This window comes from Camelus dromedarius, chromosome X, assembly GCF_036321535.1.
Source record: "Camelus dromedarius isolate mCamDro1 chromosome X, mCamDro1.pat, whole genome shotgun sequence".
In the NCBI taxonomy this organism is placed as follows: Eukaryota; Metazoa; Chordata; class Mammalia; order Artiodactyla; family Camelidae; genus Camelus; species Camelus dromedarius.
In genome coordinates, this window is record NC_087472.1 from 107619540 (window position 1) to 107747489 (window position 127950).

Below are 127950 nucleotides of genomic sequence, written 5' to 3' on the forward strand. Positions count from 1 at the left end.
CCCCAATTATCTCTGTGTTTCTTATCAATTGCGACCCAATCTGTTCTATTAAACTGCTCATCTGAATTGCAAACAAGAGATTAGGCAGATGATGACAGATGAGGAGAGAACTATTCTCTTAATAGATCTTCCAGCATCTTCGTTAATAAATTGCACATCAATAAATTAGGAAAACATGATATATAACAGCTCTGTTATCTGGACTATATATTACCTGCCTTTCAGCTGGAGAACCAAGGCCCAAATGACATTAAAACAGTTATAATAAGTGTTAAAGAAGATATATATTTTTGCATCAAATACACGGGACATTAATACATATATATACGGTTGTAATTGTCATATATGTTCATACACCTTACATTTTAATATGCTGCTCTCACTTAAAACCACATGTGGTACTGAATAACGACCCCCAAAATGTTCACATCCTAATCCCCTGAACCTCTGACTATCTTACCTAACACAGCAAAAGGGACTTCACTGATTTGATGAAGTTAAGGATTTGACATGGCGAGATTACCCTGAATTATTCAAGTGGCTCAGTATAATCACAAGGGTCCTTAGGAGAGAGAGGAAGATATCAGGATGGAAGCAGAGCTCAGAGAGGAGAGAAGATGCTTCACTGCTGGCTTTGAAGATGGACGAAGGAACCACGAGCCAAGGAATGGGAGCAGCTTCCAAAAGCTGGGAAAGATAGAGAAACAGATACTCCCGTGGAGCCTCCAGGAGGAATGCAGCCCCATGGGCCTGTTTTAGACTTCCAGAACTGTACAATACTAAATCTGTATTGCATTAAGCCACTAAATTTGTGGTATTTTGTTACAGCAGCCAGAGGAAACTAATACACTGCAGAAATCTGATGTGACTCACGCCTCTCAAGGAGCACCCTGGAAACCGTAAATTGCCATGCCTTGGACTTCTCTGTTTGGACAAGGGCAGGAAGTTTGTCATCCATTCGGACTTCAGTAGTTTGGGAGCTGTGATGATGTACTGGCCAGTTGTCTAGCAAGCACCATTGCAGCACTACTCTGTCGTTGTATTTACCACACTGTATGCAAATAAAGGTATCTTGAAACAAAGATTCCATGTAAATATGACCTGGACTTTTTGATGTCTATCACCATCTGCAAAATTTTGTTTGCAATTCAGATGAGCAGTTTAACAGAACAGATTGGGTCACAACTGATAAGAAACACAGAGATAATTGGGGGCAGCTGTAACCTCCTGCTCCTGGTCCCCAGGGCAAAAGGAAAATGTCAGAAATTAACAAATGCTGCTATCTCCTTTCTCTTGATAATATTTAATATTTCAGGTCCCTGTAACTCATGATCACTCAGTTTTCCTCTGCTTGGGCTATTTTTCCAGAACATCCACGCACTTCCCTTTGCCCACAGTGTCTCTCTCCCTCTCCCATTTTCTTTTCATACTGGGTGTTATTTGACTGAAGAATCATCTTCTGGCAAATTTGGGGTCCAGAAGAAATTGTGCCTGGCGCAATAGAAAACACTTTGCTGATTTCTTTGGGGGCAAATGGGATCCTAAAAGAAAATTTCCCAGGCTTTTTTTGCAGGCTTTTCTGAAACATTTTCTGGCACTGAAAGTAAACTTATGGATTCCAGGCCCTTCTGTGAGATCTTTGATCTAGGACAGTTCCAGAAAGTGCATTCTCTATGCATTATGCATTTCCTAATTTGCTGTCCCCTGGTCCATTTCCTCAAATCCTCAATCAGTGCAGACTTTCCCTGGCCCTGCTGATTTAACCTCCTGTCAGCTCCCTCCCTCCCCACTTCCCTCCTTCCTGTCTTGCCTTTCCTCCTCTCTTTCGTGTTCTCTTTTTCTGTTATCTTTTTCACTTGATCTCTCTCTTTCCCCCTCTCTGTCCTCCTCTCTGCTTTGACCCAGGCCATATAAACCAGGTTTTCTTAACCTTCAAAGGCAGAGGGCTTATGGTGATACTTTGTGAGACCAAGTCGATTTTCCAAGGGCACACAGTGGGTCATGAGTGTTGGTAGCTTCGAGAGGATCCTGGAGAATTTTTAACAGAATCTCTAGTTGGAATCTGTTTTTCGCAAGTTGGTAGCACACTCAGCAGGGAGGCCCACAGATGGTGATTCTGAGGGATTTACACCCCTATTAACTTCACAGACTAGATTCCAGGTAAAGAAATGCTCAAGTACACCAGAGAAAATCAACTACTGAATAAGGTGGCATCAAATGTCTAGGCTGGTTGTTTTGTAATCTTACGTGTATCACGTCATGTCCTACAAACTTAAGGGAAAATCAGCCACTGTGTCCGGCTCGTCGTGGGAATGGAGAGATTTCTGACTCGGGTCTGCCTCCTCAGGGCCGGAGTTGAATTACTCTTTTGCCACTGATGAGCCTTGCGACTTTGAACAAGTTAGTTCAGTTCTGTGAGCCTTAATATCCTCATCTAAAAAAATCCAGGTAGTGGTTTACCGGCCTCAGTGTGCTGTCCTGAGAAATACATAAGAAAGTGCATGGAAAACGCCGAAGCCGCTGTCTGCCCAATAATAAGACAGAGTATTCATTAGCCACTACTGGTTTATCCCTTAGGGCATGGCTTGGTCCATGGCTTCAGGCTGCTGTGACGAAATATCCCAGGCTTATAAACACCAAAGACTCATTTCTCACTGTTCTGGAGGCTGGAAGTCCAAGATCAGAGGACCACAATGATCAGGGGGTGAAGACTTCTGAGATGCATACTGCTGACTTCAGCCAAGTCCTCACTTGGTGGAAGGGGCCAGGGGCCTCTTTTACAGGAACATTAGTCCCATTCATGAGGGTGCCACCCTCACGACCTGATCACCTCCCAAAGGCCCACCTCTTCACGCCACCACACTGGGGATTAAGATTTCAACGTAAGAATTTGGGGAGACACAAACATTCAGATCGTAGCAGAGAAGTGAAAAGAAACCATTGTTTAGCTCTTCCATGCTTATGTGGTCTAATTTAATACCCATCATAACTCCACCCGGCACATCATGTTAAGTCAGAAACTCTGAAAAGTCTGAGACCTTATCCTACCTGATCTGATGGGAGGCACGCGGCTTCCTGGCCTGGAGAACAATTTACTACTCAAGGCAAAAAGAGAGCAGCATCCTAGCACCACTTCCCTCAAGCCCTCCTCCCCATGGGGCAATGGAATACAAGCCCGATGTTACCTGCACATGCAGTGGGGTCACAGCCTCTAAGAGGAACTCCCAAATTAGGAGACCTGAAGCTTATAGAGCCTGCCATCCTCCCCTCCAGAAAAGAGAAAGATGACTCAGGAAGCCAATCTCATCCTTCTGGGCGTTGGGGGAGGTCTATGGCTTCACTACTCTGATTGCAAGGCAAATGGCTCAGAGGTCGGGCTATAAGTCTCTCCAACATTAGGGAGATGCTATTTCTAGCTTTCAAGGCCTGTGGAAACATGAAAACAGTCATGGAGAACTGCCTCCCAGCTGGTACCATCCACATTATACAGACATAACACTGGTGTCCCCCGGGGGTCAGGAGTAGGAGACACTGAGGCTGAGTAGTGATGCCAACCCTGCTTCCTTAATTTGTCCTCACAGCCAATAAATAGCATTATTTATTGTATGCGTAAGAGCCAAGTCTTGAAGTGCTTAATTCAGCTGAACCATCTGGGGGTGCTGGGGAAAGTAAACGAGGCTATACAGTCAGGAAGTCAGTCCGTGGAGAATTTCCTGCTACAGACCCCTAACTTTTGGACTTAACTACTTCCTTATTCAACCCGAAATTGACTTTTTATCTGTTATGTTTCTTCAGAGGCATTTTAAAATAATACTAAAAATAAACTTTTTTCACTTTGTTTTCTGTTAAGTGCCAGAGTTGAGGTGAGTCTGAAATCACTGCATTTTAGAATTGGCAGACACTTTAGGGAAGTGTCTCATACTTTTTATTTTTTAAATTGTAGTTGATGTACAATATTATATAAGTTACAGGTGTACAGGAGAGTGACTCACAGTTTTTAAAGGTTGTACTCCATTGGTAGTTATTATAAAATATTAGCTACTTTATATGTGTTGTACAATATATTCTCATAGCTTATTTTATACATAAGTTTGTACCTCTTAATCCCCTACCCTTATATTGCCCCTCCCCTTTCCATCCTCCCACTGGTAACCATTAGTGTGCTCTCTATATCTGTGAATCTGCTTCGTTTTTGTTATACTCAATAGTATGTTGTATTTCTTAGATTTCATATATAAGTGATATCATACAGTATTTGTCTTTCTCTAATTTCACTTAGCATAATACCCTCCAGGTCCATCCATATCGTAGCAAAAGGCAAAATTTCATTCTTTTTTATGGTTGAGTAGTATTCCATTATATATATATATATATCTGACACCTCTTCTTCATCCATTCATCTGTTGATGGACACTTAGGTTGCTTCCATATCTTGGCTACTGTAAATAATGCTGCTGTGAACATTGGGGTGCATTTATCTTTTCAAATTAGTGTTTCTGTTTTTTTCAGATATATACCCAAGAGTGGAATATCTGGGTGATATGGGAGTTCTATTTTTAGTTTTCTGAGAAACCTCCATACTGTTTTCCACAGTGGCTGCACCAATTGACATTCCTATCAACAGTGTACAAGGGTTCCCTTTTCGCCACATCTTCACCAACATTTGTTATTTGTGTTATTTTGATGATAGCCATTCTGACAGGTGTGAAGTGATATCTCATTGTGATTTTGATTTGCATTTCCCCGATGATCAGCGATGTTGAGCATCTTTTCCTGTGCCTGTTGGCCATCTGCATTCCCCCTTTGAAAAATGTCTATTCAGGTCTTCTGCCCATTTTTTAACCAGGCTATATGTTTTTTTGATGTTGAGTCATATGAGCTATTTATATATGTTGGATAATAACCTCTTAGCAGTCATATCATTTGCAAACATTTTCTTCCATTCAGTAGGTTGCCTTTTCGTTTTGTCAGTGGATTCCTTTGCCTTTCCTACAAAAGCTTTTAAGTTTAATTAGGTCTCATTTTTTATTTTTGCTTATTTCCTTTGCTTTAAGAGACAAATCCAAAAAAGAATTGCTGTAATTTATGTCAAAGAGGGTTCTGCCTATGTTTTCCTCTAAGAGTTTTATGGTTTTCAGTCTTACATTTAAGTCTTTAACCCATTTTGAGTTCACTTTTGTATATGGTGTTAGAGAATGCTCTAATTTCATTTTCTTATATGTAGCTGTCCAGTTTTCCCAGCACCAATTATTGAAGAGACTGTCTTTTGTCCGTTGTATATTCTTGCCGCCTTTGTCATAGATTAGTTGACCATAAGTGTGTGGGTTTATTTCTGGGCTGTCTATTCTGTTCCATTGATCTATGTGTCTGTTTCTGTGCCAATATCATGCTATTTTGACAACTGTAGCTTTGTAGTACAGTTTGAAGTCAAGGAGCATGATTCCCTCAGCACTATTCTTCCTTCTCAAGGTTATTATGGCTATTTGGGGTCTTTTGTGTTTCTATATACATTTTAGAATTATTGCTTCTAGTACTGTGAAAAAATGCCATTGATACTCTGTTAAGGATTGAACTGAATCTGTAGATTGCCTTGGGTAGTATGTTCATTTTAACAATATTAATTCTTCCAATCCAAGAACATGGTAAATCTTTGCATCTGTGTGTGTCATCTTCAATTTCTTTCATCAATGTCTTATAGTTTTCTGAGTGCAGGTCTTTTACCTCCTTAGGTAGGCATATTCCTAGGTTTTTGATGTGATGGTAAATGGGATTGTTTCCTTGATTTCTCTTTCTGATACCTCAATGTTAGTGTATAGAAATGCAACAGTTTTCTGCATACTAATTTTGTACCCTGTGACTTTACCAAATTCATTCACAAGTTCTAGTAGTTTTCTGGTGGCATCTTTAGGTTTTTCTATGTACAGTATCATGTCATCTGCAAACAGTGACAGCCTTACTTCTTCCTTTCCAATGTGGATTCCTTTTACTTCTTTTTCCTGTCTGCTCTGGCTAGGACTTCCAATACCATGTTGAATAAAGTGGTAAGAGTGGGCATCCCTGTCCTCAATTTTAGAGGAAATGTTTTCAGCTTTTCACCATTGAGTATGATGTTAGCTGCGGGTTCGTCATATTTGGCCTTTGTTATGTTGAGGTATGTTCCCTCTATGCCCACTTTCTGGAGAGTTTTTATCATAAATAAATGTTAAATTTTATCAAAAGCTTTTTCTGCATCTATTGAAATGATCATATGATTTTTATTCTTCAATTTGTTAATGTGGTGTATCACACTGATTGATTTACAGATATTAAAAAATCCTTACATCCCTGAGATAAATCCCACTTGATCATGATGTATGATCCTTTTAATGTATTGTTGGTTTTGGTTTGCTTATATTTTGTTGACGATTTTTGCATTTATGTTCAACAGTGATAACAACCTGTAATTTTCTTTTTTGTGATAACTTTGTCTGGTTTTACTATCAGGGTGATGCTGGCCTCATAGAATGAGTTTGGAAGTGTTCCTTCCTCTGCAATTCTTTGGAATAGTTTGAAAAGGATAGGGAGAACCCCTATAATGCGCGTATCAGTGTGTTTGATGTTGTCCTAGAGGTCTCTTAAACTGTCCTCATTTCTTTTGATTCTTTTCTCTGTTCAGCACCAGTGATTTCCACTACTCTGTTTTCCAACTTGTTGATCCATTCCTCTCTATCATTTAGCCTACTGGTGATTCCTTCTAGTGTATTTCACATTTCAATTATTGTAATCTTCATCTCTGTTTGGTTGCTCTTTATATTTTCTAATTCTTTGTTTAAAATGTCTAGTTTCACACTCTGTGCATCAATTCTCCTCCCGAGTTCTTTGATCATCTTTACGATCATTATCCTGAACTCTTTCTTGGGTACATTGCCTGTCCCCACTTCACTTTGTTTCTCTTCTGCGATTTTATCTTGTTCCTTCATCTAAAACATGTTAATGCTGGACAACTGTCAGGCAGAGCCAGGTCCTGGAGTCTGGCTTCAGGGCCCAGGGATCCCAAGCTAGTGTCAGATCCTAGTGGGGGAGAGGTGGGTACAGTTCCTGACACAGTTGGGTACAGGGTCCAAGGTGTCCCAAAACTTGCATTGGCCTGCTAGTGGGAGGGCCATGGCCCAGCTGGTCCCAGGGCTAGGTCTGGCCTGCTGTGGGAAGGCTGGGTCTGCAGGCTGTGTAACTGTGGTTTTCTTCTGTCTGGTGTCTGCCCCACGGTGGGTGAGGCTGGTCCAGAGGCTGGAGGAGGCTTCCTGGAGGACAGGACTGGGTCCTGCCCACTCGTGGTTAGAGCAGGGTCCTGGCCCTCTCGTGGGCAAGATAGTGTCTATGGGTGTGTCTAGAGGCAGCTGTGGGCTCAGGTAGTCTTTAGGCAACCTGACTACTGATGTAGGGGGGGCCTGTGTCCCCACCCAGTTGGTTGCCTGGCCTAAGGCATCCCAGCACTGGCGCCTCTAGGCTGCTGGGTGGGGCCAGGACTTGGTACTAATGAGCTAGAGGGAGGGTCCTACAACAGTGGCTGCCAGCACCAGTGTCCATGTGGTAGAAGTTCCTGAGAATGGCTGTCACCAGTGTCTATGTCCCCAGGGCGAGAACCTCTCTGGGAGACTCTCCAAGACCAGGAGGTAGGTCTGGCCTAGGCTCCTATCAAATTACTGCTTTTCTCCTGCACAGAGCAAGTGAAATTTCATGTGCACCTTTTAAGAGTGAAGTCTCTATTTCCTTCAGTTCTTTGGGACTCCCAGAATTAAGCCTTGCTGGCCTGCACAGCCAAATGCTCTGAGGCTCTTCTCAATGCAGGACCCCTGGGCTGGGGAGCCCAATGTTGAGCTCTAAACTCTCACTCCTGTGGGAGAACTCCTGCAATGTAATTATTCTTCGGTTTGTGAGTCCCCCACCTGGGAGTACAGGGCTTGATTATATTTTGAGTCCACCTCTCCTACCCTCCTCACTGTGGTTCCTTCTTTATGTCTTTAGTTGTTGAAGATCTTTTCTGGTATGTTCTGCAAATCGTTGTGATTTTGGTGTGCTCACATGAGGTGGTGAGCTCATGGTCCTTCTACTCCACCATGTTGGCCGATCTATATTAAAATAAAATCTACTTTGCATATTATTGAAAACTTCTAAAGAATTTGTATTTCACATGGAATAAAGAATTTAACCCAAACTTGCAAATCCTAAATAGAAGGTTTCAGATGGGTAGATCTTTTGCTGGAAGGGGATGTCTCAAACAAAACACATTTCCAATCGACAGCTACAAGCATAGTCATGTACATTGTTTTACTTAATCCAGTGAAGACCCAGGACAGAGGCACTTCAAAGGAGGAAACAAAGTTCAAGGTTAAATGTCTCTTAGCAGTTCAATATAGGTAAGTTTCAACATAGAGCCAAGTCTTCACAGTTGAAGGATGCTGGACTTTTGTCAGCTCCTGCACGTTCCAAACCAGTGATCCTCAACTATAGTGGAGGGGGTGAGAGTAGGCTGTTCTTTAGGAGGGTGGCCACATGAGATTCACCTGGATGGGGGTTCAAACTATAACTCCCTTCAGAGATTTTGCTATCCTCCCTGAGTGAAAGTCACACTGAGTTTGGAAGCCTTGCCACTGATAGGATAGTGCCCTAGCCCTGAGGATACAGAGAGAAAAATCCCTGAGAACTACTAATCCAAATTTCTAGTTAATCAACATAATTTCAAGTGGCTAATGGGAACCATTTCAGGCAGTTAATAGAGATTGGGTCATAAAATTAATAGAGCAATTGTTAGCGCCTTCTATTGCAGAACCAGCTCAGTGCCTTACGCAGCATGCCCAGAGATATTCATGCTACTCTCTTTGCATAAATATTTCTCATCCTTGGTCTCCTTTCATTTAACCAGATGTATAAAGTTTCACTTCTGTTTCTCTTTTCACAATGACAGCTAAAGGTTACAGCTCAGAATATAGAAATCTGACTATAGTGTGGTACTTAAATTCTAATAATAATGAAAAATAACTCATCAGTGAGAACCCTTTTGGAAAAGATCACTGAAGGAGAAAATTGTTCTTGACAGTGTGAAGAGCACCGCTCAGCTCCACCGCCGGGCAGTCATGAAGCACAGGAGAAAAATTAGCATTAGCATCAGATAACATTCTTCCAGATGCCATCAAAATTCTCTCTCATCTTCCCCAAGTACAGTACTCTGTTCCTCACCACCTGTTTCATTTGAATTAGCTGCCAGAGAGAGGAAAGGAATGGTGTTCATCTCACGGCTCTGTAATTGCCCAGAAGTCAGGCTTTATAATGCAAAGTATTTGAATTGTGTCTGTTTCTTGAAGTGGGAACATCAAAGGGAATGCAAGACAAACAACAGCCCTAGGTTTTATTCCACTTCTGCCTAATCTGATGCGCAGGCAGTGGTCCTTTGCGTGGCAGAAGAGGACTGTGAATGACCGTGCAAGCTGGGACTGTGCCAAGTAAGCCTACTCAATCAGGACAATGGTGACTGTACTGCAAATTACAAAATGAATGTTGGAGTGTTAAAAACCTTATTGTCAGTTATAAATGTATAGGGAAATAAAACATAGCAAAACTCATGTTTATTTGGTACACTGTAATTCTAATAAAACATTAAGAATCAAAGTGTTTTTATATATAAAAATTGATTTTAAAAAGTTTCTTCTATATAGCACAGAGAAGTGTGTTCAATATCTCGTAATAACATTTAATGAAAAAGAATATGAAAACGAATATATGTATGCATATGTATGACTGGAACATTGTACTGTACCCCAAAAATTGACACATTGTAACTGACTGTACTTCGATTAACAAAAAAGAATCTACAGATTTAATGCAATCCCTATCAAATTACCCAGGACATATTTCACAGGACTATAACAAATCATAATAAAATTTATATGGAACCACAAAAGACCTAGAATTGCCAAAGCATTACTGAAGAAAAAGAGGCTGGAGGAATAAATCTCCCAGACTTCAGACAATACTATAGAGCCACTGTAATCAAGACAGCATGGTGTTGGTACAAAAACAGACATATGGACCAATGGAACAGAATAGAGGGCCCAGAAATGAACCCACAAACTTTTGGTCAAATAATCTTCAACAAAGGAGGCAAGAATATACAATGGAATAGAGACAGTCTCTTCAGCAAATAATGTTAGGAAAACTGGACAGCAGCATGTAAATCAATGAAGCTGGAATACTCCCTTATACTATACACAAAAATAAACTCAAAATGGATCAAAGATAATGGATCAATCATAAGACAAGATACAATAAACCTCCTAGAAGAAAATATAGGCAAAACATCTTCTCACATACATCTCAAAAATGTTCTCCTAGGGCAGTCTACCCAAGCAATAGAAATAAAAGCAAAAATAAACACATGGGACCTAATAAAACTTACAAGCTTCTTCACAGCAAAGTTCACAGAAGCAAACTTACAAGCTTCTTTTACCATAAGTAAAACAAAACGACAACCTACGGAATGGGAGAAAATTTTTGCAAATGATGAAACCAACAAAGGCTTGATCTCCAGAATATATAAGCAGCTCATATGACATAATAAGAAAAAAACAAACAACCCAATCCAAAAATGGGCAGAAGACCTAAACAAGCAATTCTCCAAGGAAGAAATACAAACGATCAATAGGCACATAAAAAATGCTCAATATCACTAATTATCAGAGAAATGCAAATCAAAACTATGATGAGGTATCACCTCACACCAGTCAGAATGGCCATCATTCAAAAGTCCACAAATGACAAATGCTGGAGAGGCTGTGGAGAAAAGGGAACCCTCCTACACTGCTGGTGGGAATGCAGTTTAGTGCAGCCACTGTGGAAAAGTATGGAGATTCCTCAAAAGACTAGAAATAGACTTACCATATGACCCAGGAATCCTGCTCCTGGGCATATATCCAGAAGGAACCCTACTTCAAAAAGAAAAAAAGACACCTGCACCCCAATGTTCATAGCAGCACTATTTACAATAGCCAAGACATGGAAACAGCCTCAACGTCCATCAACAGATGACTGGATAAAGAAGAAGTGGTATATTTATACAATGGAATACTATTCAGCCATAAAAAATGACAACATAACACCACTTGCAGCAACACAGATGTCCCTGGAGAATGTCATTCTAAGTGAAGTAAGCCAGAAAGAGAAAGAAAAATACCATATCAGATCGCTCATATGTGGAATTAAAAAAAAAAAGAACATAAAAACAAAACAGAAACAGACTCATAGACATAGAATACAAACTTGTGGTTGCCAAGGGGGTGGAGGTGGGAAGGGACAGACTGGGATTTCAAAATTTGTAGATACTGACAGGCATATGCAGAATAGATGAACAAGATTATACTGTATAGCACAGGGAAATATAAACAAGATCTTGTGGTAGCTCACAGCAGAAAAAAAAATGTGACAATGAATATATGTACGTTCATGTGTAACTGAAAAATTGTGCTCTACACTGGAATTTGACACAACATTGTCAAATGACTATAACTCAATAAAAAATGTAATAAAAAAGGAATCAAGGTGTTTTATTTGTAAAACATTTTTCATGTAACTCACAATGGAGTATCTTTCCTACACCTTGGAAAATTGTCATACTCCTAAGTTTGGATCTGCTTCTAACATTGTACCCTTTGGACCTCCAATATGATAAACTACCTCTGAGTTCCTTCCGTTTGAACCTTCTTGCCAGCATTACCTCCTCTAAGGCATCTTCTTCCTTCTCATCACAACCACTTTCCTCATTTATGGTGCTAAGTTCCTCTTCACTAAGTTTCTCTAGCTGGGTATCTAGAGTCTCTTCAATGGTGGCAGCATCATTATTTCCACAGTCATCTTTTTCTTCTGAAACTCCATTTATGTGTGATTTGAATTTCACTTCCAGAGTTATCACTTTTTACTTCTTTGCTGCACTTCAATTTTTGCTGGCCAATTCCCCCTTTCAGTTGTCCATTTCGTATAGTATGTGGCTTTGTCACTGGGGGACAAGGAGACAACACAACTACATTGCTTGCTGTCTGTGTGTGAACTGAATGACAGCTGTGCAGAGGCACTCATCAGCAGAGTCTGAAAGAAGTGATGGCCAACTAACCAGACACCCAATATGCCAAATGACCAATTTGTTTAAGTCCAATTAACTAAAAGAGCAGTTTGCAAAAATGATTAATTTGCCAAATGACCAGTTGATTGAATGTGCCAAAATTACTCATTGTCTAAAATCTTCCTTTAAGGGATAGTCTTCTTGAATATATCTAATGAAATATTTCATTTTTAGGATCATATTCTTCTTAACTATAGTACATAAAAATATCTAACAACTGTATTTTACAATATATTCAAGAATATATTTATTAGTAACTCTAAATTATTCATAAAATATTCAATAAATAACTTCACTAACACAGTTTTCCACAAATATGAACATTAATGGAAAATACATTCATGAAGTCAAAACCACTCTAAAACCAAGAACTTTTGACAAGTTACTGTGTCTAGAGAAAATACATTATTTGACTAAACTCAAGAAGAATATTCTTAAAATAAGTATTTGGTAAACTTACAAACTTCGATGAATTGGCAATTAGACGTTAGGTGACTTGGCCATTGGGAAATTAGCTCTCAGCCAGTTGGTTCCTGGCCAACTGGTTTTTAGCAAATTGTCTCCAAGGCCACCTCTCTATCCCCTCCACCCTCTCTCAAGGCTGGTTTTGGTGTCCCAGCTGCATGCCCCCCGGTGCACTGTGCTCCTCTAGTGGAGTACTAATTGTGCTGTTTTTAACTTGCTGAAATGTCTGCCTTCCCCTTTCCAGTACAAGCTCCATCAGGTCAGAGACCAAGTCTGTTGTGTTTATTTTTGTGTCCTAGCACCAACCAAATTCCATTTCCATGGGTACCATTAGTGATTTCTTCCTCCCAGCCAGGCACCTGATCGGTGCTCCACGTGCATTATTTCATTTAGCCTTCATGCAATCCCCTGAGATGGGTGAAATTATTGTTCCCACTTTACAAATAAGGAAACAGCAAATACCTGATAAAACAGATCCCAGAATCTGCTTAGCAATCTCTCAGCATTAGGAATACCGTAAACATATGTTGACTTAATTAAGCACTTACTAATGTTCATTCATAGAGCAGCTGCTTGGAAAACTCTTATGTGCCAGGCATTTCTGTCTACAGAAATTCTCCACTGTCCCCATGGAACACAAGCAAAGTTCTTGTACTGCAAGCAGGGATCTTTGGGCCGGGCCCACAGCCATCATTTCTGGAACCCACTGCAGAACTAGATCAGCATGAGTGTTGCTGCTACCTCTTTCTTCACCAGGAAGGTGAAGTTCAAGAAGCAGCCTCTGAAACCTTTGCCTCTGTTCTCATCCCTGTTTTACAGTGATGGAAGCCAAGGCATGGACAAGTAACACACCTAAGGTCAAAGAGGCAGAGGGCATTGGAACCAGGTGACTTCCCTCTGATTCTGATCTTCAGCTTTAATCACTACCCTCTATTCATCACTCTGTCTTTTTTCAACAAACATACATGGAGCATCTTCTCAGGTGAAGCCCTATGCTAGGAGCTGAGGGGACAAAGCTAAGACCCAGATGCTAGTTTTACAGTGTGTGCCCTCCAGTCGAGGGATGGCAACGTAGAAATAAGCCACCTGGCCCTGGGTCTCCACTCTTGACTGTTATGAACCCTGCCACAAGAGATAACTCATTTGTTTTCATTTCTTTGGTTACTTCAAAGCTGTACTTCTCCATAGCAATGAGTAATACTTTGAGTTTATTTCTCAAACTTGTTAGTTTTTCTTCCCCTGTTGGGAAATGGTTTCCCAGGAAGACTCCAAGTGTTTCAAAGGCATAATTTATACACAGAGCTTAAGAGCGCACATCAGCTGGAGGTTCGTGGTTCCCTTTGCTTTGCTTTTCAAACAGTGGAAGGGGGCCAAGTAGGCATTTCAAAACAGCAAAAGTCCAGGGAAATGGAAATGAATTCAAATTAAGACAAATATTTACTAGGGTGATTTTCAAATTTTACAAATGTTGAAATATCAGAGAAGGCAAATGAATTATGGTGACAGTGTGTTTGCTAATAGTCCTTGGTTGCATGTGGCAAAAACTCAACTTGAGGTGGTTTAGGCAGAAGAAGGATTTATTATAAGGACACAGGGTGTCTCATAGAAGCAAGGGAAGGAATGAAGTTGGCCTCAGGGAGGAAATGTAAACAAGAACCAAAAAGGAGGCTAAAAAAAAAAAAGGCTGAAGGAGGTGTGTGTGTGTGTGTGTGTGTGTGTGTGTGTGTGTGTGTGTGTGTGTGTGTGTGTGTGTGTGTGTCTGCATCCACATGCATGCATATCCATGTTGACTGGCTTTTCCCGCTGCTCCATCCATGTGGTAGAATATGGCTAACCTGGCAGACCCTCAATTTAAATATTACCATTCCAAGGACATTCAGAGTTCACCTGTCCGTTAGTACCAATTTAAGTTTCCAGGAGAAAATCTTATTGGCCCCTCGGGTCATGTGTACCATCCTGATCCAATGAACTTCAGCCAGAGTGGGCTTGGTCACATGTCATAATCAGAGCTCCTAGAGGGTCATCCATCTATCCAATACTCCAACAAATATGTATCAAGTGGCTTCTAGACCAGATGCTGGAAAAAAGCAGTGATCACAAGGACATTTGCATTCTTGTGGACCGTTCTCAAAGGGAGAGGATAACTTATGATCTACATAAATTCCCCCCAAAATTTCTACCACACAGCCTCTAAGTTCTTAAAATTTGATATAAGTTGTGAAAACAGAGAGCCCAGAAATAGACTCACACCAATATAGTCAACTGATTTCGACAGAGGAGGCCAGACAATGGAGCAATGTCTTTTCAACAAATGGTGCTAGAACAACAGGACACTCACATGCAGAAACAAAACAAAACAATGAATCTAGACACAAACCTTACACCAGTCACAAAAATTAACTCAAAATGGGTCACAGACCTAAGCGTAAAATGCAAAACTACAAAGCTCCTAGAAGACAACACAGGAGAAAACCTAGATGACCTTGGGTATGGTGATGACTTTCTAGGTTTCACACCAAAGGCATGCTCCATGAAAGAAATAATTGATACACTGGACTTCACTAACATTAAAAATTTCCACTCTACACAAGACAACATCAAGAGAATGATACGACAAGACACAGACTGGGAGAAAATATTTGCAAAGATTCACCTGATAAAAAAAACTGTTGTCCAAAATATACAGAACTAAACTATATAAATATACATAAATACACATTAAAAAAAATTAAACTGAACAATGATAAACAACCTGATTAACTTGATTTTAAAATAAGCCAAAGACTTTTACAGAAACCTCACCAAAGAAGATATAAAGATAGCACATAAGCATATGAAAAGATGCTGTACATCATATGTTATCAGGGAAATGCAAATTAAAACAATAATGAGACACCACTACATACCTATTAGAATTGCCAAAGTTCAGAATAGTGACAACACCAAGTGCTGACAAGGATGTGGAGCAACAGGAACTCTCATTCCATTGCCAGTGGAAAAGCAAAATGGTACAGCCATTTTGGAAGACAGTTTGGTGGTTTCTATATGAAACTAAACATACTCTTCACATACCATCCAGCAATACCATCCAGCATTTATCCAAAGAAGTCAAAAACTTATATCCTCACAAAAACCTCCTGCACATGGATGTTTACAGCTGCTTTTTCACCATTGCCAAAACTTGAAAACAACCAAGATGTCCTTCAGTAGGTAAATGGATAGATACACGGGTCCAACTAGACAATGACACATTATTCAATGCTAAAAGGAAATGATCCTTCAAGCCAGGAAAGGACGTGGAGGAAATTTAAATGCATATCACCAAGTGAAAGAAGCCAATCAGAAAAGGCTACAAACTGTATAATTCAATTATATGACATTCTGGAAAAGGCAAAACTGTGAAGACAGGGAAAAGATTAGTGGTTGCCATGTGCTGGCAGGAGGAAGAGGATGAATAGGTGGAACACAGAGGATTTTTAGGGCACTCACAATACTCTATATGATATGATAATCATGGATACTTATCATCATACATTTGTCCAAACCCTTAGAATGTACAACACCTTAATGTAAACTACAGACTTGGATGACAATGATGTTTCATCCAGGTGTAACAAATGTACCACTCTGGTAGGAATGTGGATAACAGGAGAGGTTGGACATATACAGGGGGAGAGGTGTATGGGAAATCTCTATACATTCCTCTCAGTTTGGCTGTGAACCTAAAACTGCTTCAAAAAACAAAATCTTTAAAAAATTAAATACAGCATATCTATATGCATACATCTGTATTATGATAGGAGACAGGAGCAGTAATAAACAGCTTCAAAATGATGTACTTCATTTCAAAACTGGTGCTTTGAACTTACTGTCTTTAACAGCTTTAGGATTGGCAGCATACTTTTTAAATCATTTTAAATTGTGATAAGAGACACAACATAAAATGTATCATCCTAATCATTCTAAGCATACAGTTCAGTGATGTTAAGTATGTTCACATTACATACTTGCAACCATCACCGCTATCCGTTTCCAGAACTCTTGATCTTGCAACTCTGTGCCTATGAAACAACCCATTCCCCCTCCCTTTGCCCCTGGAAGCCACCATTCTGCTTTCTGTCTCTATGTATTTGCTAAAATTTCCTGAAGTGCCTAAGTGGATAAATGCAAACCAATTGAGACTTTAACATAGTATAAAGGTCTGTACCTATAAACCACTGGCAGGGGAAGAGAAGAGATGAAAAGACTGGGATTTATCAAAGCCAGTAACGAGGGCTGGCGCCAGTTTCCTAACAAGCCGTGTTGTTTCTAAGTAATCCTCCCTGACACCCTGTCGCCTTCTTCCCACACAACACATCTCATTTCTCACCAGATCCTACGTGGACTTTGTGCCACTCATCCCCGTAGACTTAAGAATTCTCATGATTGGGTAAAAGCAGTGGAATACCAAATTTTCTTTTTTTTTTTCTCCTTATTGTTGAAACCCGGATGTTACTGAAGCGTGAGAGCAGAATCATGTCTTCAGCATCGGGTGTAGGAAAAACCCAGCCCCAGGCCCAAGCTGGGTGATGACATGGGCCAGGTTTGCAAGGTCCTGACATGGGAATGAGCCAGCACTCCTCTGGGTGCTGAGTTCCAAGGAAACATCTAGCAAATTCGAACTGTAGTAAATCCCCAGGCCAAAGGTAGACTTTTCAATCAATTAATAATTCCTGAGTGACATCCGATGAGTTCTTTCCAAGACATTTCCCTTCGCCCTGCCCCAACCCCTGACCTACATTTCATTCCTTGCAGAATGAATGGAACTCCTCACAGTGATTTCTCCGTTCAGACTTGGCCTCCCCTCTCGCTAAGCAGAAACCTTGAGAATACCAGACAATCAATGTACACTTAGGCCCTTCTGCAGAAGCTGGGCGTTTGAGTGCCTTCCATTTTTGTACTATTGATTCTAGAGAAGTTAGCTTTAACAAAACAAAGTTTCAGGCAAGAAGCAAAAGAATATTTCATGAACACACTGTGTGTTTACCCAAAAAAAGCAGCTCCCACATCATGTTTTTAATGCTGGACTTTTCTTTCCCTAATAATATAGAAGATTAATTTTGTGAAAGTCCAAAGTGAAAAATAACAGGTAGTCTCTAAATGCACACCTGAAAGCTTAGTTCAGGGGTTAAGTTGTATGTTGCACTGTAATAAAAGAGGACATGCTAAGCTGGCATTATGGGAAAGAGAACTGACATTTACTGAGTCCCTACCATGTGTTAGAGACTCTGCCAGGTCTTATGCTGGACCCCATTTATGATCACCGTGACAGTTACTACCTCCACTTTTACAGCTGAAGAACTTACTCCAAGTCACCTAATCGGTAAGTGGCCAAATCAGAATTCAAATCATGTTCTTTTTATTCATTTCTTCAAAATTAGTTATTGGACACCTAGGAAGGGCCAGGTGTGGAGGGTTCCATCATTATTCTTCATGGAAGTCCTACTATACCCAAAGCACTCCTTTATATGGACAATCAAGGGTCCTCATACCAACCCTAACGGTCAGACGATATTACTATCTTTGTATCAAGTATGGACGCTAAAGAGAAAGAATAACTTGCCCAAAGTCACACGGCTAATAAGTAATGAAGCTAAGTTTTTTTAAACTTTTTTTTATTGAGTTATAGTTATTTTACAATGTTGTGTCAAATTCCAGTGTAGAGCACGCTTTTTCAGTTATACATGAATATACATGTATTGTCACATTTTTTTTCACTGTGAGCTACCATCAGATCTTGTACATATTTCCCTGTGCTATACAGTATAACCTTGTTCATCTATTCTGCACGTGCCTGTCAATATCTACAAATTCTGAACTCCCAATCTATCCCTTCCCACCCGCCTCCCCTTTGGCAACCACAAGTTTGTATTCTATGTCTATGAGTCTGTAATGAAGCTAAGTTTTGAATCTAGGTCTGTCTGGTTCAAAAAGCAATACTTTTAATTATTCTGTTTTAATTAATCCCTCTGAGCCTCAGTTTCTTTGCCTGTAAAATGGGGCTCACAACAGCTCTATTCATAATGGTCAAAACGTGGAAATGACCCCAATGTCCATCAGTGATGAATGCATAAACAAAATGTGACCTATCCATACGGTGCCCTATCATTCAGCCATAAAAAGGAATGAAGTACTGACCTAGGCTATGGCATGGATGGACCTTGAAAACATTATGCTAAGTGAAAGAAGCCAGACACAAAAGACCACATACTGTGTGATTTCATTTTTAGAAATGTCTAGAATCAAAGAGACAGAAAGATTAGTGATTGCCAGGTGCTGGGGGTAGGGTGCAATGGGGACTGAATGCTAATAGTGACCAAGTTTCTTTTGGAGGTAATGAGAATATTCTGGAATTAGTGGTGATGTTTGAACAACCATTGTGAATATCCTAAAAACTACTGAATTGTACATTTTAAAATGGTGAATTTTATAGACTGTGAATTATCATCTCATAAACAAATAAATAAATAGGGCTAATATGAGTACTAACTCTTCAGGTAGTTGTGAAGATTAAATGAAGCAAGTCCATGGAAGTGCTTGGCACAGGGTCTATATCTAGGGCTTTTAGGCACATAGAAGCCCTGGCCAAATGTTGGCCTTTGAAACATCATAGGGAAAGGGCTGGCTGGTGTGGGTGCCCATAGCCCCGCTGTGAGTAGCCTATTCTCTGCCCTCATCCCCTCCTCCAGGACAGCCCTTTGTCTGTCTATCTGTCTGTCCATAGGACCTCAGAACCTCCACCCTACCGCCACTTCTCCACCCTGTCCACCCTCCCTACTGCTTCCCCTCCGGCCAGTGAGAGGAAGGAGGAGTGGTCCCTTGTTTGGGGATGTGGGTCCCTCATTCTGGTCTCAGATGGACACAAGAACCCACAGCCTTGAGTAAGAACTCACAGGAAGGGGAGCGTTAAGAAATGCCCGGACTTGCGCAGTTCTTAACAAACAGGGAGAGGAAGAGAAAGGAAAGAGCTTTTTTCTGAGAGGAAATTTACAAGTGAAGTCAAACACTGCTAGCTCTGGAGATCCCTGGGGAGGGAGGAAAGAAAAGACAAGCACGGGTGGGAGGATGAGGGGTCCTGTCAGCCCTGCTATAATGTTTGGACTTCATCCAAAATCTCATGGGGCTCTGCTGACAGATTTGATGGAGGGAATGCCATAATCAGATTTCTGTTTTAGAAAAAATATTCTTGCAGTGTGAAACAAGTAACAAGGCCATCAGTAAAGAAAGGAATGCAAGGGGAAGGGCACGTGGGGAGAGAGGGTGGGCAATGCTGAATCCAGCTTGGGTCCTTTTGAACATGCCTGTGGGAACTGGAGATGGAACTTTCTAGAAGGGATCAAGTGGCTGAGTTTGGAGCATCAGAGCGAGCCCTAGGAGAGAGAATGTGATAATACAGGAAGCATGAGAATAGGTGAGGCCCCCAAAGGGAAAGGGACCGAGCAAGACACAAAAGAGGCCATGGATGGAGTGACCACAAGTGCTGACATTTACAGAAGGTGCAAGGTGAGCAGGGCTCTCAGTCCAGAGCGCATGTTAAAAGAAGCCATTGTTGCCAGAACGTGGTGTGCAAATCCCAGCACTTTCACTTCCCCAATATTTTTTGGGAAAGGTCTGTCTTTTCTTTTCCTATCTATAGTTCACCCTCAGAGGACTGAGAACATCACCAATTTTTAAGAGACCACTACACACATTTCCTGTGAACAAATGTTGAGAAGGACAGGTGGGCCTGGTGTTCCAGGCAAAAGTAGCCTGGCAACAGTGTAGTCTTCCGTTTAGCCCACCAAAGTAGTCACAGATTTCGTTTCTTTTTTTCATTTTGAGAGGTTCCTCATTTTCTATTTTTGCACTGTTGCAGAACAAGTAAGACAGCAACATAGCCTGAGCAATTTGCATGGCCAACTGCGCGCACTGGGGTCGTCCCATCCCATTTCTAAGGGCAAAAGGCTTTCACTTTTGTGAGGCTGGGGGTGAACAAGAACCCTTCAAGTGTGTTGAGGAAACTCTCCAGTCACCTCCCTCCCTGCTTCCTTCTCGCTAGTTTTAGCCCAGTGTTTTTTTTATTGAGCAAATGATTCTCTCGCAGCCTAAACAGTAAGGGAGCAAGAGTTGAAAACTGGCCGTATTTGGAACTGTCTTTCCAAGAAATTATTTGCTTTCCTTCAAACGTGTATGTTTCAAAAAGAAAAAATAGTTTAAAATATTGCTTGTCTCAACATATTCAAATTGAGCAGATGTAAAGGAATACATTAACTCTGTTTTTAAAGGATATGCCCATTACAGACACATTCAGACGTGATTGAGCACTTACACACTTTACCGTCAATGCGAGCCTTCCTTAAATACCACTGATTATCACCTCCAGTGGCCTGTCAGTTTCATCAGACCCAAATACAGCCCCAGATTCTTTCTTCCTTTTTGCCGGAGAATCCTGAACTGGGAAACATGCAGCCATCTGGTTCCCCTTTGGAATTGCTGCGTATTATAATATACAATCACATGTGATAAAAGAAAATGTAGGAAACATATGGTGCAAGGGCCCGAAGGCATTTGAATGATTACACCAAGGGCCACTTTTAGCTCATTTTATACATGGCCAGAATTAAAAAAAAATTGTTTTTTTTTTTTTTGCAAAGCCATTTGCAACAGTGTATTTGTTTGCCCAGCGTGATTGCATTCTTAATCTGTTCTTTTGATGTTAAATCAGAAAGTGACAGTGGAGTGAACTGATCATAAATCAACAGGTTTCAACTAGGTCTCTCTGGCATTCTTCTCCACTCGGGATGTCATGTCAGCCAGCACATATTGAGGCAATTCTATAAATTGGGTTATCTCGAGCAGGGGAGAAGTGAGCAAGAAGAAAAAGGATGGGGAAAGAGTCCAGTAAGCTCAAAGAAGCTCTAAATTTCTGATAAGCATCAAGATGGCTCAGCCCTGTGATTTACCACAGCCACAGTTCCATCTATTCTGTAGACAGCTTGGCTCCACATTTTTCAGGATCCATGTTTTTAGTTCCCTGGCACCCAATAACAGCCTCGTAGGACTGACTGACCTTGATCACAGAAGAAAAGAATGTATTTTGCCCAGTGAAATCTCTTACTTGCTTTCCAAAGCAGAATCTTCCTTTGTCCCCTCAATCCAAGACTCCTAAACATGGTCTTTTTTTTTTTCTCACTTAACAATTACTTATACAGTGCTTATGACAGGCCAGGCACTGTTCCAAGGGCTTACAAATGTATTAATCCTCTTGATATAAATATTGTAATATTCAAAACAATCCTATGACATAGACATCATTATTATTCTCATTTGCAGATGAGAAAACTGAAGCACAGAAGTAACTTGCCCAAGGATACAGAAACAGAAACAGTAGGTGGCATATCTGGGATTCAAATCCATCTCTTGAATCATTTTGTTAGAAAGAAAAGAGACACACTTGGTTATCTCAGGTAAAAAGGAGTATCTCGTAATACACATGGTCTAATTGGAATTAACGCTGGAACTGAGAGCCTCCAGTCAGCACTAAGGCCTGCAGCTCTCTATGGTTCTCTCAGCCATGGCCTGTGTCTCCCAGAACCTCCCATTCTCTCTCCATGTTTCCATGTCCTCTTGTCATTTCTTCGCTCTCTCTTTCTCCCTCCTTCTTCTTGCTCTTCTTCCTCTTCCTCCAGCAGTTCTTCCCACCCCAGTACGTGCACGCTGCAAGAGACGAGTCCACGTCCCCTCCGCTTGAATCTGAGCTGTCCTGTGATTTTCTTTGTCCAATAGTTTGTGGTGGCAGAGACATTCTGGGACTCCTGTGCTGAGGTCTTAATGATAATGACAGCTTCTATTTCTTTACTCCTGGAAATCAGCCACCATGTTTGAAGTCTGACCACCCTGTTGGAAAGAAGCCCAAGGCCTTACACCATGTTGCAAGGAAGACCAAACTAGGTACATGGAGATAGATTCAAAAAGAGAGACCAAGTGGCTTAGTGGAGCCACACCGAGGTCCCAGATCAATAAGCAAAGCTTTCTTGGACGTTCTGGCTCAGTCCAGCTGCCGGGAAATGCAGCCACATGAATGACCCTGTGGACATACATGGAGCAGAAGAACCATCCACCTGAGCGCTGCCCAAACTCCCGACCCACCACATTGTACCAAATAATAAATCAATGTTTCAAGCCTCTAAGTTCTAGGCTAGTTTGTTACACAGCAAGACATCACTGAAACAGTGGTCTAGTGTGATTTTTAATAACATTTCTTATAAGGTAAAACAGGGAAAGGGTAATAGCCAGATAGCCAGATGGATGTCTAGGTGATACCCACCAATGGGGCCATAAATGAAACCAGGGAGAAGCAGGGACCGCTGGCTCCAACAAGACCCACCTTTCCCTCTTGATGTCATTCTGGCCTCATCCCAACCCTATTAAGCCCGTTAGTCTTTTGCCGAAATGAGTGTTGATACAAATTCCATAAAGTCCTTTTCTGAGATTTAAACCCAACTTTTACACCCCTACTCTTCTCTCTACGTCACATGCCCTCCTTTTCACTGACAGAATTTAGACCCCGAAGCCACATGACCCAACTCTCCGGCCACCAGCGCTGAGCCTGGCTGGACACATGGGCACAGCTGACTGTCATCTGCCGTGTCTCATACTGCAGGCGGTAGCCTCGTCTGGAACTGCTTCACTGGGACCAAAACCAAGAGCCACTCTTAGGTCCCCTGAAGGTCCAAGTGGGAAATCTTTTACAGTTGACCTGCCACCGCCATCCCCAACATCAGCTGCAAACATTTATTGACCCCAACTACATGTGGAACCCTATGCTAGCTGCCCAGGATACAAAGAGGTTAAAACTCCAAGGTTGACATCAAGGAGGTTAATGGATGAGGCAGATAAATCCATCAACCACAGGGTGCATGCACAAGACGTCGGACTAATTGTTTAGGGAAAAACACTCAAATGAGACAGTAGGGTGAGTACTGGGACCCCTTGGAGAGGGCAGAAGAATAAACTAGAGTCTCAGGACCAGAACCTGGGTTTCTTTAGTGAGAAGGGGAATTTCAGAATTCTAAGATCTTATAAAAAGAAATCACTAAAATTATTTGAAACTAGTCATGGTAAAAAAGAGATTTGGGTTTAGAATAATTTAATTACATAGATAAAATTCCTCCAAATAATTATATGCTTTCAAAGTTAGTTGTGTGAACAGCTTGAAAAAGCTGAATAGTCAGTGAGCTGTGCCAACCAGAATCCAGCCAGCCTCTTGAGCCAGTCCCCGAAGAAGGTGGAGGGCCAGGTCTGACATACAGCCAGGGAGCTGGCCATCAGATGGCAAGCACTGTCGCCAGGCCAGGCTACCGTGGACCCATCTCCTCATCCCCACACGCACTGCTGGCCTCTCACCTCAACACTGGCCTGGGTCTCTCCACAGGGTTTGCTCAGGGTTTTCTCTGCAGAACCTGGAACCTACTAAATCCACCTGTGCAGGGACCATCCCCAAGTGCTGGGGGCTAATGTGCTTGGAATAACCCCCAACTACGGAGAGATGCAGTTAGTGGGTAAATGCCTCCCCCTCCCATGCTTCAGGTGGCAGTTCTGCATGGTTCTGTAGGATTCCCTAGTAGGACTGAGCCCCAGTCGTCCGCAGCTGTGACCCACCCATTAACGCACTCTTCAGTAGTTTTTCCAACCTCCTTTCCTCCCTCTCCCTACTTCCTCACTCACTCCTGCTTCCTGCCATCATCTCTCAAATAAAAAACCTGCATCTAAATCCTCATCACACGTGCTCATCTCAGGGGCTAAGACCAAGAGACAGCTGGAAATGAGTGAAAGAAAAGACGAGATGCTGAAGGAAGATTACATACCTCAGGTGAAAGGCAAGAGGTTGACTGAAGCCAGAAGCCTCTTCACAAAGGCAAACCTGCTAGATCCCAGGTTGCCCCACGGCTGACCTTGTCTAAAGGGGACCCTGCCAATTACACGCTGCAGAACTCAGCAACAGTTGGCTGAAATCCGAACACTCTAGGTAGATGACATTTTAAGGAAGTCTCATTTCAATATAGGATGCAAAAAATAACCAACTTGTGATATACCCAACTTGGATGGAGCTTAAGGGTATACTGAATGAAAAAGCCAATCTCAAAGGGTTACATATTGTATGATTACTTATATGACCACCTTCAAGTGACCAAATTACACTGAGGGAGAAGAGATCAGTGGCTACTAAGAGTTAGGGCTGGGGGAGAGCGTGACTATTAAGGGGTAACATGAGGGAGTTTCTTTGTGGTGTTGGAACAATTTGGTATCCTGATAGTCATGGTTCTTTGAATCTATACACATGATCAGATTTCACTGAAATACACCGCCCCACACACACACACAAGAATGCTTTAATAGCATTGAACCAATGTTAATTCCCTGGTCTTGACCATGTGCTATATTTATGTAAGGTATTATCCTTGGAGGAAGCCAGAGGACAGGAGTTCCCTGTACCATTTTTTTGGTAAGTTTTAAACTATTTCAAAATCAAAAGTTACAAAATCAAAAAAACAGCTTTAAATATTGGATGCCGAGAGAGAAAGAGAGAGAGAAATACAGCCAGCTTTCCATTTCGGCCATAAGACTGGCATCTGAGGATGAACTAATGAGATCATCCATGTCAAGACCCCACCCCCAGGATGTTCAGAGTAAACATTATCAGCTCTTATGATGACTGTGTTTATTGATAAATCCAGTACCAGTGATTACTCTGACCACCTAATTGGCCAATAGTCTAAGAATTTAGTGAAGCCATTTCTTTTACTGCTTAGATGAGGAATTGAAGAATTGTCTGAACATTTTTTTTATGCTACTCCCCCTTGGCCCCGACTGCAAAACAGAATTTCAACTTGGCTGAATGTGATTAAAACTGAAGTTGGGAAATGAAGGAGCTAATATCGGTGACCAGGAAACCAGTCTTTGTTCAGGGCATCATCCCATGAACTTTACGCAACCACTACATTGAACCTGATCCCAGTGAAAAGACTATCTGCCTACCATATGCATGGCTTCCAAACAGAAGGCTCTGGACTGCGAGGTAGGTGCACACATATGCGTCTGGGAGTGCCAGGGCACCAGCAACTATTTGGCTAAAAGCCATATGATGGGACGGAGAGTTGGGGCCAGGTGGCGAGGAAAAGTTTAGCAGCTACATGATGGGAGAATCAGTCACTGGCAGCAGATGTTAAAAACCAGAAGTAGGTTGTTGGAAGGAAGGCAGATTTGGCAGAGAGAGCCTGCAGAGTTTAAATCTTTTCACATAAGCAATCAAACAGATCATCGATGGGAAATGTTGAGCAGTATTCTTAAAATTATGTTAGTGTCCTAAATGTTAAAGAAACCTTAAATGCTAAGTTGTCAAGTTTTTAACCTAAATTCTTAAAGATACACATTCTATGGCCACCCCCCTTGGGCCATTTCTCTTTCCATAAACAAAGAGATGAAAGTTCACCGTAACTCATGAGAACAAGGCAGAGAGAAAATCCACAATGGAAATATAAACAGAGTTTATGTCTGACTTCAAAAGGGAAACCTTGCAACCTAGGTGACAAGAGCACCAGGAGCAACTCACTATTGGAGAGACAGAAAATCAGAGCCATGCCAAGAGATGTCTAGCCACCAAAAAAAAAAAAAATCAGAATTTAGAGCACTACTTCCTCCACCCAGTTTAAGCTCTAGACCTGCCTCCATACTTTAAACTCTCTCTGCTGAGTCCACCATGATTGCTAAGGCAAGGATGAAGAAAAGAAAAGTGGTAGGTTTGAAGTGGCAAAAAATATGCCAGGCTGGTCCAGGAACGAGATGTGAGAACAAATCAATTATGAAGGCAAATCGTTAGTGACTTGTCAACAGACGTGTTAGAAGGAGATTCCATTTTCAGAGCTCGGGCTGCAGGGGAGCTGAGAAGCTGTTACAAGGAGAAGGACCTAAGAGAGGACCAGCCCAAATTCTGACACAGAGTGGGCACTCAATGAATATTTCTAGAAAGGATAAATGGATGATTGGATGGATGGATAGATGGATGGACAGAAGAACACAGGTATGAAACATAGAACACTATATTTCTAACTCTGGGAGTATAAAGAATGATATTAGAGATACTCCTGCATTTTTTTAAACACATTTTTTTTTGTATTAGAGTAAGAAAAAGTGCAATGTCTTCTCCCAGAAACACATGAGAAAGGGCGAGGAAGCCCATGTCCATTCTCACAGTAGAGCTGCATGTCACATACCACCAAATCGTCTTCTCCAATGGTCCTTCCTGAGCCAAGTTCAACAGGCAAGCCTTATTGGTGATTAATAATGCTACAAGTTTAAGACAGTTATGAAGTGGATTACAGGATACAGCATTACAGGATACAGAAAAATGAATGCCAACAAATTACCTACCCTGGCTTTCCAGTAAAGCTCACAGAAGTCATTTTCCAAGGAATAATATTTCGTTTCAGCCTCCAAATAAGAAGATTCCACAAGTGCCTTCAATATTTGATCATTCTCAAGATTTCTGGAGAGGAAGTCTCATCTTCACCATCTTCTAAGGGACAACCATTCATATAAATCAAGATCACAAGTACGTTTTCTCTTCTCCAAGATCTACAAATCCTAGTCTTTGACCTATGCACACAGATCTTATCATTCCTTTTAAAGTTATTATCAGCCATCCTATCACTGAGAACGCTCTGTCAGCCCTTTAACAATCACAGATTCGAGTAAATGTTCCTGGTGAGCTAAGAGGTGCTTACTTCTGGCAGAGAGAAAGTTCTGCCTATCGGCATACTTACTATGTGCTCTGCCCATGGATTAAAACACTTTTTAGAACTTTTACTCCAAGTTCAAACTATATGCAAAGGTCACTGTTTTGTTTCTTTCCGCTACTTAGGTTTTAAGTCACTTTTAATCGTGTAAAACTAAAAGAATTCTACTTAGCTACAGACATGCACACTTTAGTTCCTTTCCCCAACACAATGATTTGTATTCACAATGTTGAGAGAGAAGGCGTTTGAAGTCTTAAGACGGAAACTGCTCAGCAAATTCTTCAGTGGACTGAACACAATGCCAGATTGCAACCCAGTTAAATTATAAGAAATATTTTCAAATAGTTTAGAAATATTAGAAAAATTCCAGTATTCTCTAGGTGTATACTTATGACAGTGATTCATTTGAGTTTTGAAGACCCATCGAACGCAGGGAGTGGATTTCCTCCGTGCTCTGCACTGTTCCCAGCGGACAGGAGAACTGTACTTTATCCCTCCTCGCAAGGCACCGCCATCTGATTTGCCTTGGCCAGTAGTGAGCAGATGTGTTGTGTGTCACTTTCAGGCAGAAGCTTCAAGAACCAAAGACGGCTCTCTGTTCCTCAGCCACGGTAACCAGCAAATTCCATATCATCCGCGTTTTCTCAGCCTGGGTATTAAATTCTCATCTGGCAGGTACTCATCTTTCCTGACTAGACCCTAATAAAAACACTGACCAGATTTAAAACCCTTGTCTGAAGAGTAGTTCTTCTGAACCAGAGGTTAGACAATTGGTTCTGTAAAGGCCTAGAAAGTATATATTTTCAGCTTTGCCATCTGTCACAACCAGTCAACCTTACCATGGTAGCTGAGAAGCAGCCATAGGCAATATGTAAATGAGTGGGCGGGACTGTTCGCCAATAAAACTGTATTTACACAAACAAGCAGCAGCCTGATTTGACCTGCAGGCTATCATTTGCCAACAATCTAACCTTCCAAGTAACTCAGTTTTAGAGTCTCTGTGTCTTTCCTCCAGGTACGGGAAGGGCTGATAGACATTCCAAGGAAGGAGGTCATCTAGCTGAGATGAAAAACCTATTCAGTCTTGTGTTTCCCAACTGCTGCAGGAGAAGCCTGCCAGAAGTAAAGGACCAGAGTATCCATCGGACTCAGAGTTTAGCAGAAGTGGAAGGGCAGAAACTGCTATGGAATTGAGTATTTTTGTTATAAGAAATCTGCTATACCATGATGTGCAGTTTTGTATTAAGTCAAAATCCCCAAAATCCCCAAAAGTAAAGGAAGAGAAGGAGAAGGAGGAAAAAAAACTCATTTCATGTAAGCATTTTTGAAGATTATTTCTGGGAATTAGTATAATTCATGGCTTTGTATTTGGCAAAATTCACATAAAAAGAACATTATGGCTGGAATCATGGCCAGTATTTTATCTCAGAAACAGCATATGCATTTTTTTTTAATGATTTCTCTGGTCCCTAAGAAACTGTAATGGGCTCAGCTGGCCCCTTAATCTATATGACATTTTTATGACAATTAAAATATCACCCTGAGGAGAGTCATTCCACTGTCAAATTTTACTGGGCTAACATAAGCTAACAAACCAGAGGAAAATAATACAGCTAATATTATATTTAAACCATCAATTTATTACATTTAAGGCTATACCAAGAAAATACACTGGCCTTTGGTGTCAATCAAACAAAATTAATCATACAGGTGTTTAATATCTGATTACAATTTTTCCTGAAGAGTAAGTTTCTTTGTTTGTACCACACTGAACAAGATTCATCCTCCCAAACATAATGAGAATTTTCACAGCAACTAAAAAATCATCTTATGTCCTTTTGTCAGCTTCTTGCAGTAGATGGATGTAAATTCACCTGTTTCCAAAGAAAATTTCTGTCTTGGCGGGGGGGGGGGGGGTGGTAAGAGGAACAACTTGCTCGCTCGCTCTCTTTGCTCCCCTTGGGCTTTGAACTGGAGTTACACAGACTTGGGGTCAAACCTTCACTCCAGCACTTGTAACTATGATTTGGAACAAATTGCCTAAGCTTTTTAAGTGTTAGTGTCCTCATCTGCTAAAAATAAAACAGCAAGTAAATAACTGCCCAGGATTCATCTCTATAAAGCTTTTCGCATGGTGGCTGACCCCTAATAAGTATTTAAGAATTGCAAGCCGTGTTCCTTTCTCTGAAACCACTAACTTTCCCCCGCCAAAGCCACTGCTCAATCATATTTGGCTGAAGATCCTCAGCTCAGCCCTAGGGCCTTGCATGTCCCAAGTAGCAGAGCAAGTACTAAATCCAGCCAAGCTGTAGAACAAGAGAGCTTTCAAAATACAATGTCAGCCTCAAGGACAATGCCCTGGAATCTACATTTTTAACAAGCCCCCTAGGCAGCTCTTCAACAAGTGGCCTGTGGTCATCCATACAGCTTATCTCGTTGTCACCCATAGGGCAGGGTTTAGAATCAATGTCATGATCCGTTTCCTCACCCACAATCCCTAGACGCTCCTCGCACCTCTTTTCAATATCCAAACTTCACTTCTTCAGAACACATAAGCCAAGAAATGCAAGAAAAACACGAGAACCACACCCAAAAAATGTTTTTGTGATGAACTGCCCTCAGTGTTATCGTCTTCAGGCTAATGTCACACTTTCTGGCCATGGGTTTACCTCTTTTTATACAATTAAAGCTGATATACAGTGTTGTGTTAGTTTCTAGTGGTTCCATTCTTAGCGCTTTTGCAGCAAATATCCCTTGGCGGCCCCTAAACCACAGTCCCAGATGCCCAAGGTTAATGTCAAAACCCTGGGGCTCAGTGACTGACAACAGCTGCCCTGTCAGTTGTGCCAAAGAGATGAAAAGTAATCAAAGTAATATAAAACCAACAAGACTCAAAATTACACATGGTTAAATTTCTTATTGGCTAAGAGTTCACAGAAAATCTTGACAGTATTTAGATTCGTAAGATTTGATTCAAGAAAAAAATAAATGGATTTGGTAGAAACAATGTGTGCAAAGGAAATCTCACAGACACTATCCTGGGCCCTCCACCTCAGTAGTGGGTTTCTGGAGGCAAACCTGCATGGGCTAGTGTTTTTCTCACTTTATTTTCCAGAGAATGCATTATTACAGTTCTCTAGCATCCTGTATGGCTTTCCAGCATCATACTTGCCTGCCTTCATCTTCTATGTTAAATTATACACAAGTAAAAAGTATGTATTTTCAGGTAGTGCTAACTGCAATGAGTGAAGTGTAAGAAAGTTTTCACATACAACTTTCAGTGTATCATCAAATGCCAAGAGCCCACAGGAAGGGAGATGGTAGGTGAGATCTCGGAAGCTAGTCATCTCCCCAGTAGAGGCAAGGGTAACATTGGAAGTTGTCTCCTTTCCATTTTCCCAATAATAATACCCTGCTACATTTTTGGGATGGAGGTTGTCATGGTGATAAGATGGGGCTGAACTGGCAGAGGGTTGTGAAAAGTTGCATTGTAAGAAGGAATTTTTGCTCCAGAAAAGTTTTAGAAAAGCTTTTGTCAAAATATGCACCCTGGGTGGACATCAAGAAGATAATAAAGTTGATGAAGTGTGGTGAAAAAAATAATAAAATAAAGTATTTTCAGGAAAATAGAGTATTGTTTTGCTATGGAACCCTCTGAGGTAGATTTACATAATCCACACCACCAGGAAGCCATCCGTTGTAACCAGCTGCTGTAGCAATTCATTCATCAGAAGAATTAACACTGCCATCTCTGTGAGTACAATTACATATCTATTCAGTGACATCAAAATGATGCTCCATCAATTCCCTATGCTATTCTGAGTATTCCATCAGGCTTGACAAACTTCATTAAAGATTTACTATACCTTTTGGTGTAGGTAACCATAGGTAGGCTTTTAGCCCATTAGTCAGAGTTGGGGCTTAACAGGGATCAGAAGTTAAACAGAATTTGAACTGAGTCGACCTAGTGATAAGCCCAGTGGAACCTCAAGTCCACCTGTGTTTAGTTCTTCCAAACCCTGAGTATATGCTTAGCCATGAGCTAAACACTAAGTGTGCTCCCAACCTGGGGTCAGAGGAAAGTGGAAGACTCCGGAATCCTCCATCCACAGCAAGAAAGGCAGTTATAACCAACACCATGAACCCAAGGGAATCGTTACCGACTGGAAGCACCACTGAAGGCTTAAAAGATGCAGAATTGGAATTCCCACTCATCTCCACCAACTGCTGCATTGTAAAGGGTCGAAAGAGAGATGCGTCGTGGAAAGTCGTGGATGATGATTCCAGCTGAGGCTGCTGTTCTAGATGCAGTCTCTTTACTGGGAAAAATCAAAATCCTACAGCAGCATCTTCCAGGTAGCTGCTGACTACCTCTTACAACATCGTGGTAACCAAGACATGGCTCCTTGTGCCACGTTGCAGCCCTACATCTAAGGGACACAACTGCAACCTCAGCTAGCACACAAGGAACTGCTCCTCATTCTTTCTGGAAGATCCAAGTTGTAATCTAGCATCATTTTCTTTCAGCCTGAAGAACTGCCATTAGCATTTCTCAGAGTACGGATCCGCTAGCAACGAATTTGCTCAGTTCATCTGAAAGCATTTCTAGTTCTCCTTAATTTGTTAGCATGACTCCTGGGTGATGTTTGTTTGTTTGTGGGGTTTTTTTGCAGTGTAGTTATTTCTGCTACAATCAGTGCCAACCTGTTTTTCCCTACATAAATTTAAGTTGTCAAAAGTGAGTCAATTCAAAAAAAAATTTAGTAAATAAAAATTTAGGGAGGACAGGGACGTGGCACAAGTCTGACATTTGTAGGAAATGACTGGTATTTGGGAAGTACATTATAATCTGTCAAGGGTTCTGAAATGAGGAATCGCACTATCCAGGTGTAGGAACCCTGAGCTATGGCTGCAAAATTCCAGACAAGCAGACCTTCTAGTCTGGGTGACCCCATACAGGTACAGGGTTAGAAACCAGAATCGTAGAAGTGATGGGCTCTTAGAAGACAAAGTCAATCCTTTTATTTTATGGAGGAAAAACTGTTTTAAGGGACCTGTCCAAAGTCACAAATTTAGCGATTACTGGCATTAGAACTAGGGTCTCCTGGCAGTTCACCACCCGCCACCACCTCCCTGGAGCCCGCCCTTCTAGATGAAGACTTCCCAGGTCTACACTGGTCTGTGGACATAGCTAGCATATCAACTCCCACATCAGGTTAGTGAGATGAAATTTCCAGCCTGGAGATGAGACCCGGAGCCAGCATGTCCAGGGTCTGTACAGGGCTGTAACATACAGGAAGCAGGAAGTGGAAAGAAATGTATGTAGTTTGTGAGCTGAAAACATTCATCAGCCCCGAAACAAAGACTAGTTTTGAAAGAATAAGCTTGTAGGTTACATTAGCTCAAGGAAAACTATTTTAACAAATATTAGCTAAGAATCAACTACAAAGATTTCTTTCATTTTTTAAGCTGTGTAAATTTTATGATGTCGCATTTGTCTGTTTCATGATTCATTTCTTATGGCAAATATAGGCCAAAAAAAAAAAAAAGAGGAAATCAGTTTATAGGACAGGTTTTCATGCACCCTAAGGGTCAAAATAAACTCTCTGGATGAGAGATCAGTGGACTCAACATCAGTAAATATTTTCATCTCTGAAACTGGGGACTTAAACAAACAGAGACCTGAGACACATCCTACAGAGAGAACGCAGAGAAAGACCTTTCGAACGGTGAACGGTTATGCCCAGCTCAGCTCTGGAGAGAGCCAGGCTGTGATGACCTTTTCTGTTTCGAGAAGGTCAGGCAGTCTGTAGCAGGCCACCTGCGGCTTAGCATGAATAGATGGTGCTGAACGGATAATGTATTCCAAGCGCGTACTGCCGTAAGGGAGACATCAGCCTCCATGGCCTCTGGTAGAAGACGGTACTATTCCTCCCATTATAGAGGCAGTGTCCGAATGAGCAGAACACGCTCTTGAGGCATGGTCAGGGACCAGCAGGTGTCGACACGTGTAATTTGGCAGCCGTACGTACCAGGAACTAGAAGGTGCTGTTTCCCATAAGGAAAATAATGGGTATTAGTCCCTGGCAAATGAAAACCTATTACATGGAATTTGTGTATTGATAGGTCTACTTATCTCAAGGATATGATGACTCATTGTTTTTTCTTTCTTGTGGTTTCCACTGAGCATGTTTTTGATCGCAAGGTCAACTGAAGAAGATGATTTCCTTTTTATCATCAAAGGTGTGTCTCACTTTACACAACAGGTTGAGGCCAGAAAAAGTATGACTGCATTACATTTCTGAACCTGGAGGTGGATTTTAAACCACCAGTGAGAAGGAACAACTTGAATGAAGCTTGGGGTGTGTGATTGTCTGCTTCAAGGCCAGGGCCTTGTTCTTGCTCACGGCTCACAGCAATGTTTCAGGGAGAGTTCCCATTTCTCACACGCTGCCTCCAATTCTTGTAAGGCAGAAGAAGGAAACACTGAACAGGGGCATTCATTCATTTTTTTTTTTAATCTCATACAGAAATGAAGACTCTAGCACAAGAACATATTGAGACAGGTGGGAAGGGGGCAGGGCACACAATAAAAGAATGACAGAGCAAGTAGCATGCAGATGGCAGAAGATTCAGCTCCAGGTAGACCTTGAGCTTCAATATCCACTCACTGAAATACAATAGCTGCCAAATGGTCCTCCCTCAGGTGCCAGGGCAGTTTCAAGGCCGACCGTTTAAGGGTAAAAAGGGGTGATGGCCCAATTCCTGGGACTCACTCTCTCTCTCCTTTTCTCTTGCCTTCTGAGATGGCCTGCACCCCCTCTATGGAGTGTGCATCTCTGAACAAATCTACCTTCACTCTACTATAGCTCGCTCTTGGATTTTTTCCTGCATGAAGCCAATGACCTACACTTGATGGGGCGCACCCCAGGGTCTCACGTGGGACCTGAGACACAGCCATCCTCTCGCCCCACATTTCTCCTATATCAGTATGACAAGTCACGACCGATTTTTTTTTAGTTTTGCAATTTTAAACATTTTGATTTTCTACAGTAAACACTGTGCTTTCTGGGCAAGGGGAAAGGCAGAAGTTGGTAAAACCATCCAATTAACTGTGCATTAAAATTCCCTGTGTGTGTTTGCAAAGCACCAGGATGAACTCCAGAGGGCTTCGGGGCCTGGGGCAAGCCACATGAGGTAACTGAATCCTCTAGTATAGAAATATATATCCTCAGGCAAAATTGGGTTAAAATGAACTTCAAAGCCCCCTCAGATCAAGAGAAACCAGAGCTTGAATGTCAGGATCAGAAGGAGATAAAATTGTGATTAAAATAAAAGAAGTCATCACAAGATAGGAAAAGTCACGAAGGTCAGTATTCAGCTATTTGTTTGCAAATGATCATTATGCCTCTCATCACTGTGCCAGTGGACAGGATTCAACAAGGAAACAGACACTGCCACAGTATCAAGAATCTCATCAAATACCAGTGGAAATGGATGCGCATGTAGGATGCAAACAGGTCTCTAATTAAGCGCTAAAAAACCTGGGGGCTCATGGAGGATTTCACAGCGGAGAGCATCCAAGTTTTTGTATCCTTTTAAAAAACAAAATAAAAATGTATGTATGCACTCCCTCACACCATACATAAAAATAAACTCAAAATGGCTTAAAGACTTAAACATAACACAAGACACTATAAAACTCTTAGAAGAAAACACAGGCAAAACATTCTCTGACATAAATCTTGGCAATGTTCTCCTAGGGCAGCCTACCCAAGCAACAGAAATAAAAGCAAAAATAAACAAATGAGACCTAATTAAACTTACAAGCTTTTGCACAGCAAAGGAAATCATAAGCAAAGCAAATGACAACCTACGATGGAATGGGAGAAAACATTTGCAAATGATGCAACTGACAAAGGCTTAATTTCCAGAATATATAAACAGCTTATTACAACTTCATAACAAAAAAATAAACAACCCAATCCAAAAACGGGCAGAAGACCTAAATAAGCAGTTCTCCAATGAAGACATACAAATGGCCAATAGGCACGTGAAAAAATGCTCAATATCACTAATTATCAGAGAAATGAAAATCAAAACTACAATGAGATACCACCTCACACCAGTCAGAATGGCCATCATTCAAAAGTCCACAAATGATAAATGCTGGAGAGGCTGTGGAGAAAAGGGAACCCTCCTACACTGCTGGTGGGAATGTAGTTTGATGCAGCTGTTATGGAAAAGAGTATGGACGTTCCTCAAAAAACTAAAAACAGACTTACCACATGATCCAGCAACCCAACTCCTCAGCATATATTTAGAGGGAACTCTAATTCAAAAAGATACTTGCACCCCAATGTTCATAGCAGCACTATATACAATAGCCAAGTCATGGAAACAACCTAAATGTCCATCCACAGAGGACTGGATAAAGAGATTGTGGTGTATTTATAGAATGGAATACTACTCAGCCATTAAAAAACAATAAAATAATGCCATTTGCAGGAACATGGATGGACCTGGATATTGTCATTCTCAGTGAGGTAAGCCAGAAAGAGAAAGAAAAATACCATATGATATCGCTTATATGTGGAATCTTAAAAAAAAAAAAACACAAGTGAATGTATTTACAAAACAGAAACAGACTCAAATAGAACAAACTTATGGTTACCAGGGGGGAGAACAGGGGTGGGAAGGGATAATTGGGAATTCAAGATTTACAGATACTATTATGTATAAAATAGATAAACAAGAAGTTTCTACTGTAGAGCACAGAGAACTATATTCAGTATCTTGTAATAACCCATAATGAAAAAGAATATGGAAAACAATATGTGTGTATATGTGTGACTGAAACATGATGCTGCACACCAGAAATTGACACAACAAGGTAAACTGACTATACTTCAATTAAAAAATACATAAATATTTTTAAATGTGTGTATGCATACATGTAGATGGATATACACACTTCTGATGCAGTGAGTTACAAAACCCTTGGATAAATCTGACTTCAGATCTGTTATTCTGAAGTCACACTCAGTTCTCATATCCCTTGGATCACATATTAGCAGCTCCTCTTAAAAATATGTATATATACATATAACTGAATCACTTTGCAGTACACCCTAAACTAATACAACACTGTAGATCAACTATACCTCAGTAAAAATAAATTTTTAAAAAATATATATATATTTCTGTTCTATGTTTACAACCACTCCAGGTTCTAAGTTCTGAGAGAGAAATCCAAGCTGAAGGGAACTGTGAAGTTCATGGGCACGTCATTATAACATGATAATCAAGTTTGGTTTTCTCTTTTAAAGTCACCTACCTTTTTAAACTGGGACTGGAGATAGGACGTTAAGCGGGTAGCTTCGTCCAGCTGCATAAGTAGACAGTTTCTTTTTTCCTGAAGTAGAATACTGTAGGGAAGAAAACAGTCCGTTGGTGGATTTCAAAGACAGCAAGTGTATTTTCCTAACAAGAAACTCAACTCTAAATTCCCCAGAACTCATTTAGATTTGAATGACTAGGTCATTAAACCAAGATAACAGAGACTGCTTTTGTCTTGCTTGAAAATGTACCATCAGCCCCCTGAACAATTCATGATACACGGCAGAAGATCAACACATGGAGGGTAGGTGGATGGATGGATGGGTGGGTGCACAGATGGAAGGGAGTAAATCCTGAGTACAACACCCTGGGTCCTTGTAGGAGCTCTGATCAGCTCCCTAAAAAAATAGTAGCTGGAAGTTATAACACAACCCTACAGCATATCCTTTGGAGTTTATGGTAAATATTTATTTAACAATATTAAAATGAATATAGTTCTCTTTCCGTAGCACAGTTCATCTCTTCTCAGCTAATCCTTTTCTTATCTTCATAAAGTCTCAAGTTAAGGAACCCCTCTGGCTTTGTTATAAATTGATACATAAATTGTACAAGTTCTACCTGGCTATTGAAGCAAAGATAACTATACCCAAAGTGTGAGGCAAAACACATAAGCAACAGCCATAAGGTTTATTTCTCCCTCAGGTGCTCCATTTCACATCTGCTCTTCCTAGCTCAGGGCCATCTTTGCTGTTATCTGTACCTGGAGGTCAGCACACTGTCTACGGTGAGTGGGAAATTATTACTCAAGAAAAGGACCCTAAGAGCAATAAGGAGAGTGTTTCAAATGCAATTTGATTGATCCGCATCCTCAGACAGTGGTTTCTGGCCTAATGATAAGAAACTTCTTTCTTTTCTTATTGAGTGGCAACTGAATTCTTTTTTTGCAAAACACAGTGGTATATTTATTGATTTACCACAACTGTCTAGATGCACTGAAGCTTTCTTCATGTAGCCGCATTCTTTGACCTTTGGGTGAGACACGAGGGGTAAGGCAAGGCTCCTCAAAGCTCTCTCATCCTCTGAAAGGATGAGCGACCCCCGCCCCACAACCAGCATTAACTCAGTCAATAAACCTTTAGAGCCTGCAACCTCGCAGAGGCTCTGTTCTATGCCCAGACAATGACCACCTCCTGAAAGAGCTCACGGTACAGAGAGGTAAGTGATAAGTACTTTTCATTCAAAAAACTTCTGTTAAAGAAATATTTGCCAAGGCTCAAATATGAGTGTGGGAAAGTGGCCACTGTCTGCTTCTGACCATCAGTCTTTCTCAGACCTTTTTTTTTTTTTCATTTTAAAAAATGCCATCATAGCTTGTTTATTTTTTTCTCTCCTTCTCGAGAACTTAGATGATGTCATTTTTTTTTTTAATTGAAGTACCTTCAGTTATAATGTGTCAATTTCTGGTGTACAGCACAATGTCCCAGTCATGCATATAAATACATATATTTATTTTTATGTTTTTTATTAAAGGTTATTATAAGATATTGAACACGGTTCCCTGTGCTATACAGCAGAAACTTTTTTTAAATGTGTTTTTATATAAAAATAAAATATGTATATATACATATAACTGAATCACTTTTATATATAGTGGCTAACATTCATAAATCTCAAACTCCCAAATTTAGCCCTTCTCACCCCCTTTCCCTGGTAACCATAAGATTGTTTACCATGTCTGCGAGTCTGTTTTTGTTTTGTAGATGAGTTCATAGTGTCCTTTTTCTTTTTTTTTGTTTTTAGATCCCACATATGAGTGATATCATACGGTATTTTTCTTTCTCTTTCTCTCAGACCTCTTTGAAAGCCAGGTTTCCACCTTCATGACTTAAAACATAACAATGAACAACAAGGACCTACTGTAGAGCACAGAGAACTATATTCAATACCTTGTAATAACCTGTAACAAAAAAGAATATATATATGTATGTATGACTGAATCACTATGCTGTACACCAGAAACTAACACAACATTGTAAATCAACTACACTTCAATTTAAAAAAAAAAAAGTTTTTAAAAAGGACAAAAGGAAAGTGAGGTTCCCATCACACCTAACGACAGTATCAAACATGAGTATGCATGTGGAGCAACAGGAACTCTTAGTTACTGTTGGTTAAAGTACAAACTAGCTCAAGCCCTTAGGAAGACAGCTGTCACCCAACCATTCCACTTCCAGGCATGTACTATGTTGGGAAGGTCATGCAAAAGCCTGCAAGAGATATATACAAGAACGTTCATAGCAGCATTGCTCATAATGTATCAAAAGGGGAAACAAACCAAACGTCTATCAACAGCAGAGCAGTTAATTGTGGAACGGTTATATGATGGAATGTTATACATGAATAAAGACATAACAAAGTACAACTCTAACTACACAAGTGAATCTTCAAAATGTGGCTGGGTAAGGAAAAAAGGCATAAGAATCTTAAGGTTCTATTTACATTAAGCTCCAAAATAGGCAAAACTAAACTATACTGTTCAGTTTTTAAAAAAACATGACGATGAACAAGTCCATGGGAGATTTCACAATTCCTTCTCTAACCAATCAGAACCTCACACCTCGAATCCCTCTTGTTTCAGTTATCTATTGCTGTGTAACAAGTCACTCCAAAACTTAGTGGCTTAAACCAGCAACGATATATTTTTTTCCTCCTGAGTCTGTGAGTTGACTGAGCTCAGCTGGTGATTTTTCTGATCCATTTGGCCTTGGCTGGAGTCACTCACTCAGCTGGATTTGGCTGTCATCTGAGCTGGCTGGACGGGTCAAGAAGCCTTCACACATCTCTGGTACCTAAATGGGCTATCCATGTGGTGGTGGCCTTGGGCTTTGTCACAGCATGGGGATCTCAGGATGGTCAGATCTCTCAAATGGCAGCTGGCTTCCCAGAGAGAGGATGTTAAAGCAGCCATTCCTTTTCAGGTTTGGGCTCAGAAGTCCTAGAATGTCATAACCTTGATACTCTGTTGGGCACAGCAAGTCACAAGGCCACAGTTCAGGTATCAGCGGAGGGGAAACAGACTCTACCCTTGATGGGTAGAGCAGCATGTGTGTACAGGGAGTAGAGGAATGGATGGTGCCCATCTTCAAAGACGATCTCCCCTCCTTCCTAACAGGAAATAAATTCCCCCATTTGCCTAAGGTTGTCAAGTTATACCATCAAAAGTAAATTTCTTTTTTTTCTTTTTTTATTAAGGTATAGTTGATTAACAATATTGTGTTAGTTTCTGGTGTACAGCATAGTGATTCATTTATACATATATTCTTTTTCATTATAGGTTATTACTAGCTATTGAATGTAGTTTCTTGTGCTACACAATAGGATCTTGTTGTTTCTCTATTTTATATACAGTAGTTTGCATCTGCTAATCCCAAACTCCTAATGTATCCCACCTTTCCTCTTTGGTAACCATCAGTTTGTTTTCTACGTCTGTGAACAGCAAACTTCAATATCATGTGACAGGTTACATCACAGGTGAAAACTGGTTATCTCGTTGTCAGGAAAGAGGAAATAATCAACACACACATAACCTCTGGGGGTTCCTGGGTAGCTTGGAAGAAGGGACTATTTGAGCAGAAAACTTAGGTTTGTATTTGTTTGTTTGTTTTTGCTTCCTTGTTTAGTTTGAGTCCTAAAGGAGTCTAACCAGAAGGCTTTTCCACTTAGCCCATTCTGATACTTCAAATATTTGAGGCTGAGATCTCCATACTTTTAGTATATTTGTAATCAGTTCAAAGAGAATATAGTGTATATTTTTACAAGAATAGGGAAATTAAGTTTAGTCAGTATAGGATGGGGTGTGTTACAGTAAGAAATATCTCAAAGGTTTAACACAAGTTTACTTCTCACTTACGTCATCAACCCAGAACATGGTGAGCCCTTGCACTGCCTGAACTGTCAGCCCATCACCTCATCTCATCTCTCTCATGTCTTTCACTGCACAGTGAAGACTCCTACCCTAGACACACCCACATTCCCTCATGGCCACAGGGACTCAGTACAACTCAGTCACTCATCTTTGTTGTAATTTATGATTTAACAGGAATAGACACAAAAAGAGCTCAACTCTTTAAACTACAAAATAGCAATTAAAAGAGGGTGGGAAGGGATAAATTGGGAGTTTGAGATTTGCAGATACTAACTACTATATAGAAAACAGATAAACAACAGCTTCTACTGTAGAGCACAGGGAACTATATTCAATATCTTATAATAACCTATAATGAAGAATCTGAAAAGGAATATATATATGTACATCAATGACTGAAACATGATGCTGTGGACCAGAAATTGACACAACATTGTAAACTGACTATACTTCAATTTTTAAAAATGGAAAAAACCAGAAGTAGCAATTATATAACCCTTTGCTTGTTAAATTTAGCCAGCTACAAACATGATCATAATAGCATTTGCCTTAAATTTGCCCCTTAGGGCCATGGGAAAAGTTTTCTGACACTGCCAGTGACGCACGCTGGATTTCCAGGGCGGAGGTACCACAGAAAACCATGGTGATTTGTATTCCTATCAGATCTCAGTGATGAGAAGTCAGATGGGTGAACTACACCTTCCATTTTGTTCCCTTGAATGCAGGTCATGAGGAGTCACTCTGGGAATGTATTATGATCCTTGTATACTCAGAAAAATGAGGATTTTGCTCCTTTTTGTATGCCTGCCAGCGAAAATAATAGCAATTGCAGCTTAGTTTCTTCATACCATGTGACTTGGAATTTGGGTCTTTTACTTGGCTGGCTTCTGATGGCCCTTTATAGACTCATAATTTTATGTGCCACCTTCCCATTAAACTCACTCTCCGTTTGTAAACCCAAGGCCAGTGAAGTGCAAGCCAGGTGTTTGGAGACACATTAGACAGAGTGGTCTTGGAGGACTGATGACACTCAAGTCTAAGTTAATGACCTGTTTCCTTACTCTTCCTTAGATTTCCAGTTTATCAAGGCTAAAGCCAACCCCAAACAAAAGAGCTCCACACCCTTCCATAATGTGCTGTCGGCAGAAGGCAACTCATAGGGCAGGTCGTCTTTGGAATCCATGTGGTCCTACATCAGGGTCTGCCCAGGGTCAAGGCCTCCATGAGAAGTGACCTTGGCTGCATGGGCTTGCCCATGTGTTGCGGAGCACGCCATCTCCCTGCTCTCTGTGTTCATCTCCCTGGCTTGGTGTAGCCCACTGCCTCCTGAAAGTGCAGTCCAAGCCATGCAGCTGGTAGGACATCCAAAGCTGAAGGCATAGATTTCAAATCCAGGTTTGCCTTTTCTTTCTAGGGCCAGTGTCACCTTTATGAGCCACTTCCAATCCCCTTGCCCTCTGCCCTTACTCTGGCCACTGCTCCCGAGATCAATTTCGTGCAGGCTCTGACCAGCCTCACGGGGGTACAGCCTGACAGTATGGGCCACCCTAGCACTTTTCTTTGAGGCTGCAGCGAGTTCACTTTCTACCCAGAGGCTTCTCTCTGGTAGGACAGCTGTGGAACCCGCTCAGCACTCGCAGATGCCACCCATCAACGTGGGAGGAGGAAACAGCCCGGGGCCACGCATGATGAATGAGACAGACAGCCGATGAATCAATGCTTCCCCCTTCTGTTTCCGGGAAGGACAGTCCTGAGATGTGCTCAAAGGCTCTCCTAAAGACCCTACAGCTCAAGCTCCAGTTTCCTATCCTGCCAGGCAAGTTCAAGTGTTTGGGCATCTTTTGCTTAGGTCCCCAGCGTTCCCTTTCCAATACTGCTCCCAAATAAACCAGAAGGACACTAGCCTTTGTTTTATGTTCTTTTATAGAGGAACCCAGTCTATAATAGATAACACTATTTGAGCACCTGGATCCAGCTGTTCCTGAAACCACTCCCTTGGAAATCCCAATTCCTTGAGCCAATAAAATTACAAAGTTTCTATTTTTTTCTTTCTTTGTTTTGCATGTTTGTGTGTGTATGTGTGTATTTAAGCTACTTTAAGTTGAGCCCTTGATTTGCAACCCAAAAAGAACTCACTCCCACAGTCCTATTCTCATCTAAGACACTCAGGACCCCCACTATATCACCATCACGCTGCCAGTCAGTGCCAGGAAGATGGAGTGTCATCAACGACTCCTTTCCATCCATCTCCTCCCACATACAACCAGACACCAAATCTTGCAACCTTCCAGTGTTTTGAATCTAAAACGTGTCTCTTATAGACAGCGTGTTGTTTTGAAATGCTGGGGAGGTGGGGATCTCCAGCTGTACCCAATCAGGAAGTGAACAAGGCCAATCTGGAGTTCTGGAGATAGGTCAAGGCCAGATACTGGCGGGAGATGGTCAAAACCAGGAGCCTGGATGAGGTCACTCAGAGAGCTTGGTAGACAGGAAGCCAAGGCTGGAGCCTGCAAGCCCTTTTTACAGGCTAGAGGAGAACAGGCCTTGCTGTTACTTTGCCCAACATTACAGGCATGTTAGTGTCGAGCTTCCCTCCAAGATATTTCCCTTGTCAGCACCAATCAGATCACCAAAGACTACTGACTGAGGCAGGAGTGCGGCTTCGGGGGCTGAGAACTAATTTCTGCCCTCTTTTCTAGGCTACAACCTCTCATTTGTTATCTTCGATTTCCCGTTCTGCCGTTAAAAACCTCTCTGTTTCTGGTGGTGGCAGATTCCTTCTACCATCGAGCGGCAAGCCTGAAATTTACTTAGTTTTGAATGTGTGCCCAATTAAAGGACTCAGGAAAGGTCCCCAGGCTTTGCAATCATGCTCAAAATGCAGCAAGAGGAATTTAAAAGGGGACGGGGAAAGAGCTGACATTCCAAAACCTGATTGAACTTGGCTGAGAGAGGCTTGGGAAGTGCGCATCGCAAGGAGAATACAGTATGAGGTTAGCTGAATAAAATAGGAGGTGACAGCTGATTGTTGAGAAGGCATCTTAATGAAGTTTCTAAGCGGGGAAAGAATACTTGCTGACAGACAGCGGTCGCTACTATGATCACAGACAATTTTCTGGGGCTTTAACCAGGAAGACATTTTCTCTTAACCAACGCGTCCACATTGCAAGTGCCAGGCGGTTGGCGCACGAGCACACAGTTCAGAATGACATTTGAAACTTCAGGTGACAGAGTTCTCTGCTCCTTTATTCTTTCCAAACTGTCCTGCTTCTAATATTTGCCTTTGAGGACTGTCTAGTAAAAGACAAGATCAATTCACTGCTCACCATGCCTAAAACATTAGTTGCCTAAATTAAACGACAGATCATAAGACCAAATAGAATCCGAGCCCTGGCGCCTGCATTTTTGCAGGAAGATGTACTTTAATAAGATGGCTGAGGGCGTAGGAGAGGTGAAGCTTCACTTCAAAATGCAAAAGACAAAAACATTCCATTCACCGCCCTGATTGTGGGGGTCTCCCAGGCCGCACACTCATTTGTGAAGAGAGGTTTTGTAGCCCCCATTTTCCAGAGGCTCCCTGTATTATCTATAAAAACCTGTGAACTAGGTTAGCACAGGGATGTCAGGTGGTCCCCACTGCTTTCAACATCATGATTTTACAAATGACGTACACAGCTTGTCAGCCAAAAAAGGACTCATTAAGTATCTGCCATAAGGTCAGACCAGGGACTGGCAAACTATGGCCCACGGGCCAAATCCAGCCCCCTCACCCCGCCCCCCACACAACCCTGTGTTGTGCAGCCCGCAGACGGGGCTGGAGCAACCAGGAGACCAGCCAGGGCGTCACCCTCCACCCCAAGTCCCACCTCTGTGCCCAGAACCTGCCTCTGGAGCCAGTGACCACTGCTCAGGGCCCATACTGGTCACCAACTACACACTGGGCTCTCTGCTGTGACCATCTGCTGGGCAGTGAACAGCCCGGGCCCTCCAGGCAGCCACCCAAGTTGAGACAACTCAGCCCTTCAGGAGGAGGAGTGTGGTGGGACTGGGGGTCACTGAGGCAGAGAGTGAAACTGATCAAGGTGGCATGCCCCCCTCCTCACCCCGAACTCTGCTCCCCACCCCCACCCCCACCATCCTCACCCTATCCAGCACCAGGTCCCAACCCTAGGGTGGGCCATTTTGCTGTAGGAAGTCTCCAGCAGGTGGCAACTTGGCACAAACTTGCCCACCACCCAAGACCTGAGCAAATGGCATGGTGGAACTCGCTCTTGTTCTATCAGAACCTACAGAATGTGCTCTGCTTTGCTTGACCTGCAAAATCAGGAAGATTTGCTATCCCTCTGCAGAAAAAGTTTAAGATCCCTGGTATCTATTTTCAGAAAATATTTTCCCCAAGAGATGAACCATGAAAGTAAGGAAGGGGGTGGAGAAGAGAGGCACAAAGTGACTGGATAAAGAAGATGTGGTATATTTACACAATAGAATACTATTCAGCCATAAAAAAGAATAAAATAATGCCATCTGCAGCAACATGGATGGAACTAGAGATTGTGATTCGAAGTGAAGTAAGCCAGAAAGAGAAAGAAAAATACCGTATGATATCACTTACACGTGGAATCTTAAAAGAAAAAAGAAAAAAAAAGACACTATGGACTCATCTACAAAACAGAACCAGACTTGCAGACATAGTAAACAATCTTATGGTTACCGGGGAAAGAGGGTGGGAAGGGATAAATTTGGGAGTTTAAGATTAGCAAATGTTAGCCACTATATGTAAAAATACATTTTTAAAAGTTTCTTCTATAGAGCACAGGGAACTATATTCAATATCTTGTAATAACCTTTAATGAAAAAGAATATGAAAATGAATATATGTATGTATATGCATGACTGGGACATTGTGCTGTACACCAGACATTGACACATTGTAACTGATTGTACTTCAATAATAAAAAAAGACACAGAAACCTAAATGTCCATCAACAGGTGAATGGATAAAGAAGATGTGGTATACACACAAACACACACACACACACACACACACACACACACACACACACACACAATGGAATACTACACAGCCATAAAAAAGTAATAAAATAATGTCATTTGCAGCAACATGAATGGACCTGGAGATCATCATTCTAAGTGAAGTAAGCCATAAAGAGAAAGAAAAATACCAGGATATTGCTTATATGTGGAATCTAAAAAAGAGACACAAATGAACTTATTTACAAAATAGGAACAGACTCACATAGAAAACAAACTTGTGGTTACCAGGGGGAAAAGGGGGTGAGAAGGGATAAATTGGCAGTTTGAGATTTGCAGATACTAACAACTGTATATAAAATAGATAAACAAGTCTCTACTGTGTAACACTGAGAACTCTATTCAATATCTTACAGTAACCTATAATGAAAAAGAATATATGTATGTACATGCACTACTGAAACATTATGCTGCACACCAGAAATTGACACAACACTGTAAACTGACTATACTCCAATAAAAAAGAAAGCAAATTAAGAAAAAAACCAGATAAGGTCACTCCTCTTTAACACTCAGAAGACAAATAGATGATCAGATAAAATACTACCTCTGGTAACTCATGATTCAAATACATGCCAACTTCCCTACCTACCCGTCTACCTACATATATACATAAAAGCACTATTTTAATCTTCGTGCTTCAGCCATCAAGGTTCACATATGAGTATGGACAAGCAATAAAAAATACATACCTGAATGAATTAAAGTTATATTAAAATTAAAATTTTAATTATCAATAAAAACCTTTCCACAAACAACAAGAGGGGGACAGTACCACTGCTGGTTACAAGTGTGGGCTCGAGAATCAGGCCACCTGATTCAAGCACATTCTTGAATTAGCCAGCCAATTTGGTGAGAATATAAGGCTATTGGTGCTTGGAAGGCACTACCCCAGGCGTGAAGCTGCAAAACCTTAGGATTCCAAGTGGCCACGAACAGTGTGTGTTTGGGCAGAGAAGTTTCAATTATCAGGATAAGGGATTATCCACAAATAGTTCAGGTAATCAAAAGCAACAGTTAATCCAAAAATAACTGGACCACCACCAGCAGCCCTCATCACCAGCAGATACTGTCTGGGCCATGGCTAACCTACCTGTGTGCCGGCTCAGGGTCTCCGCTCCGAGAAGCCCCAGCCAATGAGCAGACTTACGCCAACCCTGACTTTGATTTGATCACAGTTAACCCACAAAGCTAATTCCCCAAACTAACTGAAAATAGACTGCCAAACATCACAATTAGGTTGAATCTCCAAAAGGCAAGTTAAAATATGAATTAGTTTTCTCTTGCTGTTGTAACAAATTACCACAAATTTAGTGGCTTAAAACAACACAAATTTAGTATCTTAAAGTTCTGGAGGGCAGAAGTCCAAACGGGTCTTATGGGCTAAAGTCAAGATGTCAGCAGAGCTGCATTCCTTCTGGAGGCTCCGGGGAGAAACCACTCATCTTTTCCAGCTTCCAGGGCTGCCCACACTCCTTGGCTTCTCGCCCTGCTTAACTCCAGTCTGCTGCCATCATCCCATCTCCCTCTCTGACTCTGACACTCTGGTCTTCCTCTTACAAAAACCTTTATAAGCCCACTCCAATAATCAAGGATCGTCTCTGCATCTCAAGATCCTTAACTGAATCACACATGTAAAGTCCCTTTTGCCATGTAGGGTAAAATATTCATAGGTTCCAGGAATTAGGATGTGGACATCTTTGGGGGGGGCAATATTTTTAGAAAGAAATTTTATTTTATTTTTTATTGAAGTATAGTCAGTTTACAATGGCGTGTCAATTCCTAGTGTACAGCATGTTTCAGTCATACATATACATACATATATTCATTTTCATATTCTTTTTCATTATAGGTTACTACAAGATACTGAATATAGTTCTCTGTGCTATAGTGTAGAAACTTCTTGTTCTATCTATTTTATATATAGCAGTATTTTCAAATCTTGAACTCCCAATTTATCCTTTCCCATCCCCTTCCCCCACCCTGGTAACCACAAGTCAGTTTTTTATGTCTGTGAGTCTATTTCTGTTTTGTAAATAAGTTCCTTTGTGTCTTTTTTTTTTTTTTGATTCCACATATGAATGATATCATATGGTATTTTTCTCTTTCTGGCTTACTAAGAATGACAATCTCCAGGTCCATCCATGTTGCTGCAAATGGCATTTTTCATTCTTTTTTTATGTCTGAGTAGTATTCCATTGTATAAATATACCACAACTTCTTTACCCAGTCATCTCTCAATGGACTTTTAGGTTGTTTCCATGTCTTGACTATTGTAAATAGTGCTGCTATGAACATTGGGGTGCACGTGTCTTTTTGAATTAGAGTTCTGGGGGTCAATTTTTGTATCTAACACAGTGCAGAAATTCTAATGAAATATACATCTAATCCAAGACGGCTATAATCATGTTAGATTGTAAGAGAAGAACCCTCCAGTCCTGTCGTTTTTAAGATTGTGATTCAAATCATTCTTCTTATACATGAATGCACTGAAGGGATCTAACGCATACAGAGGTCAGGCCGCATATATGATCAAAGTTGCGGTCAAGGGCTGCCAAGAGAATATATGTGAGATCCAGACTGAGAGGTCAGAATAAGGGAGTCAGTTGACCTCTGATAAAGCAAAGAGAAAGGAGATTCTCAGGGGCCAGTTAGTGAAAGAACAGAGACTATCTGGCTGTCTGGATAGCTTACGGGCATCCTAGACACACAGGGATGCACCAGCCAATAACAGCAGAGAGCTGACAGATAGAAACCCCAGCCCTTGTCCCTATGGGGTGAAAGCTCTGAGATGCGTGTTCTGCAGTGTCTCCCATGTCTCCAATTGCCCACAGAGGCGACCTGCTGGATAACATACCCTTTGTTGGCTGTCTTTCCCCCTCTGACTCACTTCTTCCCACTTCCTATGCTATTTCCGGGATCACCTTCCAAACAAATGACTTGCACCTGAATACTCATCTCAGGGTCTGCTGTTGGGAGAATCCAGACTGAGACAGCCCCCTCTATACTGGCCTCAGCCTCCCTCGCAGGAGCACAAAGAGAATAAGACACATTCCCCGGTGCCTGTCATTACGGAATGCTTGATGGTGAGGGCAGGAACACTGTGCTTCAGAAGACACCCACTGGCCAGGTGGACCAGTGACAACTGGACAAGGCAGGGGAAGCAAAGGAAGTTGAAGATCTGAAATTTCTAAAGCAACCCAAGACACAAAAATGTATCCCTCAACTCAAATACCCTTATTTTCAAAAGGCAAAGATTAGACTGTTCGCTCCCCTTCCCTGTATGCTCCATCTAATCCTGGGTGTCAGATTTAATACTTTCATGATGTCTCTTCTGTTTACATTATTCAAACCTGATCATGATTCACAGCCACAAACACTTTCTGAGTTGTACACATACACAATGCACTAGGTTATGAGGCTTTGGGATGAGACAAAGAGGAAAAAGATACATTCCCAGTCAGTTGTGTTCTGGTAAATGTTCTCCAAAGCACCCCCCACCAAAAAAAAAAAAAGGCCAGCTTGTAATATCTGATTTCTATGGTGTAATATTCCCACCATGGTTGATTTCAAGCTAGGAATGCAACATTGATCTGCTGGGAAAACTCCAACAAATTTAACCATCAGTCTTGAGTGATGTACATGCTGACTTCATCACATCACTGCCCACCCTTCTCAGAATTTACACTGGTAATAATTGCATAGTCTAGGTAGACTATCTGCCTTAACAGAGTGACAGCTAAGTGGAAAATGACCGTATACCACAGAGCTTTGTTTCTTAGTCATGTGCCAGTGCTGCGCAGGTAAACAGGAAGCTGGAAGTCCTCTTCCACAGTCATTCAGAGGCTTCCAAAGTCACCCTGGGTCATCTCCATTCCATCCCGGCAGAATGGAAGATCACAGAGAATTGCACATGTGAAGTTTTATGAGCCCCACCTCTGCTTACACTCCATTGGCTAGAACTAGTACATGGCCACGCCTAACTACAAGGGATGCTAGGAAATGTAGTCTAGCTGTGTGCCCAGGAAGAAAAGAGAACACGGATTTGGTGAGCCTCAGCCGTCCCTGGGACAATTACATTTTTGAGCATTCGTGCTGTGTCAAGTACTGTGCTCAACAAGTTTACATGGATAGAAGAATTAGCATCTTTTATAGATGAGAACTGAAACGTTCAGACGCTGGCTTTTGTCTGACTGGTGAGCCTTAAGTAGGAGTGGATTCTTCTGTGTCCATGTGGGACCCCATGAGCCTTTGTGGCCATTCCAGGATGCAAGAGCAGACATCCACCAACACAGCTCTGCGTCAGCGGCTGCGAAGTAGGGTCCAAGCAGTTTATTAATAATATGAAGTACTCGTGTATGTACAGTATTTCTTCTTCTTATAAAATACAAATCAGTATGCTTATCGTTCTGATCATTCCCCAACATTTTCCGTGAGCCTCCTTCAATCCCCAAGAAAGGAGTCAGGTTGCAAACAGCATCCTGGGATTTGCCCACAAACTCAGAGTCTCACTGTGGGAGCATTTGGGCCGGTGAACTTCAGCCATGTTGAACGCCACAACTGCAAACAACTTTGGAATCACTTCTCTAAAGATTATGATGCTCTCTCTGTCTATCGACAGCTCTATTTTTATTCCCCTTCAGACATGGCTATTAGATGCACCTTTTGGATAATTTTCTACTAAGTAAACAAAGCTCTCACATTTAAAAGAGAGAATCTATTAACCAAACCCAGAAATACTGAAATTCAATCTCATTTCTATTCTCTCAACACTGAACACCAAAAGAACTCTCCAGTCAGTAGGGCATTTTTTCCCTTTGATGTGACATGTTCAGTAAAGCCAGGGGCATGGATTTCCTGAGCCATTAGTCTCTGCGGCATTTAGAACGTGCCACACTTCTTTGTAGGTTCAGGCTGATCAAAGATACACCAGGGCACAGAGAGTCTTGACTCCACTTTCATATTCATTCCTTGGAAGTCCAGGATCTCTCAACCCAGCAGCCCTTCTGAGGCCATGAAACGCCAATTACCATTTTCTTTTGACACAGAATGTTTTATGTGACATTTTACACAATGGCAGATGGGTCTCTTTGGGGGAAACACTCTGTGTCTCCGGAAAGTTCTGCCAGGATTATTCTCTTGACTTATTCTGAAAGGTCACCACTAAAGAACAGGCTTTCAGCACTTATCTCTTCTTCAAAAACAGGAGATGATTATCATCAATACACAAGATAGCAGAACTGACACTGAAGAAAGATAATGGAGACTAGCTCCTTGACCTTGACAAACTCATAGATTTGACCATGAAGGCCAACCCCATTTTTCACCTTCAAATTCCCACTTTCAGGATCAATACTCTGTGTTTGTTAGCCCTGGGCTGAAGAAACAAAACAGAACCACAAGTTACTGCCTCTGCTTCTAGAGCCTGTGTTTTGGAACTTAAAATTAAGCTACTATGCAGGCCTGCTCGTGTTAAGTCCTAGAGTCCAACATGAATGTCAAAGTGAGGACTTGAAACCATCATGAGCTCACACCATCCCACCCACCCTGGAAGCAGCATGCTACCCTCTCTAGGTCTGGTAATTGCAGATGATGTGATTTCAGCCCACGACAGCCCTTTCTCGGAGTCTGGAATCACTGTTTACACTTTCCCACTTCAGTCTGGGGGAGTCCCCTGCTCTGCTGTTCTTCTGCCACTGGCAGCTGGTGCTGCGAACGTTTGGTTGAAGCATTCCTTTCTGGGCACGAATGTCTGTCCCCTCGCTCTGGGCGACAAGGGCAGAGACGTGAATTATGTATGTCTTGGTACGGTTTTCAGATTGGGGATGGCAAAGCTTTGGAGGGGTGAGCTCTGAGAGGCACCGAGGGTGAGGCTGGATTCTTCCACCCCCGTGCCACACTGAGGTGTCCCTTCCCCTGGATGAGCCTGGACTGATGATGGCTCTGTGTTCCATCTCGGGGACAATTTGGAGCTCACATTATAATATGACTTCTGGGCCCTTTGAAGTCCCAGCTGCAGGAGCAAAAGCACCGGAGTGATTAGGGGGCCAGCCCTCTCTGGGAAGGGGATGGCAACACAGTTGAATACGAAATGCAATTAAAAAGGAGCACCTGGGCTGAAATTGAAGCAAAGAATGTGACTTTGGCTCCAAGCAGAAGGGGGCTCATTTAATCAGCCAAGAATGTTCATCTGGACAAAGTGCTTGATTCCGAAAAACCCAAAACTTTAAAAAAAAAAAAAAAAAAACCAAAATAACTTCTCCGACTGGAATGCAGGAATTTTTGCTAACACCTTCAGGGCTGCCCAGGGTAAAATTAAGTTAGCAGAGGCTCATCCTGGGACAACAGCGAGATCTAGTGAGATTTTCTTTTTCTCTTCACTGCCCTGGTGTCTTTATACTTCCCCAAATGCCTATAGTTTCTTCCTTTTTCCATCCCTTCTCACCTTCATCCTGCCTGTCTACACCCGGGGCTAACTTCCCAGAGGCAGTGCATGTTCCAGGTGTGTGTGCGCACGCACATGTGTATGTCCGTGTTATGGGTTTAGCATCTTACCTCCATTAAAAGTCTCACATTACTTTAGACGACTGGTTCTCAAACATCAGCTGCATCTGAATCAGCTGTGTTTTAAATGCAGAAAATTTGCATTTCTAACAAACTGCCCGAGGACCCTGCTGCTGCTGGTCCACGTACCACGCTTTGAGAACCACTGGGTTAGCTCAATTCAGCTAACTCAGAGACTTATCCGAGCTAAGGTGAGTTGTCTCGTTTAGGAAAAATTTCCTGGACATAACATCATCAAAAGCGCCAAGTTTGAGCACGAGTCAGACCACCGACGAACTATGCCAACTTGGACAAGTCCCTGGAGCCAGTTGACCACACTCTACAACACCACCCCCACCCCCGCGGCAGCCTTTTATCAAGTTAATACCAAGCATCACTCAAGGTAGACCGAATCAAAATCTTGGCACAGGGCATCGACATTGTTAAGCTCCAAAGGTGATTCCCCTATGCTTTAACCCCTCTGAGCCTCGGCTTCGTCTTCTGGAGAATGGGTATAATAATTTTTAGCCCACAGGACCGTTCAGATGAATAAACACAAATGAAAATGAAAACCCCTTCATAAATGACAAAGTGCCCATCAAATGTTAGGTGTTAATTTCCCTCGCAGAAAACATCTAAATTTTAAAGGTCACCAGTACCTCTGTTAATATCTAAGTCAGGACAGATATTTCTGGCACAAGTTAAACTGCTGGAAGAACGCGGAGGAGAGAAAAACATTTTAACACATTCACTTACTTCACCAACACACAGGCAACTCCTTGCTTCTGTTTTAACGGCATCTCTTCATATTTTCCACCCGGTGGAACAAAGTTACGTTACTCTTGGTGGCTCTGCAGTGGTTTAGTGACCCCAATTAAGTCTAAACTGGGAGTTGGCAAACTTCTTCGGTAAAGGGCCAAATAGTAAATATTTTAAGCTTTTCAGGCTACACAGTCTCTGTTGCGGCTACCGAACTCGGCCACCTTGGCTTGAGAGCAGCCGCAGACAACTAGGAAACGAATGCGTGGCTGTGCCGATTAAACTTAACTTACAAAGACAGAGGGCACGCTGGATTTGGCCCACGTGCTGTCATTGGCCAACCTTTGCTCTAAACTTTCGAGAAAAACGCCACAATGTTCGAAGCGGACTCCAGAAAGCCGCTTTCTAACGAAACAACGAGCCAAGAGCCGTTTTCTACTCAGGCTCACGTGTGTGGGCGGGAAGTGGGAGATGACGCAGGAAGGACGACCGGGCAGAGGACACAGCCGGCCGGTGGCTGCTACTGACATCTAGTGGGTGGAGGCCAGAGGTGCAGCTAAACATCCTACAGGGCACCGGCCAGCCCCACGCAAAGAATGATCCAGCCCCAAACACCACTAGTGCCGAGGGTGAGAACCCCTGAGCACCACACAGCAGTGCAGCTGTGACTGGGGAAGTTTGGAGGCTGAGAAATGAGACTTAGAGACCTCAGGCCAAGTTTCTTTCCACCTCGTTTCTCTGGACAGGTTCCTTCAGGAATCCAATCACTGCAGCCATCGCTGGTCTCTTCCTCTGGAAGTGAGAATCTTGGAGAACTCCAGATCTTCGAGCTGGAAGTCAACTCAGGAGATCACCTCATTCAGACTTGTCACCTAAGGTGGTGCTTCTCAAACTTTACTCTGCACGCAAATCCCCTGGGGATCTTGTCCAAATGCAGATTCTGCCTAAGCCGACCTGCGCGGGACTTGGAATTCTGCATTTCTAACCAGCTCTGGGGCTGCAGACACGGCCAGTCCCTGGACATCATCCTGGCTCTCAGGCACAAGGAAAGGTCCCTGCCTCACAGGTGATGTGCCTGAAGTTTGTTAAAGGTGACACACAGCTCCCAGGTCACTCAGAGAGAAATCCTGAAAAGAAACTGAAAAAGACTTCCTGGATTCTCCAGCTTTTGCCACCATAGCAGTGTCTCCCAAGAACTGGTCTTTGGAACTTTCCAATTTAGTTAAGCACAGAATCCACTCTTTTCCTTAGGTGCCCAGCAGCATCCGGCAGAAACACTGTATCCTGGAAACACTTTGGGAACCGCATGCCCACTGCATGCAGACCAGCTAGTTCTCCCCACTCTTTGAGACCCCTACCCCTTGGAGCAACTTGGCACTTGGCAACTCCCTAGAGAGAGTTCCTTGGTGATCATGTAAACCACCTACAGCCAGTCCTGGAAACACATTAGACTTTCCGGGGAAAGACTGAAGTTTGAGAAATGTCAAAAAAGGAAAACTGTTCAGCAGAAGGAAGCTAGCTCCAATTTCCGCTTGGGTCAGCAACAGTGGGAAACAGGTAGAAGCCCTGAGAGAGAGCATGAGGGCAAGAAGGGAACCTGGAGCCCCGCGGAAGGAAGGAATGTACCACTTCCAGCAAGCATCCTCCGGACTCAACCCGTCAGACGGCCTGCGGGACGAGCACGTACGGGTGTGTTTTCAATTTCTCTGACAGAATCTGTTTGGATTGAGGACGGCTGTTTAATCTTTGAAATATGTGTTCCATGACAAATGCTGGAATCACATAGAAATTGCTCCCTCCGTTCTGGAAGCCAAACCCTGACCAAAGGGGATTGGAAATCCCCGCAAGGTGCTCTTTGGTTATTGCTCATTCGGCAAGAAAAAGCCATTTCTCTAATGAAATGCAGCGTTGAGGAACTGCCAGAAATAGATGCTCCCTATTTGCCTTCACAGATGGTAGCTTCTTTCTAGCCAATTAACTACCAATGAACTGGGGAAGCACTGTAACAACAGGCCCGCCAGGCTCCCCTGTGCTCTGCCGGAGAGTGATGTCCCGGGAGGCCGTGGAAGTTTCTGGACCTGTCTCAACTCATAAAAGCCCCGGAAGACGCCCACCTGACCTGGACATGTATTTGCAAGGCCATTCTGGTTAGCTCTAGCTAAATCCCCAGAATTAAAACTGATGGATTGTGGCTTTTCAGGCAAATCCTGTTGGTTTTCTCTCTCCTTCTGGCTTTTAACTACATCATGTTGAAAGGACACAGCCAAGGCCCGTAAAAGGCGGGTCTTCATGAGTTTTGCTTAATGAGACTTATTTCCACATTAACACCAGGCTGGGGAGAGCTTTCTCTGTCTGGAAGTGTGGTGTCCATTGGGTTTTACGTTGTTGGAAAAAGAAGCAAGTTACACACAGTCTTGTGTTGCAGGAACTCTTGCTCCAAATCTGAAGCTAATCAATTATTTAGCATCCGTGCGTATTTGTGCTCCTCTGCTCAGATGTCCATATAAAGCCACTGAGAAATGGAATTTCCTACTAAGTGGTCTCTTTTCTAATAATTTCCCATTAATTTGGAGTCAGTGAGGGTTGTTTTTTTGTTTGTTTTGTTTTGTTTTACATCCCTTAAGAGATCTTAGATCTTCCTTATTTTGTTTGCTTTGTTTCATTTTGTTTTGGGTGGGGAATGACCACAGGAAGAGTCGGAGAGAAAGACGGTTGGCTCAACCTGGGTTATCTTTTAGGAGTCTGATCATTAAAGTATAGTACGTCCTTTAACAACACAAAGTTTAATTTCCAGTGAGGGGAGGCAGTGAGGGGAGACCCGTCTGACAGGGGAGGATGCCAGCCCCGGGGACAAGATGTATGGGCAGTCTTTATGCTGGTGTTTGGTTTTCAAATTTTCTGCAAAGTTGAAAATTTCTAAATAAAAAGCTGGTGAGGCAGGACATAATTCAAACCCAGCAGGCTAAGCAGGATGGATTTTAAAGCTGACTGAACAGATGTCACAATCTTGCATGACCATCTTGAGACTGTATCTTGAACTTTGCCGGGTACCTCAGCAGAACCCAGTCTCGAGGCTCCACTGGGTAGTGAGAGGCTGTGAAATCAGTCTCCCTTCCATTTACAACATGCTTCTTGAGGACTCTGTGTTCTCTTTTTAAAAATAGACTTCAAACATGTGTTTAGTAAGGTGCCAATGTTTACACGGAGTGTTACGATTAAAAAAAAAACCCACATTGCTCTGTGGTCGTTCCAACACCAAATGTGAATACGTCTCATAATAGTTGCACGCAGCCTCCTTTCCAGCCCAACTGGGACAGCAAATAGTTATGACCGCGCTGGTGAAAATGGAGTCTATTTAATGTTCCCCAAGTTAGATAAACAGCCTGCCCCCTCATATCAACCGTTTCAAAGGTTAGAAGCTGAGTCTGACAGAGCAGTGCCCACGTGGAATTAAAATGAAGACATAATATTACAATTACTTGAAATTCAATCGTTCTCCTCCTGGGGTTTCTCACCTTTTCCAGCTCAGCATCTGAATAATGAATACTGAACAGAATTCGCACATGTTGATAATTTAAAGTAACCAGTTCTCACCTAAGTGAAACAAACTGCTGGAAATGTTTCAGTTTCTGTGACTTATTAGGGCCGGAAAAAAAATATCTATTGGCATGTCATCTCCTTTGTAAGGTCGTCAGGAAGGACCGAATAGAGAACTTTGAGATTGCCTGGTTCTAACTAACAGCAAACACTGAATACTGCTTTGCTTCTAGCAAGCCTGCTTTTCCATCAAAGCCACATGCCCATCTCCATTCCCACGGGATGCGCTGAAAAACACAAGAAATTCACATGTCACTTTCGGGAGGCTGTTTATTTGCTGTCTGTCCTTCCACAACACATTTCCTCAGTAATAGAAAAGGAGAGCAAGAAGTAGATTGATGTGCCTTGTTACAGAACTCCTTTTCCATGATGTATTTATATTTATTCACATTAAAAAACCGATTCCGAAAGAATCCAGAAAGTTCTACAAATTTCTACGACCTTTGGTTCTGGAAAAAGAAAAAAACCAGTATTCTGAGAAAGGCTTGTTTCGCCTCCACATCCCGGTTCTACTTGTCTTGTTCATCACATCACCAGGTATCGCGGATGAAGCTCTACATTCGGATACAGCGAACACCTTCGGAATCCCCCCCCCCCCCCCCCCGCATACTCCAAGGAAGTGACAGAGGGGCCCAGCAGCACATTCTCCAGCAAGTTTGTCTGAGGCTGGCGCGGGTGGCTGAGTCAGGGCTCCAGGAGAGGCGGGCGGCTGGCTCTGGTAGTCACTCTGCAAGCCCCCTACCCTGGCCTCAACCTGCCTGCCTGACGCTGGGCTCTGTTAAGAAGAGCCTGAACCCCGCGGGCATCTCCACGCTAATACTGGGGAGAGGATGCAAGTCCCCTCCATGACCTTGGCCCAGAGTCAACCCCCGCCTCCCTCTCCCCAGCCTCAGCTGGAGGAGGGGGGATTCTGCAGTTTCACTGACCTTTGGCTATCTGTTCCCTGTTTCGTGTCTCCTCTGAAGCTCCCTGTTTCAGCTCACGGGGTGTCCTGGATTGTAGAAAGCCAGGCTATGACTAAGACTCTTCAGGAAGCCAGCGCAGGAGAGCTCAGTGAAGACTTTTTAGGACTGAAAGTCCAGGAGACTCCAGCTTCATTCACATTGTTCCATGGAAACCCCAAAAGCAACACTAATATTAGGATCCGTTACTCAGTACTTACGTGCTGTGAACCAGACAACAAAATTTCATTCTATTACAGGGCCAAAGATTATATTCTGTACTATACGCTGATCTTTCCACATGGAAGTGGCTACCTGATATTATTTTGGAGGCCAATTGATTACAGAAACAGATTTTCCATCATTTGTCAGCCTGATCTGACTTACACTTCTTTAAGTCAGGTGAAGCATTTCAGTATATTTCCTTCTATCAACTAGAAGTCTCATCAAAATTCTGATAGCTAGATTTTTATCCAAAATGAACATTCTTACAAGGGTTAAGAAATGATGGATTCTGATTGGGAATTCTACATCAAATGCAAGAGAAGTGAGGAACTATAATGTTATAAGAGAGCATCTGGAGGAGGTCAGCAAGAGAGTGAAGAGGGCAGGCAGGACAAGGACAGGGACACAGTCACAGCATCCAACAGAGCAGACAAGTATTCTCCTCCCAAGGACCAATCCCCCTCCCTTACTCAGAGAATCTCCATTTCACTCAGAGTAATACGGCTACTTAGCTAAATATTTTCCTTCCCAGACTCACGTGCAGCTAGGGGAGCCACGTGATGGAATTCTAGCCAATGGATGTAAGCTGAGCGTCTCTGGGAAAGCTCTGCTTTCCCGATATAGACATTTGCACCTTGTCACTTGCCTTTTCCTCCTTCTTTTTGCTTAGAAAGCAGACATCAGACCTGTTGGTGCAGTAACCATCTTATGACTATGAGGCAATAAGCCAAAGGACAACGGGTAAGGCTGGTGGGAAAAAATACCAGTGTGGGTCCTCAGTGATCTAGAAGGAAGACAGTCCTGAGTGCCCACCTCCCGGTTTCTTATTCAGCTCTTCATTGTGTGATCAGTTTCCTATTATTTGCAGCCAAATGCACACCTGATATATCGGTATCCAATGATGAGATTGAAAGGGATAAGGATGACTCAGTGAAAAGGGAAGAACAAAGACGAAAGTGCAAGGGCCAATGGGATCACACAATGGACCTGAAAACCACAGCTTAATTCTTTCCCACGGACAGGACAGAAGTCCTGACTAAAAGAATAAATGTATCATTACATTCAATACAGAGATGCCCCATGCTCAAATTGGCTGTCTAGAATTTAACTCTGTCCTTCTGCGCTTTGATTGCTAGTATGAAAGGGCATGCTTATAAAGCTGGCTGTTTTGCATCCTACAGAGAAGAGAATGGAACAGATTTAGAATCAATTTTGGTACTTCTCTTGCAATCCATTTGGAGGAGTTCCCACTGAGAAATCGTATGCCTCTTCCTCTCTGCAGCCGTATTTAATAAGATCTGAGAGGAAAAATAAGTAGTAACAAAACAGGGTAGCCTGTTTTGACTCTTGTATACGCTGTTTGGAGATTAAAGCCACTATGGCACGCTGGCAGAATATAGGCTATGGCCCATGGAAAGTGCTACACTGATCCATATTTAAGATGCACAGGCAACAGCAATAAATAGAGGAAGCAAATGCAGTGGGGGATGCAAATCAATGATGGGTACGTATACCCTCAAAATAAGGATGAAGCCCTTTTCATGGCAGGAAACAAAGTGCAGCACGAAAGGCTCCAACAGTTCATCATGCAGTCCCAAGATGCTGGGCTTGCAGACAGAGATGATTTCTTCATATTCAACGTGGCAGGTGGCCTGACATTGGTTCAGAAACTGATGGATAAGCAAAATAATACACTGAGAACAGGAGCCAGCAATGGACGGTCATGAGTGAACCTACTGGCATACTTGTAGCTTTCACATTTAATTTCTTTTTCTTCTCCAACAAAGGAAGTGCAGATATCTTTAGTCTGATTCAGTAACATAGCAGCAAAACCTCAGGAACCAATAAATAAGGAGGCTGACACACCAGTACCCCTTGGCCTTTCAGGCTCAAAGCTTCATCAACATCAGTCTTCAGCAGAAGGGGCAAATGTTTCTTGACTCAGCCATTGTGTTCCGTGTTCCTGGACAAACCACATCATTTGTACCCACCCACATGCCCCCATGGCAGTTACTCAACTCATTAAGAAACACAGCTTGAAACTCATAAGGGGTTAAAGCTATAAAATGCCTACTCATTGATGTCTTTTTTTTTAAGTTTCATTCTTCTTCCCCGCCTATCAAACCAAGCTTTTTTCCGCTGCCCCCAGTGCATGATTGTTCATTAGGGTAATAACATATCATTTGTTTTATTTCTTTTAAAATGACACTGTTGTGTTTTTCTTAAAATAACTGCCATCTTGTTTCTAATTAAACATGATGGATTCAGGGTCCTGGTTTGCCATCTGGGCCATATGTCTCAGAACATCCTTTTTCGTGATGATGCCAAGAAGTCTCCTGGAAAAGAAACAAAATAGAACAAAGAGGTCAGCCTTGCAATACTGACTCATGCCTGTCCCTAATCCCCAGTGCCCCGCCCACCCGGACACACAGAGAGACATTTCCCAGTGTCCCCCTGTGGATGGGTGGAGCCAATGGAGTGAGCTCTGGCCAATGGCATGTGGGTAGAGGGGAGAGATGCCCCTCCCAGGCACCTGCACATTTCCTCACTCTCTCTCATCTGCCAGCCGGAGGCAGAGGAGCCAGAGAAGGACTCTGAGGTCACAGAGGGCTGAATTAGGAGCCATCAGATTCAAAGACCTGGGTCCGTGAATGACCGTGTGGGACAGAGCCCATGCCTGCTGCAACCCACGCTGGATGTGAGTGACAGGGGAGAAAAATTAACCTTTACTGTGTTAGGCCACTAAGACTGTAGGCTTGTTTATTACAACAGTAAGCCTACGATGACTAATACACTCCCCTAAATTTCAAGACTATAATCAATTAAAAAGGGCTTATGAAAGCCATTGTCAAAACTTAACCACACTGCAGAAATTCCAAGTATCAGATATTTTAGGTATAATATGTTTTAAGTATTACTGGAAGGGTAAAGTTTGACATTCACTTCTGACCATATATGTAAATTACTTCCTCTTCCAAAATTCCATGGCTTTCAACTTACAAAAACAATGCCAGGGTCCCTGGTATAGGGCCACCTAGACTGTACACTGCTCAACTCCAGGGAGCACCGTTGACAAACATGACAAGGTAAACGTACCCCTAGATCACACATACACACTTGCACAACTGTTCACAGCAGCCCTTGACTCACTCTCGATTTTATTAAATACTTCAGTGATCACCTGCTGGGGTCAAATCATGCCCCTTGGGGAAAGCAAAAGGTTTTAAAGAAGGGGATGTACATAAATTCTTTGGAGGAAAAAAGTTCCACTGCCAAATTAGTTTGCAAGATGCTGCTCACCATAACTCCAGGAAGAGGGGAATAGAGGAGTAAAGCTATTACAATGACAGGTGTCCACCCTGTATCTGTGTAAAATGATGACATACCAACAAAGCAGAAAACAATTGCAATACACTGTCATTTATTTAATTAAAGCCAAACTGTTAAACTCATCTCTTACTAATAGAAAGTGAGAGGAAAGTAGCAAAAGGGGCCTTGAAAAGCATGCTGAATGAAAAGAATAATGACAATACAGATGACAAAACACTGAAAGAAAGTGACATGACTAACCTGATAATCACACACACACAAAAAGATTGAGGGGAATGTAACAAGCAGGACAGAATTAGAAAGTCAGTATCTTGCAACCCCCAGTGCTAAAAATTAGTTTAGTCAATAATTATCAATGGATTCCAAAACCACTGGGTAAATGGTTGCTGGAAAACAGAAAATTCCCATGGTCTCAAAGTATCCCTCCACTGATTACATACAAAGAGAAAAATGTCCCTTTACAATGGAGGGCTCCGGCCATCCCCACCTCATCTCAGTGACGGAGCTTATCACCAACAAAGTCGGAAAAGCTGACACTATGACATCATCTACACTGGCATGTTGCCCAAAACTACTTAAACCAAATCAAACCATGAGGAAGCAATCAAACAAATTCAGAATGTGGGACTACTGATCTGGACTCTTTTTTAAAAGATGTCATAAATAACAAACTAAAAAAGGTAGGGAACTGTTCTAGAACAAAAGACTAAAGAGGCAAAACAACCAAATCCAATGTGTGAACCTTGAATGAATTCTGGATTGAAATTTGAGCTCGATATTGAATGATACGTTATTATTAATATTGTGCAATTACAGCTTAGCAGTTATGTAAGACTGTCCTTACTCTTAGAAGATGTATGCTTCATACGTAATGGCCAAAACTTGGAAGGAACCAAGATGTCCTTTAATAGGTGAATGAATAAACAAACCGGTACTTCCAGACAATGGAATATTACTCAGCATTAAAAAGAAATGAGCCAGGAAAAGGCACGGCACAAGTTGAAATGCACATCACTAAATGAAAAAAGCCCATCTGAGAAGATCACACACTGTGTGATTCTAACTCTACGACATTCTGGAAAAGGCAAAACTATGGAGACAGTCAAAGGATCAGTGGTTCCCCTGGGCTCGGGGGAGGGAGGGACAAGTAGGTGGTCACAGAGGATTCTTAGGGCAGGCAAACTATTCTTCATGATACCGCAATGGTGGATACATGTCATTATACACCTGTCCAAACCCACAGGATGTACCACACCAAGAGTAAATCTTAATGTAAATGATGGATGGTAGTCAATAATAACATATCATTTCTGCCTCATCAACAGCAACAAATATATCACACAAATGCAAGGCATTAACAGTAAGAGAAACTGTGAGGGGATAAGAGAACTCTTTGCACCTTCTCCTCCATTTTTCTGTAAACCTAAAACTACTCAAAAAATAAAGTCTATTAAAGAAAATGAGATTCTTAAGTGAGAAGAAAGTGGTTGCCTGATGGGAGGGGGTGGTGGAGAAGGACAGAGCCAGGAATTGTTCTCGTTCCAGCTGTTTAGAGAGACCTGACTTTAACCAAGCTCATATACTCTTTTAAATACATTTCTCTTCTTATTCTTTTAAAATTTTTAAAGATTTTTTATTGAAGTGTAGTTGATTTACCGTGTTAGTTTCAGGTGTACAGCAAAGCGATTCAGTTATACATATATGTACATATATTTTCTTTTTTTTTAATTGAAGCATATAGTCAGTTACAATGTGTCAATGTCTGGTGTACAGCACAACGTCCCAGTCATTCATATGCATACATATATTCATTTTCATATTCTTTTTCATTAAAGGTTGTTACAAGAAATGGAATATAGTTCCCTGTGCTATACAGTAGGACCTTGTTGATCTATTTTATATATAGTAATGTGTATCTGTTTATCCCAAACTCCTAATTTATCCTTCCCCACCCTTTCCCCTTTGGTAGCCACAGTTTGTTTTCTATGTCTGTGAGTCTGTTTTTGGTTTGTAAATAGAACTTGCATCATTTTTCTTAGATTCCACACATAAGTGCTATCATATGATATTTGTCTTTCTCTGTCTAACTGACTTCACTTAATATGATCATCTCTAGGTCCATCCATGTTGCTGCAAATGGCATTAATTTCATTCTTGTTTATGGCTGAGTAAATATATTTCTAAAATTTATAGAAATACAGTAAAATCTAAGATGTTCCATAAAACAAGATGCTATTGTACTAAATCCTCCAAGCTGAGTCTGAGCAGTCAGCCTGGACTGCCCTAACACAGCACCACAGATGAGGTGACTTAGCAACAGAAATGCATGTTCTCACAGTTCTGGATGCTGGAAGGCCAAGATCAAGGTGCTGGCGGCTTTGGTTTCTCCAGAGGCCTCTCTCCTTGGCTTGCAGACAGCCGCCATTTTGCCATGTCCTCACATGGCCTTTTTCTCTGTTCAAGCATTCCTGGTGTCTCCTCTTTAGCTAAGGACACCAGTCCTATCAGATTTGGGCCCCACTGTTATGACCTCACTTAACCTTAATTACCTCCTTAAGGACCCCATCTCCAAATACAATCACAATGGAGGTTAGGGCTTCACCTGATGAATTGGGGGGGTGCACAACTCAGTCCACAACAGTTCTTCAACTAACTCCCTTTATAATCAAAAAGGAATAGTTATACGGAAAGCAGCTCACGTCTATAAGATGCTAAGAAAGCTGTGATCATCAGAGAAGTAGCAGTGTGTGTGAGCAGTATGGGCCACAAAGGTGGAACACCTTTCCATCCACAGTGGGAGGACTTCCGCTGCTGGCGGCTGCCAACAGTAGACAGTCCCTCAGCTTAAAACACTCTTTTGTCCTTTCAGACATTTATTTTCTACTTGAAAGCCTGGCTTAGGACACTGCCCTCTGGAATACCTGGGGAACATCACTCAAATTGGATTACATCCCTGTTCCTTGGTAGATAACAAGCTCCTTGATTTTTTTTTACACTTTTGGAGCCTTCTCCAGTTCTCACTCAGAGATGCTCAGTAAGATGCTGATTAAACCAATGTTGCTTTGAAAAAAATACAACTTGTTAGCACCTGCAAAGTGATAAGAACTTTACTGTAACACACACACAGATACTCCTCCCATATCAGTAAAGCCTGTTTTTTGCTTCCTTCTATTCATCCTGGAGACAACAGCAAAAGATCAAGCATCTGCAGTCCTGACAAGCCCATCTTAAAGCTTGGTAACTACAGCATCTGGAAGTCAAGCTGGTTACAATGGTTCTGGGGAAATCTGAATTCAGGAGCTGCCTTGGGTTCGGGCATAAACTGTGCCCTAGCCTGCAACAATAATTATCAAAAAAGAAGAAAGCTGAATATCCTTCCAGAAGGAGGGAGCATTAAACCCAGCAGGGTTCGTTCGAGGTGTGAATGTCCTACTTGATATAAATCAAGTGTTTAAACTTCCAGCCCCTTTGGATAGCAGTTCAATTGAACCTGGGGAATGATGAACGCTGATCTGTGACCATGAACATAATTCATATTAGAGACGCTGGGCTCTGGTGAGGCCACCCCATCCAGGTCCCCGAGGCCCACCTAGCAGGGCGTGGGGAAAGCTGACACCATCTCCCCTGCTCACTGCTTCTTTCTAGATCCTCTGTGGGGAAAATGCCAAATTCACTCTTGGCCACTGGAGGTTTCTAGACTCCGGCCTTATGGAGACCAAGATTTCTCTGGCCCCTGGTCTGGTTCCACGACTACCTTGGAGCCCAGGCCCTGAGAAGTCCTGCAGACAACACAAGTCAAGGGTACGAGCTGGGCTTCTCAGCAGAGAGCAGGGAAGGCACATGGCGACGGAATTCATCAAAAACACGAGCTGGCTTGAGCCGGGTCTGCCCTGGCTGAAAGCCCGAGGAGATGAAAGGCCCCGCAAACAAGGATCTCTTGCCAGCACTAACGTATCAGCATCTGTGTTTGTTTAAAATATGTAGAGCGAGAGAGAGAGTGCGATTGTGTTTTCTCACAGAACATTCGGAGCCAATTTCGGCACCCAGATCTTCACAGGAAAACCTCATGGGGCTCCGTGAGGTGTGAGCGGGCGTCAAGGGCAGAATTTCCTGCCAGAACTAGAAATTCCAATGATAACTGACGTTTGGATTATTATTTTAAAGGAAAAGAGAAACTGCTATACACTTGAGACGACACGGGTGATCACAGCAGCATTGATGCCGAGGCGCTGGAAATTCAAGTACAGAAATGGGCTTCAGCAGTTGGCAAAGTGGGGACACCGACCAGCAGCAGCACCTGGGAGCTGGTTAGAAATACACATTCTCGGGCCCCCCCAGACTGGAGGGATCAGTAACCACGGGCTGGAGGTGGGGCGGGCACTCTGGGTTTAACCTGGAGGTTTACTCCTCCAGGGGATTCCGATGCCTGCTCAAGTTGGAGGAACACTGAGTTCATTTTAAAACTACCAGCAGAAATGATCTCTAGCTTCGAACACTTGCTGATTTGTTCTTTGTTGATTGCCCCCTCCATGTGCGACACACCCCCAGCTGCAGTCAGAGCTAACCATGACAGTCATCTTGTTGGCTAGGAGTTCTCAGGGTCCGTGTGCACAGTCAGCCCAGTGCAGAGCTCTAAACCGCCGTGGGAAGAGAGCCGAGTGAGGAGTGCTTTTCACGGGCATCAGTCCAGGGAGCACTAGTGGCATCTGGGCCAGATGGTTCTTTGTTTTGATGAGGGCTGTCCTGTGCACTGAAGGGTGTTAAACAGCATCCCTGGCCTCTACCCACAGGATGCCGGCAGTAGCATCCCCTCTCTCTCCACTTACAACACCCCAAATCTCTGGGGGAGCCAATCATCCTGGTTGAGACCTGCTGGGTCAAGTGGAGTGTGCTAGCTTGGAACCATAAACTACATCAGAGAGTTAAGCCTCGAGACTCTACAAAGGCCAAAATTCAATGTCTCCACGGCCCATACCCCACCTCCCACCCTAGCCCATAAAGGAATAACCTGAGCAGAAAATCCTTAGTACCAGGCTACCTGGACTGAGCCAATCTCTTCCTCTGCCCAAGTTTTTGAGGCCCTGGAATTTAGCGCGAGCCCTTGAGCCCAAAGAATGGCTACACTGCACTATAGCCCTCACATTGCCAAGCCTTTGATGGCTGCAGGGCTGGTTTCCTGGTTCGTGGTAACACAAGGTGAAAGCAATATTGCTATGGCAGGGACGATGCTGTGGGCCACCCAATCTCCCAGCTCTGCCATGATGTTTGAAAATATGAAGTTGTTTGCAATGGACTGACCTATAGGGTGAACTTCACATTCGCTTATGGGTGATTTCATCCACAAGAAAGTCCAGGAGAACGCAGCACACTACACCCGGGTGGGAACACCCAGGGGCAGGGGGATACCCAGCCACTCCCACAAGCCAACCACAGGGCTCTCTCAAGGTGCAGTGACATCTTTATTGTCATGGGGATATATTTCTCAGCCATAACACGAGTAAAATGTCCTACCGTGTTTTGCTAGGTTCCTGTCTCTTTTTTGAAACGTGTCACTGATGAAGCAGTTGAGTGCTGTGCGCCAAACCCTATTTTTCTCATCAGCCCTGAGAGTCTCATGGCTCATTTCTGCAGAGCGCTGTGATTTGGAGGGACGCGTGTGTCACATTCCAGCAGGACCGGCTGAACCTTCTCTGGCACCAGGACCATAGTGGGCAGGAGGGGACAAGGAAAAGAGCCCCAGCCCCTCCCCTTTTGCTCCTCCTCTTTTGACTCAACCTTCAGCTTCAGGGCAGAGCCAGCAGCCCCACCTGGAACCTGAGTCCCAAGCTCGCTGGCATCCCCTCCTCCTGGGCCCGCCACAGCCTACTGACATCTCTTTCAAGCCCTGCACCCTGATCCCAGTCTCCGCCAGTCCCTCAAGGGCTGAGCCCACATCCCCCTCATCGTGCCTCCCCCCCCCGGTCCAGCCACTCACCCGCTCCGTGTCACCAGGCACTGGCGGAGCCCCAGCTTCCGGAAGATGTCCACCACCGTCTCCATGGGGGTGTGGTCCGTGACCGTGAAAGGGCTGAGGTTCAGGACGCGCCGCAGCTTCAGGGGCTGCGGGCTGTTGGCCGGCAGCTCGGGGGGCTCCTCCGTGAAGTACATGACCGAGTCGCTCACGATGCCCTCCTGCCTCTGTCTGGCATTCTCTGGAATGGGTGAGCAGGACGACAAGGCACGTGAGTCTCCCCTGTGGAGTCACTCTCCGACCCCAACCCCACAGCGACACACAACTTCCCCAGAATTCCAAGGAGAAGGGTTTAAGAGGGCAAACTCTATGTTCCAAATGAGAGGCTTCGGCCAAACATCTGTGAAATTGGCATCTCTCTCTCTCTTAAGCTAATGCTATGCGAGGCACCCCCTGCTGTGCCACGATCACTCACTGCCAAAGTCTTACACCATGGGTCTGACCAGGCTGGCTCCTGGAGGGGAAAGCACTGCTTCTGCCCAGAATCCGGAGCACCCACTGGCCCAGGACCCTCTCCCGTGCTGTCCTGACACACCTTCACCTCATCGGGGCTGAAGTTTGACATGAAAGGAAGCCTCACTTAGCTGCCCCATGAGCTTAATGCATTGTGGGGTGTTTTTTTTTTTAACAAACAAACATATAACTGGCCCAAATGGCATTATAAATCCTGAAAGGAACAAGAAACCAATAGGACCATGCCAGGCTCACAGCCCAGAAATACAGCTCAATCCCAAATGTGACCCTTGGGACCAAAGAAATAGCCCTAGAAAAGCTGCATCCCCACCCTTGGAAGTCCTCTCTTAAAAATAGGCCATTCTGTGGATTTCTCAAGGCAAGACAGTAAAACTGTTATGGTAACAATTAGCCTGTTTCTATCTGTAGGCAAGCCCGTGTGAGAGCAAGCTGCAGAAAAGGAGGGTAACAGGAACTCATTAGAAATACAGCTTTATGCAGTACTCGAAACCCAGGCTATTTTAAGTCACACATGAAATAAATCCATCGGTCTCAAGATATTTCTCCAAGGCGATTTTCCTTCTGTTGGAATTTTAATCTTTCTTTTGGTTCATGGGAAAAGGTTAGGAAAAATGTACAGCAAGGCTTGCTTTAAAATGGATCCTGGTTTCTATAATACATTTTTTTTTGCCTTCTCAAAGACTACCATTCACCTATATTGTTCTTTGAAAAATAAAATTCTAACTGCTGGCTCTAAGGCCATTTATTGCAATATAGTACTCTAATGGAAAACTGGCAGTGTTCGGGGTCAGACTGAGTTTGAAAAGGGGTCTCTGTTTAAAAGGGGAACAGAGGGCCTGCTGGGCAAATGCCTGCACAGTTATGTGGGTCAGGTTCAATCGAGTTACATCAAATGGAGTATGATTCAACCACAAATACCAGATGACAGTGATGCACAACCTGTTTTCAAATGTAGATGCGCACTTGTCTCCTAAATCAAGATGGCTTTGTCCTGAAGCACTAAGGTGGCAACAGTCAGCACGTACTTAGTGCTCATCTTCATAGACCAATTGATTCTCTAAAAGTCCCATGTAATGGGAAACCCATCTATTTCAACAATCCGGTTGAACATCAGGATTGGATCAAGCCACAAACTCCCATCAAGAACTGATCACACAGATTTGCTGAACCCCTCAAAAAACCAAAGAGAGCTTAGCAAACTGTCAGTTCTCGTGCTGAAATAAATAACAAGCTTCTATTTCCTCTGAATCTACTGATTGGGTTAGAAGCTGTGATAACAGCACCTAGCTCCATCAATTCTTGTCCCTGGTGCATTCCCAGTGCCTGGACAACACCTAGAATTCAGTCAACACAAAAGAGATATTTGCCAAATACACACATGCGTCAATCAATCAACAAGTGAATAGGTCTACTGAGCGTCAGCGTACTTGGCTCTGCCTGCCATGTAGAACAGAGCCTATTTCACGGAGGAGGCATTAGGAAGGAAAGTCTTGGGCTGTCCGCTGCCGAATAAGAATCGAAAGCATCAGCTGGGGTCAGAGCCGGAGACAGAGTTGCATTTCTTGCTAGTCCAAGAGCGGGAGTGCGGCTCTCTCCACACGGGCTCAGCCACGCCAATTTGGAGCTGTATTACAAGGACCTATCTTAAAGCCTTGAACTTTGGGGGTACAGGCCAAAAGCTGATGAATGGAAGAAACAGCAAGACAGTTCTTCTCAACCAGGGTGAACTGTCTTCTCCCAGTTTGAACAAGAAATCGTCAGTCACCAAAATGCCTGCAACAGACTATACAGCGTGTAAGTTCACAGACGGCAGAGCCTGGCTTCTGTCATCCCTGCGCTCCCAGCTCCCAGGACAGCGCCTGCACACGGTGGGTGCTCCGTGAGAGAAGCAGTTCCTGTGTGAAAGGATCAAGCAAACCGCACAGATTCCCAGACCCCAGGGACTCATGGGAGCCTGTGTTAGAAAAGAAGCCCTCCCAAAAAAAACAAAACAAAACAGAAAGAAAGGAAGAAAGAAGCTAGCCCAACGATTACATGTGTAAAAGGCCTAAAAGACAAGAAGGAAATGTACTCAATATTAACCATGGCCTTCTTCAGTGTTGAGAATGCAGGTACCTTTTTTATTTTCCCTTTTGCTTCTCATTTCCCCCAACATTCTATAAGTATGTAGTACTTTCACTTTTGAAAAGCTAAAAACTTCATTTCTGTTGTAAAGATCATGTGGTTAAATTGTTTTTACAACCATTTTTAGTATAGGAGGTTTGTTGTTGTATTCTACCAGGACTATTATCAGTGGCTACAGCTCCTGAAGAAGAATGACCATTTTAGGATCACCTGCGAGGGTCATTCAACTTGACATTCCACTTTCTCGCAGTACTACGATCACAATGCCAGGTGCAGAGAGGGTAATTAGGAAAGTGTTGATCAAGTCAATTTCACAAACTATGATAGGCCAAGAAATTTTAAAAGACTGGAAATAATCACATATCCAGTAAGTTATTATAACAGCTTGAGAGCAATGGTTCTCAACTGGGAGTAATCCATCCCCATCCTCAGGGGACGTAAGGCAGTATCTGGAGACATTTTTGGTTGTCATAACTGGGGGACGGGGTTGCTACAGGCACCTAGTGGGTAGAGAGCAGGGGTGATCCTACAATGCACAGGATAGCCCCTCTCAACAAAGAATGATCCTGCCCCAAGGTCAATACTGTTCAGGTTGAGAAATTCTAACTGTTTTTAGGGAGGTAATGATCTATCATCCTGTTCATTTAAAACGTTTCCATAAAACAGATGTAAATTGACAAGAAAGGTTAAAATGGACAATTGGAAGCAACTATAGTGGTGGTTAGTACACAGGTGATATGATAAAAAAAAATCTATTTAGAAGAAAAAGCAGATTATTTTATCAAGTTATAGTTTACTGAGGCATGGACAGGTCATGTACGTTTTCATCACCAGCAGAAATATGCAGATGACAGCACTGTTCCCCAGGGCCTGTCCCAGTAATCAGCGGCTCTCCCAGGAAGAAGCCTCTTTATCCCTAAAGAGCCCATCCAACAATCTGACACGTATCTTCTTGTTCAGTCCTCGATGGAGACCCCTTCTGCAAGTAAGCATCTTCCACATGCTGGAGAATTACCATTAAATTATCCACCAGACCAAAAAAATGAGAGTTCCCTTGACTGTCGTCTGTAACTCTAACTTTCCATCCCTTTAATCATCTTTGCGGCTTCCCGCTGAGTCCTCTCTGAATCCATCCTCACTTAACTGTGGAACTCAAGACTAGAGGAGCCTACGCCTGCATAGCACAGAAAGGGCCTCCTATTTGCAAAGCGCCCCAAGAGGTAAAGTTCCATCTACGAGGAATTTGAACAAAGACCACATCTGGCCCCATGTGTTAGTATGTGATGGTGAAGAGGGCCATGTTTCCTAGGCGGTGCTAACTAATCGCTTTCGAACAAAGACAGTGGCTATGGTTTGGCATTCCAGAGAGGGACAGAAAATAACAAAACTTTTCAGCTTCATGTGAGCAACTGATACCATTTTAAACATGATGTGTAAGAGAAAATCTTCATTTGCTTCACTGACCGTTCTTTTCTTATCTTGGGTCTATCGCCAGTCTTTACGCCTGAGTCCCCAGAAAGTGAAATTGACAAGGGATGGTTACCAGCTAAAAGCTCAGGTCATATTTCTATATTCACGAAGGGGCATATAATTCCGCACATACAGGTCATGAATTCCTCCACCAGAGTACAGGACAGAGCAGGAAAACAGCTTTTCTGACTGCTCATGGCAAAACACTCCTTGCCTTTCCAGAAACCATGTAAATAGCAGCTTCTATACTATTATCAGTCTGATTGAAAGCATATAGGTATTATTTACACCGCGTGTTGCCTCTTCAGACATTCCAAACATAGCTTCTAGGAGAGCGCTCGGTTGGCAAGCTTAAATTTCTTCTCCAACCGGTTGATGACAATTACTGCTTCCCACTTGATTACAGTAATGGGTTTCAGGAAAATTAGTGAGCTGTCTCTTAGCAGGTGTCCCTGGAGCTACACAATAGGTAATAGATTCTGTGACATTTATTACTTGAGTTTTTAAATTTCAACCTTTGCTTAAAAGATTTTAGGGACTGAATAAATTTTTTAAAGGCTGCTGATTACATTAATTTAAAACAAACCCAACCATACTATAGAGCATTTTTTTTTAAAACTCATTATTTATAAGGCAATAGTTATGCCTCAAGGCACCTACCTGTTAAGCGATAGGACCTATAATAAAGAGATGTTTTCATGTCTAAAATATAAAATCAACTGTTGCTTTGAGGGAGGTAAATATGTTTGGGCAACAAGCTAAAATTAGAGGCTATGGCTTATTTAAGCTTATTTTTATAAAGCCTTTGAAGAAGATCGGATACACCATACAATCACCAAGGGCACGCTGGAGCCATGTCGTGGGCCCCAGCCTACTGTGAGATGCAAGGATGCCGTGCAGGAGGGCATTCATGTTTTGCCATGTGCCGCCGCGGATGTGCTCTGCTGCTCCTCGTCCCTGCTGCATCAGGTCCTCCAAGCAGGACCACTTGGAGGGAGCCCTCTGAGGCTCATTGCTCCTTCCTCCTCCAAAGACTCACACCCAGGCCTCTGCCTCTGCAGTCCTTCAACCTCCTGCTCCCCTTCCAAGGCGGACATCCCTAGGCTTGCTTCTCGGAGCCGCCCGTCTCTGGGACATCCCACCTGGGCATCACCCCCTCTCACCTCTGCCGACTCAACAACCTGCCCCTCAGCCCATCTGATTCACTTAGCACACGATAAGGAAAAGCATCCCACGGAACCGACTTGACCCACATGGGCCCCTAAGTGATGGAAGCAGATATAAAATCATGAAGTGAAGCAAAGGGCTTGAGCAGTGCCGCAGGAGGTGTCTGCTGCAAAAAGCTCAGCATCTCAGTCAGTTTGCTTGCCTGGAAGCCTGTCTCTGTGACCAGCTGGCCTGGCCGGCCCAGCCTCTCCCATCTCTTCCTTCTCAGCTTCACCCAACAAGTCCCTAAAAGACAGCTCACCTCCCAGCAGGAAGGACCCAGGTGGCTGCTTGCAAACCTGGTGGTCGTTTTCCAGCCAAGAATGCCTCTCCCAAGACACTGCTCCCCACAGTGTGACTCAGGTCCAGTAGCAACGGCATTAATGGGGAGCTTGGGAGAAACACAGAGTGTCAGGTACCCCAACCCCAGATCTGCCGACTCAGATTCTGCGTCTTAGCCGCATCCCAGGTGATACGAAAGGGCATTAAAGCGTGAGAGCCCCTGGCTTAAAGCCCTCCTACCCATGTCCACTCTCTCTAACCATTTTGAGAATCTGGGGACACAGAGGCTGAGTGAAACAAGGCTTCCCTCGCCTTACTCACTTATTGCAAGAATCAGCTCCCTCCTCTGGGCAAACCCGATGAGGCGCTCTGAGTCCCTGGAGACGACCACTGGGAAGCCATTGTAGTCGGTCTCCTTAATGAGCGTCTCCACGTCCTCGACGGTCATGCTGTCCTGGGTGAGCACGGACAGCGGCGGCTCCCCCCGCCGTGGTCGCATAACATCGGTGGCCAGTGTGCGGTGGGTGAACTCGTCCTTCACATCCAGAAACGGGTACCCATTCAAGTGGATGTGGGCCTCGTAGATGCCTTCCTTCCCAAAGGCATCGGCCACCCACTTGCTGGTTACGGCTGCTGCCATCAGGGGCACGATGTACTCGAGACCGCCCGTCAATTCAAACATGATGACCACCAACGACACCGTCATCCTGGTAACTCCACCTGCAACCCAAGAGAGGAACGAAATTCCAGGGCTCCACTCCACACCCTCGAGGGGACATCAATTGTGGAAACTGACAAGCTGGCCGTATTCTCCTGGTGCCTGTTCTAAGGAGAGGGTCCTGCAAGGCACCAGAACTCAGACCTCTGGGACCGAGGCCAGGCTCGGTTAAACACAGCCTTGCATCACGAGCCATAAGGCACATCTGCCTGGGGGGTCTCTTCTCCAGTGATGGACACTGAGTTGTCCATTCACCCTCAGGACCACACACCTTGCTTTTTAGTGAGTGGATCCCAAGTGGGCCCTGCAGGTTTCTGACTCAGCAATGTGGCTCTCTTCCAGAATCCCAGAAGCTGGAAAAGTGTCAAGATTTTTAGGGGCTACAGACAAGAGGGGGACCCACCACCCTTGTGTCCCTTGGTATTCAAAGGAAGATCTTCCAGTGAGCTTAAACCAGGGTTTCCGGACCTCAGCATGAGAAACATCTAGAGCTGGATTATTCTTTGTAGGGGAAGGGGTGTCTCTGCACTACAGGATGCTGAGTAGCACCCCTGACCCCCACCTACTAGACATCAGTAGCACCCACCAGGTGTGCCAACCAAAAATGTCTCCTCCACTGCCCGGTGCCCCTCATAGGCACAACTGCCCCCAGTTGAAAACCACTATTCTAGATGGTACAGCTGCAAGATGCTGGAGACCCCATCAGCCTGGGTCCCTGGATGACTGAGTGGAGATAAGCCCACTGCTACTCACATTACACACACACACACACACACACACACACACACAGAGTTGATTCTCATTATTCATGGTAGTTGTGCTCTATAAAGTTGCCACAAACACTGAATTAGCAAATACTGAATCACAGCCCCAGGGGAGATATCAAGTTAGGTTTCTGAGAACCTCTGGTCACACCATTTTTGTCAACCAATCAATATAAAAACTTATTTGATGTGTGTTTCTGTTTAAAGACACCTTATTTATTTAATACATGTAGCTGGTTCATTAACACTGAACTCACAGCCAACAGCACTGTAACTCATGCCTGAATGAAGCCTCTCTAACTCACGTATTTTCTCCAAAAGGCTCATCTCAGATGTCTTGCGTTTAAGAACACAAGACAGCACTGCCGCACTGCACTTGAGGCCACTGTAAATAGCAAAATCTTTTTAAAAAGCACACACATAGCCCCCCAAAAAACCTTGGCACTAAAAAGACCAGGAAAAGGACACCTGTGTACAGGAGAAGAGCTGAAACAAGAAGGTGGACCTTCGCCTTGATTGGCCTTAGCTGGGAACATGTACATCAGACAACTCAAAGTTTCCACCACTCCACACATGTCCCAGAATGACTGGGAAGCACCTCGAGTACTGATTTAGGGGTGGCAGCCAAATTTCAGCAAGGAGGCAAGTTCCCAAAAATGGAATTCACGAATAAGGAGAATCAACCACCTATCCTGAGCCATACCCGAGCCTCGGGGCACTAAGCAACTGAGATTTAGGGGTCTACTTGTTACAGCAGCACAACCTTGCCTATCCTGACATGCGAACACTGGAGTCCAAGTCTTCCTTCTGGCCAGTCCTGGACACCAGATTGGTCTTTGTGTCAGTGTACCTCATCTTTCCCTGCACCCTCGCCCACCCCACCTATGGCCGCATACCTAGGCAGGCAGCAGCTCCCACCATGGCATAAAGCCCTGGGGTGACGCAGTCTGCTCCGGGCCTGCACCAGTTCCTGAAGATGATCCAGTCGTGGTGATGGTAAGCCAGCTGCTCCACGCCGATTCCCACCATCCTGCCTGCCATGGCGCCCACGGCCATGCTGGGGATAAAGAGGCCGGACGGAATCTGCAGGGAACATGGGGGAGAGAAGCGTGAGGGAGGGGGTCCCCATTCCTGCCGCCCCCAGGGAACACAGCCCCCCTCGACAAGCTCGCATTTGGCTTCAGTCTTCCAAGGAGGCGCAATGCTTCAAAACAGCTCAGCCGGGAAACCGTGGAACAAGTGATTTCACCTGCTTGGTCGTAGCTACTATGACTCGGAGAGGATATAAGTTTACACTTTGATTTCCTCGCCTTCAGAAGCCGGCCTGGTTGGCCTGCTGTGGATTAAAGAAGGATAAACCTCACTGCAAATCACATTCAAGGTGCACATCTGTCACTTGAGATACTCACCGCTTTCTCTCTCCCCTTGCACGTCATTCAGATGAGCTTTGAAAATTAAATGTCAAGCCACAGCATGAAAAGGGAGAAGCAGTGCCTTCAACCGTTCACAGGTCAAAGAAAAGAAGCTAAAAGCATCCATATAGCTGCCCTGCATCTTCCAAAAAGCTTTTCACAGGCTCACCACCCTCTTGAATCGACAGTGGCCAGGCATCTGTCAGAGAGAGATGCCAGAGGAGGGGGGATCTCTCTTCCTGACAAAGTCCATTCTCTGCAAAGTATTTGGAATATCTTCAAGTTACATTAGATGCAGTAAAGAAACAGACTGTGTAAACCAAAAGGTCTTGGTCATCTCCTGTTTTATATTTTGCTGTGTGAAAATACATTTTAGTTTCTCCAGTGATCAGACAAGCACTACAGAACACGCCTGAGTCTCCTTGCTCCTAGAGAAGGCATGGGACCGCCCATCCTGACTGGGGGCTGCATTCATGCCCCTCCTGCCAGACTGTCATCAATTTGAGGATGGAAGTGGATCTTTAACCAAATCCAAGTTAAGTTTGGGTCCTTGGGTGTGATCTCTAGAGTCTGGGACATTCCTGAGGAAATTGTTCCTTTCTGAGCACCCCCCCCCCATGTCATTTAATGCCCTATAACTTCAAAGCAGCCTTCCCCCGGCAGGCACCAGAGGATGCAGCCAGTGTCTTCCTCAGAAACGAAAATAAATCCCTCTGCTAGGAGATGATGGATCAGAGACAGTTGGCTGTTTCATAAAGTCCACCCATCCTCATTCTTCAGGCAGATTGCAGGCTTGTGTTTGACCATGGCATGCAAGTACACAGCTCCCCAGACTTTTTTTTAAAGAAACAATTCATAAAAATTCCCCACAAAAAGCAACAGTAAGGAACACAGCGCGGTACTGGAGGGTCTGCCGTGTTCTGGTCCTGGTCCTCGGTGCTGGTTCCACAAGCATGTGTGTTTTATGAAAATTCACCATGCTGTCCACATCCCTATATGAATGATATACTCTGAGCCTTAGCTTCTTCACTTGTAAAGTGGGGTCAAAAATCTCTATTCCATAGGCTTGCTGTTTATCAAAAGCTTTCTTTCTTGCTGGTTAAAAGAATGTCAAGGGTCGCCCAGGAGAACATACAGTAAAGGTCAGTTCCCCTTTTCCTCCCATCACAACCTTACTCTGGCGAGTAGCATGCCATCCCCAGAAGGATGTGGGCTGCCTCACCCCTAACCCCCAGCATCTTCCCTCCCCTTCACTTACCTTCATGCCAAAGGTAAATATGGTAATGATGATCTTGAAGATCAGCGCCAGCGCCAGCTGCCACATGGCTGTGTAAACCCCGACCCCGGCCGGCCGGTCCGGGATGTCGTCCACAGGCCGCGTCATGTTGGGGTCATTGATGTAGTCACAGAGCTGGGAGGACTCAAGGGCCCCGCAGTCATTGAAGAGCTCAGAGATGAGCTCGCTCGTGCTCCGGCGCGTGTAGGGATTTGGGTAGGCGACAATGGCGGTGATGGCGGTCACTGCAATGACCTCCAGCACCGGGTACTTGCCCAGCTTGGTGGTCTTGCGCCTCCTGCACCAGGCGATGTTGCAACGGATGAAGAGGGTTCCCCACAAGCCCCCGAAGACCCCAAGCAGGATGAAGGGGAAGAGCTCAGCCATGTACCAGGGCGTGTGATATTCCACATAGAAGAGAACGAGGCGGCTGTTCCCGAAGGGATTGATGGATCGCAGCGTGAATGCTGCCACCAGGGCCGCAAAAAAGGACCGCCACAAGGTCTTCAAAGGAAAGTAGTAACTGACCTGCGACAGACGAACAGGTGGAAAGTCAGAGATTGACAGAAGAGAGCTGCCCAGAGCCCCAACCCCAATGATCAGTGGCCACCCGCTGGCATTTGCCACGGAGGTTACACTCAAGACCCAAGATAGGCGGTACTCACTTCCTCAATCTAGGCTTAATTATGGCCAAAATGCACTAGGAAAGATATTGAAATTGGAATGTGGGGAGGGAATAGCTCAGCGGTAAAGAGTGTGCTTAGCATGCACAAGGTCCTGGGTTCAATCCTCAGTACCGCCATTAAAAAATAAATTCAGTTAAACTTTAAAAGATAAAATAAATTTTTTTTAAATAAAATTGGAATGGATACTAGTCAAGGTGCATTTTAGCTATTTTTTTTAAAGAGTAATGAAAATACTTCATCATAATTCAGTTTATGGCACAGAGACCCTCGTAAAAGAAAATAAACCTCTGATCTGATTCTGCAGACAACAGAATAGATTATGGGTTGAAAACCCTGGCCCAGCCAACATATCTGGATGGCACATGAGTTAAGAAGGGTTTTGACATTTTTAAAAGGCTGGTGGGAAAAAAGAATATTTTGCGACATATGAAATATGAAGGTCTTGTTGGAAGGCAGCCATGCCTGGCTTGTGGACGCTGAAGTTTGAATTTTATCTACTTGTCACATGTCGCCAAATATTGTCCTTCTTTTGAGTATTTCACATCCATTTGGGTTGTGAAAAGCAAAAATGCTTCAGTAAATTGTTCATGAAAAAGAGAGAGGAGACTGTAAATCTTCCTCCAAAATCGCATTGGCAATTTTTAAAACAATACTTGAAAACACATGTTTGGGTGAAAATTGTGGCTCCTTAAGAAGCTGCAGGCATCTCGTTCAATACTCCTTCAGATCTAGTCCTCAAAAGGCTGGGGATGGAAGCCTCGTGTGGTACCCACCATCCCAGTGTCCCTCAGGCCTCAGGACCACGGATCAACCCCCTCCACTGCCCACACTCACCTCTTCCAGACTGAAAAGCACACCGCCGATCGGAGCACCGAAGGCGACGGAGACCCCGGCTGCGGCCGCAGCTGACAGCACCTGCAGGGCATAGAGCTCCGGGTCAGCCCGAGGCCTTGCGGGTGAAGCCCTGGGTGCGGCAGGGCTGGAGGCTGGAGGGGGTCACTGCCCACGGCAGTTGCACCCACTCACCTCGCGCCGCTTGCCCTCATTCTTGCTGTACTTAGAGAAAAGGCTGCTGAAGAAGTTGCCACAGCAACAAGCCACGTGCACCAGCGGCCCTTCTTTGCCGAGGCTCAGGCCCGAGGACACCACCAGCACCAGGGTGACGGTCTTGATCAGCAGGGTCCACTTCCCCAAGTAGCCTCTGATGATGAAGCCGCTCAGAATGGTCTTTATCTGAAACAGAGGACGGAGGATGATGCAGAGTGAGCCGCAATTCAGTAAATCCCATTTTTGTTGTTCATTTCACTATAATTTTATATTAACCCAAAATATATGATATTTATGGAAGCCTGAAACAATCCAATGCACACTAAATCTTAATAATTCCGAAAGTAATGAGAGATCACAACAAGGCCTGAATAAATAATTACCAGAATCTCATTTTATGTATGGCGTTTTATCCCGTTCACGTTACCCTCTGTTGTGTTGAAAAGACACGTGTATCTATTGATTTTAACTGTTAATTTTTGACTAGTGAAAGATGTCCAAGATAAAGAGACATCTGGCAAGCTAAATGACAAAGCAAACAAAACAAAATGTCCACTGAACTTTAGATCTGGGGTCATCAAACTAGGGTCCAGCCCACCACCTATTTCCGTATGACCCACAAGCTAAGAGTGCTTTGAACATTTTTAAATGTAATATGTAAACAAGACTGCTAGCCTTCTAGAGACAATAGTTTCTCAGTCTTGCCTCTTAACTCACAAAGCCTAAAATATTCTCTGCCCTTTATCAGGAAGGTTTGCCAAGCCCTGCTGCAGGCCACGGGGAGATAGGTGTTTACTGTCCAATTCTTTCAACTTTTCTATACCTTTGAAAATATCCTTAATATTAGAAAAAGAAGATGCTTGGCATTCTAATGACGCCCTTCTAGGGGATGTAAAGGTGTCTGAATTCATGGTGACATGTTCCCTTCTGCTGACTCCTGCCCTCTTGCAGCGCAAAGGACTCTGACTACAGGTACAGCTGACTCGAGCTGCGCTTTCAGGCCTGCCGCGTTTTGTAAATGCCAAATAATGGCTTTCTTCCTAAAGGTGCACGTGAGTTTGCGTAACGCTTTTAGAATTCAACTGGGTGCCGATCACAGTAATTAATTTCCTATGTTGGAGTCAGTCCTCTGGATATAGATGCATCACCAATGGGTGAATGATAATCTTACCTTCAACCTCTCCCACAAATGGCTGAAATGGAGTGAACGTTTCCTGCCGAGCTAGCAATTGACAAGCCTGTCATCAAAGATTCATTAGACACCGAGTGAGTCAGCCCATGAAATCGTGGTCAGTACCTGTTTTCCCATTGTATAATACATAATGGAACATTCTCAGCTCTTGTCACCATTGGGACGTTTACATAACTTCAAAGTGCCTCTTAGTGGGCATTGCTCTGCCAAGAAATCCGTTTCTCAAATAGCTATTATAGTCCTTCTCAACCTTCTCAATGCACTCAGTGGCATCACCTAGGGAATCAGAAACCAGGGAGGGCTGACTCTACCCCGCCCCCGAGATGTGGTGTAATTGGTCTGATGTGCATCCTGGGTGTGGGAGGTTCACAGCCTCCCGAGGTGATTCTCAAGTGCAGTCCAGGTTGAGACCACTGCTCCAGTCCCGAGAAGGGCAGTACAGATATTCCTAACTTCTCAGTAGTTAAGGCGCAGTCCTGCAACACCCTTCGGCATTTTGACATCATGTCACACGTGTGATGATTTGGAGAGGGTGGCGAAGTGAACTCATCCTGGAAATTGTAAAGGGGTGTGAGTGGACCATTTTCATCTCAGGAATTATTGCCAGAAATCTGTTTCTTAATTCAAGGAGCAAGACTGACTGTGACTGAGCGTGCGGGCATCCATTTCCAAAGAACTCACTAAGCTCCACCCGACAGAACACGAGTGAGGTCTTCCAGCTCTGCAATCAGATGGTATTTCTTGAACTCGCCTTTAACTGAAGGCAGACAAACTAGCAGTGGTTAAACTGGTCTTTCACTAGTGGTAGTTGGCCTATTTGAGCCTGGGCTCTGGGGATCTCCGACCCTTTATTTAAGGGATGTTTTATTATACCTGCCACAATCCTACCCTTTTGTGTTGCCTAGAATAAAATTATCTATAATTTTTTGTCAGTTAGTTAATGTGGATTTGGACCCTAGGGTACAGTTTAAGAGTGTAATACCATTTAGAAAATTACAAGCATCTGAATTACCTGAGCCTTTGCCAGCCGTGACATGTGGTGAATTGAACAATGTAATAGGTATCTCGTAATTCTCTAAAATGACTTTATAAAATTGTCATGATCAAATTAGGGACTAAAGAAAGCAAATTCATTCCCAGTAGATGCCAAAATCCAATCGCTCACTTTAATTTGAATTAATTGAGACTGAATCACGCAGGGCTTTAAGGAGAGGTACTGCAGCAGATCAGTGACTTGGTGCTGGTGACTTTAAAACCTTTCTGGCAAATAAATATTTGTGAGGGAGTTCACGTTTTGTAGTGGGCCAAAACATCAACCCAAAGTAAGTCCTAATAGGACATGATTTCTTATAGAGCACATAGTGGTTTTGGTGATGAAGCAGTCAGGAGGAGACAGAGGGCTATCCTTGCCAAGTTCTCTCTAAATTCTCAAGCCCTAGAACCAGTGTTCACTCTTCAATGCGCTTTACAGAACTGGTACAAGAGCATTTAATACACAGAAAAAAAAAATTCTCTAAATTTGTATTTTTAAAAATGTTTCCAAAGGACTTTTCAGTCTAAGTAACCCAAATGTTTCAGAAGCTTTGCTTTGTTACAGAGGATGCACCAGTTTTAAACTGTGCGGAAGTGCACACTGCCCTCAAAGTGTGTTCCCATGCTGCACACCCCGTGCCAGCTTACAGCGGCTCACCTCAAACGATGGGAAGTGTATTTCCTAAACAGCTCATTTAGGATCTTCGCTGAAATGTAGGCAAATGGCTCCCGAGCCCAAATTGAGAGGAGTCGGTTTGCATGGTTAGTTGCATTTTGACTGGAAGGAGGTTCTTTTTATCCACGAACTACTTACTGCCGTTTACTTTTCACTCAGCCCCTTTCCTCCAAGAACTGTATTGCACCCTTAGGTTAGGAATTTCAAGCTCTACTATGATAACAGTGAAAGTCTTGCTAAGACTGAGTTACAATAACCAAAACTTAATTATGAGATCTCCACTGGGTTCCTAATACTTGCAAAGACTACTGCGAACTCTTTTGTAAATAGAGAAACGGATCTGTTACATATTATGTATGACTGAAAGCACGGGAATAAAACAAGCACCTTGGTACTCACTACCAAGTTTAAGATAGAAGAGCAGGAACCTTTGAAAGCCCTGTGTTTGCTTCCTCAGTGGAACCTCCCTCCTCCCCCGCCCCACCATTTCCTTGCCTTTCTTCATAGCTTTAGCACAGACGTGTATCACTAAACAGTATGCTTGCTTCATTTTGGCTGTTTTATGGACTTTACATGATAGACTCATACTTTATATATTCTTCTGCAACTTACACTTTTTTTTAGTTGAAGTATAGTCAGTGTGCAATGTTGTGTCAATTTCTGGTGTACAGCATCATGTTTCAGTCATACACGTACATACATATATTCTTTTTCATATTTTTCCTCATTATAGGTTACTACAAGATACTGAATACAGTTCCCCATCTACACAATAGAAACTTGTTGATCTGTATTATATACAGTAGTATCTTTTGACCTAATATCACTTTTTTGAGTTTCATCCACATCAATGTGTTCCTTGCACTTTGTCACATAAAAAACAATGCTCAACTCAGTATTACTCCTTTTGACTTTTTTTTTACTTTTTTTAATGGAGGTATAGTTGATTGACAATGTTGTGTTAGTTTCTGGTGTACAGCACAGTGATTCAGTTATACACATATATATTCTTTTTCATTATAGGTTATCATAAGATATTAGAGGTAGTTCCCTATGCTCTACCGTAGGACCTTGTTGTTGATCTGTTTTAGTATTTTACTCCTTTTGAGTTCAGCTGTCACAAATAAAGATGCTTGCTTTGGACAAAGACCAGGTCCAGCCAGCCCCTCACAGCTGGAGCATCAGTCTGCCTACAAGCTGAACCACGCATCTCTGGTTCTTGGAAGAAGATAGGATTACCCAGCACACCTTCTATTGCTGCTTGAAATGTCCCACCAATTCCCCACTAGCCATCTTCTTATTTTGAGAGGCAGTTTGAGTCCAAAAGCACCTACTCCTGGGCAGGGGGTATCAGAAACTGAGATGCCAACAAGAATCTGTTCTTTTAATTGTGCAGGGTGCCTTCCATCTTAGGTATCAAACAAAATGCAGTCAGTTCTGCCGTAACACTTGTTTTGCAAACACCAACTTGTTCTAATGTGATTCGTGCATCTGGGAAGAACTTGAGCAGAATGCAAATTTTGCGTCTGTTTATGCACAATTTCACGGGGGAGAAACACAAGGCAGAAAACCACCAGCTGGGCAGGGATGTGCAAAGCGCACACAGGCACACGCCTCGCACAGCTACCGCTTCACGCATGCGGGGGTATTTAGACATTTCTTAACCATTCCACGTGGGTAAAACTGCATGACTGATTTTAAGAAGTTTCCAGCTTTTTTATGTGTCACCAACGAAGTTTCTGAGTGTTGTGCCCTGAACCCGATTATCCCTACAAGCTCTATGGGTTTTCTAGGCAGTTCTGCATGGCACTGTGATTTTTAGGAATGTGTGTCGCATTATCTCGGAACTGGCTGTCTTGAGGAAACAGGATGGTACTGCAGTTTGGTTTTTAGGCTTTCGTGGCAACACGTTAATATAAACCATCCAAAATGCAGCACAAAATAGTAAGTTTTTTTTTTCATCTGAAGCAAGATAATGTTGAGCTTTCCTTTCAATGATCCTTTAATTACCCCGGCCCTTTGCGTGAACTGCCCAGACCGGCGGCAGCACCACCAAAGAGCCTGGGTCCGCTACCAGAATTGCTCACATCTTTAAACTCAGCGTCTTCGCCGTCTATGGACGTGGCTAAAGCACCAACTTGAAGGAGAACTGAACTGTGTTGATTATACTGATCACGTAATAACTTTTAAAATTATTTCTGGCTAAAAGTTTTACTGTCTGGCCTTTTCAGACACTGGTTCAATTATCGTTTTTCTACCCAGCAGATCCTCCTTGGTTTGAAGTTTGGTCTCAGGCGTCCCTCTTGATCAATGAGGTCATTTCCTTCATACTTTGGTTAAAAGAAAGTGCTAAAAAATATTTATAAGAACTCTAAACTCACAGGGGTGCATTTACAGCGCATACACTGAACGTGGAATTCGTTGTTGTTTTTTTTCAAAGATTGCTATTACCCTGTTACCAGAAGAGCAAAATGTGGCGATGGAGTTCACTCCTCAGGGAATTTACTCATTAGTCAACTTTCTGAGCCACAAACCTCCATTGATTTCCTTTTTACCTTCTATCAGAGACACACTTAGAGCAACTCGTTCCACATTTGTGTGTGTGGTTAATGAACTCTGATTCCGCAAGCTTTCAGAGCTATACCTGGTTTGCAAAGACAATAATTTAATCATCTGAGAAGCAACGGAGCATAAATCCTGAAGCCAGATGGCTGGGTTCCACTTCTACCTGACCAGCTTCGTGACCCTGGGCAAGTTACTTAACCTCTCTGTGCGTCAGTTTCCCCAGCTATCAAATAAAGAACAGCAGTACCTACCTCACAGGCTAAGCTCACTGTGGGGACTGAATGAGGCAATGATATCAAAGGCTTGGAACCGTGCTTAGCACACAAGCGCTATAGAAGTATCTGCTATTCTCATCACCGGCACAAAAATCCGGCCACCACTCACCTCTGGAATACCGGAGCCACAGGCGTATGGTGCAAATACCCGGACCAGGGAGACGGCCAAAAACGCAAACAGCAACGCCCACAGGATGTACATTAGGTAATTCAGAATGTACGCACTGGCACCCTGAAGGAAACGCAAAACAAGAAGGAACACGTGAGCGGCGACAGACCCGAGGCATGCGCCCCAGGCGGGGGGAGCCGGCGCTGTGACGGGATCACGCAGCTCTCCTCCCGCTCCCCCGGTGACAAAAAGGCGGGGCTGGTTTTGTCAGCTGTTGCTATTGCTACGGTCGTACACACAGACGCCCAGACACAGCCCCGGCTGCTTCTCCGGGAGCTGTCTACACGCACCTTCTAGAGGTGAGATCCCCACCGTCACGTACACTGCGACAGCCGCGGGGTTTTAATCACTACTTGCGCTCAAGGTCATGCAAGGGGCCTCAGAAAAGTCTGCCTTGGAGACCCCGGAGGTTTGCGTGGTCTCGTCTGCGGTGGATCAGCCTCTCTTGGCTTACCTGAAGCCGCACCGCCAACGAGTAAGTGCGGGAACTGCATTTCGGGATGCTGCTTCTCAGGTGTCCCTGGCCTGGCAGAAGCCGCATCACCTGTGCATGCGCTAGAAATGCAGAATCTCAGGCCCAGCCCCAGACCAGCAGAATCAGGGGCTGGGGGTCTGTGGCACAAAATGCATTTCAACAAGGCCTCCAGGGGATTCTGATGCAAGCTGACATTCCAGGGGCACTTTTAAAGGGAAAACTTGATCTCCTTCACAGTAATTCATTGAACCATCTATTCCAAATTATCTGGTGTGTGGGGAACGCTTTCTGATCCAAAGACACTGTCTGGGGCCTTTGAGGCAGAGGACCTGGTCTGCTGGGTGGAGACCACATTCCTCCAGGCCTCAGCTCCTTGTCACTATCTGGATCCCTCCTGTCAGAAGGAAGCAAGGGCACTTACAAGCCAGGCCATGGACATGGCTACATGCGTGCCTAGAAAATGCAAAAATAAGAAACCTTCCAGGGGTCACTGCCTTTATAATCACAGATATTCACACCCAATGTGGTGAGAAATCAGACCGAGGAACACATTTCATCCAGTTAAAAATGTACTTTTTGAGACTAAAAATAACATCTCACTCGTGCTAACAGTAATACTTTGAATCAAAGCATAAATCTTAGAAATGGTTGAGAAGATGGGCAACCATATTTTCCCCCCCAAAAAAACACACCGCAAGTAGGAGAGAAGAAATACGATGTGGCGCCCAGCCAAGTTCACTGCATCAATCCAAGCAGAGAATTTATTTTTGGAAGGAATGGAGAACACTGAGAACGTGTGAGGTTTCAAGATCCCTGTCTACTTCTGAGATCTGAAGGAATTCATTTCCAAGTCCAGTGAGAAAGAGGTTTAGCAAAATGGCAAAGCGCATTCCAAATACCTTCAGCTGTAGTAGGTCGATCGGGCAATAGAGGGGTGACGGGGGTGGGGAGGAGAAGAATCAATAGATTACACCTATCTTCCAAGAAGAGTTCTAGCTTGAATGGTCCTCACGTTACCCCTAATGTGAATCTTGGCAACCTCGCTTCCCCTCAACCAGGGTTCTGATCTGTCAATGACCCACAGTCATCGTGGTAACCACTGAATTCAGTTAGAAATTAACTCTTTTACATTGTATATATACACCACATCTTCTTTATCCAGTCATCTGTTGACGGACACTTAGGCTGTTTCCATGTCTTGGCTATTGTATATAGTGCCGCTATGAACATTGGGGTGCATGTATCTTTTTGAATTAGAGTTTCCTCTGGATTTATGCCCAGGAGTAAATCAACTATACTTCTATTAAAAAAAAAAAGAAAAGAAAGAAATGAACCCTTTTCCCGAACTAAGATTGTGTATGGGGATCTGGAGCTCGGAGTACCATGAACACATGCACTTGCCAGGTCTGCGCTTGTCCGCTACCTCCCCCAGGCCTGGGATGTTCCCATCATGGAAGGCGCAGGAACATCCTCTGTAATGTGTTCATGAGATGCATTGGAAGATGATAACTTAATTCACAGTGAGACAGCAATGCACACCTGCCAGGAGGGTTATAATCCAAACCAGGTAACAACTGGTGTTGGTAAGGATGTGGGGAAATTGGAACCCACATCCGCTGCTGGTGGAAGGTAAAATGGTGAGGCCACTTTGGAAGACAGCCCGGCAGCTCCTCAAAAGGTTAAATAGAGAGTCACCCCGTGACCAAGCAATTCCCCTCCTAAGAATCTCCCCCAAAGAAATGAAAACACATGTCCACACAAAAACGTGTACACAAATGTTCACAGCAAAAGCATTCATGATAGCACAAAGGTGGAAGCAATCTATGTTCATCAGCTGATGAGCAGGTAAATAAAATGTGCTCTTTCTGTGCAGTGGAGTGTTACGTGGCTGTGAAAGGGAATGCAGCACCGATTTCTGCTACAACATGAATGAACTTGGAAAATGTGATGCTAAGTGAATGAAGCCAGACACAAAAGTCCACATATTGCATGATTTCATTATATGAAGTGTTCAGAACAGGCAAATCTATAGAGACAAGAAAGATTAGTGGTTGCCTGTGCCTGGTGGATTTGGGGGGAAATGGTGAGTGACTGCTCATGGGTACAAGGTTTCTTTCTAGGTGATAGAAATGTTCCAAAATTAGATTGTGATGATGGTTGCACAACTCTGTGAAGACTCTAAAAGCCACTTGCACTGTACACTTTACATGGGCGAACCACATGGAATATGAATTGTATCTCACTAAAGCTATCATTTAAAAATATTGTATCTTTTCTTTTCAATTAGAAGGTATGGGGGGAGTGTACCACTCAGTGGTAGAGTGAGTGCTTAGCATGCACGGTCCTGGGTTCAATCCCCAGTGCCTCCATTAAAAAATTTTTTTAAATAAATAAACCTAATAACCCCCCAAAAAAATTTTTTTTATAGAAGGTATAAAATTCAAGCCTATTTCTTCAACCTGATCAAGAGACCACTCTCAGGAAGAAAAATAAAGCCAAACACAAGGCTGTAAGAAAAATACATATATTGCGCCCATGAAAGAGTGGGGAAAGGTTTCCCAACCGAAGTTTGAACACCAGAGCTAGAAAAAGCCAAGCGGCAAGGGGTACTAGTATTCGCCACGGATGGCGTCAGAACAGACGCGTGCAGGTGAGAAGGCGACCTTGGCCAACGCCCACGGGCTTCCCAGCCGGGACCTGCCCACACACCCACCTCTGACTGATTCACCAGCAGCTCCGACCATTTCTGCCACAGGGGACACTTGTCCCTGTCCTCAAACGTGGTCTCGTTGGAAGTCCAGCAGCACTGCTCGTGGCTGTACCAGAAGGCAGACAGGCAGACCCCCTCCTTCAGGTCGGTCATCCAGTCGACGGCGAGATCGATGACCCCAGCCAAGGTGCCTGGAAGAAGCAGCCAGAGCCCCTTAGAGGAACAGCCCGGGGTGCCGCCTGGCAACACGCCACGTGGGCCAACGCGGAGCACACAGGCCAGGAAGGCAGGCAGGGATGCCGGTGCCTCCGGCTGCCCCGCACCCAGACAGGCAGCCTCCTTCTTCAATCTTAAAGTCACCCGAGCCAGTGGCAAGGCACCCGCTGTGGCAAACGCAGTGCCCAGCCCAGGGAGACACAAAAGCCAATGATGGGTAGTCCTTGGGGGCTTCCATCAAGCGGGACGGAGAGACATACAGGTCTGAGCTCATCACAAGCCTCTGGGGCCCGACGGCTTTCAGAATCCAGACCTTCCAAATTGTAGAAAGAGGGCACCTACACCCTAGAAATGACATTACCCCCTTGGGCGGCTTCTGGGCAGGATGCAGGGATCACACGCGTTAACGTTTCTCCAGGACACATGACAGTTCAGACAAAAGGGAGACATCAGGGCTACAACAGCCTTGTCGTTTTAAGGAAGACTTTGCCACCAAATGGAACCCCGCTTGAAAAATCTCACTTATGAGAACTTGGTGGATTTTTAAATTATAGATATAGGACTGGAGAGCTATCTAAGTAAATAACTACTTTAAAGGCTGATAGAAGTGAGATAAAATAGCGTGCAGTAGGCCACAGAAGGCTACCGTGGGTCTCTTTCTAGAATAACCCATTCCAGTCTTTTACGACGGCAGCGAATACTTTCAGGCTACTAAACTTCTCACACTTTTACTGGATCTTTACTACAGTAACAATTCCCCACTGGCATCCCCACAGGTCTCGCCAGAACGCGGGAATCCTCAACAACGTGCAGGCTCTAACTGCTGCGCCCGAGTATCTCTCCAGCATCCTCTTTTTCCATCACTCACCCCAGCTCTGCCCACGCCATGTTCCTGGGCCCCCCAGGCACTCTTCTCTAACCCACCTCAGACAGCACTGCCCTCCCCCCAGCCGGCAAGCTCCTATTTATCTTCCAGACCCTAGATTTATGTCACCTCCTTCAGGAAGCCTTCCCTGATTTCCTAAGTCTGGGCAAGGTGTACTTTCCAGGCATTTCCCCATTACCATACCTATCACATCCTGCTACCATGATTATATTTATAGACATTGTATAACTATACACACACACACACACACATATACACACTCCAACTAATCAATAAGGGGTGGGGGAGAGTCTCCTGTCTGGTTTGTGCACCAGTGGGGATCAGGCCAGACGTCCAGACCCTGTGTCCACTTTAAGTGGGTAAGAGCCACCTGCCTGTTCTTTGCTGTCTTTGTGTCAGGTACATGGCCAGAACTATATATCCATGTTGAATGAATGAGAGCAATAAATGAAAATCAGAAAACTCAGGTCCGTCCATTCACTCAAGGGCTGTTTGCTGAGCACCTACTTACTACGTGCCATGCACTGTTCCATGCCCTGGGGTACAGCCGTGAACCAGGCAATCTCAGCGCCCTGCTTTCATGGAAGTGCACCTCATGTGGGAAGAAAGACACTAGACAAAATAAGTAAGGAAATCGGGCAGGTCCTCAAACAGTTAAACACAGAGTCACCATCTGACCAAGCAAGTCCACTCCTAGGTGACTGCCCCAGAGAAATGAAAACATACATCCACACCAAAATGGGTACACAAATGTTCACAACAGCCAAAAAGTAGAAACCACCCACATGCCCATCAATCGCTGAGCGGAGAAACAAAACGCGGTCCGTCCTACAATGGAACGGTATTTGGCAACAAAAGGGAATGAAGTCCTGACACACATGACAGCACGGATGAACCCTGGGAACACTGTGCTGAGCACAAGCAGCCAGTCACAAAGGACCACATACTGTATGATTTGTATGAAGCGTCCAGAAAAGGCAAACCGACAGGGAGAGAAAGTAGATTAGCAGTTGTCGGGGGCTGGGAGGAGGCTGGGGCACGGGCACTGGTAGCTAAAGGGTAGGGAGGTTCTTTGGGAGCTGATGAAATTGTTCTCAAATTGATTTTGGTGAGGGCTGCACAACTCTGTGAATACACTAAAAACCACTGAATGTACACTTAAACTAGGTGAATTACATGAAATGTGAATTGTATTTCAATAAAGCTGCTACATCCCTACGCACACACACACATATGTACAGGGCAGGGGGTGAGGCTCAGAGAGGGAGAGATGTACTTTTAGAAAAGGGGATCAGAGAACCCCTCACGTAGATGACATATGAACAAAAACATAAATGGGGGGTCCTACAGATATCCAGGGGCAAGACCCAAAGTTCACCCCAAATTCCATCGCTATCCATTCATTCGGAATCACATCTTCCCTGACCCGCCTTCCTGGCTGGCTCTGCTTCTCCCAGGGCTGGGCGTCTCAGCTGCGTTCCGTGGAGCAACAGCGACACCAAGTGGTGGTTCCTGAGTAACGTTCCGCAGAGGAGCCGCCGCTTGGGCCTCTCCATCTTTGGGAGTCAGAATATAAGGTCCAGGGGACCACTAAGGAAGTGACAGGCCAGGCAGTGGGACCCCTGAGTCTCTCCACCGTTTAACAGCTGTGGAATGGGAAAGTGAATGGGGCGCAGTTTTCTGGCTTTCCCTTCAAGGCACATCCAGATCAAAAGAACACTTTAACCACCTTCACGGTCAATATCACCCCATTCTCGCCTCCCTTCTATACTCGTTACAGGCAGCTGCTGTGACTGGAGGGGAAGGATTCCCCCTTCAGCACTCTTCTTGGCCCTTTAGGACATGCCGCAGAGGGATGGACCCACTCCCTAGCAACCAAGCCCCTCCTACCATTGAAAATGTTAAAAATCTTCAGCATTTGGCCAGAAACCCAAATCCTCTGTAATCACACAATTTCCGTCTGTGGCCCACCCCCCAAGTAGTGTTCTTTTGAGACCGCGTACTAGATTTGATTGATCAGTCCTATAATCCTGACAGTTGTGTTATTACAGGCAGGGGGGTTTTACTTAGGGAATCTCTTGAGCACGTTCAAATTTTTTATGCTGAGACAATAACCTTCACAGCCTCCCAAAAGGAAGTAAGTTTCAGTAAACAATTTCCCTGGAGAGCTGGTGCTGCTGATATTAAAAGGGGAGGCCTCCCCTCCAGATACTCATTTATTCATTCTGGAACCATCTACTGCTCACCAACATAGTGTTGGGACTATAAAAACGAAGGATGCAGAGTTCCTGAGGGTCAGAACAACGTACGGGCTGGAGGTACCTCCCCTGGGCCCACCTCAGAGCCGGCAGTGTCTCACATCACTGTGAGTGCCTTTGGATGTTGACAATTCATCCCAGGAAAGGCCAGTCTCATATGGGGGTTGATTATTACAGATCAAAATTTTCCTGTACTTTTCTTGCCTTCTCCAAACCAAGTACTAGAGGAGGTGAAATGTGTGCTTTCTATAAAATCCAGTGTGGCAATGAACCTTTGTAAAGCATGGAAAGGGCCGACCAGTACACTCAGTACAGCTCTCCAATGACCGTACCTGGGCCCATCCATGCCTTGGGGGATTCCTGCTTTATTGATGATAGATTTTATGTTAAATGTATCATTGTGTACTTTGCTCTTAAGAAATTTCAAGTCATAAACCCCTGGCATCAAGGAAAAGAGAAACATTTCATTTCAGATGGTCATCCCGCCCAGCAGACGCCGGGGTCTCGGCACCTCTGAGGATGCTGCTCGCCAGCCACGTACCTGCCAGCAGGCCAATGAGCAGCATCACCACCCACCCAGACCAGGCGTCCAGCAAGCTCTTGATGAACTCCCATATGGACTCCTTGCTCTTGCTGGTTATCTAGAAACAAAAAGACATGCAACTGATGTGGGTACACTTCCCAGTTCGTGCTTTCTTCCCTGAAACTGTTTCCTCCGGCAATGGGGTGATTGAGAAGACAAATATAATCAAGCGAGTAGATTCCCTCTTAACATTAAGAATAACACTCAGTTACCTAGCACAGTCATCCAATGGGCTTCCTAGTTCACAGAGCTGTCAAGACGCCGTAAGTCTCCAAAGAATTAGAATCCACAGAAACTCCATTAAAAAACCTTCTAAAGTGTGATCTGCTCTTTGATGATTCCAAAGCCATTCTGAACAGAGACACCAATTTGGTGTCACCATTTTGAATATGAATCACTATTTTAGCTGACATCTAGGTCTGTTCATGAAAGACCCTCTTCAACAAGCAGTTCATTTCCTTCTTTTGTTTTCCAGGTTAAATGTTAACAGCAAGAACTTTTCTTTTAAATTGAAGCATCGTTAATTTACAATGTTGTGTTAGTTTCTGGTGTACACCAAAGTGATTCAGTTATATATATATATTTTTTTACATTCTTTTCCTTTTTACTTTATTACAAGATATTAAATATGGTTCCCTGTGCTATACAGTAGGACCTTGTTTATTTATTTTATAATTAGCATTTTGCATCTGTTAATCCCGAACTCCCAATTTATCCCTTCTCTCCCTTCCCCGCCAACCCCGGTAACTATAAATTTGTTTTGTATGTCTGTGAGTCTGCTTCTCTTTTGTAAATAAGTTCTTTTGTGTTATATTTTAGATTCCACATATAAGTGATATCATAATATTTGTCTTTCTCTGTCTGACTTACTTCACTTAGTATGATCATCTCTAGGCCCATCCATGTTGCTGCAAATGGCATTATTTCATTCTTTCTCATGGCTGAACAGTATTGCTTTATATATATATATATATACACCAAATCTTTATGCACACACCTATCAATAGATATTTAGGTTGTTTCCATGTCTTGCTATTGTAAATAGTGCTCCTATGAACATTGGGGTGCATGTGTCTTTTTGAAGTAGGGTTCCTTCTGGATATATGCCCAGGAGCGGGATTCCTGGGTCATATGGTAAGTCTATTCCTAGTCTTTTGAGGAACCTCCATACTGTTTTCCATAGTGGCTGCACCAGTTTACATTCCCACCAGCAGTGTAGGAGGGTTCCCTTTTGTCCACACCCTCTCCACCATTCATCGTTTGTGGACTTTTTGATAATGTCCATTCTGACTGGTGTGAGGTGATACCTCGGTATAGTTTTGATTAACAGCAAGAACGCTGAATGAGCCAGCATGGGTCACGTCTAAACGTGACCAGCCAGACAGCTATGTCTAAACACACTGTAAGAGCACCCCTGTGCCTCGCTGTGTTAATAGAATCCTACATTCCTCCGAGATCATCATTCCCCTCATAACCCTTTAGAGCAACGGTTGGCAAACATTTTCTGTAAAGAGACAGAAAGTAAATATTCTCAGCTCGGCAGGTCAGATGGTCTCCGTGGCAACCACTGGACTCGGCTGCTATAGTCCAAGCCATAAAGCGCATGCGCATGCGCAGGCCTGGCTGCATTCCAAGAAAGTGGTACCTACGTGAACCCCTGCGGAGCTGCATTGGGCCCAGGGCCACAGTTCCATCGCCCCTGCTCCCGACTGAAGGCTGCCCCATCTCCTCCGTTCCTCCAGGTTGGAGCCAAGCAACTGCCTCAGCTTCCTGACTCTACGTCACTCCCTACACGTCTCACTGTGTCCTTGCCCTGCCAACTTGCGTGACATGATGACACAGTCACACTCTCGATGTCACTGCTCATTCAGCGCACTCTCTGAAGATGCTCTCCCTGAGTCACCGCCAGCACCCCCGTAGTTGCTTTGTCTCCGACTTGACCTCTCCATGGAGGGGTCCTGGCTAGCAGCCCCATCCTCGCCACTATCTCCCCCTTTCACTTGTGGCCCCTCCTTGCCAGCTCCCTCTACCTCTACCTGCTTCTTCTAAGCGTCTGTCACTAGCCCCAGGCCCCGCCCACTGTACCCACTAAACCCCGGCACTGCCCCGGGCTGACTGCTCCTCACCTCTCCCGCTATAGACCCAGGCCACCTGCCGCGGTCTTTCACGCCTCTGTGACCTAAAAGGGCCACTCCTGATTAGAACCCTTTCCCCTTCCTCTGTGAGGCAAACTCTTAGTCATCTTTCAAGACCCAAGTGAAATGTCACCCTCTCTAAAATACCCCCCCAACCATCCCTCCTAAATGACCCCATAGCACTTGACACGTAACTTTATCACAGCCCATTAAAATGTATACTGATTGCCAACTGGATGCCAGGCACCGTGATGCGTGCTTTCGCGCACACACAGCCTCATTTAATCTTCAGGTAGAATTAACTCCATCCTTACAGAAGAGAAGATGTGGTCCAGAAATGGCACCCCAAAAGTCACCCAGCCTGAAAGTGTCAAGGGCAAGATGCCTCTGATCTGTCACCTGGTATTATAATTACCTGTCCCCGTCTCTGCCTCTCCCACTAGCCCATCTCTTCTTTGGAACCTAGTCCAGCACGTGACCTGTGAAGCACGCGTTAGCTCACTACCTGTCCAATGAAGCCATGGCCTAGCTGTTTGAAAGGATTCCCCTCAACGTGTCCTTATACACCCCACCTACCTTTCTGTGTCTGTCGGTGTCCCGTGACTTTTCCCTTAGCCAGTCGATGGTGTGGAAGTCCTCATACGTCCCCACATCGGGGAAGGGCTCGTCAAGGAAATCCATCAGGTTTCCAGAGCCACTCATCACTCCTGCGTCGACCACACTACTTACACCTGGGAAGGAAAACCTGTGGTTAGACATGTAAGCAGGACATGTGCACGGAAGCATCAGAACAATCCACATGTGCTATTTTCTTGTACGAGACTTATTTCAGCCCAGGCACCTCTGCTGTAGTGAAATACACATATAGTCCACCTCAGTCAGTCTGCGCTGCTATAACAAAAATACCATAGACTGGGTGGCTTACAACAACACGCATTTATTTCTCGCAGTTCTGGAGGCTGGGAAGTCCAAGATCAAGGCGCGGTGGAAGGGGCGGGGGGCCGTCTGGGGTCTCTTTTATAAGGGCACTAATCCCACCCATGAGGGCTCAGCTTTCATGACCTCATCCCCTCGCCAAGGCCCCATCCTAATACCATCACACTGGCGGTTGGGTTTCAACATAGGAACTTTGAGGGGACACAAACATTCAGTGTATAGCATAGTTGATTTTTGTTATCTGCAGTAGTTATGTGCTATTAAGTCACCATGGACATCGAATTAGTGACTACTGAAGCACTGTCCCTAAGAGAAATACAGGATTAGGTTCCTTTGAGATTCTGGTCACATTTTCATCAACCAATCAATACATAACCTTGTTTTGCATTTCCATTTAAAGATGCCTTATTGAACACGCATTGTTGACTCATCCACACTGAACTCACGGCCAATGACACTATCGCTCATGCCTGTGGGAAGCTTGTCTAACACACGTATTTTTCCATAAGGCACACTGCAGCCTTTTTGTGCTTAGAAACACTCAAGGCATCCCATCCTGCATTTTAGGGCCATTGTAAACAGTGAAATTACCAATAAAAAAGGACAAAAAAGTAAAAACTATGGTACTAAAGAGACTGCAGAAAGGACACTTGTTTCCAGTCTGGAAACTGAAACACGACGGCGGAACCCTGCCTTCTTCAGCCTCAGCTGGGAACGTGCATTTCCAACAAGTCGAACTTTTTCGGACTGGGCGCGTGCACTCTGTGCTCCCCATGTACTGATCTGGGGATTACAGATGCATTTTAGTGAGCAGGCAAATTCACAAGTACGGAACCGCTAATAATGAGGATCGACGACATGCATTTCTGAAAAACCTCATGTTCTGCAAAAGCCAGGCATCAAAATGACAGGGCTGAGGGACACACGGGGTGGAGACATACCACCCAAAACGAAGTCATTGTAACCAAACCAGTAACCGGTCCTCCTGGGACATAAAGCGGAGCAGTCGGGCAGGCAGCCTATGCGGTTGTCACTGCGGATAGCCAAGATACAGCCACAGCAGAGCAAAAATGCCAGCGAGACTTTAAGCAGCTGGTGGCAGCCAGGGCAATGTGCAGGGGACAGTGGTCCTCTGCATCAGGGGGCTGCCATGGGGACGGACAAGGAGGCAGGACAACCTGCCACAGAGCCATGCTGTGGTCTGAATGTTCTTGTCCCCCACGTCCCATTCATATGTTGAAATCCTAACCCGCAAAGCGATGGTATTGGTAGGTGAGGTCTTTGGGAGGTGACTGGGGCATAAGGGAAGTGCCCTCATGAATGGGATTGGTGTCCTTCTTAAAGAGACCCCAGGGAGCTCCCCCGCTCCTTCCACCAGGTAAGAACACAGCAAGAAATCTGTGATGGGGAAGAGAGCCCTCACCTGACCAGGCTGGCACCCTGATCTCGGACTTCAGCCTCCAGACTGTGAGGAGTCACTGTCTGTTGTTTACAAGCCACCCAGCCTGTGGGCTTCTGTTACAGCAGCCCGAATGGACGGAGACAAGCCAGGCTGGCAGCAAGGTGGCCCGGGCAAGCGGCTCTGGGTGCAGGTACTCACTTCTAGTTTTCCTTAAAATCCACTCAAAAGAGCACCTGCGGCCAGGGCAGTAGCAAGGCTGAGGGTTTCTTCCTTTCCTGCCTAAGGTAGCAGTTCCACTCCCGCTATTCTGGTTCCCCTCGTCTGGAAAACAATCACAAATAAACCAAGACATCTTCCACGTGATGCCACCCGCAGAGCCTGACTTACAGATCACACAGGAGCTAAGCTGACACGGAGAAAATGCTCACCACCAGTCAGCAAGAAAAAGAATACACTCTTATGGAGACAAGAGGTTGGAACAAGCACTACATAAAAATTACTTTGGCAAAGAGTATGGAAATTGGAATTATAGGGCGAGGACCACAAAAGTGCCGGAACTGATGGTTAAAGAGGTGAGGGGTAGTTATAAAGCTATTTAAGCACAGGCTTCTCTCATTGCTCTCTGCGCTTTTAGATCTGGAGGACCCAACCACGACCTGATGAAAGTGCATTTTACTCAAACTGAAAAGTCGTTTTGGGCAAAGCGGAGTAATCACCTTACAAGCAATAAGTGGCCATGGTGATTGATTTATTGACTGTCTGCATAACTCAGCTGCCTTAAAACTTTAAAAGTTTGAAGCTGAGCCATGCCAAGCTGAAAACTGTACCTGCTGATGAGTGCCCAGGGAAGAATCACATTGCATAAGCCAGTAGCAAAAGATGATAAAAGGGAAGGGATAAAATTAGAAAGTAAAGATTTCATTCTCATTTCCACAAAAACAAGATGGTAATAGCCTTATATTCTATGTGGAAAGGAAAATCTCTGATAAGAAAAAGAAGACAGCAGGCTGTTGACCCACAACGGGGAGCACTTGTAAGAAAAACTGAGCCAGCAGATCGAAGAGTTGCAGACTTGGACATTCTATTAAAAAGTTCACGTTACCTGAAATTTAACCAAATCTCTGGTCAAGCAACAACTCCAGGCAATGATGGTTGAAACGAAAAGTCACTCTGGAGAACAAGTGCATCTTTAAACTTCCATGGAGCATGCCATGGTTGTGACAACCAGACACATAATTGGTCAAGGAAAATAAACATGATCTAATCCATAGATCTAACTGGGGGCGCCCTGGGGGCACAGAAGGAGGTGGTGTCTTCATTTCTGAAGTTGGGGTTAAGCAAGACAGGAGGACCAGGAGAAGTGTAAGAGGGCAGCCGGGTCAGAAAAATGGAAAGAATTCCATCTGGGATCCATCTGGGGGATATAGATGGATAAGAAATGAGAATCCAGCCAAACACAGGAGCAATAAGGAATGAACTCCAATGACTTGCTAACTGAGAAATAAACTTAACCCACGTAAATTCAATACGGCACCCAAATGGACGCAAACACAGCTGACCCTTGAACAATACAGGTTTGAATTGGGTGGGTCCACTTATACGTGAATTTTTTTCAACAAATATAGTACCTGTATTTTCATTTTACAGATCTTTCAATTAACTAAGTGTGGGGGAGAGTTTGTGTTCTATTAGAGATTACAATATGTGGCATCAAAAGAAGAAGAGTTTGAGTCCTGATTCTACTCAAACTATTTCGGCCTCCTGCCCTTGGATGAGTCATTTATCAATGCCTTTGTTTTTCAGGCAGAGACAGCAGTATGCAGATGTCAACTGCGTAGGGGGTCAGTGTCCCTGAGCCCTGCACGTTCAAGGGTCAACTGTAGCTGATAACAACTTCAATCATATACAGAAACTCGACACTTTCACGTCTCCCCACGTGCACATTTTATATTACTGATGTCACAAATTACATCTTCTTCTATTGTGTATCATTAACATGTTTTATACGTGTAGTTCTCTTTTATACTTTCTTCTTTAACTTCTATACCAGAATTAAGTGATTTATACACCATCATTACAATATTACAGTATTCTGTATTTATTTTTATAGCTACTTTTACCAGTGAGCTTTAGACTTCAAAATATTTTTGTGTGGCTGTTAGGTATCCTTTCATTTCAACTCAAAGGACTCACTTTAGCATTTCTTATAAGGCACGTCTAGAGGTGACGAACGCCCTCAGCTTTTCCTGGGGAAGAGCGAGGCCCTACGGGGAGTCGAACCCAGGACCTCCTGTTTACGAGACAGGCACTTTAACCAGCTAAGCCATAGAGCCACCTCCTCAGCTTTTGTTTATCTGGGAGTCTTTATCTTTCTTTGGTTTTTTAAAGATGGCTTTGCCACATACAGTATTCTTGGTTAGCAGGGATTTTTTTCCCCCAGCACTTTGAGTATATCATCCCACTCCCTTCTGGCCTGCAAGGTTTCTGTGGAGAAATTCACTGACATCTTACGACACATCCCTTGTACAAGACGAGTTGATTTCTCTTGTTGCTCTCAAAATTCTCTCTTTACCTTTGACTTTTGACAGTTTGATTATAATGTTACTCAGTGTGGACTTATTGGGTTCATCTTTTGTGGAATCTGCTGGGCTTCTTGAATCTGAATGCCCATTTCCCTCCCCAGATTTGGGAAGTTTTCTGTTGCTATTTCTTTAAATATGCTTTTTGCCCCTTTCTCTTCTTCTTCTGAGACTCCCAAAGGCATATATTTGTCCACTTGATGGAGTCCTGCAAGTCTCCTAGGCTTTCTTTATTCTTTTTCATTCTTTTTTTTTTTTTTGTCCCTCTGACTGGATAATTTCCAAGTACTTGCCTCCAAGTTCACAGATTCTTTCATCTGCTTGATCAAGTCCATTATTGAACACCTCTAGTGAAGTTTTCTGTTCAATTATTGTATTCTTCTGCTCCAAAATGTCTTTCTTTTTTCTATATGCTATCTCTTTGTTAAAATGCTCATTTTGTTCATGGATTGCTTTCCTGAGCTTGTTGAGCATCTTTATGACAGTTTATTTTGAATTCTTCATCAGGTGAATCATATTCCTCTGTTCCTTTGGGTTGGTTTCTGTTTTGTTTCTATGGTTGGGTCATGTTTGTCTGTTTCTTCATATTCTTGGAACTTTTATGTTGGTATCTGTGCATCCGAAACAACAGTCACCTCTCCCGGTATTTACAAGCTAGTTTCATGGATGGAAAGACCTTCATCAATCAGCTCAGCTAGAGAATCTGGAGGCCCCCCAATCCTTTTCTGTGGATGCATTTTCTCTGAACTTGTGCATGTAAAGTCCTAATTAAAGGCGTCTGCCAGGATCGTAATCTCTTGCTCCCTCTGGTGTCTGTCTGTGGCACTGCAAGTTCTCTGGCTCTATAGCAGCAAGCCACTCCACTCTCCTGGGTTCTCAGTGGCAACCAGGTAGCTCCCCATCAGCATCAAAATCAGGCCAAAGAGATATCAGTCCCTCAGGTAGCTCTCCAAAAAGCCAGAGAGCAGATGCAACTATGCTACTCCTCCTCCCTCTTGCTCCAAGTGAGGGATGAGGTAAAACAGGAGCCAGTCCCTCAGGCCGCCCTCAGAGAAGCCAGGCCGTGGGAGGCGCGCTTCGCCTCTTCCTTATGAGTGAGAAGTCTCAACTGGAGTGTCTTCTCCCAATCATGCAAATCCAGGCCACCACCACTGTCCTTTGTTCCCAGCTACCCTCAGGCCTCTAACCTCTGCTGGTTCCATCAGTGCTCTAAGTGGGGAGTAAGGCGAGCCCCAAGGTAGGGCTCTGAAAGGTACGGATGCTGAACGTTCTGTTCTCTTTCTCCCCAGCAGGAGAAATCGCAGGCAGACTCGTGCTGAGCTGTGCCGAGTTGTGCCGTCTCGGGGCAGGGCTGACCCTGGTGAAGTGAAATCACTCCTCTTCCCTGTTTCAAGGCAGCTGCTCCTGGCTTTGTGCTCACCTGGGGTACTGCAACTTCCTCACTGGAATCTCGAATTCTCATAAAGGTATTTTGGTGTGTATACCGTTCTTACTGGTGTTTGTGTGCGGGAACAATGGCTGGGACTTTCTACTGTACCATTTTGCTGATGTCACTGGGGCCCAAAGCATTATCAGAACTCCTAATTATGTTGTGGCAGAAATATCTTCCCCTCCACCGTGACCCTGTGCACTCACAGAGACTTATGATATATTTTAAAACAAACTGGAAGTATCAGATATCTGGCTCTTTAATATCATGCTTTTTCCCTCTGTATGTTGAACACTTATCCCAGGAGAGGCAGCGTGGCAGAGTGGTTAGAAACAGGCCCTGGAACAGCCCTGCCTTGGTTCAAATCTCAGCTCTGCCCCTTCTTAGCTGTGTGACCTTAGGCAGGTTGCTTCACGTTACCGTGCCGCCGTCTGTCCACCTGTAAAGTGGGGGTCTAACAGCATCTACCTCAGAGTGTCGTTACAGGATGAAAGAGTAAACACCCAGGACTGTTGGTGCTTCGTAAGTGACTGTAAAATAAAAATCCTGAAGTGTTTCATGAAAACCTGCATGTTCGCTCCTTCCCAAAGTTTATCTAATCGGTCCTCTGACATCTGTAGCGGACAGGAGGGACCTGACAGATTCCAGTTCGGTTCAGGGAGATTAAGCAAGTCAAAGTGAATTTTGGGGGACCCTCTGTGACTTCTCTTTACCAAGAACTCCTGAGGCCATTAAAACAGGAATCGATGGCAGGCATTTTCAACCTCTCTTCCTGAAAACTCCTCAAAGTCTTGACATTTATTAGAGACGACTTTCTTTCAAACGAAATACATCAATGCAAAGTGGAAAGGCCACTAAATGAGAAATCTGCGTGAATCCCGTCTGGCTGTGTGACCTCCGCTGACCCCCACTGACCTTCACTGCCCTCCTCTCAAACACCAGAGTCCTGGGATGGACCGTCTCCTGCCCCAAGCATGTGACACAGAGACTGAAATTTAGTACCACCCCCTCTCACCCTCTCAGGGACAAGCAAACATTTTTTAATTAATCAAAACGTTTTGTCTCTGCACAGATACTGGTTCAGCCGATGGAACTTTCCAGAAATTTCAGAGCTATCTTCACTGCCAGTTGTTTATATCAGTCATGACAGAGCAGAAAATCATTAAAATACATATATATTCTTTGCTGTCAACGAAACGAAAATGAGGTCATCTGTGTGAGAATCTCACACCCTCGAAAGCTATAGCGATACCTGCGAGCATTACTGCACTTAAGACTTAGAAATGGGGACTCAAAAGCATAACCCAGAAGAGATCGCTAAATGCACAGAAAAGGCAGGCTGCAGGCAAACAAGGAAAAGACACTGACAGTCCACGCTCCTCGCCTCCATGGAAACGCACGCGCACCGTAGCTGCTACCAAGATTCTAATTTCTCTCCCATCAGACCAAAAGGAGACAGAAATCAGAGAAACGGGGACTGAGCTGGGCATAAGCACAGGGAAAGTCCCCAAAGCGAGTTATCTACAATCTCCCAGTTTGTCCTTTTGTTCGTAGACCTGCAGTTGCAGTAAACAGAAGTAGCATATCTAACACACCCATTTTAGCTACAGTCTGGAAACTGCTCTGAGCTACTTAGACGGCCTGTTCCTCGGGGCGGGTCTGGATTACCCAGTGGAAAAGTCACGCCCTCCTTCCCCTTGTCAACCTTCGAGCCACCTGTGCTTGGAAGAGCACCAAGAAAGAGCAGGTGGGGTGGCTGTCATCTTGGGACCTTTTCCTTCCGACTTGTAGAAGTGCACAGGGGGCCCGAGCAGCAATCTTTTTATTTTAAACATTTTTTTTTAGTTAGAATTCACATACCATAATATTCACCTTTTTAAAGTGGGATTTAATATATTCATAAGTCGTACAACCACCCTCACTACCCCATTTCAGAACATTTTCATCCTCCAAAATCAGCCGCACGCCCATGGTAGTCACTCCCCTGGACCAGGCCCGGCAACCACTCATCTACTTTCTGTCTCTATGGATTTGCCTCTTAGGGGTATTTCATAGAAATGCGATCATACAACATGCGACCTTTCGTGTCTGGCTTCCTTCACTTATTATCAGGGATTCAAGGTGCATCCATGTCGTAGCATCAGTGCTTCACTCCTTTTTATGGCTGAGTCATATTCCATTGTGCGGACAGACCCCATTTTGTTCAACTATCATCAGCTGATGGACATTTGGGTTGTTTCCACCTTGGGGCTATTATGAATAATGCTGCTATGATCATTCATGTCCAAGTCTTCGTGTAGACATCTATTTTCAGTTCTCCTGGGGAGACACCTAGGAGTAGAATTACTGGGTCATATCTTTAACTCTATCTATAACCTTCTGAGGAGCTGCCAGACTGAAATCACTTTTCTTAAGTATGCTTTTTATTAAAATAAACATCTCTCCATAAAAAAGCAAAACTCCTAAGTGTACACCTCCATGAATTTGCACCAAGTGAACTCGTACCCATGTAGCCAGCACTCAGAACAGAACGTGACCAGCCCCCAGAAGCCTCCTCGTGGCCCCTTCCAGCCCTCACCCCACCCCTCTGACTATCCTCACACCGCAGATTAATTTTGCCTGTTTTTGAACTTTATGTAAATGAAATCTTTCATTTCCAGCTTCTTTTGTTCTAGATTACGTTGTAAGATTTATCCATGTTGTTGAAGTTAATTATTATTTGTTTATTCTCTATGCTTTATAACAGCAAATTTTTTCTATTAAGGGCCAGAGAGTCAACAGTGCTAGCTTTGTGGGCCACGTGGCCTCTGTCAGGACTACTCGACTCAGCCACCGCCACGGAGAAGCAGCCAGAGGCGATACACAAGTCAACGAGTGAGGCTGCTTCTCAGTACAACTCGGTTTATAGACACTGACATTTGAATCTCATGTAATCTTCACCTGCCACGAAGTATTCTTCTTTCAGTCTTTTTCAAGCATTAAAAAACATAAAAAGCATTCTTAGCTCATTCTTGGCTCGGGCGGCCAGCCGGATTTGGCGACCGTGGAAACAAACTGAACTGACCCATTCCACTGTGGGCGGACATCTGGCTGGTTTCCCGCTTGGAGCCCTTACACGTGGCGCGCGGCCACCACTCTCCACACCCACGGCTAAGACGTTGCCGTTGGAGCCCTTCCACCCGCTCCCCTTCTCCGCCCAGCAGTGACCGGGTCCCGTTAAGAGCCTGACCATTTTTATGCCAGTATTCCTCTCCCAAGCCAGCCCGCATCATCTTATTTGCCTACTTGCTTTATGACCTAATTCTCAGATGACTTGGGCAGACGGAACAGAAAGTCATAACTCTGATGAAAAGAGCAACAGTCTCCAATCAGTGAGAGAGGCTGGTCGCCACGGGGGGAAGTACCAGCGTGGGCGCTGTAGCAACTGCTACTAGTATCTCCTCCCGGCCTCCCAGCAAGCTGGCCTTGCCACCTTGCTCCTTCCTGTCCCCTCACAGTAACTTAACTGTCATTTAGGGGTTAGCAAAGGTTTCCTGCAAAGGGCCCGACGAGGGAGAGTTTCAACTTTGCGGGCCATAGAGGCTCTGTCGCAATTGCTCCTCTCGGCTATTGAAGCAGAAACAGGCAGGGAGCTGGGGGCTGGGGGCTGGGGGCTGAGGGCTGGCGGCCCTGCTTTACACAAGCATTCATGAGGCATCTGCTACCTGCCAGGCCCCTGTCAGAAGTTCCAGAGGTACCAGTACGCCGACAAGCCTCTCCTACCAACAGAAGCAGGACCCACCAATAAGGTACAAAGAAAGCACCGCAACCCACTGGTGATGTACAAAGATAAAGAGGCACAGCCGCCCCCACAGGACCCCGGACATGCAGGATCTCACTAGCAACGCTCCAACCAGGAAGCTGTGGGGAAATAAAAGGTAATTCTAAACACACACACCCCCCGAGGTTTCTATGATATCCTACAATCAGAACGGTTTCTCCAACTAATTAGCAAGCCTAATGCTTCAAGATTCCAGATGCGCCTGACTCGTGAGTAAAATACGGTCATAGCATAGCTCTTACAAAGTGGCCAAGGCCATCAGGTCACCCGTATTCACAAGACACCGTGAAAAGGGGTAGGACACAAGGAGGAGACGCTCTGGGAACACTGAGTTCCAAGCCAGACCTTAGAAGCTAAAAATACATAAGCAAAAAAGCTTCATATCTTACAGATTTCCCAGAAATTCCAACGACCAATCACAAGCAGTCCTGACCAAGTCCCTTTTCTTGCGTGGATTACACAAGGCACTAAACTCAGGGCTGATGTCTGCTGGCCGCTCCTCTGAAGGCCAGCTGGGCGCCCCTGGGCTCAGAGGGGGTGTCATTGCACCACAGGGCCACTAGAGGGTGCTCTGTGAGCAGTCCTGCTGCCTAGGGCACCTGAAGTCCCCTGGGTGGGAACTGTCTCCTCTTTTTTCCATCAGCTCCAACTTGTAACTCTCACCTCCACCCAAAGAGAAGGCAGGGCAACTCCCCCATCCTACCCTGCCTCACCTGCTGTCCTTCCCTTGGCCTCCTTTAGCCCTAACTCCTTCCTTGGGTCACAGGAATCTCGTATCTCCGCAGCCCATGGCTCAGGCTCTCTGCCCTGAGCCACAGGCAATGGCCAGTCCCAACATTCCTGCCACACCCCAAGGAAGTCAGGAAGCCTTGACCTTGGTCTTTTCACCCACAATTGTAATACTGCCACATGACCACGTGCATGTGCACTGCCTTGAACAAATGGCTCTGTTGTCCACACCTAATTTCTAGAATAATTATTGTATCCAATGCGGACAGCGTCCTGCCCGTATCGCTCAAAACCTTCCAGTAAGCTCCAACTGATTTCCAACTGTATCTGTGCCTGAGGTCACTGTTTCAGGACCCAGGAAGGTGGCTCTGCTGGCGTGGCATGCCTGAAGTGCATTATTTGGAGCAGGTATTAATCGATGACTCTCAGGAACTGATATATAAATATCCCCACTCTCCTGCCCCTAGAATGGGATCACTTCAAGGCGTGGGTTTTGTACATGTGTAGAAAAGACTTTGCCGCTGCAGGCCAGAGACCACTCTCCTTAGGAAGGCCTGCTGTCGGCCCTTGGCTGGCATCTGGGGACTTGGATACCAGGAGGGTTCACACCGTTCCCAGAACTGGTAAGAATGGCTCATGGTGCCTAAACTGGTTGTCCAAATACTGGGAGTCTGGAATTTTGATATGAGCTGGACAGAGGGTGCCCACAGGACCAACCTCCAATAAAAATCGAGGCACTGAGACTAACAGGCTTCCCGGGTAGACAGTACTTCACCCACGTTGTCTCAACTCATATCAGAAAATTAAGTGCATCCTGTGTAACTCCCCAGGAAGGGGACTCTGGAAGCTGGAGCCTAGTTTCCTCCAGACTTTGCCCCATGTACCTTTTCCTGTTGCTGATTTTACTTTATATCCTTTCATTATAATAAGTCATAGCTGTGAAGACAGCTATACGCTGAGTCCCCTGAGTCCCTCGAGTGAGCCCGGAGGTGATTCAGCGGACCTGTGACACAGCAAGCCCCATTTCCTAGAGTTTCCAATCTTGGAGTTAAGCTCCAGCTATCCACGGGGGGAGCTGCATTAACTGCCCCGCCTCTAACGGGTGCCTTCCTTTCCTGGTCACCCTGCTCCCCCAGGAGTCCCTGCAGTGTCCCCAAAATGCCTTGCACTGGAAGCCTCGTCTCAGGGTCCACTTCTGAGAGAACCCAAACAAAGGCAGTATTGCATTCCATTTTCCATTTCTTCGACCAGTGATGCCTTTGCCTGTGCAAACCCATGAGTGATTTTTTTTAATATCAGTATTTTTGTTTTTTCGTTTTATTTTTTCAAATTTATTTTAGGTTTTTTTTGGGGGGGTTGGCAATTAGGTTTATTTATTTATTTTTTTTAGAGGAGGTACTGGGGAATGAACCCAGGACCTCGTGCATGCTAAGCACGTGCTCTAGCACTCTGAGCTATACCCTCCACCCCATGAGTGATTTTGATGGCCCTGGACAAATGGGCAAAATCTTCATGCCCTGAGGCTAAGTGGAGTTATTAGGAAGGACGCCAAAGCAGGATCCTTCAAAGAAACAAAATGGGGAAGTTGTACTAATGGACAAAGCAAAGCTTGCCATCCGTGTAAGAACTCAGGACAACTCCCTGAGAGGCTTTAATGATGGTAACAGGTGACCCGACAAAAACGCCCAAGCTGTGCTGAGACCCCTGGCAATTCCAGGACGGCCTGAGCACCCCTCCCTGTTGTGTTTTAATTACTACTATTTTGAATATCAATCTTATTCATAAACTGCAATAATTCCTTCCAAGCTCGCTTCCTCCTATATTTGACTCCAAGCTCCCTCTCTATGGTCTGGGCCTTTGAGGAAGTGTTTGCTGGGCCTGCCATACAGCGACAACAGCCACTAACCCTAAAGAGCTTAACCCACCGCACACACTAGCTCTCCTCTACAGAAGGCGTTACCCACACTATTTTGATCGAGAGAGAGAAAACTAACTCAGCTCAATGCTTTGGACATCACTGCACAGACACACTCAAAAACATGTGCGAGAAAGACAGCGTATCTGTGCATACACACAGGACACAGAAAACATGTAAACCACACTGGCGTCACGAGACGTGAAAAAGACAGGTTGCAACACATTTCCTTGATGCATCGCCTTTCACACCCACCACAGTCCGCAGTTTTATACTTTGGAGCAACGCAAGTTTGAAAGGCATGACTCGCTTTCCCCTGCTAGGTTTGGGCGGTTTCTTTAACTGCCCAATTCATCTTGATTTTTCCCTTATTACTTTTCACCCGGCCGCCACCCAACCACAGACATTTGACCCAGAATCGCCGGGGCCCGAGGAAGTGGACTTTGGACCTGTCACAGAGGTAAAAGTGCCACAAGCTGGCAGTTCCCTGAGCAGCCCGATGAGCCGACCCCTTCGTCAGCATTTCTTACCCAGACAGAGGAGGTGAAAAACAAATTGGTTTAAAATCCCCTTGCAGCCCTCTCAAGAAATTCATCTGAAATAGAATTCGATTCTCAGCCCAGAATTTTTACCATAGGAAATTCCGCTCTACACAGAGTTAAACTATTATAAATCAACTATACTTCAATCAAAATTAATTAATTATTTTAAATAATAAAATAAAAAATAAAGAAATAAACTATGAGACCACAGTCCCACTGTTACAAGTTGCTCAACACACCCCAAGCACCCAAATAAAGAAATAAATAGAATGAAATCACACCAAGGCGCATCATAGTCAGAACTGTTAAACTTGGTGAAAAGGAGGATATCTTAAAAGCAGCAAGAGAAGAAAGACACGAATGTCCAGAGAAAACGAGGCAACCAGACACCACGACCAGGACGAACAACGTACCACTAGATACGCTGCCAAGGATGAAGTTCACGGACTCAAGGTCACAAGAAAGCCAGACACAGGATTACACGAGTCCATCAAGAAGTCCATCAAAGTTCCAAACGGGCAAGCCAAACGTGTGGACTTACTCAGGGCAGCAGTTACCCTTGGGCTGGGGAGGGACCAGTAAGGACTTGGGCGTGGCTTCTGGCAGCTGGTCACCTTCCGTTTCTTGAGCTGGGCACTGGTTACTCAGGTGCAATCACTTTGTGAAAATGAATCAAGCTGTACACTTACACCTGACGCAGTTTTCTGCACATGTATTTCAACAAAAGGTTTGCTAAGGGCAATTCGAGAGAACCATCAGGGAAAATGAAATCTCACTGCCTCACTATATGAAAGTTTAAATTTTTAGTCAGCATGCTGCAACACTTCTCTGAAGTGCCTGGGAAATACTCTCTTTCTCTTTTAAAATACCTATCGTATCATCGCTTAGGAAAATGATTTCCTGCTGAAATAATTCAGGTCAAAAGTCTGAACCCTCTGACCCTCTGACTGCAAAGGCACTGGGGTTGGCAGGCCCACCGTGACATGGGCTCCAAGCTGCAGCAAGGCAGAGCACGTTTCACTGGTGCAGAGAGGAAAGAGGAGACGCCCCCCCTAGAAAATTACATCCCACGGTTGCGATGCTGGGTGCTCGGAGTGACAGCCAGACATCCAAACCCCATTGGCCGTTTGGGGGCTACTGTAATGAAGTCTCCAAGCTATGAAGATGGACATGGAAGTAGACATTTTCCTGAAATATATGCAGTTGTCAAATTATTTAAAATTAATACACTGAAAGCCATCATCAATACGCCCTAACTTCTAATCAGTAAACTGAACCTTGCACGGAGCACCTCTCCTCCCCAGGGGTGTGTCTAGCCAATGCTATATAACAAATTACCTCGGAACTTAGCAGCTTAAAACAATAAACATATGATCTTCCAGTTTCTATGGGTCAGGAATTGTGGAGCAGCCTAGCTGGGTTTTTTTGGCTCGAGGTCTCTCAGGAGGTTGTGGTCAAGCTGTCAGCCGGGGCTGCGGGCGTCTTAAGGCTGGACGAGGCCAGGAGCACCACCTCCAAGGCGGCTCCCACACGCGGCCTGCAAGTGGGCGATGGCTGTTGGAGCGAGGCCTCGGTCCCGTCCATCCTGCACCTCCACAGGACTGCTTATGCGTCCTCCGGACGTGGCAGTTGGCTTCCTCTAGAACAGGTGATGCAGAGGAGCCAGGGGAAGAAGCAGTGTCGTGACCCAGTCTTGGAAGTCACACGCCGTCCCTTCCAGCGCATCCTGCTGGCAGGACAGTCAGCCCTGAGTGGCTCCGCGTGGGAGGGGCTTGCACATGGGTGTGCATCCAGGAGGGAGAGTCATCCCAGCCCCCACTAGTCAAAGCTTCTCCCCTCACCTCTCCATCTTACCTGAAACCCCACCAACTTCCAATTCATGTCAGATAATGGAGTCTCACTTTTTTAAATGCAGACAGCTTTAGGACGGTGAGGGGCCCTGCTTTGTTCGCCCCTTCTAGCCAACCCTCCAGCCCAACCCCCCCCAAGTGGCACTGACAGTGAGAGGAGCCCCCTGGTAGCCACGTGGCCAGGTACCAAGGGCCACAGGACCATGGGAGTCCCCAAGAGAAGCAAGCTCTGAGCCATGAGACGTGCAGAAAGGGACGTGAGAATGCCTCTGCCAATTTCAAAATGTGCCTGGAGCCGGCAGAGCAGGGGCGCGCCCCTTCCACCTTCCACTGCTCCTTCCTCCTCGGCTCCCACCCAGCACCCTGCACTCCCCCCGCCCCTTCTGCTCCCACGGGCTCCTCCATGGCTTGGTTCCTTGGCCCCAGGGCTGTGCAGCTCTCTGTCCCCTTTTGGAACACAGCCTGCATCTTGGGAAGGGGATGAGGCCAGCTGCACATGGCCTTGGGTGACACAATGGACTCAGTGTTCTCACATCCCCACCCCACAGGGCAGGAGAGAAGGAGGGGGCCGCAAGGTCTCTGTGTTCCCGGAGCCAAGGGCCAAGGACTGAGAACACCCCCAGAAGGCTCCTTCTCACAACAGTAATAACTAACAGTAACTACTTCGCTGGGTTCGCGTTCTGAGCACCTCACAGGGATTCAGTCTTCAGGGCTCTTGACGCTCTGAACTAAATACTGTCACCCTCGGGCTCACATTACAAACAAGCAAACTGAGGCAGAGGAGAGGCTACATTTCGAGCCCAAGCCTCACAGACAGCGAGTGAGGAGCCAGACTCCAGCCCGGGCCCCGAGGGCCCTTCTCTCGGCGGGTGAGAGGATCGAACAGGCCTCGTTCCTCTCAGGACCCAAGAGCTACCTGCTTCCACGGAGAGGGCGCTGCTCACCAAGCTTCTCCTCAGCTGTGCAGAAAGAGCTTACAGAAAGGCCTGCGGGGTTCCACTCCTGTGACAGGGAAGGACAAATCCGACTCCATGTTGGATGTGTTCCTTGAGCTCTAACCCAGTGCTCTGCTCCCTGTGCTGAGTCACGCTGGCTCCGCACGTTTTGTAAAAGAATGTTGCCTCGAGCCTGAAATCTACAGGAGAGCCCAGTCTCAAGGCTCTGACCTTTGAACTTTTCCGTTCACACAGAGCTAAAAAGTTGCAGAACAGAGAATAACCTGTGTCTTGTTGGAGGTTGACAGGAACATCATGACCTGACCCACAGGGTCAGCTGCAAGAACAAAGGATTCCGACACCAAGAAGTTTGCACCAACCAACCATACTGCCTCCCCTTTTTAGTATGAAAGCCTGAATTCTGACTTGGGGAAGATGGTTCTCCAGGACATCAGTCCTTCATCTTCTGGGTCTGCCGGCTTTCCAAATAAAGTCATTATTCCTTGCCCCAACCCCTCATCTCCCGATTTATTGGCCCGTTGTGCGGCGAGCAGAATGAGTTTGGACTCGGTAGCACTCAGACCTTCGGGCTGGGTGAAGGCTCGCCTGCCCCAGAAAACACCGCTGTCTTATTTCGTTGCGGCTGCCCGAACAAAGCCCCACAGGCCAGAGGGCTCATGTGGGAGAAACTTCCTGTCTCCCAGGTCTGGAGGCCAGAAGTCTGAGACCAAGGTGACAGCAGGGTTGGTTCCTTAGGGGCTGGGAGGCCCTATCTCCAGATAAGGTCGCTTTCTGAGGCACCAGAGGTTAGGACTTGAATATATGCATTTTTGAGAGACACAATTTCAGCCCAAAATAGCGGCTGAAGACGATGCTGGTGAGAAGTGCCACTCCGTGTCACTCCCTCTCCTGGGACCTCTCCAGACCATTTTCCTCCACAACAATCTATTTCCTGCTTATGTGGGCCACTCCCCTCACGGATGAAAACGAAGCCACAGACACAACTAGCACCTGTGTGAAAGTTAAATGCGGGGAGTCCTCCAGTGCAGCCTTGAGATGTTCTGCCCGGGGTCCTCAGAGCAAGGCCGTGGCGGGGACATGGCCACGGGGTGGCTTAACTGTATTCTAGAGTGGTTATCAAAGTGAAGGCTGAAATGTCCATCAATTCATATGTTTTGGGCAAAGGGGGTGCTAGTGGAAGGCACAACTGAGCTAAGAGGAAAAATGACATGTCTGTCATTGTTGTGGTGGCCCCCGTCCTGCTAACCCAACCAGTGCCTTCACGGGTTCCAGTGGACGGGAAGAAATAATCACATTGAGGCATCTCGACCCAGAAGGGAAGCTAAGATCCCAGAAGCGGGTAAGTTCCATCCGCCCCTAGAGACGCGGTACAAAATGCTGGGCGAGCACCAGGGAAGCAGTGTCAGCCTCGAGAAATGAGTCAGCAGGTCCCCAGCCACCAGAGCCAGGAGCAGACTTCTCAAGGGGACCACAAAGAATGCGACGTCTGTGAGCAATGCTCCCTCCAGCCAGACCCCAGACCCACCAGGAGCTGCTGGTGGGAGTGGGGCCGGCAGCATCCTCGGAGGTGGGGGTGGGGGGCGAAGTCGAGGGCCTGGCCCAGCCCTGCAGGGCTCTCTGCGTGCAGGGCTCTCTGCGTGCAGGGCTCCAGGAGGTGGTGCGGTCACCTCCAACAGGGAAGGCTCTGGTCTCCAACTCACATCAGTTCAACCCACAGCCAGCTCCCTGCTCCGGGCATCCGCACAAGGACTCCCGGGAGAGCAAGTGAGCACCTCCGGAGCAAACCACAGGAAGGAAGGAAATGTGGCAGAGGGATGGTGGCAGTGGACCATGGGTGACCCAGGCTGCCCAGCATGGGGGCCAAGGGGTGGGGAGCCCTCCAGGCAGAGAACAGCCAGGTCACAGTGACAGTGACGAGGGGCGGGCTCAAGGGGCCACAAGAAAGCTCAGGGGACTTCATCCACAACAGGAGGCGGACAGGGAGCCTTTTTAGTGCCAGCTGTGGAACACATGTGCCATTGCCTTTGCTGTCCCAGCGAACCACTGCCCATCACGAGTGACACTGTCCTGACACAGGTGCGAGAAGTGATATAGGCGGCTGCCACCTCAAAGCACTGTAATCACACGATCACAATCTGACCTGACCGCCCGTCCTCCTTTGCTAGCCAAGGCACAACATTGCTGCTCAATTAATTAGAGGCACAGTCCTCTAAGTTACAGCTCACTTGGCCACAAATGTCACTGCTCACCTGGCCACTGTCCCGGTCTCCTCGCCAGCGACTCTACTTTCTCTCACCCACGTTCTGTCCCCCTGACAGCAGCGGGAGCCATCCTTTCAAACACAAGTCCCAACAGGTCACTCTCCCACGCAAAGACACCCGCGGCTTGCCATCAAACTTAGAATCGCCCAGGGTTGGTGTCACTTCTGCCAAGTCTCCGCGTGGTCCGCCCTGGCAACCCCCCAGAGCTCCTCTCCCACCACACACTCTCCAGCACATGCCAAATTCCTTGCTATTCATCAGATGCACCTGGCCCTGCCTGGCCTCAGGGCCTTTGCACCCAGGGCCTCAGGGCCTTTGCACAGGCTGTTCCCTCAGCCCTGAGCCCTCCTCTCCCTCGATAATCACATGGCTCCCCCTCTATCCCTGTTCATGTGTGAGCCCTCAGGAAGGCCTCCAAGACTGCCCAGTCTAACCAGCACTCTGAATCCACCGCAGCCCACCCTTTGCCTCTAGCCATATTTAACTCTACAGCACAATCCATCAAATACCATGGAATGTCAGTTCCACCAAGGCACAAACCTTGTCCATTTGGTTCTACAGTACACCCCACTGCCTAGACTGGTATGTCTCAACCGGGGGTAATTCTGCCCACCAGGGAACATCTGCCAATGTCTGGAGTTCAGCTGTCACAACTGGGGGGCGGGGCATCGAGTGGGTGGGGACCAGGGATGCTGCTAAACATGCCACAACGCACAGGACGCCCCACCACAGAGAATCATCCAGCCCAAATGTCCACAGTGTCCAGGTTGAGAAACCCTGGCCTATGCACATTGCAGGGACCCAAAAAATATTGGCTGAACAAAGAAGTAAATGAAGGAGTCAGTGAATGAATGAATATTGAGGCTCATGTCTCAGGGCAATGCCTTTGCAGTTCTTGGGATATTGGGGATCTTTTTTCAGGGTCCTAATAGCTCACTTAATTTTTCATTCAACTAATATTTAATGAGCACCTACTATGCTGTGTGCTCTGTGCTGTGTTTACAGTGGTGAACAAGGCACACACAGGTCCTGCCCTCACAGAGCCTACAGTGGAAAAAAGAACATTCTGTGCAAGGAATCTGAGGACCTGGGTCGTTCCCCAACTCTGTCACTATCAGTCATGTGACCCTGGGCAAGTCACCTGACTTCTCTGGACATCTCTTCGTCATAGGTAAAATATAAGGGTTTCTCTGATTTTGAAGCTAGTTTCCAACATCTAAATTCTAGGCATTAAATTAATCCCAGAGGTCTTTTCCTCTTTGGCATTTTTACATTAGTATAATACCATGAGCACTGATCACAAAAGCTTGAGTCATCCACATGTCCATCAGGAGGGGACTGGTGAAGTAAATTTCCAGACTGTCCCCACTGGAACACACTGTGAGCGAGTTGGTGTAAAACAGCCTCTAAACAACAGTAGGAAGAGAAACGAAGTATATCTCGTGCCTCCATTCTTTCTCTAAAAGTACTTTCATAGAAAAACAGAATGAATGCGTTACTGCTACGTGAAACAACACGGATGAATCTGCTGATCATGCCTAGCGGAAGAAGCCAGTGTAAAAGTGTGCAGATCATAGGACTCCATGTATATGACGTTCAAGAACAGGCAAAAGTAAACTGTGCCAACAGAAATCAGTACGGTGTTGCCTCTGCCAGAGGATTTGGCTAAAGGAGGACAAGATGGGGCCCTCCAGGAGCACCGAGAATGTTCTCTCTTCATTTGTCAAAACCCACTGAACTGATACTAACTACTATATATAAAATAAACAACAAGTTTCTACTGTACAGCACAGGGAACTATATTCAGTATCTTGTAATAACCTTTAATGAAAAAGAATATGAAAATGAATATCTGTATGTACGTGCATGACTGGGACATCGTGCTGTACACCAGACATTGACACATTGCAGCTTCAATTTAAAAAAATATGAGAAGGAATATATGTATGTACATGTGTGACTAAAACATGATGCTGTACACCAGAAATTGATACAACATTGTAAACTGACTATACTTCCATTAAAAAAGAAAAAAAAGGGAAAAACCCAACTGAATTAAGATCCATGCATTTCACTCCATGTAAATTACATACCAATAAAGAAAAAAGAAAAAAGAAAGGGCTCTATACAATCTATAGTTGGGGTATTTGCACAGACACTTCTGAAACAATATATATGAACGTTACCAGTGGGGAAGGGGAGGGAATAGCTCAGTGGTAGAGTGTGTGCTTGGTATGCATGAGGTTCTGGGTTCAATCCCCAGTACCTCCACCAATAAAAAAAATTTTAAATAAAGAAAGAAAAAAAAAAAGAAAGTTACCAGTGATGGCCTTTGGAAGGGGGGGTCAGGGGACAATGGAAATGGGACAAAGACTTCGTTTTCTTTGCATAACCTTGATCCTGCTTGAAATTCTCACATCATGCATATATTACTATTTCAAAGAATAACAAGTCATTCAAAAAATACTTATCACGCTCGTGAAGGAAACCCACCCCTGCCCTTAGAAAGGAAAACGTATCTCCGGCCATCCCCTGAAAATATGGTCAAGCAAGGGTTTGATAGTAAGGCCTTTCCCATAGCCAACAAGATAGTCTGCTGACGAGGGAGAGTGTCTTCAACCCCTCATCCTCATCGGCGGAGGGAGCACAGATGAGCCGTCGCCGCCACCTAACCCTCTGGGTCTGGTTCGGGAGGGCGGAGGGACGCAGGGCACGTGGCTAAGCTGGGACCCTCCGGCCAGCAGGTCACAGCTTAGGCCGCAGGTCCGTGCGATCAGGGTAAAAATGCTCCCCCTGGGCTGCACCCCCAGATCTCCTCAATCACAATCCCCCACATGCCCGAGTCTACATATCTTTTCTATCTTCTTTTTAACTTTTAATTGTGCACCTTTTCAAATACACAGAACATTACAGGGAAGAGTCTGATGAACCCCAAAGTCAACAAGTGTTCCTATCTGACTTTATGTGCCTCCTCGCACTCTCCGTTTATCTGAATTAGTTAAAAGTAAATTACTGTGGTTTTCAAAGTGTGGTCTGGAGACACCCTGGGGCCCCCAAGACCCTTTAAGGGGGTCCATGCTGTCAAAAATATTCTTATAATAACCTTAAGTTGTTATTTGTCTTTTTCCATTCTCATTCTCTCATCAGGATACAGTGGAATTTTCCAGAGGCCACATGACATGTGATACTGCAACAAATTGAATGCAGAAGCAGGTTTGAGAATTTATCTGTCTTCTACTCAGCTACACATTAAAGAGATTCCCTAAAAATGTTCAAAAAAAAAAAACTAACTAAAAGTAACTTATTGCAGGGGTTGGGGTGAGACATTGCTCAGTGGTAGAGCACGTGCTTAGTGTGCATGAGGTCCTGGGTTCAATACCCTGTACCTCCATTAAAAAAAAAATTGACTTAAAAAAAATTTTTTTAATTTAAAAATAAAACTAACTTTAAGTTATTGCCATCATGACACTTCATCCCTAAATACCTCAGCATGCATCACCAAAAAAATAAGACTCTACTACACACACACACATGTGTTAGTTACCTACTGCTGTGTAACAAATTACCCCAAAACATGGCAGCAGGAAACAAACACATCTCATCTCACCGTTTCTGTGTCAGGAATCAGGAGACTGGCTGAGCTGGGTGCCTACCACACCACAAGACTATCGCATCTAGTAAAATTTACAGTATTCTCCCTGTATCATCTAATAGGCATTCACATAAAAATAAACTAGATGTCCCCAATGCCTATTATAGATGTTTGTTCAGGCCAGGATCCAATCAAGGGCTACAAGTTATATTTGGTTACTGTCATGGACCAAACGTGTCCCCCTAGAATTCATCTGTTGAAATCCTAATCCCCAATGTGATGATGTTAGGAGGTGGGGCCTTTGGGAGGTGATGAGGTCATGAAGGTGGAGCCCTCACGATGGGATTCCTGCCCTTACAAGAAGAGGCCAGAGAGCCAGCTCACCCTCTTCCCGCCAAGTGAGGATACAGGGAGAAGGCAGCTCTCTGCAACCCAGAAGCCAACCACTCTGGCACCCTGATCGCAGACTTCCCTCCTCCAGAAGCATGAGAAACAAATGTCTGATGTTAAGAAGGCACCAAGTCCGTGGTCCTCTCTCTGTCACAGCAGCACGGCTGCCTAGGAGAGCTATTCTGTCTCACTGACCTCATCTGATGGAGAATCCCCCTCCTTGTGAAGTTTCTTTCATGATATTGATACTGATGGCGCAGAGACAGCGCCAGATGGCCCGCCAAGGGTGCCAAGCCATTCTGAGGCGCACGAGAGTGAGGCCTGCTCTAGGGTGGGGACGAGCTGTCTCACCGTCTGTGAGGGCCACATGTAAAGACAATGGTGGGGAAGTGGGCGAAGGAGGCAGCTTGGTTGGGCCTTGGCTTCTGCTCAGTGGCTTTTTCTCACCAAAGGCCAAACCTCCCCCAATTTTTAGTCGCCTGGAAGAGGCAGAAAGAGAGAGAGCTGATGGCAAGGGAACGGCAGGAGGGGAACACTGAAGTCCCAGGCTGTGGGGAGACGATGATCATTTTTCTGGTCAGTCTAAGCTCCCACCCCACATATACACACACTAAGCATGGCCCACACTTTACAAAGCTGCGGCCATCACTGCCTCTTGTCTCTCAGGAGTTTCCCAGCTTGCCAACCTCCTTACATCCATCTGATCCCCCCAAAGCCAAGGAAGCAGGACCAGCAAGTACCAGAGCCCCATTTTATAGATTCAGCAACAGCTCCAAGAGGCAAATTGATGCAGCCAAAGCCGCCCTCCAAAGTGTTCGAGCCAGACCTTCAGGGGCCAGTCCTGTACTAAAGTTTAAAGCACGTGACGGCCACCACCTGCCAGGTCCAGGCCGGGGCTCTGCGGGCAGCTGGTGCCAGCCTCATCCAGGCCACAGGTCACCACCATCTCCCCGCCACAACGGGTGCCAGCACCCAGAGGTCTCATTCCCTCCTCACAAGCCCCTGACATGGACCCTGCTAGTCCCACTTTCACAGGTAAGGAAAGGGAGTCTGGGCTGCTAGGTCTCCCCCAGGTCCGCACGCTGGTCTCCTGCTGGCATTTCTTCCTCTTTCCCCGACACTCTCCTTTCTGCCCAGCTAGCTGCCAGCTACAACTGGCACCCAAACAGGCCTCCCCTTTTTGACAGAAGCTATTTCTGGAAGCCCACAGCATAAAAAGCCTGCACATTGTGTTTCCCAGTATATACAACATCATGAAAGGGAATCTGATCTCTAACCAAGGGCTCGGTGTCAAACAAATCATAGGAAAATGATTTTTAGGATCCCAGAGCCAGAAGAGCATTTAGAGATCGTCCAAATCAGTGGTTCTCAACCAGCGGCAAGGGGCCCCACGAAGGGACACTTGGCAGTGTCTGGAGACATCGTGGATTGTCGTAACTGGCAGTGAGGGGTGCTGCCAACATTCATGGGCAGAGACCACGGATGCAGTTAAACATTTTACAGTGCACAGGACAGCCCCGCCACAGATTGATCCAGCCCCAAATGCCAATAGTGCCAAGGTTGAGAAACCCTGATTCAAACGCCATGATTGCTTTGAGGAAAAGAAAACTGAGGCCCAAAGACACAAAGTGACTTGTCCCAGGTTACACAGTCCCAAAGCCAGAAGCAGAACCAGGTCTCCACTACGTCAGTCTTTATCACCTGCTCTACTGTCTGTGGTTGGGCTAGGGGAGAAGAGAGGGTGGGGACCCGAGGATCTTAACTCTTACAGCCAACCTGAACCCAACCTGAAGAAAACTGCAGTAAACGAATTACTGAATTACTGCAGCAACCCATCAGGGTGTCCAGACTCTGAAAGAAATGCCTTCTTTAATTATCAACTAAAATAACACTGCTTTGTGGGTCCTTCAACAGTTGCTGATGTGTCGAATTATTTACGGCACGAGTTCCAATACAATTTACTGACACTACCGCTTCCAGAGGGGTCCTGTTTTACAGGAAAGAATGCCACATTCTCCTCCTAAGGGTGTCCACACATCCTGGCCACGGGTTGTGGGCGAACCAGAGAAGGAAGTGTAAACACAGGTCGGAACTCTCAAAAGAGTCCATTAAAATCCCAGCCCCTGCCCTGCTAAAACTGAAAAGTCACCTGACCCCCCCCTCCTCCATCTGCCGCTGAGTCAGCAAGCCCCTTCTTTCCGCAAGTGAATTAGCCAGCAAGGGAATGAAGGAGACACTGGGAATGCATAGGTTTTGCTGTTCATCTCCACCTCCATCCCTTTCTCAAGACCATTTTGTTCTTAAGAGATGTAGCTGATTGGTGCTGTCTTACATGTGCATGTTATCTTTGGAGGCTTTATTTTATTACATGTATTGTATTGCATACTTTTATTTTTAAATCCACCTAAAACACCCAGAGGGGGAGAAAAAACACATTTCTGACATAGCCCCGTTAAATGCTGGAACCTTGCAAAAATATGCAAAACAATTTTGACTGCACATCTAGCTCTTATTTTGCAAACCAAGAAGTTTTCCATTTCATTTCAAGCAAAGCAGCCTTTGCTTTGAAAGAAATCAGGCTAAATACTGAGGACAAACCCCTGTAAGGAGAATTAGTAAATGTGTCCGTATTTAAGGACAATGACAGTTGGTAAACAGTTAATAGTTACCTGACAAGCCCCTCTCTCTCCTTATAATGCATGTATTGTGATCATTCCGGATTTTTTTTCCCACCTGTGCAGGAAGCCCAGGTCTTCCTGTCTGGCCCCTGCCCACTTTCCCGGGATGGGCATGCCAAGACCCAAGTCACGGGTAAGCCCTTAACAGCCGTGCTCCTCACCCCGCCTCGGCCCCCTCCCCCCGCCCCGGCCCCCTGCCGCCTGGAGCATGTGGCGGCCACAGCAGCCAGAGACCTCACTTTTGCTTCCTGGGGCGCCGACGGGCTGCAGGCCGGCGGGCAGGAGCTCCGCCTGCAGAGTCCCTTACCTGCAGTGCCGCATGGCGCAGCCCGGCCGCCCACCTGCACAGCATCCTAGAGCATCCTTTCTTCAGCGCGACGGCTGCGAGCGCGGTGACGTCACCGGGAGGCGGGCCCCACGCCGCCACGTGACGCCCTCGGGGTGAGGAGGGGGGTGGTGGGAAGACCCTGGAAGTCCCTGGAGGTGAGGAGCCAGTGGTCGGAAGCCCGGCTCTGGCCGCTTCTCAGGGAGGTTTATTTGATGTGGGTAGCTTCCCTCGCCTTTCACCAACTGTGTGAAACAAACAGCACACGAAGGAAAGACCCAAATGACTCCAGGCTCCACGCAGGCAGGTAATAGGATTTCAAACGAGCTGGCAATAAGGGGATTAGTAATGAAAGGAAACAATTTAGTGGGGTTTTTTAAAATCTTTATCAAATGCAATGGAGAAATAAATAAATATATTTTGTGCAAATCAAAAATATAGAGTGCGTATACATACTTTGCGTAGAAGGTCAGTGTTTCAAATTGTGCATCAAATACGATATCAATCAAATACGTTCATTTGAAGCCTATTCACTGGAATTGTATACTAATTGCACTGATGGATAATGCTTTAATTACTCTCAATAGCTACATTCCAATATTAACGTGTGTTTGCCAAAGAAAAAAATAGTGACACCACATATTGATACTACTTATTAAACATTTGATTATTTAAAATAAAGTGCTGTTGCATGAGCATAGTTGTTCTGTTTTCTTAAATCTTCTGGCAAAGAATTTGATCTCTCAGACATGAAAGTTAATTCACAATAACTCATTATTTCACATTTTCTAATTTTTATCATATTCTGCGAAGTGAGTCATTTTACTATTACAGAAAATATGTACAATGTCAACATTTCTCATTCACAACTGAAACACCCTTCCTTGGAAAGCCTTAGAAAATTCCAACTGTGATCATTTCATAAATTTGAAATGGCGTATTTCAAACTTAATCAATGAAGATACCAACTTTCTTGCCAAACTACATAAACGTTTCTGAAATGTGAAAGGGCAAAAGCAGGAACTGTTTTTATTTGTATTCCATTTTCATATAGATTAGTTGACTTCGTTTGAGTTTAAATTACAATTTTAACATTCCTTTTGCTCCCGCCCCTGAAAGAGATGTGAAATAGATTGTTTCACAAGCAGGCCAGGGTTACTGACTTGCTATTTATTCCGGCAGCTTTCATGTCCTTCTATATTTAACCCGGGCCCTTTCACCACCATTCCCCCCAGATTAACCAAATTTCTGTTCAGAAGGTCAGTCTCTAATTTGGGGATAAATAACGGCCCTTGCCTCTCATAGCGATCGGTTATTTTCAGCTCGATTTTAAAAATCAACAAAGTGGCCGTGTGATATGCAAGGTCCCTGCTCTCATTTATTTTTCTGAGTGATAAGCAACTTACCTTTTGCTTTCAGGTTCCTGAGATATAAAATTAAAATGCTACCGAAATCCCCTGCTCCAGTGGGTTGAGAGGCTGATAGAGACAGAAGTGGACAAGTTCATTTTCCTACCAGAGGCAAATGTCGATTTCAGCCTCAGGCGCCCAGGGCGGGCCCCACCCCCAACCCCGCTACTCCCCCACCCCCGCCCCCGCCCCCGCCCCACCCAGTGCCAGGCTGGGAGCGTCACGTGCTCCGCCCAGCCACTCAGCCCTGCCCAGCCGGCTGGGTCAGCTGTGGGATCTGGAGGCTGGCCCTGCCAATCTCGTTCGCCTCCTACCGTCGGTGCCTTCGTGTCCAGAGAAAACTCGGCGTCCCTGACACAGGGCTCGCTGCCCGCTGGGGCTGGGCTGCGCGGGCTACAGTGGTGGGAGTTCCAGGAATCAGTGGGAGGTGGGGAGGCAGGTGGTCTATAAAATGCCCTCCGGAGGTCTGCAGTGTCTTGCCCTGTGTTCTGGCTTGGCGGAAATGGCTTCGCGGAAGTGACTAAAGTAGAGGCACCTGACTCGTCATGGGGCGATTTTTTTGCCGGTAGGTTAGTTTCACCTCCTCTTCTCCAGGTGACTGTTCAAGTATTAACAACGGTAAGGAAACCAGCAATTCTGAAAAGGCCTAGAACTGGGGGGTCGCAGTTTTCAAGAGAATGAGATCCCTTGCAACATCCTCCACCCCCGCCTATAAAATTGTCATTTTGGCAAAGACTTAAAAAAAAAAGAAAAACAGATACCACCCATAAGAATGTAAATTGAGCAATCTTCCTGGTGGGCTGTTTAGCAATTCCTATGAAAATCCTTACGAATATGCGCAGGTTGAAAAATACTGTGGGCTGGACAGCTATTGGAATCCTTTGCTCTGGGAACTCGCCCCAGGGGGAAAAAAGGAAGGGAATGGAAAAAATCATGAAAGGAAAAACTGCGGCACTATTATTTATGACCTCAAAGCACCAGAAGCAAGTTAAAGTTTGCAAAAACAGAGGATGGGTGGAATTATAAGACATCGGTACAATGGAAGGGTGAAAATTGATACGGTGGCCGACGCTTTTTGACATGTAAAGACATTTACAGTGTATTAGATGAAAAAAGTAAGTAAGTGCCAAAGCATCATGTGCTGAATGATCCAATTAAGGTATGTAGGTGCCACCCCACAATATGCCACTCAGCATATTGATGATTTTGAATTAAAGTTACTTAAGAAACAGCCTGTAGAAGAAGGAGGCTTTGGCCTTCCTTGGTCCCCCCAAAAGCATGTGAAGGTACCCTCCCTGGACCAGGTGGATAAAAGACATCCTTTTAGCCAGAGACAGGGAATTCACCGCCTGGAAGGCTGTATAAACAAAACTTGTTACTTCACTGATTTGCTAGCCCAAGCCCAAACCCCTTATTTCACCAATTCCTCACAGATTTATTCTTTCCTTGTCGAGAAGGTATAAAAGCTGCCTGCTTTGGTGACTTTCTGGCATCTCATAATTCTAGGGATGTCCGTACTGTAGGAAATTAAAATTACTTCTCTCTTGTTTATCCATTTTATGTCAATTTAATTATTAAACCAGTCAAAAGACCCAAAAGGGAAGAAGGGGAAATGTTTGCCACCCCTACAGTTAATCTATTTATATCTATGCAGACACCTTTCCACATGAACATAGTAAACAATTAGGAAGCAAATTCACTGAAGTATCAAACTTGGGATTTCACTCATTAGCAGGGTTAGGGGTGTTTCTCATTTTCTTTTTAGTTTAGCTACGTTTTCTAATTTATCTATGATGAACATGTATTGCTTTTGTAACAAGAAATAGTTATTGCTTGTTTTTTTAAAAAGCACCATAGTAGTAGACACGATCATGGAATATATACTTTTAAACGCAGATTTCATTACTTGAAGTTTCTCAAATCTTAACCGCAGAGCCCCGGGAGAACATTTCCTCGTCATTCTAGGTCGTTCTATTCATAAAGATCTTCAGGAAAGAAGTAGCCCAGAACTGGTGTTACTGTTTACCGTTAACTTGTGTTAATGTTCATCTCAATTTGTCTTCCATTTAAATTCACTTCTTATTCTGCTCTGTGTGAAGACAGAAAGCCGTTAACCATCCTTCCCGAAAATAGTCCTTGAATACTTACGACCTTTGAGCTTTAATGTCTCCATACTGGCACCTTCTCCTTTCTTCACAAATTTCTACTATTTTCCCCTCCTATCTGCTGCTGGTAAGTTTGGCAATGTCTGGGGACATTTTTTGGCTGCCACAACTCAGGGAGGGGGTGCTCCTGGCATCTGGTGGGTGGAGACCAGGAACGCTGCTCACCGGCCTGCAGTGCACAGCGCAGCCTCGCAACAGAGAATGTTCCAGCCAATAACATCACTGGTGCCAAAGCAGAGAAACCCTGCTTTAGCTTTACTTACAAAGTATAATTTGATGCCGCAAAACATTCCATTTCTAAGCCATTTTTAAAAGTTCACCATTGTATAAGACGCTGGAAGCTCTGCTTCATTATAATCCCTTCAATGTGGTACTGCTGGCAGGTGGGAAGTATAACTTGTATATTCGTAGTTTCAGAATTGATGCACAGGAAACTGCAAAGCGTGGTTCTCTCTGGGGAGGGGACGCCATGGGCAGGGACAAAAAAACTGGAAACACATTACATGGTAAAAAAAAAAAAATTCAAGCCCCCTTATACCCATGCTGCAAATGTCCGGTGTATGGGCACCGCCCTCTGCAGTGGCATTTGGTTCCGGCAGCAGCCTGCTGGTAAGGGGAGGGCAAGTATGCTCGGCCCCATTTCACAGACAGCCCTGACATCAGTCTCCCACTCCCTGGGGCTGGAGTCCTCTGTCGGGTGCCCCGGCTTCCCACCCTGGCACCGCCCTAGCTCCCTGGGACCCTCCACATAGCACTGTCCAGGGTGCACCAAATCATTTGTTCCCATTCACCCCCGAGCTCCTGGATTTACCCATCTCTGAAAGCCCAGTGTCAGAACTGTCTCTGAGGTCCGGTGTTACACCAGAACCAACACTGTCTCCAAATGGTCTCATGCACCATCTTCAAGTATTACATGACCATGTGACACTATTACTGTCTGTGCTATGTCCCAAGTTTCTGCAAGCCTCGATGTTCCCTTCTGCAAAGTGGGGAGCAGTAGTGGTAATAATAGTATCCGCCACCTGGGGGCGTTGTAAGGCTTCAGGGAGAGATTCAGAAAGAGCCAGCAGTGCCTTGCAGAGCCTTACTGGAGCCTGAGACACAAGGAAAAATGGGTCCCCCTTTATATGCTTATCAAAATATCCTTCCATATTTTGAGCCAAGTGGAAAAAGTTAATAAAGACTCACAATCACACACAAAAGTATACAGAAAGCCCCACGTGGCCCAATTTATTTGCATACCATTGTCAACCCACAAAAACCCGCCCATGGGGACCAGCAGGGCATGTAACCCCCGGCCAGCTGGAAATGACTACTCCTCTCACACAGTAATGCAGGGTCGTCAAAGAAACAATAACCTGTTTTTATTGCAAAATGTGACATTTGGCTCATTGTGAATTTTTGCATTAATTTTGATTTTAATAAATAATATATTATCTTGATGAGTGATTTTTTTTTGGTGCTCACTTAAATCTTGTACCCAAAGCAGGGACCTTCCTCACCTCCTCCAAATTCCAACCCTGAGTATCTGGTAAATGGTACTATAAGCTGTGTGTCTGATAAAACCTGGAGGTGAGGACCCTCATTCATCTGTCCTGAGTTCACGCACATCCAGACACATGGTCCAAATGAGTATGCTTTCCCCCACACCTAGTGTGGAGCGGTACGTGTGACCAACCCATAAAAGTTTTGGGGAATCAGTGAACAAGGTAGACTATTAGAAGATGCCATGCCGCCTTCCCCAGGCACTCTGAGCCATGGTCCTCACGATGAACATCAGAAAGCTGCAAACATGGACGACTTTCCCCTGTTTGTTTGCTGTGACAACAGCTTTGAAAGCCCTCTGCAGTTTCCCGGGGAGTTGTCAAGGACATTGTCTTTCTAAGAAGCCTGAGAGAAGATCCTGTGTAGCACTAAGAGAATCCTTGCTTCCCCTGGAAAACTGTTTTCCTGTCTGATAAGCGTCTCCTTTTTCTCTTTGGATGCCTGGAAACTCAGATTGTGCCAAGGCAGTTCAGTAGGCCAATCTCCTCAAACTGGCATAAGCACAGTGGTGTGCTGATCAAGGTTCAAAACCCAGCTCTCCAAGGGTGGGGGTTGGTGGGGGTGGATGGGGGTGGAACCTTGATTTGTAGACTTTGCAGGTTACCATGGTGTAAATTCTCTGAGCCTGTAATTGGAAAGGAGAATGGTATCTCCACGGTACCCAGGCAATCGAGGTAAACGGTCTTCTTGCGCCTGAACAAGGGACAGCTTTTCTCACCCAGGACCTGGCCTTTGAGAAAAGCTGTCTATTGTCCAGGTGCTTTGGATTGGGAAAAAAAATTTTATTGAAGTATAGTCGGTTTACAATGTTGTGTTAATTTCGAGTGCAGCATAGTGATTCCATTACTGTTATGGATTGGAAATTTGATTTTTGTAAAACTGCACTGGTTCAATATGGTAGCCATTAGCCACAAGTTGCTATGTATGTTTAAGTTAATTTAAATTAATAAAATTTAAAATTCACAAGGCTGTATCAAATTACCCAGGGCATTTTTCACAGAACTAGAACAAAGAATCCTAAAACTTATATGGAATCATGAAAGACCCAGAATTGCCAAGTCAATATTGAAGAAAATGAATGAAGCTGAAGGAATAACCCTCCCAGACTTCAGACAATACTACAGAGCTACAGTAATCAAAACACTGTGGTACTGGCATAGAAACAGACATATGGATCAATGGAACAGAATAGAGAGCCCAGAAATAAACCCACAGAGTTACAGTCAATTAATCTTCGACAAAGGAGGCAAGAATGTACAATGGAGAAAAGACAGTCTCTTCAGCAAGTGGTGTTGGGAAAACTGGACAGCCACATGTAAGTCAATGAAGTGGGAACACTCTCTCACACTATACACAAAAATAAACTCAAAATGGACCAAAGACTTAAATATAAGGCAAGACATGGTAAACCTCCTAGAAGAAAACATAGGCAAAACATTCTCTGACATAAATCTTAACAATGTTCTCCTAGGGCAGTCTACCCAGGCAATAGAAATAAGAGCAAAAATAAACAAATGGGACCTAATTAAACTTACAAGCTTTTGCACACTACAGGAAACCATAAGCAAAACAAAACGACAACCTACGGACTGGGAGAAAATATTTGAAAATGACGTGACTGACAAAGGCTTAATTTCCAGAATATATAAACAGCTTATATAACTGAATAACCAAAAAAAAAAAAAAAACCAACCCAATCCAAAAATGGGCAGAAGACCTAAACAAGCAGTTCTCCAAGAAAGAAATACAAATGATCAACAGGCACATGAAAAAATGCTCAATATCACTAATTATCAGAGAATTGCAAATCAAAACTTCAATGAGGTATCACCTCACACCAGTCAGAATGGCCATCATTCAAAGATCTACAAATGACAAATGCTGGAGAGGCTGTGGAGAAAAGGGAACCCTCCTACACTGCTGGTGGGAATGCAGGTTGGTGCAGCCACTGTGGAAAACAGTATGAAGATTCCTCAAAAAACTAAAAATAGACTTACCATATGATCCAGCAATCCCTCTCCAGGGCATATATATATCCAGAGGGAACTCTAATGAGAAAAGACACATGCACCCCAAAGTTCATAGCAGCACTATTTACTATTGCCAAGACATGGAAACAACCTAAATGTCCATCGACAGGTGACTGGATAAAGAAGCTGTGGTATATTTATACAATGGGATACTACTTAGCCATAAAAAAGAACAAAATAATGCCATTTGCAGCAACATGGATGGACCTGGAGATTGTCATTCCAAGTGAAGTAAACCAGAAAGAGAAAGAAAAATATCATATGATATCACTCATATGTGGAATCTAAAAAAAGAAAAAAAGAAAAAAAAGGATACTATGAACTTATCCATAAAACAGAAATAGACTCGCAGACATAGTAAACAATTTTATGGTTACCAGAGCAAGTGGGTGAGAAGGGATAAATTTGGGAGTCTGGGATTTACAAATGTTAGCCACTATATATAAAAATAGGTTAAAAAAAAAAACCCAAGTTTCTGCTGTATAGCACAGGGAACTATATTCAATATCTTGTAATAACCTTTAATGAAAGAGAATATGAAAATTTATATATGTATGTATATGCATGACTGGGACACTGCTGCACACCATTGTAACTGACTGTATTTCAATAATTACTTACTTACTTAGTTAATTAATTAAATTCACAAGGCTGAAGTATTAGGGCTCTTCTGCTCTGGCTCTATGATTTTTTTTAAATGCAGTTTCATATATTCGTATAATATACATATATATTTATATGTTGTATATATAAATAAACATTTTAAGTGTAGAAAAAAACAATTCAATTCCTCAGTCACACTAGCCACATGTCAAGTGCTTGACAGCCACATGGGGCTGGTGGCTACAATATTTTAGTGTGGATATAAAATAATACCATTATCACAGATAGTTAATTCTATCAGGTAGTGCTGTGAAGCACTTTTTTTAAACTAATTCCATTGCAATAAAACAATTTGTGTTTATTACCCAGGGGATTGTGCCTGTAATTGCAGAGTAGGAAAGGCAATCTGGCCAGAGTGTCTGTCGATGGGGAGGACGGAAAAGCACTGATTCCAGAAGGCTGTGTGCCTCTGGCCACAGGTTCCAGGCAAGATGTTTCCAAATGCCACAAAATGTGCAGCCTCTGCCTTTGGACATCACCAGAGGCCCGCAAATCTTGTTCTAAAGTGAGAGGGGAGTGTCTGATCACTAGTTTCAAAGCAAAAATTGAGATGCCTGACAAGAGTGCACATGTATCAGAATAAAAGAAAAGTCCCTTCAGAGGTGCACACCTCTATGGCCAGCTGAATAACGAGCCTCGCCCTGAATGATGTTCACAGACTAACTCCCAGAACCTGCGAACATGTTACCTTACTTGGCAAAAGGGACGTTGCAGCTGTGATGAGGTGAAGGCTCCTGAGATGGGGAGATGGTTCTGGGTTGTCTGGGTGGGCCCAGTGCGATCACGAGTGTCCTTATAAGAGAGAAGGCAGGAGGGTCAATGTCAGAGAAGATGTGACAATAGAAACAGAAATCAGAGAGACAGAGGTTTGAAGATACTATTCTGCTCATCTCAAGGATGCGTTACTGAGTCCAAGCCCATACTGCTCACTGCAGGACAGGCCAGTAAGTCAAAAG

General features: G+C 44.6%; 1 protein-coding gene, 1 long non-coding RNA gene and 2 other non-coding genes across 5 annotated transcripts in view; 2 read left to right on the forward strand and 2 right to left on the reverse strand.

Annotated features, from left to right (window-relative positions):
* LOC135320089 (uncharacterized) overlaps positions 1-987 on the forward strand; it is a 7964-nt gene extending 6977 nt beyond the window's left edge. Inside the window, exon 3 of the long non-coding RNA XR_010379262.1 lies at positions 829-987. This is a non-coding gene — a long non-coding RNA (uncharacterized LOC135320089). The remainder of the gene's footprint in view (positions 1-828) is intronic.
* Positions 988-56893: 55906 nt separating this feature from the next.
* On the reverse strand, positions 56894-121088 carry CLCN4 (chloride voltage-gated channel 4). 2 transcript variants are annotated; one of them, XM_031445965.2, is made up of 14 exons: positions 120906-121088; positions 120589-120660; positions 119165-119427; positions 94355-94509; positions 91602-91701; positions 87704-87891; positions 84456-84578; positions 78586-78792; positions 78394-78474; positions 76856-77401; positions 75082-75268; positions 73025-73423; positions 67112-67328; positions 56894-60143 (listed from the first exon to the last, which is right to left on the reverse strand). In XM_031445965.2, exons 4-14 carry the CDS (start codon positions 94478-94480, stop codon positions 60053-60055), a joined length of 2265 nt encoding a protein of 754 aa, XP_031301825.1. In that variant the 5' UTR covers positions 94481-94509; positions 119165-119427; positions 120589-120660; positions 120906-121088; the 3' UTR covers positions 56894-60052. The 2 variants fall into 2 exon arrangements, with proteins under 2 accessions (XP_031301825.1, XP_031301824.1); XM_031445964.2 differs by lacking the exon at positions 120906-121088 and having other exon boundaries at positions 120589-120741.
* TRNAT-CGU (transfer RNA threonine (anticodon CGU)) lies at positions 98376-98449 on the reverse strand. The gene has a single exon. It is a non-coding gene; the product is annotated as a tRNA-Thr (tRNA).
* Positions 114396-114468, forward strand: TRNAT-GGU (transfer RNA threonine (anticodon GGU)). Its single transcript has one exon. It is a non-coding gene; the product is annotated as a tRNA-Thr (tRNA).
* Positions 121089-127950: the final 6862 nt, after the last annotated feature.

Bases quoted from the DNA above. Each gene is read 5' to 3' on its own strand.
- CLCN4 (XM_031445965.2), bottom strand. From the start codon at position 94,480: ATGAGTGGCTCTGGAAACCTGATGGATTTCCTTGACGAGCCCTTCCCC. The intron at 77,402-78,393 runs GTGAGTGTGGGC...CGTCTGTCGCAG, and splicing joins TGCTTTTCAGTCTGGAAGAG to GTCAGTTACTACTTTCCTTT. The intron at 75,269-76,855 runs GTAAGTGAAGGG...TGTTCCCTGCAG, and splicing joins TATTTACCTTTGGCATGAAG to ATTCCGTCCGGCCTCTTTAT.